At 39.7% G+C, this 144,179-nt stretch overlaps 3 protein-coding genes, 1 long non-coding RNA gene and 1 other non-coding gene across 16 annotated transcripts; 1 reads left to right on the top strand and 4 right to left on the bottom strand.

Moving 5' to 3' along the window:
* Window positions 1-17,378: 17,378 nt before the first annotated feature.
* LOC108431802 (SH3 and cysteine-rich domain-containing protein 3) lies at window positions 17,379-25,959 on the bottom strand. Its single transcript, XM_017705171.2, has 12 exons — window positions 25,943-25,959; window positions 25,662-25,740; window positions 23,213-23,369; window positions 23,024-23,121; window positions 22,840-22,921; window positions 22,622-22,719; window positions 21,512-21,572; window positions 21,392-21,441; window positions 21,177-21,280; window positions 19,602-19,653; window positions 18,614-18,751; window positions 17,379-17,629 (listed from the first exon to the last, which is right to left on the bottom strand). Exons 1-12 carry the CDS (start codon window positions 25,957-25,959, stop codon window positions 17,531-17,533), a joined length of 1,035 nt encoding a protein of 344 aa, XP_017560660.1. The 3' UTR covers window positions 17,379-17,530.
* A 2,733-nt stretch (window positions 25,960-28,692) lies between these two features.
* Window positions 28,693-99,541, bottom strand: LOC108431811 (R3H domain-containing protein 2). Of its 12 annotated transcripts, XM_037535050.1 has the most exons (28): window positions 98,942-99,540; window positions 87,164-87,246; window positions 64,293-64,485; window positions 62,851-62,855; window positions 62,582-62,818; window positions 61,656-61,697; window positions 60,365-60,454; window positions 60,117-60,240; window positions 58,989-59,067; window positions 58,266-58,325; window positions 55,987-56,127; window positions 55,364-55,472; window positions 55,142-55,237; window positions 54,612-54,661; window positions 52,384-52,437; window positions 47,110-47,342; window positions 46,098-46,312; window positions 45,647-45,748; window positions 43,250-43,528; window positions 41,406-41,535; window positions 37,988-38,148; window positions 37,723-37,880; window positions 37,486-37,586; window positions 35,138-35,283; window positions 33,602-33,746; window positions 32,130-32,230; window positions 31,720-31,804; window positions 29,779-30,125 (listed from the first exon to the last, which is right to left on the bottom strand). In XM_037535050.1, the coding sequence occupies exons 5-28, from the start codon at window positions 62,744-62,746 to the stop codon at window positions 29,779-29,781; spliced, it is 3,213 nt and encodes a 1,070-aa protein (XP_037390947.1). In that variant the 5' UTR covers window positions 62,747-62,818; window positions 62,851-62,855; window positions 64,293-64,485; window positions 87,164-87,246; window positions 98,942-99,540. The 12 variants fall into 12 exon arrangements, with proteins under 12 accessions (XP_017560674.1, XP_037390947.1, XP_017560676.1 ...); XM_017705185.2 differs by having other exon boundaries at window positions 28,693-30,125; window positions 62,582-62,855; window positions 98,942-99,538; XM_017705187.2 differs by lacking the exon at window positions 62,851-62,855 and having other exon boundaries at window positions 62,582-62,786.
* On the bottom strand, window positions 97,541-97,628 carry trnastop-uca. Its single transcript has one exon. It is a non-coding gene; the product is annotated as a tRNA-Sec (tRNA).
* Window positions 99,542-110,142: 10,601 nt separating the features above from the next.
* LOC108431803 (inhibin beta B chain) lies at window positions 110,143-112,701 on the top strand. Its single transcript, XM_017705172.2, has 2 exons — window positions 110,143-110,694; window positions 111,932-112,701. The coding sequence occupies exons 1-2, from the start codon at window positions 110,304-110,306 to the stop codon at window positions 112,699-112,701; spliced, it is 1,161 nt and encodes a 386-aa protein (XP_017560661.1). The 5' UTR covers window positions 110,143-110,303.
* A 3,851-nt stretch (window positions 112,702-116,552) lies between these two features.
* LOC108431804 lies at window positions 116,553-141,461 on the bottom strand. Its single transcript, XR_001858174.2, has 7 exons — window positions 141,274-141,461; window positions 135,548-135,648; window positions 133,992-134,056; window positions 130,955-131,038; window positions 119,659-119,715; window positions 118,065-118,894; window positions 116,553-116,718 (listed from the first exon to the last, which is right to left on the bottom strand). It is a non-coding gene; the product is annotated as an uncharacterized LOC108431804 (long non-coding RNA).
* Window positions 141,462-144,179: the final 2,718 nt, after the last annotated feature.

The following is a 144,179-nucleotide window of genomic DNA, read 5'->3' as shown; positions in this document are numbered from 1 at the left end:
TGCAAATTCCACATACAAAACACACTATCTGTAAAGTACTACACTGTTTAGTAGCTCACCATCCTTCACTTACACCCTTCACTTTCTTTTCAGAACACAATTTAGCCTCTCTCTCTCTCTCTTCTCTGAAAACACCATTCGCCCATGTGCCCTGCATCATTTGTTCACTCTAGCTTGTTCAGAAAGGGGAAAAAATGGAAAATAAAAACAGAGAGAGAGAAAACGAGAGAGAAAGAGAGAGAGAGAGAAGAGAGACAGAGAAAAAGAGAGAGAGAGGAGTTGAGGATAAATTTGTCTCCTGTTTGTGTTTCCATGACGAGACAAAGCTCTGCCTTCACGCCCAGCCGAGTCTCAGTGATTAAAGAGACGACAACCAAAACCATCTGCCTGTCACACACATCCGTCATCCCTCTCTCACTCGCCATCAGCATCAGCCATCAGTCATATACTCACCCTGACAGCAGAGAGAGAGAGAGCGAGAGCGAGAGAGAGAGAGAGAGAGAGAGAGAGACTATTGGCCTGACAGTAAGTAGATTATGGATCACAAGTGCTGGATGAGGAGATGAAGGGGTGATGTAAGAAGACAAAGAAGGTGAGAAAGACAGAGAGAATGAGAGACAGGGAAAATTACTGGTGTTTGGGTAATGTGAAGTGTTTTTGATTTGAGGTGTGTCATTAATATTGCAGCATATCGCTGTTGTCAGAACAAAACCTCACATCTCCAAAACGGTATGTTTACAGGAGAAGGAAAAAAACATGTCAGTGTCACTTTTGACGATTTTGTTTGGTCCATTCATCATGAAATTTACAGAAATGTAAAGAGCAACATGTATTATCAAATTATGCCAAAAACTGAAAAATGGAGATACAAGGTTTTGTTCTGACAGCAGCAACATTCAATAGTGTGTGCATGTTCATTTTTGGGCAGTTGTTCTGCAGCATTTCTGTGATGGGTTTTTCTATACGAACTCTTGTTCTGAGGGGAGGGTTAGCCTGTGGCTATGTTCTGTGTTAGACTAGGAAGTAGAGTCTAATGATGATGGCTGAGAAAGCAAGACATGGTGAGGCTTAGAGCCAATTGTTAGACAAAGCTCACTTTAGGTACGCCGTGGGTGTGGCCAACTACAGCTTTTTAATAAAGCATAATAACTTGTGCATAACATGGGTCTTCTCTAATAGTAGTGAATGCTGCAATATAATGAAATTCAGTTGAATTGGCCCCCTGAGTCTATTTTTCATAACTAGGCTAAACACTGTTTTACTACAAAAGCACTGGAAGTGAAGCCTCAGTGTTGAAAAAGGGTCTTTTGAATCCAGCACTGGGCTCATATTGAGCTGCTCAAATAGTGCTGGGCCAGGAACTCCAGCCACCGGCCCTGCTGCTGCTCCAACCCACAGCGCAGAGAAAAAGAGCAAGATGGAAAAAGAAGAGGAGCGGAAAAAGCTGAGGTGTGTTGAGTGTGTGCTGACCTGGTCAGGGAGAGAGTTTTCCTTTCCTCTCTTTTCTCTCTAGTGATCTAGCACAGCACCTCTCCTTTGCTTTCGCTTTCTTTCTGAGCCCCATTATCTCTCATCTCTCCCACTCTCACTTTTTCTCTTCTGAAAAACCCCAGTCAGCACTGATATGCAGGCCCCAGAGTGAGTAAAATAAACCCCACTCTCATTCTTCATCCTCCAATCCCAACCTCTTTGCCCATCCCTCTTGCTCCTCCCCTCTCTCCCTATCGGGGCCAGATTATCGATTAAGCGCATGAAAAAGATTGAGAGACTCAGCTAGAGTTCGGTCCCTGAGGCCTCTCCAGTGCAGATAGTCATGACTTATGCTCTAACCATATAGTACTTCAGCAGCTAATGCTCTAACCATAAGGTACTTTAGCATCTAGAGTACTAACCATAGAGTACTTGAACACCTGGTGCATGAAGCATAAAGCAATGTAATATCGAGAGAACTAACCAAGAAGCACTTCAGCACCTACTGAGCTACCATGAAGCACTTTAGCATCTTGTGTGCTAAACATAAAGCACTTTAGCATCTAGAGTACTAACCACACAGTGCTTTAGTATCTACAGTTCTGACCAAGGAGCAACTCAGCACCTACTGCACTTATCTAGTGTGCTAAACATAAAGCACTTTAGCATCTAGATCCACAACGCACTATAGCACTTTGAGGACCAGTTTGAAAACTACCCAAAGAATTAACCATTGAGCAAAAAGCACTTTAGTATCTAAATTACTAACCATAGAGCCCTTCAGGACTTGTGTGCTAACCTTAAAGCATTTCAGCATTAGGAAAACTAACAACAGTTTAGTGCCCAGCAGAAACAGTATAAAAGAGGAGACCGGTCACTAGTTGAAATATGAATGGGAAAAGTTGTAACACTCAACATGGCATTTGCAGAAAAAGTCCTGCTCTTTAAGAAAAAGAGCCAATCAGCTGGCTGATTAACCTGCAGACTCAGAAAACCCTCCTTATTGTGGAGATTTGTGCAAGCAGATCTTTTGTGCATTTTTGTGTATTACTGAGACAAACACTACAAACCATTTATGATGTTTTTGTCAGATTGTATCAGTGATTTCAAAAATGTTTTTAAAAAGGTAATTTGACCTTCAGTTTCAAGGATTTTGGTCTTTCCCCACTTAAAGAGATAGGAGTCTGGTATGGCTGGAAATAACTGCCTGGTAGAATTGCAAAGATGGCTGCCAAGTGAACAGACTTTTCTATAAGGACTTTGTGCCCAGTGAGCTAACCTACCCATGAAGCACTTCAGCATCTAACATACACTGTATTGCCAAAAGTATTTGCTTGTCTGCCTTTACACACATATGAAATTGAGTGAGATCCCATTCCTAATCCATAGGGATGAATATGATGTTGGCCCACCCTTTGCAGCTATAACAGCTTCAACTCTTCTGGGAAGGCTTTCCACAAGGTTTAGGAGTGTGTTTGTGGGAATTTTTGACCATTCTTCCAGAAGCATATTTGTGAGGTCGGACACTGATGTTGGATGAGAAGGTCTGGCTCGAAGTCTCCACTCTAATTCATCCCAAAGGTGTTCTATCGGGTTGAGGTCAGGACTCTGTGTAGTCCAGTCAAGTTCTTCCACACTAAACTCGCTCATCCATGTCTTTATGGACCTTGCTCTTTATGGACAAACTGTTCCCACAAAGTTGGGAGCATGACATTGTCCAAAATCTCCTGGCCAGCTGAAGCATTAAGAGTTCCTTTCATTGGAACTGAGGGGCCGAGCCCAACTCCTGAAAAACAACCACACACCATAATCCCCCCCTCCACCAAACTTTACACTTGGTACAATGCAGTCAGACAAGTACCATTCTCCTGACAACCACCAAACCCAGACTCGTCCATTGGGTTGGCAGATGGAGAAGTGTGATTTGTCACTCCAGAGAACAAGTCTCCACTGCTCTAGAGTCCAGTGGCGGCGCTTTACACCACTGCATCCAGCGCTTTGCATCGCACTTGGTGATGTAAGGATTGGATGCAGCTGCTCGGCCGTGGAAACGCATTCCATGAAGCTCTCTACGCTGTTCTTGAGCTAATCTCAAGGCCACATGAAGTTTGGAGGTCTGTAGTGGTTGACTCTGCAGAAAGTTGCCAACCTCTGCACATTATGCGCTTCAGAATCTGCTGACCCCGCTCTGTCATTTTACGTGGCCTACCACTTCGTGGCTGAGTTGCTGTAGTTCCCAATTGCTTTCACTTTGTTATAATAGCACAGACAGTTGACTGTGGAATATTTAGTAGCGTGCAAATTTCACCACTGGACTTGTTGCACAGGTGGCATCCTATCATGGTACCACTGCATGCCCAGGTGCTTGGATTTATACACCTGTGGCCAAGGAGGTGATTGGAACAGCTGAATTCAATGATTTGCATGGGTGTGTGAATACTTTGGAAATATAATGTACTAACCGTGGAGCACTTCAACACATAGTAGTGAGCCATACATAAAACACTTTAGCATCTAGAATATTAAGCCTAGAGGGAATGAGCACCTAGTGCACAAACAACAAAAGCCTTTAACATTCATAGTCCTAACCATTAGCACCACTTCAGCATCTACAACACCAAAGCTGAAAAAGTTGGGACGGTCCGTTAAATTAAAACTGAAAACAGTTATTGGTAAATTAGTTTTGAACTGTATTACATTGAAAACAATACAACAGCACATTGTTTGCTATATTACCTAATGAATTGAATTGTTTTTTCAAAATATACACATTTTGTTGCCATTCCTTTTCACAACACTTCCAAGAAGTTTAGAGACTGAAGACACCAAGTGATGAAGCGTTTCAGGTGTAATTTTGTCCCATTCTTCCTGCCAACAAGTTTTAATGCATGCAACAAAATGGTGCTTTGTTGTCACATTTTGTGTTTTAAAATGCACCACCCATTCTCTGCTGGGGACAGGTCAGGACTGCATGCAGGCCAGTCCAGCATCTGCAACCTCTTCTTTCACAGTCATGCCTCTTTGATGTGTGGAGAATGTAGTTTTGCATTGTCTTGCTGAAATATGCATGGGCATTCCTGGAAAAGACGTCATCTTGAAGGCAGCATATTATGTACTTTTCAGCATTAGTGGCGCTATCACAAAGTTAGCTTTGTCAAGAGCACTGACACAACCCCCGTACCAGACATGACAGAGCCTGGCTTTTGGACTTATTGCTGGTAATAGTCTGGATCAGGGGTGTCCAATCTTATCCACAAAGGGCCAGTGTGGCTGCAGGTTTTCATTTTAACAAAGCAACAAAGTTTAAAGGCTGAACAATTCAATTAACTGATGGAATTAGCTGATTTGAAATGAAAACTTGCAGCCACACCAGCCTTTTGTGGTTAAGATTGGACACCCCTGGTCTGGACGGTCCTTTTTGTCTTTGGTCTGGAGCACATGGCCTCCACAAAAGCTCTGAAATACTGATTCTTCTCACCAAAATACACATTTCCACTGTAAAATGATCCATCCCAAATGCCTTCCGAGCCCAGAGAAGTTGGCAGCACTTCTTGACATGGTTATCATAAGGTTTCTTTTGAGAGTAAAATTTGTCATCATAACAATAGCAGAGTCCTTTTTGGTACTATTCAGAACCACTTTCAAAAAGGTTCTGTGTAGTACCTTGTACAACATGTTCTACACCAACCAAGAATGATTTTGCAATGCAAAGTACCCTTTAAGTATGAAATGATTCTTTGAGTGTTCATAGTTCTATATAGAACCTTTAAAGAACCATGTTTTTTAAAGTGTAGATGTAGTGCAGATGTCAATTTAGTCATAATTCCTTAGCTTCTGCTATCTTTGCTCTAATATTGAACCCTCCTTCTGAGGAACCTTTTCCTCTTACCATTTTAATCCAACATCGAGATTCATCTGTTCAGCGTTTTACACATGCCACAGAGAATGGTAGGATGGTAACTGCTTAATTGTATCACACAGTACTCTCTCTCGAAGCACCTGCACTTATGTTTCTTCAATCATTTTCTTTTTCATTTTGTCACCCATCTGTATCTGTTCTCGCTTCGCAAACCGCAAATTAGCAGATGGCCAAAAAAGTTTCATTTCAGGAAGACATACCATTTCAGATGTTCTGTTTGGTCAGCTCTTCTGATGATGTAGCCCATGTGTTGAGTCATACACACCCTCAAGTGCAATATGCAACTCCACAGTTTATGTGACAAATGCTGGAAATGATTTATACAGTAATATACAGTAGATGTGTGTAACCATTAAGCTTCTACAGAGAAAGAGAGAGAGCGCATAACATCATGGTTTTAGATTACTTTATCAAGAGGAAGTACTCTAAAAACATTGTACCTTTTGATTTACGAGGTAATATATTTCTGTGTCTTATCCCGATGACTGGACACTGTAAAAGTAAACACTCTTCAGCAGAAAGATACTCAAGGTAAGAGCAATGTGCGTGCAGACGGATCATTCAGCTCAGGGCTCTAACATTCACACACAGACACAGGCCCTGAACTGCCACGATGAGCTACAACTCATCACGCACCAGCACACACACACACACAAGACAGAAAACACAGAGCGAATAAACAACGCAACAGTCTCCTGTGAGTCTGTGTATGATCGCTGACCACTTTATTATGAACCTCTTGTGGGTCCACATTATAGTTAGAGACTGCAGACCTTTCGCGCTAGCCTTATCTTCTAGCCTTGCATCACTGGTCAGCTTCTTTTCAGAGAGTATTTTTGATTGGTGGACCACTCTCAACGTAATATTGACATTGACGTGTAAAAATTCCAACAACATCGCACTGCCTGAGTGTCACCGTTGTGTACAGAATGGTCCACTACCCAAATATTGTCTGGCCCTTAGTGGTCCTGTGGTGAGTGGCCGATGATAAATGGCTGATAAATTATGCAGCGACAGATGGGCTACAGTTTCTAACAGTACACACTTATAGAGACTATATAAGGCAGATTGACCTCTAAGGGCATTAAAAATACAGATAAACTATGTTAACAGGGGAATTCCACTAATTTATTGTACAAAATTATACAGTTGGATTGTTGAGACATAAACTCAACACGTGTTTTAATGTGAAATGGTGCATGGTAGAGAAATATTTCTTTACAGTGGTGTCCACTCCAGAGTCTACACTGCAACATCGCTGAGTTTGGGGTCATTCAGGAATAATAAAAAACGCAACCAACTTCTAAGACTGAACTTTGGAGGTGTGAAAAAACATCCCTGAAGATTTCTATGAAACACTGAAAAAAAATGATATTAAGTTGTTGCTTCTGTGTGTTTTCAGTTCAATATAGTTTCTGGTGTTTTTTTTTTCTTTTAAAAAAAAGAGTAACTTGTATTTAAGGGCAGTTTTGACCAGAAATAAAAAAAAAACAAGGGTACTCTGACTTTTGCACAGTACTGTATGTGGTCTCAGCCTTCTTCAATTCATTTTGGTGCTGATTCTTGTTTTAAATTAGTGTTTATTGCTCATTTCACACTGATATGAATTAGAGGGGAAAAACTTGGTAAATACTTTAAAGAACTTTTGAATTAGATTTTTATGAATAATAATGTCTAAAAGGGATTTTTTTATTTATAGTGGGGCAAAAAAGTATTCAGTCAGCTACTGATTGTGCAAGTTCTCCTACTTAGAAAGATGAGAGAGGTCTGTAATTTTCATCATAGGTACACTTCAACTATGAGAGACAAAATGAGAAATTTTTTTTTTTTTTTTTAAGGATTTTTAAAGAATTTATTTGTAAATTATGGTGGAAAATAATTATTTGGTCACCCACAAACAAGTAAGATTTCTGGCTCTCACAGACCTGTAACTTCTTCTTTAAGAAGCTCTTCTGTCCTCCACTCATTACCTGTATTAATGGCACCTGTTTGACCTCGTTATCTGTATCAAAGACACCTGTCCACAGCCTCAAACAGTCAGACTCCAAACTCAACCGTGGCCAAGACCAAAGACCAAAGAGGAAGAAAATTGTAGACCTGCACCAGGCTGGGAAGAGTGAATCTACAATAGGCAAGCAGGTTGGTGTGAATAAATCAACTGTGGGAGCAATTGTAAGAAAATGGAAGACATACAAGACCATGGATAATCTCCCTCGATCTGGGGTCCACGCAAGATCTCATCCCGTGGGGTGAAAATGATCATGAGAACGGTGAACAAAAATCCCAGAACTACACGGAGGGACCTGATGAATGACCTGCAGAGCTGGTCAGCTGGGACCAAAGTAACAAAGGCTACCCTCAGTAACACACTACGCCAAGAGGGACTCAATTCCTGCAGTGCCAGGCGTGTTCCCCTGCTTAAGCCAGTACATGTCCAGGCCCGTCTGAAGTTTGCCAGAGAGCATATGGATGATCCAGAAGAGGATTGGGAGAATATCATGTGGTCAGATGAAATCAAAATAGAACTTTTTGGTAAAAACTCAACTCCTCGTGTTTGGAGGAAGAAGAATGCCGAGTTGCACCCATACCTACTGTGAGGAATGGGGTTGGAAACATCATGCTTTGGAGCTGTATTTCTGCAAAGGGGACAGGACGACTGATCCGTGTTAAGGGAAGAATAAACGGGGCCATGTATCGTAAGATTTTAAGTCAAAACCTCCTTCCATCGGTGAGAGCATTGAAGATGGAACGTGGCTGGGTCTTCCAGCATGACAATGATCCCAAACACACTGCTCGGGTAGCAAAAGAGTGGCTCCGTAACCAGCATTTCAAGGTCCTGGAGTGGCCTAGCCAGTCTCCAGACCTCAACCCCATAGAAAATTTGTGGAGGGAGTTGAAAGTCCATGTTGCCCAGCAACAGCCCCAAAACATCACTGCTCTAGAGGAGATCTGCAGGAGGAATGGGCCAAAATACCAGCTACAGTGTGTGCAAACCTGGTGAAGACTTGCAGGAAACGTTTGACCTCTGTCATTGCCAACAAAGGTTATGTTACAAAGTATTGAGTTGAATTTTTGTTATTGACTAAATACTTATTTTCTACCATAATTTACAAATAAATTGTTTAAAAATCCTACAATGTGATTTCCTGGATTTTTTTTTTCTCAGTCTTTCATAATTGAAGTGTACCAATGATGAAAATTACAGACCTCTCATCTTTTTAAGTAGGAGAACTTGCACAATCAGTGGCTGACTAAATACTTTTTTGCCCCACTGTATCTGGGAAATGAATAAGTATTCAGTTTCAACATCACTCAAATACAACACAAATCCTGCAAAATAACGTTTTGAACAAAATACAAAGTTACTCTGGTACTTCCATTCCTGCAGACCTCATAAAGTGGCCAGTGAGTGGGCAGTAAGTGTATATTGTAATGCATATTGTATTAAAGTGACTCATCATGTGAAATATACTTTAATATTAAAAGTGGATCTCATCTCTTACTACAACTTTTTAATTATACTGAACTCCAGTTATCCTATACAAGCACAATATGAAGTATTAGTATGATATAGTAAAGAATCGGAATAAGATAAAACACAACCAAATACTCAACACCACCTTGTGGTCTCAGCTCAGCGCAATGCTACACCTCACAACTAAAACTATTTTCACTGTAGTGGATTTTGCAAGTGTCTTGACAGGTTTAGAAGCATATACACACACGCACACACACACACATATATATATATATATATATATATACACACACACATTCATTGTAATTCCTGAATTCTATTAGTCTGAGCCCTGCAGTGAGCCTGTGCTTAGCGAATAAATAATGCTAATGATAACAATCGCTCACACTGTCACACAAACTCTCACCGGCACTCCCCGGGGGCACAGAGCCACAGTGCGGGCAGGCAAGTGTGTGGGTAAGTGTGTGTGTGATTCCAATGTTCTTAATTGCTCCCAACCCTGCAGCCTTCTCTCCAGGCCTGCATCCCTACAGGCCTCCCAACATTGTGCATGGGTGGAAACTTCTCTCTTTATCTCAACACTCCCTCTGCCTCCCTCTCACTCATACACTGACACAACTTGTATTTGTGATGGGAAAGGAACAATATGAAAACATCCTATCATGGTATCAGTAAGCAAAATTATCACAGGATTATCACAATTTTGTTAAAATATGAACAATATATACATGGTTGACAGTTAAAGTAATGTAGCCCTTAATGCAACGTTTGACGTAACTTGATATCCGTTATTCCTCACTCCTGGCTCATAAATTCTGCTGAAAGTGTGGATTCAGAACTTTTCATGGATACCACTTTACTGTTGGTATTTTTAAGCAAAATAGATATTTTAATATGATTTGATTTTGACAAAAAGTTATTGAGTATTATTCAACGGTTCTTAAGAAGAAATATTTTTTTTAAAACCCACTAATGCAGTTTTCACAAAGATTCTGACATTCAGCATTGCTTTCTTATGTAGGATTAGCATCTCAAGAGCACAAAGGTATGAACAGTTCTGCGGTTTAAGAACACATCATGAATCTGACTTTTTCTTAGGATCTTTTTCAAGAACACATTTAAGAAAAAACGTAGAGAAATTGGTGAATGAGAAAACACCTGTGGATTTTTTTTTCAGATCTGCTGTGCTGTTTATCTGATGGAGTAAGTTTTGGTGGCCTACAAGGTCTTGTATTATTGTTAGGAGTCCCATTTTCCTCGTGTTTTGTCACTTATTTTCCATTAACTTTCTCCCTTCTTATGCAGGTGGATTATCTCATATCTAATCTGCTCAGAAGTACACTATATTTCCAAAATGATTCACTCACCCAAATCATTGAATTCAGGTGTTCCAGTCACTTCCATGGCCACAGGTGTATAAAACCAAGCACTTGGGCATAAAGACTGCTTCTACAAACATTAGTGAAAGAATGGGTCGCTCTCAGGAGCTCAGTGAATTCCAGTGTGGTACCGTGATAGGATGTCACCTGTGCAACAAGTCCAGTCATGAAATTTCCTCACTACTAAATATTCCACAGTTAACTGTCAGTAGTATTATAATCAAGTGGAAGCGATTGGGAACGTCAGCCACGAAGTGGTAGGCCACGTAAAACAGACAGAGCAGGGTCAGTGGATGCTGAGGCACATAGTGCACAGAGGTCACCAACTTTCTGCAGTCAATTGATACAGACCTCCAAACTTCATGTGGCCTTCAGATTAGCTCATGTGTAAAGAATTTCATGGAATGGGTTTCCATGGCCGAGCAGCTGCATCCAAGCCTTACATCACCAAGTACAATGCAAAGCGTTGAATGCAGTGGTGTAAAGCACCGCCACTCTAGAGCAGTAGGGACGTGTTCTCTGGAGTGACAAATCGCACTTCTCCTGGGAATCCGATGGATGAGTCTGGGTTTGGTGGTTGCCAGGAGAACGGTACTTGTCTGACTGCATTGTGCCAAGTGTAAAGTTTGGTCGAGGGGGGATTATGGTGTGAGGTTGTTCTTAGGAGTTGGGCTCAGCTCCTTAGTTCCAGTGAAAGGAACTCTTAATGCTTCAGCAGGCCAAGAGATTTTGGACAATTTCATGCTCCCAACTTTGTGGGAACAGTTTGGGGATGACCCCTTCCTATTCCAACATGACTGCGCACCAGTGCAAGTAAGGTCCATAAAGACATGGATGAGTGAGTTTGGTGTGGAAGAACTTGACTGGCCTGCACAGAGCCCTGACCTCAACCTGACAGAACACCTTTGGGATGAGTTCGAGTGGAGACTGCGAGCCAGGCCTTCTTGTCCAACATCAGTGTCTGACCTCACAAATGTGCTTCTGGAAGAATGGTCAAAAATTCCCATAAACACACTCCTAAACCTTGTGGAAAGCCTTTCCAGGAGAGTTGAAGCTGTTATAGCTGCAAAGGGTGGGCTGACCTCACATTAAACCCTACGAATTAAGAATGGGATCTCACTCAAGTTAATTTGCGTGTGAAGGCAGATGAGCGAATACTTTTGGAAATATAGTGTGTCTCCTGGAAATGAATAACATGTTCACCAACTATTGTAAAACAAGTTTTATTAAGTCAAGTTATTGTTATACCTGAAAGAAGTGTCATTAGAAAATAACACACTTAAATATGTGTGTGTGTGTGTGTGTGTATGTGTGTCCTGTTGCAAGTCACAGTGTAAAGCATGAAATAATCATTTAAAAGTCAGAGGTGCTCTGCTCATGCACAAAAGCATGAAAGTCATCTGCTCAGGGAAGGGGTCTGACACTCGAGCCATGTTACAAAATCTTCCATACTCATGCAATTTCCAGCAGAGGGGTATCCAATACCCCAAAACGTAATGTATATGTGTAAGGTAGTTTTAAACAAAGGGTGGCTTCTGACTTGTGCAGAGTATATATTTATTTATTTATTGTAGTTTCTTGGCACAGAGACCAAAAAAGTGGGAAATGCAGACTCAAACCTGTCCATACAGAATGTAAAACAACATTAAGAGTATGTACGGCATAACACAATATGTAAAGAAATATGTGATTATGCAATTACATTTTAATAGTTTTGCAAAGTGATAACTTGACTGCTAAGAGTTTGAAATTATTTAAACACCTGCATTACATTGACAGACAATTTGCTGAACCTCATTTACAACATAAATAAATATTAATATCGCCAGCTCTACTACTGATTTTTCCTATATAAACATGCTAAACGTGTAAACCTGGCGAGTGCTGTGCAGAGAGACTGTGGCAGCAGGTTATTTATCTCCACTTTGACTTTTTAAAAAGATGCTAATCAAACACACTTATGAGAATTATTTAAAATTTTGAAACAGTATTATTAACATTGTGTTGTACACTGCAGTCTCTCATTAAACACAATAACTGTTCCCTCCCCAAACTGTGATTACACCGATCACTTTAGTGATGTGACTGAGACTCATTAGTAAGCAGGAGGGTATGCAGCTAGAGAGAGAAACAGAAAGACACAAAACACACAAAAAGACAGAAAATGAGACCAAGAGGGAGACTAGTGCAAACTAGGCCGCCAGGTGATACCGTCTCCTCTTTGTGTGCGAATCTTGAGTAGAGTGGCAGGCTGTCACGGCTCAGCTGTACTGAGCTCCAGTGTAGAAGTACAGGTGAGGCCGTTCAAGACCATCAGAACAGGAACAGCTAGAACAAGCCAGCCCTGACCATCTCTCCCTCTCTCTCTAGTCATCAAATGAAACTCAATTTCATTACCTCTCCTGCATTAAAAATACAGAAATATTGTTAGCTTGCCTGCATTTGCAAGCCCACTCTGAATCTATGAATAATGAAGATTAATAAGCATACAAATCATATTAGATAATTGAATTCAACCACAGTGAAAAATGAGATGGAATAAGAATAGTTATTCTTCAACAATTTCCCAAAGAGCCATGTCAGAGATTTAATATTATGCCTCATAGATTCAACCATTACCGGGCCTGGCAAAACAGATACAGAAAAGAGTGAGTATGAGGGAGAGAGAGGGGGAGAGAGAGAAAGAGACAGAGAGGGGACATTTACTTGCACAAAGATAATGCAATATATCATCAATGAGGGGCAAAAAAAAAGAAAACATGTAAAAATAACTGATTCCGTTCTCTAATGCCGTAATGCAGTTTGGATGCTGTGAGGGACTGGGGAAAAGAAACATTAATGGAGCGGACGAGAGTGTCTGAAACAATGTGCTAAAATCAATACCGGCTCGATCCTGCACATCGCCGTGAGAAATACTTTTATTCTATTAGCCTACTTTCTAAACACATTTGCAGCATTTTTCAAAGTCTAAAAGTAGCTCGAAGCCTTGATGGATGGGTTTTCTTTGGGCCCTTAATATGATTTGAAGCAGCGCTGGATGGACAGGGCTCTTGAACGCAGTCAGGTGTTTGAGTGAAAAGACACATTACCCATCGTGCACTTGTACATAATGCATAGTATGCAACAGGGGACTCAAGATCCAGACCCTCAATCTGCAGAAATAATGAACACAGATTTTGAAAACAGACCCTTTAACATGGACTTTCTCAGAACATTGGAGGGGAATTCCACCAATGTTTCAAAATTTCTGCATAATTAAACTGTCAAGACTTAAACAAAATCATTCGGAGTGATTTGATGTGAAATGCTTCCCGAGTCTGAATTGCTCACGGTGGTGATGGGAACCAGCCGTCTGAAGCATTTAAGGAGCCAAGATGGCCACTTTTAAATATTAAGGTTTAAGTGTGTAGGTTTATAGGTTGTTTTTGTACATGTGCCTCTAAGACTGATTTATGTATATAAGATCTGTTCTGATTGGCTGCAGTGTTTTTTGCCTCATTCTAAAAGCAGGGTGGCTGAAACCGCATAACTTCAGTAATAACTTCAGTGTGAATGGGCAAAACTATGTAAGGCTGAATAAGCAGACATGTGACATCACAAAAATAATGCAAAATGGGCTTTTTTTTAAAGCATAGATTGCATACAAGGAGTGTGACTAGGAACAAATTATTCCTGACTTTAAGGCACGGTATTGTAAGAACATGAAATGTTTACACAGTTTAAAGTGAAACCAGTATTTTCAAAAGGAGTAAAACCAAAAAAGAAACAAAAAAAAAAAAGGAAGAATAATTTTTTATCTCTGAGAGCAATAAAATGGTTTATCCAATCACAAGACCAGAAACATGTCATTAAATCTGAATTTAATTTAATGATGTTTGAGGTTTCAAGATTTTCATTTTCAAAAGAATAACAATCAAATTCTCTTGTGAGTTCAAAGGTTTACCCCCAAAACACTGATCTTAACATATCCATCCCTTTATTAAAGTCACAATGCAACTACAAGCGATCCCCAGGACCTCAGGCACATGGCACAGCTGAGATTTAAACCTGAAACACAGCGGTAGGCCTCACCTCCATGCTGCTAGGAAGCTTTTATTGGTCGCAGCACTAAAAGGGCCTTGATGTTTTACCAAAGGCAACATGTGTAACTCTGCAGCTCGAGGGGAAGAAAACTTGACTGCACTAATTGGAAGAGGTCTGGAGAGAAACACTAGTTAAAGGTACAGTCTGTGATTTATAAAGCTGCTCTCGTTTATATCTCTTTCCTGAACAAGCCCACTAATTACTGAACATCTTTTTAGACGCCTCATCTGCTGACTGCAATTATCTCACCCTATGGTGAGCTGGAACATGATGTGTTGATCCCTTTGTTTACAAGTAATAAACAACTGTTATTTTTTTCTCCTCCAGAGACCACATACTCTAGGATAGTGGCACGTCTCCCAAGCCTATTTAGGTCTCTGTGGATAAATTCGGACGGGGACATAAGACACCTACAGTTGTATGCAAAAGTTTGAGCACCCCCTGGTCAAATGACATATTTTGGTGATTTTCTAAGTGAAATAAGTGAAAAATAAGTCAACGTCCTCTATGGAGAACACATTTCTGCACATTTTAATACACAGTTACTATTTGTTGAATTTAATATATTTAAAAAAAAACAATTTTTGCCTGTGCAAAAATTATGAAAAATTTTAGATTTATATGGCACATTATATATATATATATATATATATATATATATATATATATATATATATATATACACATTTATATTATATTTCATATTAATAGCAACTATGCACTAAAAATGAAATGCCATATTTGAGTTTGTTCCCAGTAGAGCGCGTGTATTTTTATTTATTTTACCTGGGGCATTCAAGCTCTTGCCTACAACTGTAGCGCTAGCTTTCTAGACTAATATTAACTTGGACAAATATGGACTTTCAATAAAGAATCACTATTGATGTTATGAGTGCAGGCCTAATCTAAATCCAGGAAACTGGCCCTTATTGTACCATTAAGACTTGATGTCCAGCTATCTGAGCCACCATTCATTACGTATCTGCTTTCAGAGTCAGAGAGTTTGAGAGAAATCCACATGACAGGAGCCAGGCACAGAGATTGAGAGACACACATGCTCATCCTGGTCATGTAAAACCAGCATTAATGGCCTTTCACAAGAGCCGAACAAACAGATTATAGATTTGGTCTCTGAATGGAAGGATGGTGGGAGACGTTATTGTTAGAGGCCAAACAAAAGAGAAAGTATTGACGCAGAGAGAGAGAGAGAGAGAGAGAGAGAGAGAGAGAGAGAGAGAGAGAGAGGTGGAAGAGCCAACTGAGGATGAAGAGCGGAATTCTGGGGAAAAAGAGGTAAGAGCGACATCTGGTGGCAGGAAACATTTATTCTAACTGCACGACAATAGAATTAAAAGAAACAACAAAAAGAAAAATAACAATATATCTGTATGAAATCCACCTGAAATACTAGAGCGGTACTAATAAAACTTATGGGGGATTTTTTTTCACAATTCTCTCTCTCTGCCCTCTGCTTCTGTCATTCTTGGCAGACAGAGGTCAAAGGTCAACTATGACACAGCAGATCTGATGTCACCCTGCCCTGTCCCTGCCGCCCCTGCCCAAGTGGTGCAGAGCCAGCCATCAACAGGAAGTGACCCGTATCTGACGGGGCTGCTGTCGGCCAATCAGGCGACTGCTGAAGCTTAACGGTTACCTGCGCACGCATCACACTTGCCACTGACTGCCAGATGATCTGTGTGTGTGTGTGTGTGTGTGTGTGTGTGTGTGTGTGTGTGTGTGTGTGTGTGTATCTGCATATAATTATGACTAGAATGTCACACAAACATTTCACAGTGGTTGACATCTGACAGTGAAGAGAGATGGATAGATGGAGAGGGGTGAGGGAGCGGGAGAGTAGAGAGTGCATGAGAGGAGATGGGGAGAAAAGAGAGATCGAGAAAGGAGAGAGGGAAAAAAGATTTCAAAATTTCTGAATAATTCATTAGTTCATATGTAAACATAGTTATTTGAGGTGAAATGCTGCACTCTAGAGTGGTAATTGTTCACAATGGTGGTGATGGGAACCAGACATCTGAAGAGTTTAATTCCTGAAAGCTACAAGATGCCTTTAGACATTGCTTTAGATTTTCATTTTGATCATGGCTGCCAAAAGTGAAGCCTGTGGGCCAGGGTTGGCCTGTGAAGATGTTTGATTTGGCCCACCAGAAAGTGCCCCTAACCCAGGGGTCAGCAACAATAAAATAATCCTCCTTTGCAGTAAATAAGGCTCTGCTGATCGTTCTGACAGTTTTAAGAATAAATGGTTTTAAATTTGGAGTTATTGTAGAACTGCTAATACGCCCTTGAACCTTGAAAGTTGGTGTGCAGACTGCTGGTCACCATATCAACACAGAAAACAATCTCGCCTAGCAAGTAGCTAACAAAAAAGCAAAGAGAAGCATTTAAGACAAACATGGATAATTTGTAGATGAATACACTTATTTGCATTTTTTATCACTCCAGTTCAATTCCTAATACTTTTAATCTCCAACGAGAAACTGTCAAACACTAAAAAGATGCGAGGCTGAAGTCAGCTTCTCTTTCGCGAGCTGCTTGTTCAAATTTTCCCATTCCACCTTAAATTGTGCAGCAGTTACATTCTAAAATGCTATGCAATTTAAGGTGAAATAAGACTCAAACAAGAAGCTGGCGAATGAAAGTGACTTCAGCCTTGTAAAAAAGTTGAATATTGAGAGACATTTTACAGGAAACTATTCCTTTTGCGTAAAAATGTTTCCTGCCAGAGATGTGAGAAAAGCGGCTATAGCTGAGCTAAAAGTTAAAGCAGAGCAAAGTAAGTCTGCATTTTCATTTATATTTTTAGCCTCTACTAGCACATTTGAACATACTGAAACATAATTACAGACAATATAGAAAAATGGACATAAAATGTTGTGGCTCCGAGGTGGTTTGATTTTTACTGGAAGGACAAAATGGCTCTTCTTAACATTTAGGACCACTGCCCTAACCCCACGCCCCCCCCGATGAGAGAACAAACTGTTTGCTTGAATTTATCGCCACTACAAGCAGTAATTTAAAACAGAGCAGGTGATAATGAACAGTTTATTAGCCCTTTGTTGAATTTAAACCATTTCTAAGCAAATCAAATGTAGTACAGAGTAGAGTAATTTAGTGAAGGTAGAAAAGAAACAGATTTGACTCGTTTTACACATGAACAAAAATGTGCACACACTCTTGCCCTCAGATCTCCTGGAGGATATCTGCAGGGAAAAAGCCAAGCTTGCGTCCAGTGCTGACCTTCAGATAGCCATTTACCTCATCTCCTTTCTTCACCACAATCTGCACAAGCACACAGAAATAAACACATGCAAATTCAAATAAATAAATAATAAGTACAAAGGTCAAAAAATAATAGACAATGCAACGCTCCCGGAATTTTAACAACGATTAAGCACATGCAGGCAAACATTAAGTATGTCATGGTGAGGCAGCTTGTGTCAGATTTGGTTGGCTGAAAGTGACCTATGCATATGCATACAGTAGTGTGCAAAAGATATTTCTGAAGAGATTCAATAGAAGAGAATCCATGTGCATTAGGAAGGAGAATGTCAAATAAAAATAAATGAAAAAACAGTTTCCAACAAAAAAACAGTTTCCAAAAAAAACCCTAGAGTTTAAAAGAAAATGATTAAAAGATACAGAGAAAATGGGAGAAAAATCAAGCTCTACTCTCAGATTCAAAAATCCCTAGGTGCTTCTGCCCATCCTTCCACTGTGAGAGCAAAACTCAGCACTATGAGTCTATATATGAGTCTCAGCACTATGAGTCAGATGCACTATAAGGATGTGTATCTGTTAAGCTGCTGTTACTGAGGAGAGCGAAAATACAAAAAGGAGAAAAACTGCAAATAAGTTAAAGAAACTTCTGACCACCAGAGTCCGGGTCTCAAACTCATTGAATGTGTTTGGGATACAGAAAATGCAACTCCTAAGACGAACCTTTGGAGTTGTGGGAAAACATGCCTGCAGATTTCTTTGGAAAACTGAAAGCAAGACTCATAAGAATGGAAGCTATAATAAGGGTAATGGAGGGACAGTATATTATAGATTTTATGTTTTTTTCTGATGCTGAACTTGCATTAAATGGATTTTAAATAACTGAAGGTTCTCTGAGTTTTGCACAGTGCTGTATATTGAGTTATACAGTCCTTGGGCCGAGTGAAGTATAACGGATACTTCTATTAACACACTCACAAGAAAAAGCAGTGCATGACTCATTAGTTGGTGTGTGTGCTCTGCTTGTGTGTGCATGCATGTTCCAACCTGGTCTTTCTTCAGCGTGATTTGGCCCATCTCACGGTTCCCCACAAAGGAGCGTGTTACCTTGTACACTCTCTCCCCCGAGCGGACGCGTATGATGTAGTTTGCTGGCAAGAAGCCAGATCTCTCACCAATCTTACCCTGAAACATGCACACCACCACGCTGTGTGACTCTTCTTCTCTAGATCAGCTTCATTTACGTACCATCATCACACTTAGCAGATCAGGAACAACGGCAAGTGCATTTTTTAGGCTGTCAGTCATAACACTGCTAAATTCCCAAATAGACATTTGTTTTAAAGGAGAATTGCTCCAGTTTTTTAAATTTCTCCATGATTCATTCGTTGAGATATAAACATTAAGTGGGTTGATGTGAAATGGTGCATTCTACAGAAACTTACTGATTTCTTTACAGTGGTACTGACAGGAACCTGGGGCCTTATGTCTACCGTGCAAATATATTTACTATCCAAAATGACCAGTTCACCTATACATGTTTTTGAGTTTTATATGTCAACAATAATAAAATCGTGGTATATCTGAAAAGAAAAAACTTATCTTTGTGTGCTATTCTGCCTTACAATGCCCAGTATGTACCTCTCCATGGAGCAGATTTGAGAAAAGATGTTTTAGGCCAAAACCTTCAGAAATCAATCAAAAAAATGTTACAGGCATTGGATAGCATATCCTAAACATTCCCTGACCATTCCAGCTTTCTGTAAGATTTTAGAGGCACTGAGCGATTCTAACATCTGGTTCCTATCACTACCACTGGGAAGCATTCTGACTCAGTGAGTTTCTCTTGATCGGAGCATTTCATCTCAAATCCTAAGCAGGTTTGTTTACATCTTAATGATTTAACTGTGCAAAAATGTGTAAAAATCCATTACCTCTTAACTTTCCTTGAAGTGACTGTTCAGTTGTATAAACAACAGTTTAGTATGTAACTCAGGTACAGTAATAATAGTGTTAAATACTGTCAAATACTTACTCTCCACCACTCCTCATTGGAATCATCTATCACTGTAATTCGATCCCCTGGACTGGAAGAGACATATAAACACACAGTTAAACAGTACAAACATAGACACTACACATACACATAAAACTAGGGCTGTAACATGTATGTATTTGTCTATTATTAGTCTGAAGGTGGTGATTCAGGTACACAACTTTTGCAATCTTAGAATTGATTATAACTAATATAATAGAAGTGTACAACAATATTTAAAGTATATGCTCCTTTTTTGCTCAAGAAAGTTCTCTAGGTATTTTTAAACTGAACACATTTTTATATTTTTTTTTCAAACAGACCTGAATCAGACGAATTTGAACATTTATAACAGTGTTATGAAGCATCATTCTCAAGTAATGAATCTTATGAGGCAAAGGCCTATTTAAGAACTACATACATCAGTTTTGATGCCCTTGACACGGCATGTCTGCACTGATCCATACCGACCCACACCAATTCACTCCTAGATCTGTCTGTCCAATTCTTCCCATGTGGAAGCACAGACCCCCAAAAATGGCAGCTCCCAATGTCACTCTTCACAAGAAGAGTCCCCTCAGCAAAACATACCTTTTCCCAATATGCTGCAATATTTTCCCATTTATGCTAAAAGTTCTATGTAAAATGCTTTTACTTGTGTAAAAGTAGAAATGCCCTTGCTAAAATGTTACTTCTGTAAAAGTAGTTCTCAGTCTGTATGTCCACCTGAGCACAAAACTACAAGTTTCTTGCATTTAAATGTACTTAAAGGTGCAGTGTGTAAGATTTAAGGGGGTCAATTAGCAGAAATGTAGTATTTTACAAGTGATTAATATTCTTCAACCATGTCTATGTTAGTATACAATTATCTGTAACTATGAATCATTGTGTTTTCATTAGCTTAAAATGAGCCCATTCATAGCTACATAAGGGGCAGGTCGTCCTGCCTTGTTTCTACAGCAGCCCAGAATAGACAAACCAAACAATGGCTCTAGAGAGTGCCTTTTGCATTATGTTTAGTGGCACTATAGTACCAACTGAAAGACTCAGAAAGTGTTTGCTGCAGGTGCTGGCTAACCATTTTGTGTTGTGAAATGTTTGAGAGCTTAATTTTGGACAAATGTAGGATAATTCAAATTTTTAGCACAAGAGAACGCAAGAAAGTTTGAATCCTCATCATCAAAGAAGTAGTAACATTAAAATGCAAAATGAAATCGATAGTGGCAGAAAACCTGACAGTCACTGTACATTCTACTACATGCTTGGAAAGCAAGGGGTGAGGGAGCGGGATTCAGTTGGTTCAGATGCCACAAAATCTTACACACTGCATCTTTAAGCAGTAAAATAAACATACTGTAAGTTACTATGATTATAAATGGAAGAAATGTCTGTCTCTTTATTTTAAGTCTTCTTACGACAATATGTCATCTTATGATTGATGGCAAAAACTGTTCTTAAATACTCAAATATTCTTTTATAAAGACATCATTCAGCCTTTAAATAAAGTGTTTCCAAAAATAGCAGGTAAACTCAGGTGAATTGTATTGTTAATAAGAATAAAGTAGCTTCACTCACTGCAGCTCCAGGTCGTCTTTTTCGATTGCTTTAAAACGGTACAGGGCCAAGTAGTAGTGTGACTGAGAGAAGACCCCCAGTTTACCTGGCTGAGGCCTCTTCATCTGCATCACACCACAGTACAGAGATGATCAGTGTACATTTAGTATCATAAACACTTAAAACTAAATACAAACATGATCAATGACAGTAAGTTAAGACCTGTAGTTTCTAACCTTATCTTCAGCTGCTGCTTTATCCCCTTTCTTTTCTGTCTCTTTGTTCACTGGACAGAGATGAGGGTGTTATCTTTTACTTAGTAACATATCAAATTATACACACTTTATCTCTCTCACCTTCCTCTCCTGCTCCTTCCCCAGCTTTAGGCTGTGATTCCTCTTCCTCCATCATCATCATCTAGGCAAGGAGAAATGTGGGTGAATAGAAAGAAAATGGTGAAGTATAGAAAATATGTACAAAACAATTTCACCACTGCCTTGCATCTGTGGGTTACCTAGTAAACTTCTGCCAACATGTTTGAGGAAAGTGGTCAAAATTGTCTGCTCTCACAGGGGGGGCCATGGGTTTCGCTCAGAATGTCCTGTTCTTGCTCAATTTCTTATTTATATTTCCTTTTGAAAAAGCCAGCCTTTTCTTCATTTTCTCTTTTGAATGCTGAAACTGACTCGCTCTTCTCATGTCACCACTATTCAAGTAGGCTAGCAAGACCTTATCCACCACCTAGGACAGCATAGCAAAGGTCTATTAACACCTTAACAACCACCTGATATACCATAGCACCAGCATAGCAACACCTTACCAACCACCTTAGTTACCAAAGCGACAGCCTAACAACACCTTAGCAACCACCTCAGATACCATAGCAACACCTCAGCAACAACCCACCAAGTAACACTGTAATAAGAAAGTGGAATGCCACAGCAACTACTTGAAATTACTATATAAACTCAATTATTAATTAAAAATAAAAAAATAAATCAACACTGGTCTGCAACTGCTTTAACTTTGAAGCATTATTAGCTGGCTTTGTCAAGCCAACTTGAAGTAACTTATGTATTCATTACAGAGTTCACAAGTGGGGAGAAATTGGACCAGACTGCAGGAAGTCTATGTGCTTCTCTGTTTAACATCTATATGAGAAGTTACATTCAATAAAGTGTCCCTCCTCCAAAGCACAGTGTTTATCAGTTTCCATCCATCCATCCATCCATCCATCCATTTCCTAAGCCGCTTCTCCGCCAGGGTCGCGTGTTTATCAGTTTATTTAAAAAAAAAAAAAAAAAAAAAAAAAAAAAAAACTGCCTACATTAAAATCTAACAACTGGCAAAAACAACTGAGTGGTTATTCTGAAAGTGATGTTCTTAGAGGTAGGACTTCTTTAGGTTGAATTATTCTTGGTCTCATACAGTTCTTCTGTATGAGACCAAGCCTTTACAAACCTTACTTGTTTCTTATCCTCTGAGCCTTTCTTTCTTTCCTTGTTGGCCATGATGACCCCAATACGGAGTGTCTCAAACACTGGGTCAGTGCGGTTAGACTGGGCTAGGGAGAAAACAAAAAGTTTATTTGTAGTTATGATGCTGAAAACAGTCTAGAAGAGGTTTAGTTGACAGATTTGAGATGAGAACATTAGAGGCTGGTTGAAGGTTGAGATGTACTCACAGAAGGGAAGCAGCTCTTTAACAGTGGCATTCTGCTGACTGCTGTAGAGAGGAGAGCTGTACGCCCGTCTAAAGCCTGGAGGCTGGTGGGAGGAAGGAAAAGGGGGAGAGATAAAACATTACATGCAACAAGTACACGTAATGCTGTATACTGCATCATAATGCAATATTAGGAAGCAACTCACGATTTTTCCAAAGCATCGCTGGAACTCTACGTAGCTCTGACACTGATGATGAATACTGGTCTTGCAGTTTTTACACCTCAGTGCAAATTTATTATTGACTGCAAAGAGAAAGAAACAAGATGTGATCAGACGAAACGAAATGAAACAGCCGCACCGCATTGCCAATTCCTCTCAAACGGGCACACTTACGAACGATCATGCGAGCACACACATCACAGAATTTGGGCTTCTTGCAGTAGTGGTCCTTAAATTTGTGTGGTTTATCATTGACAGGCTTGACTGGCTCAGGGGGAGGGGGCTCCTCTTTCTCTTCCACTTCTATCTCTTCATCATAGATGAAGTAGACCTGAGATACACAGAGATGTGAAAAATGACACCCAAATTTCAGGAGTAAAATATAATAATATAATATATAAAGTATATAATATAATATAATATATAAAGTATAAATATAATAATAAAAAAATAGCCTTGCAAATACAAAATCACATAATTGTGTGCATATTAAGCTTCTAATTATTGGACAGAAAGGTTTGTCTTTAGGGAAAAATGAATATTTAGGACATCCAGACATGATGTTAAGAGTTCTCCATGTGAACATGGAAGGCTATGGATTATTCAGAGAATAAAGGATTAGGCCGGTGTTTCCCCATCCTGGTCTTGGAGTAGCCATGCACTGCATTTGGTGCATTTAACACACCTAATACAATAAATCAGCTAATTAAAGTAAAGTGGCAAAGCCAGAAGGGTGGTCGAGGGTGGTACTGGCTACCTATGAAATCTGGTTGGCTTCACTGAGTGCCACCTCAGACTTTTATTCATGTAACAGGCTGATAAAAATATTTCTTCCCACTTATAGGGTCGCCACTTCACTAAATTGTGGCCAATCAGTACCTTTTTTTTTTGCTAAATTCAATGATAGCAGCGCTGTCTAAGGTAGATAGATGTCAGTTCAGCTACAGAGCCTGATCACTAAAATCATCACATGGCAGTACATTCCTTCAAGTGCCTAAACATATCACCATCAGTTAACCCTTCCTAAAATAACTGTCCCAACAGTGAAGTAATCTGAACTAATCAGGCCCATTCATTATATATATATATATATATATATATATATATATATATATATATGATGTAAGTATAAACTGTATAATAACTGGGTAAACTGGGTAGCACTTCTTAAGAAGTGCTAACATATGAAAATTCTTGGTTCTTCTGTGTCCAGGAAAGGAATTTTTATTTATTCCTCAACATGCAACCAAAAACCTGGACAATCCAGGGAAATCTTACAGATTCTGACACATTCAGAAACAAAGAAAAGTTCTGTATAATCACGGCTCATTTATAGTGTTTTCTCCATGTTCTTTTCAAATGCTCATCAGAACTTGTGCTGTTTGATTTCACAGCTTTGTATGCGGTGTGTTAAAGATGTTTTTCAGAGATTGCATAGAAGACTTGCAATAGGAGGCTTTTTATTAGACCCCCCCCCCCCCACTTTAAATGGTGCAGCGGTTACATTGTTGTTTATTCTTATTACTGCACAGGTGTCAGAATGTAACCAATTTAAAGTGGAAAAGAAAATGTGAATGTAGTGTCCTCTGATTTAGTAAAAACTAATTCAGCATGATGAAATTGAAAATATGTAAACAAATGCTTTGGGAGTGATTTGATGTGAAATGCATGTTCTGGAGAAATTTATCTGGATTGTTCACAGTGGTGGGGACTAGAACAGGAAATGTAATGCCTCTAAAAGCTACTGCACCAAAGGTTATTATATGAAGTGGTCATAACTACACTGCCTAATGCAGAGATTGTTTCATGGTAGTGCTGAGATTAGAATTTTTTTTATTTTTTATTTTTATTTCAGGTGGGAAAGTCCAAGAAGGGCATTATAAAGAAAAACACCCAAACAAAACATACATTTTAGGCTTGCCATTATTTGATCATTATCAAAACTACACATAAAACCTTGTGTAAGTTCACTGTTCATTTTGGACAGTAAATAAAATTTGAATTACATGGAAATTGGTGGATTTCACTGTTTCTTATAAGATGTCAATACATGAGGGGATGGATGTATTCAACTCAAAAAGAACATCTAGAATCCTGAGAGTTTGGATGATCTATTTTTGTCTGGCCTCTAAGGAGAGCTGGATCTACAGCTCTCGGCAGAAATGTTGTTGCGTCGTCCATGACTAAAGCTCAACCTGTTCTCCAGAATCCCTTGGGAACCTAGGATTTCAGAGGGCCCTGCTGCTGCAGGCGATCTGTTTTTGCCTCCCACATATTCCCGCTGCTTACCCCAGACCCACCAGACATCTACACGTGCACACGCGGGAATATGGAAAGAACTCTGAACAGGAGCCAATAACTCTCTGAGCAGAGCTTACAGGAAAGGGGCTTGGCATCATTCCTAAATATATTTCAAAGCAAAAAGACAGACGCAACCAGCTGCTGCATCATTATGGCTTTGGGCACAGAGGGATAAATCTGAGTTGTCTTGGATTAAGCAGTGGAAGGACCTGACTATTTGACCCATGTTGGAGATTACAGGAGGGTCGGCCTGTGCACTGGGGCCATCATAGTGGGCTAAGGACTGAATGTGAGGTTGTGCAGCATTGGTGACTGGACCCACTGTGTTGTTATCCTCCTTCACCACATTGTCTGCAGCAGGAGGGTTGTCATGGATGTCCACAGAATCTTTGTCATCCAGCCTGTAAGGAAGCAGACAGCCAAGGGGAAATGACGGCTAAACAGGGTGCTTTAGTGAAAAGGTTATCCTTAAAACTGGATAACCAGAAGAGACATCCAAGATCTCCCATTCTGAACACAAAGCAAGCACTAACTTGACTGAAAGGACTGACTATTAAATGGAAAGAGAAAGGAAAATAAAAACATTTGATGGATGACACTTACTGGTCATACTGTGACATAGCCCACACCGGGTGACCTTTTCTACCACCAGCAGAGGGTGCTGTAGGTGCAAAAATCTCAAATTAAGACATTTATGTGGTAAGGCAGTGGTGTGACTATTGGTGAGGCAGGACGCAATTGCACTGGGTCCCAAAATCTTTAATGGGTCCCTCATATGGATACTGACACAATAGGTAGTCTAATGCAAACATTTAGGTTAAGTTTGGATGCTAGTGGGTGGGATGTCATGACAGCATCGACTTATTTGAGGTGTAACGATAGCAAGTATACAAATAAATTACTTTGCCTTTTTCAAAATAATTAAGATATGCTGTTGAGACAAAACATCTCTCAAGGATGCTAAATTTACAGCAGAATATTTTTCTAATATAAATATTAGAACATTTAACAAGATCGAGGAACACACTTTTCCAAGTGTGGAGTGTTTCTATTGCTCCATTCACCATGAAATTTTTTAAAACAATGCAAATGGCAGCTGGCAAGTTCAAATTCTATAAATAACAAAACTAACTAAATATAGTAAAAATGGAGACGCAAGGCTTTGATCAGGCCTTATGGAAAAGTCGTTTTTTTTGTACTAGGGCAAATAAGGTCCTAGTTATGGCTCTGTGAACAGGTCTAAATTTTAAATCATTTATTGTGAAAACTCATTAAATTCAGAGAAGATACAGACTCTTTATATTCTTATTGCATCTCAGTTCAAAATGTCAATTATATTTAATGGTCAGACAGCAATAAATATGATTAAAACAGAAAAGAAGATTGGGTAAAACAGTTTGCGTTGAGCCGAAAGCTCAATTTTATAAGTTCTTTCAAAATTTGAAACTCCTTTAGAGCTGAGAAAATGTTACACAACATATGAAAAACCGGGCTGAGTTTCCCAAAATAATCCTAACACAAAGATGAGTCTGAAATGGTAGAGCAAGTATCCCAGTAAACACACACTCTACCACTTATGATCATCTTAACACCAAGATGCTTTTAGGAAACTGAGCCCACAACATTCCATATGCTGTGTCAAGGAAATTGCCTTAAAAGACTTTAATCATCAAGCCCTGTTTAAGGCTGTCCATAGGCTAAACAGTGAACCCAATGAGAGATTTCCACTCAAACCACTTCAGCTACATTCCTGGGTCAATTCTGAGCACTGAGCTCACATCAGCTCATTTCCATATAGCTCCATTCATCACACTGTGAGAGAAGGCTTCATTCCACCCAGCGCAGTCTTCGCCAAGTCTAGGTTAATGAAAGTGATTCTAAAGGAGGATATCTATTTAGATCATTTATGGAGCTCAAATCGTTTCCTAAACAAATCTACATTATGAAAATCATAAGAGAGAGGAAGCCTGTTTCAGTTCTTACTCTTACTGAAAAGTCCCATCTTCAGCTGTTTGAGGGAAACCAAGTACAGTAAATCTGTGCACACAAACTAATTCAGGAGTAGTTCTTAGAATCTTACCTTCCTGTACAAGTACTGCTTTAGTTCCACTCTGGCTGGAGCGTCAGGGTGTGACTGGTCTTCAGAATTGAACCAAACCCCACCCCACCCGCTCTCAACAGGTGGGGGATTCAGAAAGCAATGCAGCCGTCCCCTTTGGGTGGTTGAGAGACCCAAAAACAGAATTTCAAACAGCTGCACCTGTCAGATGTTTATACCAGACTGAAAGAAACTGACAAACCAAATGGACTAGGACTTTTATCACTTAACGTGCTGACCTTCTGAATATGGCAACACAGTAGACTTAATCATTAATCATTTAAAACTTGTTCACATACTATGTCAAACTCTTTACTTCAAAAGCACGAGGTGAATCTTCCATAATATGAAAATGAAATACTGAAATATTCAATAAAACATCTAAACATAACTTGCTGAATAGTCTAATATTTAAATCCACATGTACAAGCCATTTTTGTAAATATAATAACCAAATATGTCAATACAGCAAACGATTATGCTACTTTTGAACATTAGCATAATCGCGGCTGTCGGGGCAAAACCTCATATTAACATTACAGGAGAAGCTAAAAACCTACTTTACTTTTAACGTAAAGGACAAAAGCCATTTTCAAATTGACAAAGAATTGACTGATTGAAACTGAAAAAGATAAAAATGGAGATACAAGGTTTTTGGTCTGACAGCAGTGATGTATGCAACTGAATCAAGTGAACAGAATGAACAGTCTGAGCATTTATCCAAATACCTGGTTTCAATGTGTTGTAGTGGTACATTTCTAAACCATGTGATCACAGTGTAGTGCCACAAACTCTCATAAATTGTTTGTATTCACAGGATAATCAAGTACATGTATCAACAAATGACGACACAAATCAGAATTTTATGTAAAATGTGTTTGTGTCTTGATAGACACAGTTTTAAGCAAGTTTGGGTGCCCCTGGTCAAAGGACATTCTGTTGATTTTTCTAAGCTAATTTTATATATTTTATATCACATATATTTTATGTTTTATTTTTGCCAATATGTTAGACTGAGCAAAAAAATAAATTGCACACTAAAATTTGCTTATAAATGACAAGTTTTTAAGTTTGTTCCCTATTTAGGATGAAACTCAAACATGTCATTTGACCGGGGGTGTTCAAAATTTTGTGTATGAATGCATATAGTCAAAACTGCATTTGATAGGTCCTACTTAAGCTGCCTCACACAAGCACATGCTTCTTCAGTTTGGATCTTGTTAGAACAATCACAGACACGTTACTTTTCTTTTTTGTCATCTTTTATATTTTTAAAAACAAACAAAATAAGAACAGATTAAGTGGAATTTACAGTAGACATTTGCAATCATTGTGCACTTTTTAAACACCTCAGATAACTTCCTGCACAGCTGTCAACGAAAAACGCAAAACACAATAAAGGAGGGTGGGTAAGGAACGAGGGAGTGCGGGGTGAGGGCAAGGGAGACGGGGAGAAGTGAGGAACGGGGATGGGTAGTAAAGGAGCTTTAACTTATCCACTGGGGGGAAAGAAAAAAAAAAAAAAAAAATCACTGAATATATATTTCTTATAATCCTTACATCACTTATATAAATATATCGAACCGAAAAAAGAACATTATTTCATCCGAGAGAGAGAGAGAGAGAGAGAGTGAAAAGAAAACAGCGCAATATAGAAGTCACCAACAGCATTAAGGCAAACAGAAAGCAAGCGAGAAACAGCTGATAGTGAAAGAAAGTCAGAGTCTGAGAACGAACATGTGAGAGAAACTGAAGAGGTAAAGAATCAGCAAGAGGGGGAGCAGCGGAAGAGCAGCAAAGCGAGAAGAGAGTGAAGACGTAGAAAGAGAAAGAGAGAAAGAGAAAGAGAGAGAGAGAGAGAGAGAGAGAGAGAGAGAGAGAGAGAGAGAGAGAGAGAGAGAGAGAGAGAGAGAGAGAGACACAGACTGCATATAAGGACTGAGGGAGAATGGAGGGACAGAATGAAAGAGGGATAGAAAAAGGAAGGTGGATGAGAGTGGAGGGGGCTAATCCAAGTTCCTCTGTCCAGTGCATCTCTGGGTGCGGACGCTGATCTGTTGCCAATGTGTATGTGTCTATGTATGTGTACATATGTAATTACATATACAGCAACAGAGTTCCACATGCATACGTGTCTTATGTGCTCTTCAGGTAATGAAAAGAAAAAAAAAAAGAAAAGGAAAAGAAAAGAGAACTTCGGGGGAAGGGAAGTAAAAGAAAAAGAAAAAAAGACTGAGAATGCCAGAATGATCTTTTCAATTTAAGCATATTCAGCTTCCTCTCAATGACCACCAGAATCCCCTACTCCACTCCTCCTCCCTCCCTCCCTCTCTCTCTCTCTTCACTGGGAGCTGGCTCTCTCCAACACACGCAGGTCATAGTTCTTTTTGGCAGCGCGCAGTTTGAACAGGCTGCCTCCGCTGTTGTTAAGCTTGAAGGAAGCGCTCTGGGCGGCCATGGTGTTGGGGAACACTGCCACCACTGTGTAGAGGTGAGCTGGGTCGTGTGCATCGCTCTTGCCCCCTCCTCCTCCGGGCCCTGGGGCTGTTGTGGTTCCTCGGGGCCCTTGGGGGTCCTTCAGCCACTGGATTTTGGCACCGCAGAGGGAGAGCTGGTTGAAGAGCTTCTCGGCCTCAGGACGAGAGATACCCTCGGGCAGGTCTGTCACCTCCAGTACACGGCTCACCACTGAAGAGACAAAATATCACTTAGTCTTAAACATTCACATAATAAAATTTATATCAACAACCTGTACTGAAGCTCAGCACCTGAGACAGACAGCAACATCACAATAACTATCACTCCAAATCTGCTGCAGGATACCTTTATAACCTGAACTTTGCTCATCCTTGTGGGCAAAGGGATTGATCATTATTTGACATAGTATTTGAATTCTAAATGTTTGTAACGGTCCGTTTCAAATATCTGCCAGGCATTTTTAGACAATGGCTGAATACAGTATTTTTATGAGCTCATGTTGCTGGTGTTTAAAAACACAAATCATTAAAGAGGAATTCCACTGATTTTTCAGAGTGGTTTGACATGAAATGCACCACTTTAGGAGGTACTTACAGTATCAGAAATTGTTCACTTTGGTCATGATAGGAACCAGACATTTGAAGCATTTAACGCCTCTGAAAGCCACTTCACAGAAAGCTGTGACCCGAAATGTTTGTAGTTAGGCTGTGAATAGCATTGTTCTACAGCAGTTCTGTAACAAACATTAGGCCCAAAACACAATTTTAAGTATGGGGAATATGCTGGACATCGTAAAGCAATGTAGTACTCAAATACCTCACATTAACTACAATTTTGCCATCATCAACACTGCATAAAATACTCAGGAGACATATTCCGGTCCACTGGTTGTTTTGGATAATAAATAAAATGAAATATTTACTGTGTAGACCCCTGGTTATTTTCACCACCACTGCAATGCAATACGGTGCACCATTTCACATCAGACCACACTGAATGACTTTATTTACATCTCAATGATTAAATTATGCAGGATTTTTGAAGAATTGCTGGAATTCCCCTTAAATGATCATCAAGTCTTAAAAAATTATGATACAAAACGCAAAAACATGCTGCTTTTCACTACTTTCAATTAAAATGAAAGGCTATGATAACTAGCTATCTAGGCTCACATTTTCCAGCTGTGCTAAAGCTTCTTAGTTAAGCTACAGGACACTGAATATAAAGGGGCATACAATAAAAATTACAAATGAAATCTGTAATCACATTACACAGTTACTGACTTGATAAGAATTACATTACTTTTTTTCACCTGTGTCTCTATAAGAACAATATTAATTATATATTAATTTCCTTTATATACATTATCCATGCCTGTCCTTGTATGTAATGCAAGCATGCGCTTGTGCTACCTGCAATAGCTAAATGTGCAATTGATTGTGAATTATGAATCTGTCCAAGCATCTAACTAATGAAACTGAGGGATAAAATTCACTGTGCAGAAGAAAGAGAGAGCCTAAACTTCACCTCAACATGTTAGACTATTTTCAAGACAGCTCCGTAAGCTTTACAATTTATTCGTAAAGATTTTATTTTCAGTTTCTGTTTCTACTGGAAGTACTGAAAGGACTACTGGGTCTTTCCCTTGTATTTTTCAGGTAGTACATATTTGTGTGGGTTTTAAATTGTAACTGAGAAGTAAATTTATGTAAAGTGATAATTTTTCCAGTGGATTACTGTTTTAAATAAATACCTCAAAACAGTGGCCGATGTACCTCTAAGGTGCGATCTATGTGCGTCTTACCCACGTCAGTAGTTCCTAGATCTGTAGAAGCAGATTTGAGCGTCTGTTTCTTCCCTCGGGCTCCATGTTTTATCACTCCGGGACTCTTAGGACATACATCCATACACACAGAACAAAGTCAGCAACCAAAGAGCTTGAGTGCACAGAAGAAAGACAGACTGCGATGACAAAATGAGGAGAAGAAGTGTGAAAATCATTCTGTTGATTAACCCACCAGGGCACAATGGTCTTATTTATTTTCTGTGATGCACTTACATTTAGTCTTCAATCTCTTGTTTTTTTTGTATAATACTCTGATGCATCGTAAATGAGGGTCACCCTCATGGTACTCAGAGTTAAAATAAAGGTTGACTGATTGATTGATATGGTCGCGGGTGAAGAACATGTACGTACAATCACACACCCCTCACCTGGTGGGAGCTATAGGATGACTGGCTGTGGTTGTGCATGAGGGGTGGAGGACACAGACTGTACTGCAGCGGCTGCCCCAGTAAGGAATACCGGCCATCTCCTGTAACACATACAGCAAAGTGTTTAGAGCTCCTGGAAACAGACCAAAGCCAAGATCAGGTCACATTTCTTCAGTAGGGCAGACAGGAAACCAGAGAGTATGCTTAAGTGTGAGCGTTTGTATCTGTAAAGTAAAATCTAATCAGGACACTGTGAACTGTTGGCACATCGCAACATAATCTGTGATCTGCTGGCAGGAAGGATGACAGTGACATGCGCAACTTGTGTCATGAGTCAGCGCTGACTTAATGTTGTGCACGAACTGGATACATGCACGTTTGTGTGTGAAGAGACAATGACCCATATCCTGCACTTGCCTTTTTCAACCTCTCTTTATCCAGTAGAATTAAATAGGCTGTGCTTGTTGCTCTGACTATATAATGATGTATGTAAATACAAACATCTGTGAAAGAATTCCAGCGTGGTACCATGATAGGATGCCACCTGTGCAACAAGTGCAGTCATGAAATTTCCTCGTTACTAAATATTACAGTCAACTGTCAATGGTATTATAACAAAGTGGAAGCGATTGGGAACGACAGCAACTCGGCCACAAAGTGGTAGGCTGCGTAAAATGACAGCGGGTCAGCGGATGCTGAAGCGCATAGTGTGCAGAGGTCTCCAACTTTCTGCAGAGTCAATCGCTACAGACTTTTAAACTTCATGTGGCCTTGAGATTAGCTCAAGAACAGCGTAGAGAGCTTCATGGAATGGGTTTCCATGGTCGAGCAGCTGCATCCAAGCCTTACCAAGCGCAATGCAAAGCACTGAATGCAGTGGTGTAAAGCGCCACCACTGGACTGTAAAGCAGTGGAGACGTGTTCTCTGGAGTGATGAATCACGCTTGTCTGTCTGGCAATGCGATGGCCGAGTCTGGGTTTGGCAGTTGCCAGGAAAACAGTACTTGTCTGACTGCATTGTGCCATGTGTAAAGTTTGGTGGGGGGGATTATGGTGTGGGGTTGTTTTTCAGGAGTTGGGCTTGGCCCCTTAGTTCCAGTGAAAGGAACTCTTAATGCTTCAGCAGGCCAGGAGATTTTAGACAATTTCATGTTCCCAACTTTGTGGGAACAGTTTGAGCATGACCCCTTCCTGTTCCAACATGACTGTGCACCAGTGCACAAAGCAGGTCCATAAAGACACGGATGAGCTAGTGATGAGCTAGTTTGGTGTGGAGGAACCTCAAAAATGTAGTTTTGGAAATACCTTTTTACAAATACCTCAGCAATAAAATATTTCAATGGTTTAAAAAAAAAAAAAAATCTGCATGGTGAATCAAAATGTCGATGTTGTTCTATGTTACCCTGTCTTAGATTCTGTCCCTCTCCTCCCTGTTGACAATGAAAAAGGTGCATGTACGCCACTGCAGGTACCTTGTGCTGGTCCGCCAGGCCGAGGGAACTGAGAAATGAGTGGCAGTGGGCCAAGCCCAGGACACACACTGTTCCCACTGCTGGAGGGAGAAGGAGTGGGAGACTGAGTAGGAGACGCCATAGGACTACTCAACTGAGTGCTGACCTACAGAGAGAGGAAACATGACAATAACTTTAAATGCCGCGTATTTGAACACAATTTAGGAAGAAATAACACAGATTATAAAAAATAAAGATGTACATAGAGTGGTGCTTGAAAGTTTGTGAACCCTTTAGAATTTTCAATATTTCTGCATAAATATGACCTAAAACATCATCAGATTTTCACACAAGTCCTAAAAGTAGATAAAAAGAACCCAGTTAAACAAATGACACAGAAATATTATACTTGGTCATTTGTTTATTGAGGAAAATGATCCAACATTACATATTTACAGTAAACCGTACGCAAAACCTAGCTTTACTGAAGGTGCCTGTCAGCCTTTTAACTTTCAGCTAAGGTTATCAAACAAAATCGCATTCTTATGCTGGGTATGTTTGGTACTCTGGGCAAGCTAACATGCAGCTTAGAGAGATCATGCTAGTTTCTTCAATTTGAATAGAGCATACAAAGGCTCTCTGAAAGCTAACAGCTCCCCCTTGTGGAGAGCTTTAGGCATAGGTGGCCAACAGATTGGTAACTTGCACATAGTACACTGTACTAATGTTTCATCTTTTTGTCTTCATATAGTACTTAGATTTGGCCTTTTCACTAAAAATAAGAGCTTGTATTTACTTGTGAATTACTTGTCCTTTTAAAGCCATTTATTCAAGCATTGGTAAGTAATGAATAATAAAAATAAATAATATGTTACTTTAGTATATTTATCCTTTGGATTAGGTTACACACTTAATTTTTTTAAAAGACAACCTCAAACCGTTACCGGGACACGTTTAAGTAACCCCCCAAATCCTGCTCACTAATACAAACAAGAATTACATCTGTGCCCCATTGTTTTCACAAAACAACCATATTAGTAGTACTTTTATTTACATGTGCTAGAACTCAAGCTGTGAATAAGTTCAAAACAACTGAGTGCAGCCCTCCAGACTCTGTACTGGAGGATTTCTAAATTGTTAATTATCCTTGGCAAACCTACATATAAAGTCATATGCAAAGGTTTGGGCACCAAATTACATGCTTTGTTGATTTTCTTAGTGATAAATTAACACATTCTATATAGAAAACAGTGGTCTGCACATTTTAATGCACAATTACTGTTTAAGTATAAATGCTTTTTTGTTGGGGGGGGTGTACAAAGTGGTCTAAGGATTATGGCACATTTCATATTTTATTTTTTTCCCCCCTAATATGTTAAACTTAGCAAACCAACTGGGCACTAAAATTGACAAAAATGTAAAATGTTTACAAAAACAAACAAAGCATTTAATTTGATTGGAGATGTTCAAATGATTGCATACTAAGCCTGCTAAGCCTGGCAATCTCTATGGCCAGAAAGTTATGTGTGTACACATGAGTTTTTTTGTTTGTAATACCTGTGGGTCAGACTTGCTGGGTCTCTGCTCCACGCTGTAATACTTGCAGGGATTCCACTGCACCATGGGAGGATTCTGGGTCGACTGTGGCCCATTTGGAACACTCAGCTGCATCACCATGACACCTGGACCAGGGGGTGGCACGCCTGAACACACACACACACAAATACACACAAACAAACAGTGATATTTCACTGAACTCAAGCACCAGTTCAGAGAAAATCTGGTCCAAAAGTTTATTGCTACGTGCCCCAATTCAGTCACATTGATCGTATTTACTGTAGACAGAACACCGCTGTATTCACCAGAAACTGTCTGGATATTAAAAACAGGTGAAGCAAGCTGTGCTACTGTGCAGACGCTGCTTTATACAATTTTTATTTGACTGCCTAAAATATGACAGATAGTGTACAAAGACACAATTGAAAAAAAGTCACACAGGTATCAGTTTCATCAGACTAAAGGGGTGAAAGGTAAAAGTAGTTATTTGTGGCAGAGATCACAGCAATGACCACTATTACTTCATTCACTTTAAAAGGTCAGCAGATGTTGTACAAAAGTTCACAGCAAGAGGTTGTACAAACGATTTATACAGCGATCTCAGGCGCCAAGAGTCAATAGAGACTGATTTTATTCTGCTCAGAAAATGAGTTCAAAGTTTTTGTCTTAAGTGGACTGTCGTGTTGCTCGTTTCTAGGCTCCATCATGATGATTGTCAAAGCGTCAGATATTTCACTCACATTTCAACAAGGGAAAAAAAAAAAAAAAAAAAAAAAACTACAGATGGCTTACTAATCATAAAATCAGAGTTTCACAGACAGTGTCAGAGAGCAAGTATTGTGAAGAGAAAATAATAAAATAAAATAAAAAATTTTGGAGGAGAAAATACAACACATAAACAGGGACTCCAGGCAGTCCCTAGAGAAAAAGCGTAGATGTGTACAGAATCCACATGAACAGCAAACAACTAAAAGGTAAACAATATGAGCCAAAAATAGCGTGCCTGCTACACAAGATAAGCTGTGTTGAAATGACAGAACAACATTTCATTTTATTATCTACATTCATTACTCAGCTGATGTTATCTGCATTCATTCTTGGGAGTAAATCAAACACCTCGACAGCTCACTCTACTGGAACAATTAGCTTTTTTTTGTTAAGTAACAAAATACATGCTCTCAACAGGTATGTGAACTAATTTTATGAACAGATTTAGTTGGGAAGAAAAAAATGGGCTTTAGCAACATGCTTATGCTAAGGTTCTTGTGAGCTATTAAAAAGTTGCACAACACAATATAAAACAAGTATAACACACTATATTTACATAAAGGAGAATTCCACTTCAATATTTCTGCATTATTAAACAATTAAATGTAAACAAAATCATTCTGAGCTTTTTAATGTGAAATGCTGTGCTTTAGAGAAACTTACCAAGTCAGAATTGTGCAGAGTGGTAGTAATAGGAACCAGACGTCTGCCTCTAAAACTCCCTCACAGAAAGGTATTACAAGAAATGGCATATATTTTCAAAAATCAATTCATGGTGAAGAGGTATAAACAGGATGTTGTGAGGTAAAATAGTCCCCAAAGAAAATGCACCACAATTTTACCATCATCAACATTACATATATAAACTCAGAAGAAACATGTAGAATCACTAGTGGTCTTGGATAGTAAAGAAAATGGTAATATTTGTGTTGTAGATTCCTCGACCTCTGGATCAGTAAGACACTCTACAATGAACCACTCCACATCCAACCACTCTGATGACGTTGTTTACAAAAATTTTGAAAAATAAGTGGAATTATCCTTTATCTACTCTTAAATATGAGTAAAGATGTCATGCTTCACAGCTCTGATCGAATATAAAATTTTCACTTCTCCCAACTTTCTGTGATGCAGCATCACAAATACCAAAAGTATTTAAATACGGGCACCTATGATGGTTAATGAGTACTCAGGTATCCATGCATTCAACTAATTCTCAACATCCCACCATGGTCAGTGTTGGAGACTGCATGTGTTTGAAGTCTGTGTAAATGGAACGTTGCTGATGTTTTGGAAAAGTCTCTCCAACTGTTTGAAACAACTACTCATTAGAAGACTGTTTTAAATGAGCTATTTGTGTTACACACAAAAAAAAGAAATGATTACAACTACAAGTTTCTTTAAATTATCAACTTGTGAGCATGTACATTACTAATATGAACTGATAGTGATAATGTAAAGTGCTATTGTGTGGAACATGCGCATCAGGATACACGTCAGGTTGTGATTACTTATATGGCAATTAGTCATCAGCTAAGATTTCATGATCATGGCATGATCAACAGGCTTGGTTCTGCTACCTGAATACTGCTGTTGTATCTGCTGAGGGTTGCAGGGGGAAGGAGACTGGGTCATCTGGTACTGATCTGAGCTGGGAGGCTGCAGGTAGCCCACAGATGGACTAAAACACAAACACACAAAAACACTCTGTAATTTTAGTTAAACATTCTGGTTACTTTGCACATCCTCATATAAACACGTCACTGCCTAATTATACATGTCAATTATTAGGTGCTGTGTATTGTAGTTTTTGTTACCTTGTGCTGTTCTGTTGTGCAGGAGTCAGGACACTGTAGTAGACTGGCATGGGCGCAGCGGTTGGCATAGCACCCTGTACAGACTGGCTGACTGGCACCATGACAGGCTGCTGGTACTGCTGCTGCACCACAGGTTGGCTTTCATTAGCTACAGCCACCTGAGGTCAGCGCAGGAGCATTACACAAACACATATCATTAAACAATTACAGACACAGGCACATTGCAGTGTATTACAGTATAAACATGTGTAAATAAGCACACTACCTGATAGGAGGGCATGGGTGTGTACTGGACCATCATGCCTTGCATCTGTCCGCTCATGCCTGCACGCTGAGTGTTCATTATACTGGCACTTTGCGGCTGCTGAACTCCCATCATGCCCTGGTATGCTGGCTGCTGACTAGCCATCATGGGCTGGAGAGGAGCTGATTAGACAAATAAAAAGTGGGAGGCACAGGTTTAATTGAACACCTCAGCATACCACTGGCCACAGCATCTGAGTGGACATGAAAGAAAAGAAAAATAAAGACTAAAGAAAATTCCTGGTCAGACTAAAGAAAGGCTAAGCAACATAAACAGGCATCTTATTACAATATATTTTTTCCTATCAATCAAGTTCCATGATTACTAAACAAACTTAAATTAGTAAAATCAATTTTTGACCCTGAAGAAAACAAAAAGCATGTTTTTGAATTTGGAGACTTCTCCAGTGGAAATGTGCAACATTTTCTTTGGGCTTTGGGCCCCTTCTTCAAGAGGATTAATCTGATGATTGCGAGCTGAATTCCAATGAAAATGCCTCATATGCGTATCGCCAATATTGGGAAATAAATTTGATCATTACTGTTAGCATCTTACTGCAGAGGCATACATTACAGTATTGAGGGTACAGAATACTCAGACATACTGGTTTAACAAATAAAAAAGGAGGTGACTGAGCAAACTAAGTTTCATGACGAGCAAAAATAAATCTTATAAATACAATGAATGACCACTGGATGTTCTTTTCCAACAAGACTAGGTAAGCCTAGTTTTGTCAGACTGACAGGCTGCACATTCTCTCCCCTACAACTTCTGGTAAATAACACCAGGGGGGGTAGCAGATATTTGAGGGGGTAAGTGAGGGGGACATAGTTGTCAGTACATGATACTCCTCAAACCCCACATCCCACACTTGTAGGTTCAGTTTTACTATTATAAAGCCTGTAGCATCATGTGCATTTTTACAGTCAAGCCAATTTAAGCGCTTGGGGTAGCCAAATCCAAACATAGCCCACAGGGGAGTTAACCAGCTCACAAACATATGGCCGAAAATTAGCCTTTCAAAGCTAGTAAGACTGAAATATTAATTTAATTGAAATTGCAATTTGCCAGAGTGCAATTTTCAACTGCAAAGCTGCAGTTTTCTACAATCGTAGCCTACATTATCAAAACTGTTGCCTTAAGTTTTAAGTGGAAAAATTTAACTGAATAACACAGAGCTTGTGGATAAGCTATTCAGAAGCAACCAAACCTCCATGTGTTGTGACAACACAAGAACAACTACCTGGCAGTGGTCAGCAATCAGCAGTCAAGCATCAAGCCTGAAAAGGGTCATAATACAGACACATCAATACCAGTGCTGGTATTGAGTATTGTGCTGATACTGTGCTCATGTACATGTAAAATTTCAATGATATCAACATTCCGATACCAGCTAATCCTGTGTGATGTAAGCGGAGTGTCCACTTCCGTGCTACTGAACAAACGACTCAAGCTGGCACTGAAGGAGGCTCTGCTCACATAGAGAAGCATTACTGACTCTGCGGTCAAACACAAAGGTCACTTTAAACATTCTGCCTTGCCATATTCCTGCCAGTCCTACACTGTGATTTAAGCCCAATTTAAACACACAATCACAGCCACTTTCCAATATGGGTGGAGACACGCAGGCCAGCCAAACTGATGCAGACATTTGCTAGCAAGGTTCATTTGTACGACTTTATTCTGTTTGAACAGAATAGTGAGGTATGAACACTAATATGTCTTTTTTGTTTGTAAAATAGGCACAATAAAAGTAGTCACACAGTCCTACCCATAAACAGCACTGCTCTCAGTGTTTCCGCTCAGTGTGTATGTTATTTTGAAACAGCTTTATTTGGAATGGTTTATGGACTGTGCATTTTTTACGTTTAAGTTTATAAATAGCCCATAAACGGTGGACCATTCAAATGTACGATTTCATATACAGCTCAACCAGCCAAACAAAATACTTCCGATGTAAAACTTTACAAGCAGGCAGATGTGTTGGCCTCAGTTGTGCTGTCACTTTGCTACAGAGACTGACAGAAAGATATAGATCTGTGTGCAAAACTGAAATGCACTTTACTTACAGCTGTACAGAAGCGTTTTTCTGACAAGGAGCACAATCTGCTCTTCTCCACTGCAGCACTACTCAAAACAAGGTAACTAATATAGCAGTACTAGCTCATTTATATCATTTAGTATCAGCTAGATTTGAATGATTTAACAACTACTTAATTAAGTAGGTAATTCAGTATGTATTATGGTATCGGACGAAAAATGTGTACCTCATACTTTGGAAAAAAGACGCTTCTCCAGTGGATAATCTGGTCTTTTTGGCCAAAAAAGTGTTAAAAAAAATAAATAAACAAAAAAAATTCACAATTTAAATTGCAGTTGCAATTTTAGTTAGGAAAATCTTAATTAGATAAAATAAGAAGCTAACCTATCCCTGACCATCCCCTGGGGACATTACTCCAAAAATATTCCATTATAAATGACTACTTTTCTCAATCTGTAACTGGATCACTTATTACTTCCAGGATGTAAATTGCTTCACATCTACTTTAATTTCTAAACCTCAAATAAATGACTATCAATCTTAAACAGCCAATCTCATATCATTTGAAGGCATCTCTCCATCTCATAAGCTAAATCCAGTGTGAGAAGGTGAAATTAAGACAGCATTAGCTGGCTGCTGAATGGGAAAATTGGATACTTAACTGACCACTTAAACAGGAATGCAGTATTAACTCATTGGAAGTTCCCACTTACCTCGGCATTGCTTTGTTAAATAAATTGTTAGTGCACCATTTTAGGTAAAAGGTTACATTGTTTTCTACTTGATATTCAAATACTTTGAAAATCAGAACAAATGCCCATTCCTAGTGATAAAACTCTACTACTCTGCATTTAAGTTGCCCCCCCCCCCCATTTCCCTCACCTTGCTCTCAGCTAAGGCCAATTTAATATGCTCAAATGGTTTAAAAAGGGCAGACCCAGAGCCACTAGAGCCCTCTCAGCTCGCATTAAATTTTCTGTTGGCTCACAGCAACCCATAGTATAATATTTCAAGCAAGAACACACACCCACATGAAACACCCTTAGCTTACCTAACGATACCATGAGAAGACACGTCTCGAGTCTTCTTCTATTGGATGAACAGCAACTGGAAGTCTAACTTAGGGTGCATTACTGCAACCTACTGAGGGTTAGCTAAACTTACGCACATGCATTTCAACAAAGTTGTCAGTCAGTCAGTCAGTCAGTCAGTGAGAAAATCAGCCTCTTCCTATGAGTTATTAACTCTGTATTCAGTTTGTGGTGTGCTTATGTAGTATATTTTATGCATTATGAAGAAAGCAACATCTAAAAGAGTAACGTAATGTGAAGAACTGACCAGAGGGCTGCGCTGGTGGGGGGAGGGGCTGAGAGCGCTGAGCGGGGTACGACACCTGGTGGGATATGGACCTGTATTGCTGCCCTGAACTTGGATACTGCCCACCAGCTGAGTAATACTGCACCTGGATCTGAGACAGATACAAAGCGGGATACACACATACACATACACAGAGAGAGAGAGAGAGAGAGAGAGAGAGAGAGAGAGAGAGAGAGAGAGAGAGAGAGAGAGAGAGAGAGAGAGAGAGAGAGAGAGAGAGAGAGAGACTTGCTGAAACATGCCTATGTTGCACGTTAATATCTCAAACCACCCACGCTCTTCACACACTGCTGTTCTGTTTCACAAGAGTGAAACACACAAAGAATTCTTACTTTAGACATCTCACTAAAGGTTATGATTATGGCATTTTGGTGTGGTTTGAACAGGATACTCCCTCAGTGCCAAAGACATTAGAGCAGCTCTAATACTCAGGATACTACAGAGAGCTCATCAAGACTTATACTGCAAGCACCGCTGCTGCTTTAGGGAGCACAGCCTGTTTCCAGTGCAGAGAGAGGAACATACATACATACATACATACATATGCGCTTGTTTCTACACACAGTATTTTGCAGAAATCCTCCTGTTTCAAGTTTTTTTTTTTTTTTAAATCAGTCACGCCTCAGAGGTGACAACACCTCTACAATTGGATTGTGATTTTGCTCACATACACACAGCATCAACGCTTTCTCACAGGAATCACACAGTTGATTATTCTCACATGCACTTCATTATCTTGCCAAACAATTCTAAGACTCCATGTTCCCAGTTTCTCTCCTTCACTGTTAACAAAGCGTGAGACATTTTGGGTGACACTTGGCTGAGCCAAAAGTCAGAAAAACAATGAATTTCCTTCCACAGAAACTAACACTGCTAAAATCTAAAATCTTTCCAATTATCTATCCTTTGTAGAGTATGATTTGCTTTATATGTACAATCTAGGAATCATACTATCTGAAGGACAGATAGAGTACAATTTCCTTTATATTTACAACCAAGAAAACCCTGGATTCCAGCTCTGAAAGTGAAAGTATCAGTTTACAGTTTACAACATCTATTTGGTATGCAAATTAGCTGGGCTACTCAAATGTGAAACTTGCATAGCTTTTCATCTTTGTTCATTTCTTTGTTCAATATACAATAAATATTATTATCAAAATGTTTCTGCTGTAAGATTTTAAAAGTAATACCAGGGCACACAGTTATTCTATATTTTGTTATTCCATTTTTCTGTGTTCCGTTATGATTAATTTTTACATGATAATTTTTCCAATCTCTCTTTAGCTCTTAGAATTAAACAGGCTGTTTTTGTTAATGTGTATTTAATATTAGTAAATGAGTTCTGCATATGGCTGGCTGCATATGTAAATATGTTGTTTTTCATAACCTCACAGAACCAGTGGGGAAAAAAAGCGTTGTTTTTGCAGCTTAGCTTCCATATACAGGCTGTGTGGACTGGGACTTCACTGAAGGTTAAGTTAAAAAGCAAATAAACAGTTTTTTCCTTTCCCCAAATGTGGTCATCAATCAAAATTACTTGGTCATCAATCAAAATTCATGAAATTCATGACTACATTACAGTCATAACTGCAGTGCAAAACCAAAGAAGTAAACTTTGAACATAAGGCACATTTTGGCTGATTAAATACATTTGGGGAAAAAGGAAAACTGTGTAAATTTAAATTTAATTAACAATTCACTGGGGTAAGACTAAACATCTGCGCTGGTGTGAAACAAATGGGTGAACCAAACAATATATGTTAAAGTAGAGAGGAGGTTGTTACGTATTGAGCTGTGAGTCATACCTGCTGAGGTGGTGGAGGGGGCTGCATGTATCCCTGTGCAGGAGGCGCTGTTTGCAGCACAGGCTGGGTAGGGGGCGGAGGAGGTGGAGGGGGATGTGGGTGAGGCGTGGGCGGCTGGTAACCGGAGGGTGGAGGGGGCATAATGTAGCTTGGCTGTGGTGGGGGATGCTGCGACAGGACAGCAGGAGGAGGCTGGTAGAGGCTGGTCGGCTCTGGAGCCTCACTGGAGCCCTGACGGCTCAAAGACATCTGCCCAAAGCCTGAAGTCAACTCATCAGCCTGAGACAGACAGAAAGGTATGAAAAGGGATTGTAAATGCTCCAAGTTGTACTTTTTTCAAAAGATGTTCAGATTATCACATTATGAAGTTACATGGATAAACAGACACACAGAGGGAGCATCACAATTTTTAATATTAGATGTGCTACTAATGTTGCTCAGTTGGATTCAGAATCATTAAAAGCCACAAAGCTACATTTCCATCCTGTTTGTCATCTACAGTAACAATCAACGGTGTGGACACACCTTGTTTAGGTGTTTCATAATTTTCTTTTTTCCCACATTTTAGAATAACAGTGAAGATACACTATTTGGACAAAAGCATGGGGACATCCCTCCTAATTATTGGGTTTGTGTGTTTCAGCCATACCCATTGCTAACAGGTGGATCAAATTAAGCACATAGCCTTGCTGTCTTGACAGACAAACACTGGCAGTAGAATGTGTTGTAATAGTGACTTTAAACATAGCACTGCCATAGATTTGCCACCTCTGCCACATGTCAGAAACTTCTGTCCTGCTAGATCTAGCCCGGTCAACTGTAAGTACTATTACTGTGAAATGGAAGCATCTAGGTGCAACAACAGCTTTGCCACGAAGCCATAGACCTCACAGATTAGGACTGCTAAGTGCTGAAGCGCACAGTGCCTATCCTCTGTTGAAGCACACACTAAAGTGTTCCTAATTGCCTCTGGAAGCAACATTGGCAAAAAACTGCACATTAGGAGCTTCATGAAATTGGTTTCCATGGCCGAGCAGCTACACACAAGCCTAGGATCAAAATGCACAATGCCAAGCGTCAGGGGAAAGGGTATATAAAGCACGCCGCCACTGGACCCTGAAGCAGTGGAACCTTGTTTTGTAGAGTGATGAATCATGCTTCTCTATCTGGCAGTCTGATAGATGACACTGGGTTTGGCAAATGCTAGAAGAACGTTAGCTGCCTGACTGCATTGTGCCAGGTGTAAAGCTTGGTGGAGGAGAGATAATGCCATGGGGTTGTTTTTCAGGGCTTGGTCTTAGACCCCTTAGTTTCAGTAAAGGGAAGTCTTAATGCTTCAGCAAACCAAGACATCTTGGACAATTGCACACTTCCAACTTTGTCAGGACAGTTTGGAGAAAACCCTTTTGTGTTCCAGCATGACTGAGTCCCTGTACACAAAGCAAAGTCCATAAAGACATGGCTGGGCGGGTTTCGTGTGGAAGAACTTGACTGGAACACACAAAGCCCTAACCCGAACCCCACCAAACACCTTTGGGATGAACAGGAACAGAGACTGCAAGCCAGGCCCTCTTGTTCAACATCAGTGCCTGGCCTTACAAATGCTCTTCTGGATCAAAGGGCAAAAATTCCCACAGACACACTCCAAATTCTTGTAGAAAGCTTCCCAGAAGAGTGGAAGCTGTTACAGCTGAAAAGGGGGGACCAATTCCATATTCATACCTATGGATTTAGAATGGGATGCCATAAAAGCTCCTGTAGGTGTAATGTGTAGGTGTCCTAATACTTTTGTCCACGTAGTGTATGTAAAATACATATAGTTGCATAGCCCTGGTTAAACTGCATGTTTTGTCTAAGTGGAAAATAGGTCCAAATATCTACAAGGAAATAGATTTTCTTACAGTTTGCTATGCATTTATCTGAGTTTAACACATTGAGGAAAAAAAAAAAAAAAAAATATATATATATATATATATATATATATATATATATATATATATATATATATATATATATATAAAAAAAAAAGAACATACAATGTGCCATTACTTTTGCACAGACCATGTTTTAAGTTTTCTCTTAATTTGTTAATTCAGTAAATAAACTGTAATTGTGCATTAAAATCGCAGAAGTGTTCGCACAACTTTTCATATGACTACATTAGCCTAAAAATTATTAATAACAAGGACATACAGAGCGAGCAAGCGAGAGCAAGTAGAGAGAGAGAGTAGAGAGTAAGTAAGAGAGAGACAAAGACTGGAAGACTGCAGGCAAATTGTTGCACTGTTAGAGAACCTGTCATACAGCTAAGAAGATCTTACGATCTAGGGAAGAAGATGAAGACACAGAGAGGAGCAGAGAGGAGACATGATGAACAGCAGGAAAGGATATTAGTACCATGTTATACTGCTGAGAAGGAGAAACAGGCAGGATGACCTGAGGGCAGGAGGGACTGGAGTATGAGACAGGCTGTGGAGAGGGCTGCAGGGACGCCACCGGCTAGAGAGGGGTGAGATAAGGAGGGAGAGAGGGAGAGAAAGAGAAAAAGAAGAAGAAGCAGGAATAAAAGAATGGATATTAGCAGAGGGAAAGAGATACAGAAGGAAAGTTATAAGGTGTAGCTGAGAAAGCCGAGAGCAGAATGAAACAATTTATTTGTTACCATACTGAAAATAGGCTATAGCCCTGTTACTCTATACTATATTCTGTCAGAAATATATCTGGAGATGTGAACCACAGCTAGTAATGTTGATAAAATGAAATACTAGATGTCTCCTTGACTGTGATTAAAACCTAGTCGTTTTTATTTTTAAAAATAAATAAATAAATAAAATGACAATCCACTCACCTGTGGTAGCATGTGGTTGTGGTTATGGCTGCTGATGGGGTGCTGTGGGTGGGTATGAGTGTGACTGTGTGTAGGGGTGGGCAGAAGGGCGGTTTGGGGAGGTGGTGGGGGCGCCTGGTTTTGTGGTGGAGGGACACTGGAGGGGCAATTAGAAGGACAGGGCAAAAGACTGCGCCCCTGCTGGGGGCATGCCTCTGTGGTGACAAGAGGAAGACCTACAGATCAAGAAAGAGGAGATTCAAATCTATTAAAAAAAGTTACAGTTTGCTTATTAGCCCAAGTCATGCTGAATGTTTTACGTAGGAGACACAGTGACTTAAGTGATTAAAAATCACAGATCCTGTCAGTAAATACAAACCTATAATGTCCAAACTATGTGCTCCAATGTCAGTAAAGATTATGGCGTCTTTTATTTTCAGTTAAATAGAAATAATCCCAGGTTATGCTAATCCTGTGCTAATTGCCCTGTCTGTAAATATCCCCTCATATCCGGTGGAAAACATGTTTTCATCTGTTTTTCTTAAGTATAGATGCACTCAAAGAAGCATTTACTTGTATTCTCTGTAACCCAAAGTAAGCACAAACATACTGTCCTCCCTGATATGAACAGCATTAAGGCAGAAAAACAGACTTCATGTGATAATGCTGTCTGTTTGCTGTAACGCTAGTGACAACATTAATTTACTTGAAAACGGCGAGATAGATGGTTGAGGAAAACAATTTTTTTATTAAATGTTGAACGTATTTTGTAAATTTGTAAGCAGTAAAATATTGTGGGTATGAAAATGTATTGCATTTTGTCATGAAGGCAATGCATAAACTAGTAGTGAAACTCTTATTTGGAATTTACAAATTGGACAAAATTGGAATTTATCTTATGCAATTCGGTCAAAAATATTACAGACATCCTATGATAAAACTACATTATCCCACCTCTCTGTATAAAACTACTCCCGCCCACGCATTATTTATGACTGTAAACTACTATCAAAGTGTGTGTGTTCATGCGTACCTGTGCGTGAGCCCCTGGCACTGCCCTGCGAACCCTTGCTACCCAGACTGTCACCACGTGTGAGGATGGAGATGCCGCTGAAGCTGCTGGCCTTGGTGACGGGCGGCCGCAGTGTGCGGTTTGAACTGTCAGAGTCTGTGCTGCTCCACGGCCGGGGCTCCAGGCTCTTCATGTCACTGTCTGTGCTGCTCTGCCGACTGCTGGACGCCCTGCTCGAACTCTCTTTATTGCCCCTGCAGGACAGCAGGACGTGGGATGGGATGAGAGGGAAGGAGGGAAAAGAAAAGAGAGGGAGAGGACAGAAAGAGGGGAACGGACCTTATTTGTAAAATACAGACGAGAAATTTAAAACATATTCTTCATCTCTAGAAAAACGCACTCAGATCACAAATTCCGTTATCAACTTTGGAAAGAAAACAGAAGAAACACAAAAATACAAACAATTCACATCTTCACACAGACATACACACACCACTGCAAAAATAAATAAACAAATAAATATGTTACAAAAAGTTTAATGAGTAACAATAAAAATAAATAAACAAAATACAAGAAGTCATATCAAAGAAAACTCTGAAAACAAGACAAGGCCCCGATCACACGAAACACTTGGAAAATGCCCTGCATTACAACAAGCCACAGACAACACAAAATAAACAACCAATCACACTCAAACAGAAAACACAAACGGGGACACTAGACTTGGACTTGTCTATTAACACATCAGCTCATGCCCTTTGAACATGAAAAACAGAAACAGCACAATGCAAACAGACATACTCTCAAACACAAAAACACTACCATGTTGTTTAACTATTAGCATACACACTCATTTTCTGTGTGCTACGCTGTCCCTCTGGACAGGATCAGCTGCCAAGAAAACCAATCACAATCTCATTTTTATCATCTCATTTTCATAATCCAATATTTCACTTAGTGTTCTTTCACATCCAACACTTCTGACTATGATGCTGCAAACGGAATTCCAAATTTGGCACAGTATGTGAAACGTAAATAAAAACAGAATGCAGTGAATAGTACATTTTCTGAAAAGGATACAAAACATGTTTTATTGTATGAACCTTCTTTTGTAAAGAAATGTTCATTTTAAATTTGAAGTCTGCAATATGTTCCAAAGAAATTGAGACAGGAGCAGGTTTACCACTGATCAGTTTTAATTTTTTGTCACTCTTCTGTTATACAAGTCTTTAGCTTTGCAATAACAAAGGGCCTTTTTGTGATATTCTGAGTTAAAAAAAATACAGGTTTTCAAATTCGAGACAGTTCTGGACTGCAGGCAGGCCAGTCTAGCACCCGCACCGTCTGACCATGCAGCCATGCTGTTTTAACACAAGCAGAATGTGTCTGGTTGTTGTCTTGTTGAAATAACCATGGACGTCCCTAAAAAAGCTGGCACTAAAAGGCAGCATGTGTTGCTCAAAATGTGTTTAGGGGTACCAGTGCTTTCACAGATGTGGACGTTACTCACCAATAGCACCCCCATACCATAACTTCACACTGGTAACAGCTTAGATGGTCTTTGTTTTCTCCTTTGCCCCACAGAACACAACATTTTGTGGATGCAGGGATGGATGCTGTTTACGGACAACAGCCAAAGTATTCCTGAGCCCTAGTGATGATATCTGTCATAGTAGCATATCACTAAGGGATATTCACAGTAGCAGTTTTCATCCTTGTTCTTTATGCACAAAAGATTTTTCCAGATTCCCTGAATCTTTTGATGATGATAAGCAACACAGATTATGAAATGCCTAAAACTTCTGCAATCCCTGGCTGAGAAACGTTATTTTTAAACTTGGCTTTTTTAATGCTAGTGGTGAGCATCAATCGATCCTTGCTAATAAGGATTCAGGTTTCCTGAATGCTCCTTTTGTATTCAAGCATGAGTGCATCACCTGTTGTGAAAAGTTCAAAACATCTTAAGGTTCTTAGTTATACTGCAGGCATCAATTTCAGAATGAATGTATCTACTAAACAATGAATTTGATCAGGTAAAACATAGATTCATAAATCACTGCTTTCTTTTTTATTTGCATTTTACATACTGTGCCAACTTTGCTGGAAATGGGTTTGTATTATTTGCAAAAAAGGTCAATATTACCATGCTTAAACACAGGTTTCAGTGTGAAAGCCACCAGTATCCAGGTAACTGAATTACTGCATTATTCAGTAGCACTTGACTGAAGGTTAGCATTTATAAGGCTAAACAACACCTACATAAGCCTCTCAGCACAACTGACATGCATACATACACACATACATACTGTGCAAAAGTCAGAGGCTTTTGTTTAATTTCCAGGCAAAACATTAAATAAATGTTATTCATTTTCAGCATCAGGGGAAAAAAAAAATACAGTATTGTACAAAGGTGAGAATACTTGCAGTAAGTGTTTATTAGAAAAACAGTATTATTAGAATAAACACAACTAACATTATAATAATAAGAATTACAGTTTACATACATCAATGTGTTTGGTTTAGATAAATGTGCTTAGGTGACTGAGACTACTACAGTAGTACTATAGATTTAACAGAAAAGTATATGGATGTCTTCAATGAGTACAATAACAAATCTATTTAGCTATGAGTATTTAGCTTGTCTGCACCCAACTATCATTTTCCTTAGTTGGAATCTTAAATCTTAAAATCAACCAGTTATAGCTGTGTCCTTATAACAAAAAGCTGTTCATAAGCGAGATGCTGACATTCTTTCCTGTCAAAGAAACACTAACCTTCACACAAACAACTAACCAAAAACACCTTAGCTGCCTTGCCCAATTTCTCATGTGAGGCTAAAACAGCTAAAGGACATATTTCATAGAAGACTGGAGTTTAAAAAAAAAAAAAAGATTCAAATTATAAGAATACTACATCATGCCTTTAATGGCTGTTCTGACTGGCAATTAAATATATGAAAAAATGTTTTTGACTTTTGTTCAGTCCTGTAAGCCTATCGCCACATATAAAAGCGTAATCCAGCAACATAATAAAGGCTCATTTCAAGGTTATGTCAGTTTTCATTAAAAGCTTATGCAGGTGTCATGTAGTCTCACTAATAGTGCCCTTCAGTAAAGTGCTGCTCATCATTTTTCAATGATCATTTTTCATCAAGCTTTCTAGCTTCCAGATGGTTTCATTTTCCAGTATCCTGTACGAACAACACAGGCCAATAACAGTGATTTATTGGATTTATTTATTCATTGAATGAAGACACTTATTAAAATCTGTTTTCAGTTCTTACATGGAGAACACATTCTAAGCTTTCTAAAAGCAACCTGCAAACATATAAGAATCACACTTACCTGAAAATACTTCACAAAACCTTGCTTGTGTCTATTCTAATGCTGAAACTGACCATAACAAAAGCCAACAATCTACACTGACAGCTCAATGAATGACATGTGGAAACAAGTAATAACAGTAATCAGCCCAGAAGTACTGGGACTGACTCACTGCTGAGATGCCTAGTGTTGTTATCAGGATTCTTAGCCAAGAGAGTGAAGTACTGATGACAGGTGACTGGTGACTTCCTAACACCACTATATGGTAAGTAGTGGCGGTGGAAATAAGTTTGAAAGGTCAGAACACAATGACCCAACAAAACCACACAAATGAAAATGTACCCATGTGTGACTGTTGGAAGATGCTAAATGCTCTCCCTCATTCACCATGGTTCATTTAGTTTATCTGTTCCTGAACAACTGGCAACATTAGAAACTACTGCATTGTAACCTTACAGAAATGAACGTTATATTTCTCCATAACGTTAATAATGGTGGATGCAGTCCCTGTCTCTACATTTTAGAAATGTTTATTTACTGGCATAAGTATTTGCAGATATGCACAAAATTGGCCCACAATTCCCATATCAGTGCATTCTTTGCTGGGTCCAACTGAAAGTTAATACTTTAACAGGATACCATCACCGTACTGGAAACTACTGCCGTGACTTGGAACAGAAGTAAATGTCAAATCTGTGTGTAATGAATTAACGTTACCACCACAGATCATATTTATTTTATCCATTTCTACCGTGAAACTGTACATGCTCCCAGCAGAGCTCACAAACCCGAAAATCAGCATTAATTTACTGATGATGTAAGCTGTTACAAGTGTACATTGAAAAATGGCTGTGGCAAAAAAGATAATACATGTTTTAAAAGGTGATTAGACTGTTGTATTGGAAGTGTTCGTAGTCAAAATCATTTGTGTGAGTGCATGTTATTTTTTTTTATTTATTTATTTTTTTAAAGGTGGTGTAGTGGAGTGAATATTTGTGTCCATAATTAATGGACATGCTATTTTAAGCCTACTGCCTGGACAGACCAATTCTGAGATGCACTTACTGCAGACACACAGAGAGAGAGAGAGAGAGAGAGAGAGAGAGAGAGAGAGAGAGAGAGAGAGAGGAGGGGGGGGGGGGGGGGGGGGGGGGGGGGGGGGGGCAAGCTAAGGGGAGAAGCGCAAAAAAAAAAAAACTTGATAGAGAGAGTGCAGGCGGGAGTAAGAACAAGGGGGAGATAGCAAGAGCGACTGAAAAAGAAAGCAAGAGCAAATGAGACACGGAATGAGAGGGAGAGAGCAAGAGTGAGCAAGAGTAAAAGTGAGTGGGGAGACAGAGAGCAAGCAGGCAGGAGAGAGAACAAGAGTGAGAGAGAGAGAGAGAGAGAGAGAACAAGAAAGAAAGAAAGAAAGGGAGAGAGCGAAAGTGAGAGTGAGTACAAGAGTGAAGGAGAGAGACAGAATTTTTGCCCTTGTCTGCCATGCACTCTCTCCCTCTCTCTCTCTCTCTCTCAACAGTGAACTGAGGTGGTAACTACAGGCAGGTCAATAATCTAAGATTTTATAACATTTTACAAACAAATAAAAAACAGAATTCTATGAGAATGACAAGAAGACACCCCACAGACTGCAATAACCCCAAACATGCGTCAGGTAGCAGAAGACTGTTGCATCACCGTACAGCAAATGACAATTCCAGAACATTCCCCACTGCAACCATAGCAACCAGGCTTAGCCTGGTCTCACATACACACACGCACACCCACCCACCAAAGTGCAGGTGCATATCAGGGTGCAAGAATGGTTATGACTGAAGAAGTCCCCCCCCCACCCCCTCAAAGAGATTTGGTTCAAATCCACATAGCAGCCATGCACGGGCCCTCTAGCAATCCCCACAGTGCACCGAGCCGACGCCAAGCAACACACGGTCACCACGGAGATGCGCATCGTGATACACAGCACACTCAGTACCTAAAAATCTGCCTCCTCTTATGGGAAGAAGAGGAGTAGCCTTCAGTGGACAGTCTGTGGGGTCACATTGGGAAGAAAAAAAAGGCTGAAAGTTACTGTACATGTGAGGTGGAGGGAGTGTGTTTGTGCAAATCTAAAAGGGGAAGAAGACAGAAAAGGAGTCCACGGGCCAACACCAAGGCCTGCTTCCTCACACCACGACCGAGCAAATCTAGGCTTAGAGTTGAGTCTGGATTTGTTCGATCTGGTCACGAAATGCAGGCTTTGAGCAGGGAAAAAAAAAAAAAAAGAATACAAATTAAGCAAAAAATTTCCACTCCCAAGCTAAGTGTTCATCTCTCTCAGCACTCCTTCACCTTCTCCTCATCCTATCTCTGCAAAAGTGCTTAACCTTTAGAATCAACCTTCCCAACTGCTCTACAGGGCATTTAGGATTGAAATGCACAGCTGGTGTATACAGTACATACTTGGTACTTGGCTTAAAAGGGGAGTTCCACTAATTTTTCTAAATGTAAGTAATATTCGGCGGCCGAGAAGTAAACAGTCATTTAGAGTGGTTACACAAAAATGCTCCATTCTAAACAAACTTTATTTATTTATTTCAGTGGTGGTGATGGGAAGCATTGGTCACAATGTCTGTAACACAAATGAGCCATTTATTATGTGAAACCACTAGTAAACCTACAAATGTCTGAGTTTTTATATGCAATGTTGATGTTAAAAGAGCAGAAAACCTGAAAAAGTTTTCTTTGATTATTTTGCCTCAACACCCTACATGTATCTCTCTACCCTAAATGAATTCAAGAACATAAATGTTGAAGGCCAAACAGTTTTCAAACCTATTGTAAAACAATGTCTTTTGCGTCTTTTATCTCATATCATTTCATTAAGTTTGTAAGGGAGCTTTAAAAGACAAATTCTTTAGACATCAGTAAACAATTCTGGGTCGGTAAGGTTCTCTAGAACACACATCAAACAATTCTGATTGACTATTTACAGCTTAATGGTTTAGTCATAAATATATATATATATATTTTAATTCAGGGGAACTCCCCTTTAACAGAGTGAACAAATAAATAAATGCATTTAAAGCCCCAGGGAACCTACAATTGAGTCTTTATTCCCCCAATTATGTTAATCTGTGGTTTGTGGGCAAACACCCCACATAGGAAAGTTATTCATAGGATCTACTTTTTATATGTCCAGCAAATGACCGATGCATTCAATGCTCCACTTTTGGGCAGCCCAACTATTATGTAAGCTTCACCTTCACAAATCACAATGCTGATGTAACTTGGCCCACTTCTTACAGCTTTATCAAAACTAAGTGTTGCTCACTGCCTCACTCTCTGAGTCAGAGAAATGTAATGAGCGAAAGATAATGACCAAACAAAGGCTAACCAAGCTAGCAAGCCACCTCCTCTGTCTGTTCATTCATGTAGTCATTCCTTTATTCAACCTTCTGTTCAGGGATGAGCAGAAATGCCTTCTTTGATGCATCCACACATAAAAGGTGGATGATATTTAGTGAGCATGACACAGCGGTGTCTACAACACCACCTGCATATGTAGTACCAAATTTATTCATTTCTCCCTGCATGCACAGCACAAGCAGGAAAGCAGGCAGGAGGCTGGACTGAGGGATGTAAATCAAGCATGTACATGTAGGTTAAAATATTAGAACCACACCAAGAAAAGGTTCTTAGATAGGTATTATCAGCATTTTTTTATTGCTTATTTTTTCATTCAAACTATGCTGAATGAGTAACTTAACACTCAATTTTAGCAGATGCAAATATTTTTGATATTTTACAATATTTTCCCTGGGACTTCAATCATCTAGCATAAAAGGTGCTGAGTCTGACAAACATTTGACAGTTTTAGTGCTAAAAAGAAAAAAAAAAAAGATTCAGATTATGGATTGTGCACTACACTTGACACTGAGAGATGTACCCACATACATCTTGTAGGATCATGAGGTGGGCACACATTATGCCAGTGACACACCAGCAATTTACTGTCAGTGGGCAATGCTGGTGAGAGGTGCAGTCAATGTGAGAAGCAAAACAGACTGTTAGAAATAAATCCATAAAGAAAACCCTACTGTCAGTACTACATCTAGAGGTGCAGTTGTTTACATTGCAGGTATATTATTAGCTTTAGAAATGTGCCAAATAAAAACACACTGACTCAAACCAGCACTGCTCACCAGTGTAAGTGTATCTTACCTGTTGTCGTTGATGTATCCATTTTGAGAAGACTGTGAAGAAAAAAACACCTACACATTACGAATAGCTCCACAGCTGAGCTGAATCCCCAAACACTTGTTTACAAATATATCTTTACAAAAAGGCAGCCCCTTCACTAATTTAGCGATTTGCAGAGTAAAAATCAAACTGTTTCAATTACACTTTAATCAATGCAAATATCATGACAAACCAGAATTTATTTATAACATGAAAGAGAAAACTATAAAATTGAGATTGATAGAAACTTCCTCTTTAAGGGTCTCTAAGAATCTCAAACGAAATCCTAATACAGTAGACTAATGATCTGGGAGCAGGTTTCTGAGCTCCATCAAAGCACTTAACAAGATGAGTAATACAGTGTACATTAAAATCATAAAAATTCTAATGTTCTATAGGAGTTCAATGGCAATGAAGATCTTTTCACTGCTGCACATTATCATGCATTCATCAGTTGAATGGAATTGGGTGGCACTGCCTTGTTTTCTCATGCTCCAGTGGCAAGCACTTACTTCCCGAGCAAAGATTCTATCTCGGACCCGCTGATACTCCTCTTCTCTCTCCTCAATGGACTTACTGCGACGGCCATCCTGGAGCGGAACCCGGATCTAAGAGATGTACAGGTAGGACCAGAGAAAAGACATCAAATTAGATGATGATAGAGGCTGAGACACACACACATATATCTATATCTATCTGTCTATCTGTCTATCTATATATCACTAAATGCTCACCTGATTATCATCTTTGTCCATGCTTGCATCATCCCTCTTCAGGATAAATTTCTTTTGGAAATCCATGTTCCTCTCGTCCTTAATGTGCTCAGAAAACCTCTGCTCAGGGCTGAGAAAGAGAAAGGTGAGGGAAAGTCAGTGTGATTCATGCAGTATTAGGGCTGAGTGTAGCACCTGCGTTTTTACCTTACAAAGCACTTATGTTAAATATTAAACTGAATGACTCTGAACCAAACTGCATACACAACAAAAAGAACCCATACATGTAAAAGCCCCTAATTACAACACAATATGTTCTAATTATATAAAATTGATACAGAGAAATATTCAACATTGCTAATAAGGCAAGGCATGTTTGTTTATATAGCACCTCTCATACACTGCTGGCATCCAAGTGCTTTACAAATAACAAAATACAAATATATTGAAAAAAAAAAAAGCCCAGTAAAAGTAAAAAATAAGATGTGGGCAGTCATTTACAAAATATTTCTCATATATTACAGCTATGGAGTCTTTATTTAGAACCCAACAAATTGTACAAGCCTGAGAAAAAATGTTATAAAATGAGTGCCCAATGAAAACCTAGGGCATGTGTTGCCTGGCACTGAGTGGATTCCCCTTACATGCGCGTGTTGCTCGTCTTGTTGATGATGACTGCTTTGCCAGTTTGGTCCACATTGTGGTCCATGCCGAAATAAGCCGCGACTCGATGTAGCAGCATGCGATGGTAAGAGGTCATCTGGGGGAACTTCTTATACTGATTACTGAAAAATAGATATAATAAGCAAAAATGCTAATGCTACCACCATTAGTAAATTTGACAAATACTTCAACTTGTAGCTTGCAATTTACTGAATCATTACATGTAAACATGTCTGGCTGTAGGGGCTATTTGGTGTTTTGGTCAGTATATGTTCCACCGTTCGAAAAACCTTAATATATTTATATAGATGCCTTAATGTTTGGCTATATACAGCATATATACTGTGCAAATGCCAAAGACTACCCTTTTATTTATTCAGTTTCCACTCAGAAAGTGCTACATACTCATTTTCAGCATCCATCATTTTTTCAGCCTTTTTCTCTATTACAACTTGTAGTCTTTTAAAGAGACTTTCTTTCAGTTGTTCAGATTAGTTTCATGAAGTTGAATTTTCTGCTTTTCAAGATCAGAGTAATCCAAATGACAAATTCAGACTCATCAGTCCATCAAACTTTACTCCACATCTTGGATGTCCAGGCTTTTTTGCCAGGCTTAGGGCTAATGACCTTTTGTCAGTAACAGTTGTTTCGACAACAACACATCCTTTCAGACTCAGTGTTCTCACAGCAGAAGGACGGACAAACACCTGTCAATTTTTTCAGATCTGAAGCAAAAACGGAGTTTGATTTCCCACTTTCTTAAAGATAAAATCTTAAAGTACTGTTTATGGTGAGTTTCATTACACTTTAAGCAATTCTTGTTTTAAACTTGTTTTCCACTGATGTCCCCCATTCCTGATGCAAGTGGAGTATCTTATATCTAATTACAGAAACTGTCTTTAGCCATTTTAGAGGTACAAGAGAAAGACTCGTTGAAGTTAGTAATTAGTGTGAACATTATCTGTTTGAAGGGGAACACAATGACAGTGACACCTTTGGAAACTGCCTTTGTTGGGAGAATACAGCTGTAAAGTGTTCATTTTAAGACTGAAAGGATGGAAGAATTAATGTAACAAGGCTGCACAAAAGTAAAGAGTGATTAAATAGTAACAGATATTATATCATACTAAGTTACAAAGGTTTCAGTGTGAAAGCCTCCAATATCTACTAAATATATTGTAAATGTATTTCTGTTTCTTTTTCTGACACAGAAAATAACTTGTACTTAATGTTTGTATTGACTTAAAATTCATTAAATGAAAGTGTGGTCTCTGACCTTCCACCGAGCTGTAAAACAGGTCTATCATGTGCAACAATTACAGACGCAAAGCTTCAAGTAGCCAACAGGGGGCAATAAGTACCACATTCAAGCGGCCATGACAGACAGACAGACACAACCTCAAACTTAACATAGAGCTCTCAGTCATACCAAGTCACTTCATTTTCCAAGCACCATCATCTAGAGTGACTTTTTTACCCTCCGAGTTGTTGCTGTTCGGATTCATTTGAAATCACAGCTTGTCGATTCCATTAAACCACTCTGGTTTTTAAAAACAACCTTTATAGACAAACTTAAAGGTAAAAGCAACTGTCACAAAAAGACATTACTTGCTTTCTGCATGTCTCAATACTTTTAAGGGTAAGAACTTTTTTTCCATGCAGAGAGCCATTAAAATAAACTCTGGATGAAGGCAGCACTGATAAAAGAGGGAACCATTTTTCGCATTTACTTTCATCCTTTTCAGACAGCTACAATTTCGCTGTTCCTGAAATTACTCCTTTGAAATTACCACTGGTAAATCATTCTAGACACTATATAAAGTTAACTAGGGTACACATAGCCTTTCTGATGGTGCATTTTAAAGGATAGGGAGAAAAGGTGCCACTGATTGTCAGTACTATGGCTTCAATCCTGTCAGATGATTTGCAGCAGAGTCCTCTGTTTCCTCTTTAGAGACCACAGTGAACAGAACTGTTTAGGATATATTTATATAGATGTCAAGTAAATTCAATGTAGTCCACATATTTACACTTCCACATCAATCACCAGAACATATTTTTTTCTAAAACCACAGTGAGAATTCTTGTCTTGTTTGGCAGCACAGTATTTCACTGGGGGTCTGTTGCTAGTTTAAAATAACTGCAACCACCCAGAAGTGACAACTCTATAGCTGATGGAGACTGTAAGCTTTCCAGGTTTGGTGGGGGGGGGGGGCTGGAGTCCAGGTAAACAAGATGACACACAGACACACTCACTCACTTGTCATCATTAATGAACTCCAGTATATCTTGTTCCAGCTTCAGCAGCATCATTCTATCCCTGTGACATTGGGAAAAATATGAAAAGACAGTAGAAGAATGAGAGAAAGATATGAGATTTCAAGTGAAGGAGTAGTATCAACTACTGTTTATACTATTTATCTACATGCATGAATTAGTTAAAGCTGCAAACAAGCACGTCATATTTAGTGTGGGTACAGGATTTTAACCTTTAATAACACTCATTATTTTGCATTAAAAAAATTAATTATGCCTTGACCATTATTGGTCAGCCAGTAACATTATTTAATATTTTGGTAACATGAATTTACTAAAGGTATCTATACTGTCCATCACCCAGCAGATGTGCACTGATATTTTTGTTTTCTGCAGAATGTTTTTACAGTCACATTCAAAAGTTTGGACACCCCAGTCAAATTACAAGTTTTGTTGGCAAGTAAACTTGTGCTCTACACATTTTATATTTTCCAATATATTAAATCTAGCAAATGTATAGAAATTGTGCACTAAAATTTGTGCAAAGAAACCGACATTTACATCTGTTCCCTTTAATGGACCTACTGTTTTCAGTTGATTTCACTTTGATATTTCTAGCTACTTAAATTTGGTATTGGTCAGTAGGGGGGCTAAAAGTTGTAGTAACATGTCCTGGGCAATCAAACAGTGTCCTGTGTCACTGTTGTGTTTGCTGTCTCATTTGTACCTGGGGTTGTTTTTCAGTGTGTTCACCAAGAACTCGTGCACATCGATGCCTGTGGAGTCTGTGTACTCCTGACTGGAGTCTGCAGAAGGAATGAAAAGAGAACTGTAGGTCTCCACAAACCCATCTATCCTTAGTTCTGGACCCTTACATGGATTCAGTACAGTGCCACTGTGGAAGTCAATAGAGTAACTCAGTTATGCCCAAAACACCCAAAATAAAGAAGGCAGTAAATCCTGCCTTGTCACACTTCTATGGTCATTTCATTCATGCCTTCGCCAGGCAGGAGAAACTTAGTCCGCTGGAGTGGTCGGCGATTTGCAGGGGATTCAGCTGAAATGAAGTGGCCCAAATCTTGCAAATGAGAGTAAACAGGGAAGGCTGGGCCCAGTTTTACTGCATAAATGGCTTCTCCTCAGGCTAAGACAAGTATATGCTGAAATGGAAGTGCCTGAAGCAAAAACTGGCTAGAAAACAATCTGGCCATTTGGAAACTGTTCTCCAAGCTGAGGGACATGCAAGTATGTTTTAACAGCATCAGTTTTTTTGTGGCAGTTGAAAAAGAACCTTTGACTCGGTTTTCTTTCTGTTTTTTACCCCTTCTCCTTTTCAACTGCTCCCTTTTCCCATTTCCTTTATTAAACCTGAACACATAAAACTGAAAACATCTAAAATTCTATTCTAGTCTGTTGTAACACTGTCTTTCTCAAGTGTTTTACACAGTGAAAAGTACACAGCAACCTATAAATTCAATCATTACATAGAAACTAGCCAGCTATATCTATCAATCAAGATTTAACCTATTATTAATTCATTAAACTAAGAGTGCCTGGAAGTCATTAGCTGCTAATGGCATAGTTGTGGCTCTGCATGAGTCTGGCCTGTTTCAAGAACAACACGTACACACACACATGGAAAGCCAGTCTTTGAACTGGAGTGGTAAAATGACCTTGTCTCAAATCAGTAAAGTGGTCACAACTGTAACTTCACTGCCAATTGTACAGAGCAAGCAGACATTTGTAGAAGTCTGCATTCTCTTAAAGTTTTGAGGTCACATCTGAGGCAGCCACAGTTGTTCCCAGGTTATTTTAAGAGGGTCGCCTTTAGCACACGTTGAAACGCATGTCTTACCACGTGAGAGCATTTTGCGCGGAGTCTTGTCCTTCTTCTCCCTCTCTTCACTCTCATACTCATCTTTCGAGGACTTCTCCTCCTCTTTGTCTGACGGGCAGCTGATGTGGAGCTGAATAATGTCCTGAAGAGTGTCAAATTATACGCAGGTTAAGATAACTTCAATAATCCATTACGTAAGGTTCAGTAAGGAGAAACGCTATTCCACTGAAGCATTTCATATGGAACAGGGAGGCATGCTGCAGTACCTGGGTTTCTGGAGGTCCATCAGTACAAAACGGGCCTGAAGACTCTTCACATACCGCTAGACTCCTCACCAGCTTTAGCTTGGCATTGGACTGGAAGAAAGAAAAAGTTAATTCGTGTTAATTCAGTCTTTGTAGTTCCATGTTGCTCACTCTTGTGTGTGTGTGTGTGTGTGTGTGTGTGTGTGTGTGTGTGTGTGTGTGTGTGTGTGTGTGTGTGTGTGTGTGTGTGTGTGTGTGTGTGTGTGTGTGTGTTCGTATGTGTTTGCAAACGAGTAAGAGGGAGAGCACATGAGACAGAAAGGAGAAAAAAGGAGTCAGAGTTGTGAGTGAGAGTTGAGTCTTGAGCCTTTGGTGAAGAATTTTAATTGTCTTATTAGCTGCAGGGATTACATTGTGCAAAAGTAACGTCATACTAAAACCTATCAGGTTCAACATGGTTTTAAATAACAGCTTTGTGCGAGTTTGATAGCACAAACTCTTCAATCTGAATGCAGTGTTTAAAGGAAAGATGCAGAACAACTCAGAATAACTGCTTAGTGTGTATAGTAACTATAGTAACTGAGAGCTAATCCAGTTTTATTAAGTTTTAAAGAAATGTGACCTGTGAGTTACTAAAACTTTTGCTTGAGCTCACAACTTCAGCCAAATTAGCCACTGCACTAGCTAGCATACTTGCTACACAAACTACATTAAAGCCAAGTGTTGTTTTGCTTCTTTCTTTTAAACACCACTGCAATTTGTTCTCTCAATCGGCTGAAGATCTTACTGTAATAAAAATCTTATGAAGTTGCATCAAACCTGATGCAGTTGTAAGGTCAGGAAGAGCCATCATAACTGTGCATGACCAAAGCAAAACTTATAGCAAACTCATACATGCAATGTGTTACTGATAATCTGTTAAGAGTTTATTAATAATCTACAAAACACCAGTCCAAATAAAGTGGTACTGCTTATTATTATTTTCTCTTGCTAAAACTTCACAAGTCTTCAGTCTCAAGTCTGAGTCGAGGTGAAAGTCAGCCAAGTTGCTGACTTGAGTTCCCACCTCTGGTGTGGGTGTCAGGAAAAGACGCAAGATAGATAGCAATAAGGGAGAGGGAAAGTACTTCAATTTACAGAGGAAATAAAGATCCAGGAACACACATGTAATTCCAATGCCTGAACCTACATCATTTCACATCAGAGTGTGAGTGTGCTCTTTCCTCTCACATTTGAAATTTGGCCAGGAGGATTAGGCGAACATCATTCAGGTTGTACATGACACTGCAGCGCAGCGTGCATCAGTGTTTACCTTGGCTCTTTTCCTGGTATGGCCATGGTTCTGACAGCGTTTCTGAGATAGATTGGGGGGAAAAGAAAAAATAAATAAATAAATACACAACCATTTAGATCAAAGCTTATAAAAAAGTTGGATTTGATCACTCAAATACAGCATTTTGTGACAGACATATAGAAATATATTTAAAAGGTGAGAGGCAAGAGGGTGTATTCATAAGAACGTGGCAATACAGGGGTTAATATTCAATATGTTGCAATAAATTGCGATAATGTAAGTAAGGCAATATATTGTGATTTTTGTAATTATAAGAAAACTGAAAAAGTATTAAAATTATTATAATTTATTATAATAAAAAGTAACACCCAACATCATAGCACTACTTTTTGTGCAATCTGAACAAAGGAAATAATATTTAACTATATCAGCTTAAAAAAAACTATAACTAAACTTTTTTTTTTTTTTTTATCTTACTGTACAACTTGTGCACAGTGATGCCTGTGATGTTGAAAGGGAATGGTGTAACAAGGCTCCATTTTATTCTCCATTATTATGGAAGTTTTCTTCTGACAAATTATTCAGCCTTGTCCTTTCATACAGCACATTTACATCTACAAACCATAGTTAGGATAGCCTAAATTCACCAGCAACACTGCCAGCATTACAACACTGCCAGCTAGGATGGAGGTTTAAATACAACCCAAAATAAACCACATGTACCACAAATCTGTGCATGCAATCTATTAATTACAAATCAATATTGTGTTCTGGAGAATCGATACAGTATCACCAATTATCATATTGCGATACTCAAATGTATCAATAATTTCTGACACTCCTACTGTATAACAGTAATTTAGAGGTAGTATGTAATCTTAATTTGCTGTCACCATTTATCTTGTGATATTCGGAGAAACAGATTTCTGTGTCTTTTTTTTTACCTGTGTGTCTTGTGAGAGGTTTTCGTCAAGCTCTGTGTTGTTGTCAGTGGAGCAATCTTTGCTGGTTGTGTTTGTGTTTCCTTTGCAGCGGGTGTCAGTCGGAGCCTCAGAGGTCAGTGCACTCTCCCCCTCCCTCACCCCGTCAAGAGGCAACAGCACAGACATCTTCCCTCAGGAAGGGGGCCGGAGCCCAATGCACACACACCTTGAGTACACACACACACACACACACACACACACACACACACACACACACACACACACACACAGAGGACTGAGAAACAAGTGAGACATGAAACAAAAAAAAGAGAAAGAGAGAGTACCAGAACATTAGCAATTTCCTGGTAATGTTAGCTTTACACTGTTAGTTTGTAATTAGTTATAAAAATGTCTTTTTATAACAGATACTTAGCGATTCTTCACTAATACTTGCCAGTGAACAAAACCCTATTGCCAAAATCCAAAACTTTTCAGGAGAAGGGAATATGCTCTTAACTTTAAATGTGTGGGATGTCAACCAAAGTCCCCAAAGTTTTGTCAGTTGTTGCCTTAGTTTTGCAGTTTTTACAAAGAAAAACAGCAGGATTTAAGCATCTAATATAAATATTTAATGGGTCCACTTAAGCCATTTGTGTGGGTTCATGTACGATAATAAAACATTTTTACATGACCATTTTCCAACCTCTCTTTGTCCCTTACAATTGCACAGGATATTTCATTTACTGTGCAGTCAAGGCTAACATACAAGTAGTTTTGTTGTGATTGGCTGGTCTGTATTGTGACTGACTCAAAAAGCAGTCTGGGCTAAAACACTCCTTACAATGGTAAGTAAATAAATGTGCTGGTTTTGGTGACACCATAAAATCAATTCATTTTAAATTGGAGCTTTTCCATCTTGGGTTATATTCACATAGCAGGTAGAAGTGGCCCAAATCTGACTTTATCAAATCCGATTTTTTTTGTTTGGCTGTTAACTGTTAACAGACTAAATGTTTAGGAGGTCTCCGCAGCGCCAAGTTATGACAAATGTCGAGTTGGATTGACGTGAACGTCCCATGAATTCTGATCTGGCTGTTTGTGGTATTCAGTGCCACATATGAAAGCGTTTCAAATCGGAATTGAAAATGTCAGATTCAATGTGTTTTTTGTTGTTCACAGTGATGCAAAGATAACACATCTGCATCAGACATGAAGAAAAAGATCAGATTTTGGCCATTTTTACCTGCTGTGTGACTATAGCCTGGTTTCCATATATAATCGCGGTTCAATCAATCAATCAATAAATGCAAGTATCTTCAAAACAGTAACTTTACAGGAGAAAGCAAAAACATTCTTTACTTTTAATGTAACTGGATTCTAGATTTCATTTTCAGTCATTTTTGAGCATTTCTCCATTCCTCAAAAAAACCTAAACAGCTGCTGCTGTGTTCAAATCATAAAAATTAAAAATGGAATGAAATGTTTCTTTTGGACAAGACTGTATAGACTGTGGAGGGAACGCTACATTTTGAAACTTTATTATCCTTTACACAGCACATCAAAGTCCTTTTTTTTTTAAATAGTGAAATGAAAAGTGAGGGAAATTTACTTTCCTGTGACACAGACCCTTTAAGTTATTGCAAGCCAACAAATAAAATATTGCCATTTATTAAAAACCTACTGAAAGCTATCTGTCCCCAAATTATACACAGCACTTTAATTTAGAATGTACCTGGGATTGTAGTGTGCTGGTGTGTGTGGTGTGGCGTGTGGGGCTCCACTCTGAAGCCCCAGTGGTGAGTAAGAGGGCGGATGGTGCTCTAAACAGGGAGAGGGGGTGGGGGACACGCCATGGCGAGAGTGTGTCCTCACTGCTGCTGCATCCTGCACAACCTCCCCACACACAGCGTCACACACCCCTCCTACTGGACAGAAAGACAAGAACTTTACTGAGTGAGTCATCCAGAAAAAATTGGGAAACAAACACTCCTGACAGACAGAACAGAATGATAAAGAATTAGCAGATGGATAAATGAACATTGTACACAATTGTGTCTGTGACCAATGAATTGCAAATACTGTTGAACTCATTTGCAAAAAGATGTAGCATCCCATGACAAGATGACTCAAGGGAACATCACCTTAATTTAAATGCACCCGACCCACACTGTGTCTGTGGCTGGCTGAGGATCAGTGAGATCACGAGGTGCCAGAGTTAAGTAATCTTCCATCTGCCATGAAAGGGATATCATATGTGCACTATATGTCTATAGAAATCCCCCTTTTTCCTGCTGTCACAGTCTCTGAGAAGTCTGTACACTATTACAATAAATACTGGAATACTGCTGTATTCATATATACACAGTATAACAACAGCATTAGTGAAATCAGGTACTGATGTTGGATGATTACTTCTGGATCACAAACGCCAATACAATGCATCTCACAGGTACCGGATGGAGCTCTATCACTTCAAAGAACACTGGAGGCTTTACACTCCTCTAGTTAATGCCTGGCACTGTATATGGTGACCCTAGGCTCCAGTGTGGCTGCTCTAGTCTATCCCATTCTATTGGTCAATACTTTTCTATGGATGTGTGAGCACAATGTCAGCAAAGCGTGCACCATAAAATACCTGAACTCACCAATTAGAAGGAGCGTCTGGATACTTTTGTACAATACATCTACAGACAACAGTCCCATAAGCAGAAAACTTTGAAATGACAATGCACATCCAGGGGCAGGTCATTAAAATCACGCAATTCAGAAATCATGGCACGCAGACGGCAAAAGCCTGAGGCTGTTTGAGTGAAGGAAGTAGAACAGCCTGTGCTGCAAGAATGAAGAGAGAGGAACCTCCAACAGTGACGTCATACTGCAGAGAGAGAGGGGAGAGAGGGAGGGAGGGAGAGACAGTGTGTGGAGCAAGAGAGAGACAGCAATAGCAACATATGCACAGAGAGAGGGAAAGGAAAGAGACAGAGCGAGAGAAAGAAAGAGAAAAATACAGAGCAATAGCAAGAAACAGAGCAAGAGAGTAAGAACAAGAAAAAGAGAAGAAACAGCAAGGGGGAAGGGGGAAGAGAGAGAGAGAGAGAGAGAGAGAGAGAGAGAGAGAGAGAGAGAGAGAGAGAGAGAGAGAGAGAGAGAGAGAGAGAGAGAGAGAGAGAGAGAGAGAATGAAGCACAAAGAGCAGGGATTCCCAACTGCAGAGAAGACGTCATCAGCAATGCATGACACTGTTGACCAGTCACCCACACAGACTTACACAACACTGTAGCAAACAGACGCTCACTCTGCTGCCCTGCACAGCGTCACAGTATGGCCTCCAAACAGCTACTGTAACCGTAATGAGAATTTATCATGAAAGAACAAAAATGACGATGAATGAGGGAAATGAATGTTCATGAATGAGCAATCGCTCACACTCACTCTCTCTACCTCTCTCTTCCTCTTTCCTTTTTTCACAGGGTTGCCAAGGCGACGGGTAACGTCACTCTCAGCTGCTGCCATTTGTGTTAGTGAGAGAGAAGGGCAAAGCGAGGGATGATATTAAAAATAAATATTAAGGCGAGCGAGCGAGCAGGTACGCCAGTGAAAGAGAAGGAGAGAGTCACTCATCTGTTTTTTTTTGACGGACAAAGACAAGTACCACCTCCCACTGTGCTAAACAACGTGTTCAGGGCGGGCTTTGGTAACCACGGAAACCACGTGTCCTGGTTTGTGCTGTCCAATTCAGAAACAACTTAACTGCACAGGCTTGTGTGAGGATACACACAGTAGACCACATGGACAACATGAGATTTGGCGCACACACACACACACGGAGAGAGAGAGAGTGACCCAGTTTGTTGTGTATTGCTGGGTTGAAGCAGCCTCTATCTTCTGGGGCTGATGACAACAGTCGGGCAGGAGTGATTCATGGATATGTTCACTGTTTCAGATTACATTCCAGTTAATGTGTCTGTGTACTGTCTGCTTATCATCTGTGTGAGGGTGTTTATATGCATGTGTGACCATAAGTACATACACAACCTCCTCACAAGGTTTGTATTGTTGTTTCATTACTGCACAAATTATTTCTATTATATTCTATTTTTAGTGTCACTATTGATATTATAGATAATATTGATAATATTTCTGGTTAGTTAACCTCAGACTAGACACATTTCTACCAATAGAAAAATAACAAATCTGTCAATGAAATTTGCATGTGCTCATTTTATGATTATGCAACTTTGATGAATAACGGCTTTTCTGATATCATATCATAGATATCGTGAGTACTGACTGAACACCGACCATCTACAAGTTTCATAATGAGGGCATAATTAGTTAAGATGCACAGAAACAAAAATCCTTGACACATTATGACACATTAGGTGAAAAAAACAAAAAAAGGCAATATATACAACATGTAAAACACAACACAATGTCATGGTCCAAAAAAAAAAAAAATCTCCAAAATAGTAACTCTACAGTAGAAGGCAAAAATACTGTTACCTTTCAATGCAAGAGATTTTATTCAAAGTCATTTTAGAGCATTTCTATTGGTCCACTTATCACAAACTTTTCATACAACATAAAGAAGAGTTGGTGCTGAAATGATGTATAAATATAAAAATCTCCAAAAATAGAGATACATGGTTTTATTTTTAGTTTACACGCTCCAGATATTTTTTTTTCTGTGCTAGCAGAGACTTTCTTTTTTGCTTCTGTTCTTTATCTGAATTCTATGGAGCCCCGCTGGTGACATCCTGTATAAATAAAAATAACACGTAGCCACACCTTATTAATGCATAAGAACGAGATCCTAATGCATGGCCACAACTTAATAAGGCGTAGGAATGAGATCATGGTTTACTAAGTCGTGGCCATGCATTAGGATCTTGTTCCTATGCTTTACTAAACCGTGGCCAAAGCTTAATTATCTAATATACAGGATGTCACCAGCTGTTCTGCATATCAATATGATGTCATATTTTCAAGTGGTATCAAACCTGTAATGGGGAGGTTCTTGGGCATTTCATCCACTCCTAATACAACCCCAATTCCAGTGAAGTTGGGACGTTGTGTAAAACATAAATAGAAACAGAATGCAATGATTTGCAAATCCTTTTCAACCAATATTCAATTGAATACACTACAAAGACAAGATATTTAATGTTCAAACAGATAAACTTTATTGTTTTTTCATTCATTTTGAATTTGATGCCTGCAACACGTTCCAAAGAAATTGGGACAGGAGCATGTTTATCACTGTGTTACATCACCTTTCCTTTTAACAACACTCAATAAGCGTTTGGGAACTGAGGACACTAATTGTTGAAGCTTTGTAGGTGGAATTCTTTCCCATTCTTGCTTGATGTACAGCTTCAGTTGCTTCAGAATGCACCACACATTTTCAGTGGAAGACAGGTCTGGACTGCAGGCAGGCCAGTCTAGTACCCACACTCTTTTACTATGAAGCCATGCTGTTGTAACACGTGCAGAATGTGGCTTGGCATTGTCTTGCTGAAATAAGCACAGCATATGTTGCAAAACCTGTATGTACCTTTCAGCATTAATGGTGCATTCACAGATGTGCAAGTTACCCATGCCATGAGCACTAACACACCCCCATACCATCAGAGATGCTGGCTTTTGAACTTTGCGCTGATAACAATCCGGACAGTCCTTTTCCTCTTTGGCCCGGAGGACACGGCGTCCATGATTTCCAATACCAATTTGAAATGTGGACTCGTCAGACCACAGGACACTTTTCCAACTGAGCTCGAGCCCAGAGAAGCAGTGTTTCTGGGTGTTGTTGATATATGACTTTGGCTTTGAATGGAAGAGTTTTAACTTGAACTTGTAGATGGAGCGACGAACTGTGTTCACTGACAGTGGTTTTCTGAAGTGTTCCTGAGCCCATGTGGTAAAATCCGTTACAGAATGATGTCGGTTTTTAATGCAGCACCGCCTGAGGGATCAAAGGTCACGGGTGTTCAATGTTGGTTTCTGCCTTGCCGCTTACTTGCAGAGATTTCTCCAGATTCTCTGAATCTTCTAATGATATTATGGACTGTAGATGATGAAATCCCTAAATTCCTTGCAGGTTGCACGTTGAGAATCGTTGTTCTTAAACTGTTGGACTATTTGCTCACGCAGTTGTTCAAAGCGTTGAAACTTGCCCCATCCTTGCTTGTGAACGACTGAGCCTTTCAGGGATGCTCCCTTTATACCCAATCATGACACCTGTTTCCAATTAACCTGTTCACCTGTGGAACGTTCCAAACAGGTGTTTTATGAGCATTCCTCAACTTTCCCAGTCTTTTGTTGTCCCTGTCCCAACTTCTTTGGAACATGTTGCAAGCATCAAACTCTAAATGAGTGAATATTTGCAAAAAACAATAAAGTTTATCGGTTTGAACATTAAACATCTTGTCTCTGTAGTGTATTCAGTTGAATATAGATTGAAAAGGATTTGCAAATCATGGTGTTTTGTTTTTATTTATGTTTTACACAACGTCCCAACTTCATTGGAATTGGGGTACTTGACATGAAGAGAGATAATAAACCGCTTGTCCAATGTCACTCGTAAATTCACTTGGTTAAATAGTTTCAATCGGCAGACATTCCTGCTGTTGATCTTCTGCCGCTCAAACTGTTTGAACGTATACACTATGCATGTCTCATTCATTACTTGTAAAATGATTAGTAAAGTCTTAGATTTTGACACTTTGTTATAAGTATATTTAAGCTTTTTTTTGGTTGTTTTTCACTACTGAAAATGGTCAAAAATTGCACTTTTGCCTAATATTGTTGCCATATCCCTAATTATTAGGCTTATTTAACTGGATTTTCGGCAATGCAGTGTATGAAACAGTGAACCAGAATCACCAAATACATGGTTTTTGACTTTTGAGTGGCACTACTGGGGCTTCTGAATACTATGCATCATAAAAAAAGTATTGTGAGGTCAGATTTTTGCCATATTATCTACCCCTATTTTTCAGATTTCTACAGGATTCTTAGGATCAGTATTGATGCAGTATGGATTCAGTGCAACATCAGAGGTAAATGAAATCTGAAAGGCAGTCTGGGGCCAACTGAAAGCTGAATGACTGACATTATGGAAAACCAAGCTGTGAACCGTAGACACAGCCATACCATACCAATGATCATATGACTATATATGACACTAACTGTCATATGCCTAATAGTAAATCAGCTTAGTAATACTGCTTTTACCTGAACCCAACCTTTAGTCTGGCTCCTATTCGGTTTGGCCACAAGTCAGGAAGAGGTTCAGCCAATCTGCTCTCTAAATCATGGGGGTGGTTGCGGACATCAGTAGCAGGTACAGCTGATCCCAGCATTAAACATTCTGCAGAATCCATGTGCATCTCCCACATTCCATATTAACAGTCATCGCTCAAAACCCAATAACAACCCTCACCAAATACTAATTACATGTTTCCCAGCAGCACAGCAGTCCGCTCATATTGTGTAAGCGAGACAGTCTCTCCCAGCAGAGCGATTGCTTCCCCTCTCCTCCTACACTTTGCGAGACTGTGCCTATTTCTGACCATTTCGTTCTAAACTCCCTCCCTTCACTGTAACAAAAAGTCCCAACTCCAGCACCACACAGTCCAACATCTCAGACTTCTCAGACATTATGTACTTTTAAAAACGCAAGTTCAGCAACAACTTCAGTGAATCACAAATAAACTCTTCCTGCATGAGCTCCTCCTGGAGGAGACATGGATCACAAGATTTACTGGATTGTCAAATAAAACATGTGGCTTTCAGAGACAAGAAGTCTTGGTGACTCATCTCACAAACTTCATTTCCATCACCTTCTGTCCTCCCCACAGTCTTGGTCAACACTGGATGTGTCTTCTACCTACTGCATACTGAGGTTCCATTGGAAGTCACTGTGTCTATCATGTTGCCATGGACACCACAAATCCACAAGTCATTCAAAGTGGTTTGATGGGAAATGGTGCATTGTATGGAAACGTTTTAGTTCAGATTTTTTTTTACTGTGATGATGACAGGAACCGACGGTCAACAATGACTACAATGCAAATATAGCCATTTTATTTTCTATTCAAAATAAGAGTTAACCTTGTTCATATGTAATGCAAATAATACTAAAATAATGATAAATCTGGAAAAACCACCTTACAACAAAACTGTCCATAAAAAGATTTTTAAAAATATGTTTTAGAATACAATGTCTCAAAAATATTTGAAAATGATGTCTTATGTATGAGCTAACATGCATGTAACTATTTTGTGCAATATTGTCTTATGGGATTTTAGAGAGATTTAAGGATGACAGACATTAAATGCTTGAGAAAAAAAAACTAATTCTAGGTATTCCTGATTTCTGCTGTACCGGGTCTAGTTAGTTTAGGCTAGATGTTAGTTCAGTTTGAAGGTGAGCAGCACACCAGGGAAAGAGTTATGGATGTATTTTTTAAAACATGAATGTAAGAAGATATTCAAACTGTCAGGACACATTCAACAGCAAGCAAAAGTTTGTCATAGAGAGGATTCCCTGCTTTAAGAGCCTGTACACAAACACTCAGTCATGGACATGTGGTGTGCATGAGTGATTAACACGAAACATCCTGTCAAACAGATGGAGAATTTTAAAATGAAGGAAGTGAGAAAAAGAGGGATGATAAAGGAGGAAAAGGGGGCAGAGTTTACAAAAAATGACTGCAAAAGACATGTTTGCAGAAATGTAGGCTATAAGAGATGCATACAGCTCTAGACTGATATAAGGACTGAAGTAAAGCAATGAGACTAAAGGATGGAAGGAGAGAAACAGAAAGAAACAGAGAAAGAAAGAAGACAGAAAGAAAGAAAGACAGAAACAGAGAAAGAAAGACAGAAACAGAGAAAGAAAGAAAAAGAAACAAGGGAGAGAGGGAATGAGTCAAGAGTTTGTCCCACCGGACTGAGAGTGGGCTGTGGGGGGGAGGATGGCGTCAGACCTGACGATTTACGAGAAAAGAGGAGCGAGAGAGAGAGAGAGAGAGAGAGAGAGAGAGAGAGAGAGAGAGAGAGAGAGAGAGAGAGAGAGAGAGAGAGAGAGAGAGAGAGAGAGAGAGAGAGAGAGATACACTCAACACTTTGCCTAGAGAGAAGGAGTGAGAGAGAGGGAGGGGAAGTATGAAGGCTGCAGAGGGGGATCCTCTCTGACGGAGCAGACTGAGAATGAAAGTGAGAGAGGGCAAGAGAGCACTGGCATATACACCATTAGCCTGGCTGTAGCTGACAACACACAAGATGGACATGAATATGGTTAGTTCTGCACATCGTTCAAGAACTGGAAGAAAGACCGAGTCCATATTCTCACCTGTATAAGCCTGAGTGGACAGCATGTGGCAGCACAGGTGTATGTGTACATGCGAGTGTGTGAGAACGAGTGAGAGTGGCTTGTTCTGCCATTTCTCTCTTCCAGTTTGATGTTCAATTCTCTAAAAGTAAGTGTGTCAGGTTTAAACCTGCCTCTGGCTTCCATTACAAACCTTATGCAATGGCTCTGCTTCCTCCTGTTGGAGAGAGGGTGAGAGAGTGCAAAGAGAGAGAGTGAGAGAGATACACAGAGAGAGGGAGAGAGAGTGAGAGCAAAAGGGAAAAAATTCTCAATGATGAAACAGAGTGTGCTGCCATGCCATTGGCTGAGGTCTTCGCCAATAGAAGAAGCAGCTCCATGGCAACAGGCTCTGTCACCAAGAGAGAACAGCGATCTTGCTCAACCCCCATCCGGCTCACTACAACCCTGTTGCAATGGGGGGACCATTACACACATACACACACACACACACACACCTTTCTGAATCACCCCAATTATCTGTGTCTGAGAGAGTAGTTCAGTAAACACACATTCTCTGTGTCTCTCTCTGTGTTTCTGTCTCTCTCTTTCCCTCTCTGTCTCATGCACAAACACAGATATCCTGGCCCTGCAGAGTTCTCATTTTCTCCTTCCGGTCAGACAGGTAGTAATGTATTTGAGTGTACACAGAGGTTGCATACAATGTACCTATTTGCACACACCGTGGTTCACACAAATTCACTCTACCCCACAATTGGTGGTCATTTACAACACATTGGGCCTTTCATTTGGGAAATAGTGAGCTAACTGGACAGCATCTTTGGGCAAAATAATAATAGTTGTTCCCTTCACAAGGTAAAAAAGGCAGTCGTCATCTAAGGGTCGTTCAGATGAGGCCTTGTTAAACACGGAGTCGGTTAAACCTGATCAAGCAATTTGAGAGAATACGAAAGACTGAGACGAGCAATAAACATGAGTTTTTTTGCAACTTTCAGTTTATGTCAAAGTAGAATTCCAAATATTTAAAACATTTTCAAAAGTAGATGGGCATTCAAAGAGGTCTGATGTAGAATGCTCTCACTAGAGTCAAAACAGTTCACATTGGTAGCAACGTCTGAATCAAATAATGACTGTAAAATGTACATCACAGAGAGTTAACAGATGAAATGATTACAAATAACCCACCTGATGCCTGACATTGCTTTATGATAACATTGCTTTATGATAGTTTTGTGAAAAGCTTTTGGAATAAAATTGACTTTTTACAAATCCATCCATGGTAGAGAGATATATCCAGGGTGTTGTAAGTAACCAATATCAAAAGGAAAGTCTTTTTCAGATTCAACACATTCTTTTCTCACGATCATACATATTACACATAAAAAGATACAGAATGTACTTGTGGGTTTGATGGTCCTGTGATGGACTGGCAGCATGCCAGGGTGTTTCCTGCCTTCTGCCTAACAATCGCTGAGATAGACTCGATCACCCTCCATGACCCAGGAGGATGGGTTGGAGAAGAATGAATTAATAAATTAATTAAATGGCTATACTTTTGCTGCAGACATTGTGAGCCCTGGTTCCTATGACCATCACTGTAAAGAAAACGGCGTTGGTAAGTTTCTCTAGAATATACAACTTCCCCATGAATGGCTTTGTTTACAATCTTTAGATTGTAGAATCTGCAATCTCTGATTTCTTTAGAATCTGCAGAAATTATGTAGCTTTTTTCTCGCTGGTGACTACAAAGAAGGCATCCTCAACAATAACTGGTCAGCTGTGACAGGAAAAAAGACAGTCAAAAGATTTTGTCCTGATGTAGCCACTTTTCAAACTTGTACATCAAGTTCAATTTCAAATTCTATTTTGTGCAATGAAGATTTCTTTTCAGGAAATTAGCTATTTTTCCCGCTTCTTTCTGGTGTAGTTGGATTGAAACAGTCCAATCTAAGCAAGCAATGTCAGGTTCTGTTAGACATTCCGTTAGCTTGGAGCACAAATCCTCAGAAACTACAGTCTTAACTTATAACTTAACTTACCTGATATCATAATAAACTTGGATATAATGATGGTGCATGTTATCAGTACGGCCAGGTTTTAGTCTTATCAGTTGAAATGTATCCAGTGGGCAAGTTCCTATAAGGCTAAGGCTGACAGGCAGCTGCTTCCCAAAAATAGCACACTCACTAGCAGAAATAATCAATTCCAGTCCTGGATGGCCAACATTCAGCAGTTTGGGGATTTCTAACTGTACTGGTCCACAGCTCTCCATGACCAGAATTCATCACCCCTGCAGGTAGGCACATACACACCACTGATTTTGATGTGTGCTGCACTCTACATGAACACTTCTTACACTTGATTAACATGTCCAATACCGCCATAGTAAATCTTTTAAATTTTCTTTTTTTTTTAATTTATCTGTATAATGTTTCTCACAACAGCTGTTGTCACATAGCAGCTCTGCTGTGTCATACTAAAAGATACAACAAATGATAATCACTCACACAAACACACACACCACCTAAACCGTTTATCCTTCTGGGTCACGGTGGACTGCTGGAGCCTATCTCAGCTGTCATTGGGGATACACCCTGGACAGGTCAAATGATAATCATTCATGAATTTAAATAAATAAACAAATAAATAAGAAAGATGCCCTTTAACTAAAACTGCCCTTTTTATGCATAAATGTCAGTCAATGCAATATATCAGTCTTGACGTAACTGTGCCTATGCCTGTGTTTTGTTCTACGTTCCTGCCTTTTTGCTCTCCCTTCCTTGAAGGGCTTCCCCCAAGGTTACTTCTGCCTCCCGGTGGCGCAGCGGTAACATCACAGACCGCCAATCTGTACAGCGGCGGTCTGAACCCCACTCGGGGACACCCTACTTTTCTACATCTAGCACACACTCCATTGCCCGCATCTATCTTTACTTTAATATTTTTTCTATTGGGTTTCAGTTCTGCACTTGGGTGCACCACCCCGCCGTCCCATAACAATGAAGGAGGGCTGGTACGACAATATACCGTTATTGTGAAAAATGATGTCACAATACAGTATGCTTTTCTGAACATATCGTGGATATTGTACTGCTTGGTTCATTAGAAAGACTGCAAAGTTAGCCCCATGTGCCTGGATTTAGTGCAACACAGTGAACAAAATATTGAATAACATTTTTTTTGTATGAATGTAGCACTACCAATTCTTTTGTCTCTGTTCCAACTGATCAGATTTCAGAAAAAAAGAAATGTGACATATTGAGTATTGTGAAAATTTATTGAAGTATCACAATATATTTTGCATGTTTTGTTGTTCAACCACAAGAGTTTTGCCTGTATGATGTGCAGTAACGTACAAGAATTTTGCCTTTCATGCCCATCTACAGTCCTGTGCCCTGTTTTTCCAGAGTTCCAGAGATTCCAAAAGTTCACATAAATAATTACAAGAAATAAACACTTTTGTTAAATGCTAACTAATCATGGGTAGCAAGCAGTTGCTCGCTCTCTACATTATAACAGAAATGAGCCTTTTGAAGCAAAATAATATGCCGAGTTGAAAATGTTCACATCTTTAAACGATAATTCTGAGCTTTGCTTGAGGCAGATAGCAGCAAGTAAACAAAGACATCCTTGCATGTTTGCTGATGGGCATACCAGTTTTTCAGGTCTGTTTCTGTAACCCTTTTCACAATTGCCTGCCCCTATGGTCTATGAATGGTTGCTTTGCATGTTTGGCTACATGTAAAGATACCCAACAATTTTTTTTATATTACCCTGCTGTGTGAGGGCTACAACATCTGCCTTCAAAGAGTTATGATGGAGCACCAGCTCCCACAAACACCCTCCCATGACCCCTCTGGCATGTCAATATCCTCCTGGGAAAAGATGCCCTTTTATGGTTTTGTAAGACCAAGTATGCCCTACCCAAAAAACATCATACAATTACACAAGTGTTTAATGCATGTGCCACACATTAAATTCAGTTTAAAACAACTGACTGGAAGAAAATGTTTGGATTGTGGTTTCAGTGAAATGTGTCAGCACTGCGACATGGTTCCTGTAACATGCATCAGCTCTGTTGAGGAGTTATTAAAAGGCAGATGCTGAAAGTTAACCTGCATTACGACAGAGTGAGCCTAAAGAGGAAGGTGGCTTAGACTAGATTAACACACCCTCCACCACACACACTGTTGTACACAAAACGTTTGGACACCACTGGTCAAATGACATGTTTTGCTGATTTAAAATAAGTTACTACCTCCTCTACAAATCTGCACACATTTACATAATGCACAATTACTGTTTATATACTAAATGTAATGTTTTGGAAATATAAAATGTTACCCGTGCAAAGGTTATGACACAACAAGTTAATGTTTTAATTTTGCTCTCCCCAATATGTTTATCTCAGTAAATAAATAAAAATTGTGCACATACAATTGCAGAAAAATGCCATATTTAACTTTGTTCTCTACAAAGAACGTGTTAACACATCTACGCAAAAACAAACATCAACAAACGGGCGTTTTGACCAGGGGTGTTTAAACGTTTGTATATAATGGTACATTCAGTTAAATACAAGTTAATCTTTTACTAAAATAGTCCCTAATTACTAGGGGGTGCACAATGATATCAGCATCGTATTAGTATCAGCAGAAAACTGCTTTAAAAAAAATGAAACACTGGACAGACGTTTAGATCTGACATATTTCTAACAGGTATCTGTTCAAGTTTTGAGTCTATTCTGTGAAGAGCAGAATATTTAGGTGATGCTGGGCTACTGCACTTAAATATTAGCTTTTTTTTTACTGTATTTTACTGTATTTGTAACCCTACAGAAATAAATGTTCTATTTCTCTCTAAAGCTAACCCAGGTGGATTCAGTCACAGTTTCTATATCTTATAAATGGTTACATATTGGCATCAGTAGATATGTATATGAACAATATCAGAACAAGACCAGCATATAAATCCTATACTGAATTAACTAGCTTTTTGGCATGGAGCCAAGTGAAATTCTTGTATCAGTAATAACTTTGGACTTGGATAGTAATCATATAGGACTTTAATTCAAGCGAACAACTAACTACACAAAAACATAAATCCTAGTGGGAGTAAACTGTGAATCACTGCAACAGAAAAATAACATCTGGCAGAAAACCACAAAAACACTCACATACACAGCCTCACTATTAATTCACTCTTGGAAAAAAGTGATTAGATTGTAATCACAACAGTTTTTAAGCCTACTTACACTCAAATATGAAGTACTACCATCACTCACTCCTCCACTTTTACAGTAAATATAAAGGATATAAGATGGTACAACAGACATGAATAAAACAAAGTTCTATGGGAAATTCGCAAATTGCAAAAATGTAAGCATCTGAAATTAAATGTACAATTTCCTAACTTTTCACTTCTTCCTGACATTTCCATAGAGATTTCATGCAGTTCATTTACAGTAAAGATGAAAACTGAAGACGAAAATGTACTTAAGATTGTTTATGCAAGCAACCACTGGTCACTAGCATCTTTCTGATGAAAATGTTCAACCAATTTGAGCAATTGGGCAGAATCTGTACATTAATAATAGCAGAAGAGATTTGTAAGCACTTTTGATGGTCTTACAATATAGAACAGTCAGTGTGTCACATAATATTGACACAAAGTATACTTTTTACACCTAATTGCCCACCTATAACACCAACATTAGCAGTTCATGAAGACCGTTACTATTGCAGATTTGGTGCAGGAACCTTCTGTGATGTAACCAACCTATCAGTGCTGGTCCTGCTCATATCACACAGAGCCACGCCATCTGCTCAGGTACAACTCTCCACCTAATACACACAAAACCCCCTCCCCAATGGCCCTTCCTATAATTCTCTCCCTGACCGTTACCTCGCTCTTGCTTGCTCTCTCTCTCTCTCTCTCTCACTCACTCTCTCCTGCGCAAAAACGTTTCTATTCTCATCTAGCCCCCCTGTGTTTCAATTCTAGCTGGCTCTGAAACAAAGAGGCAGAAGCAGAGCAAAACAAAACTGAAATATATATTAGTTGCAACAATTAATGAATAAAGTTGATTAGTCATTAATAACATTATTTATGAAAAAACCTGATGTTTAAAAACAAAAGCTCCCTACAAAATTCTAAGGACACACAATGATATCAAAAGGTATCAGCAGACATTTGCTTAAATAATATCAGTGTCGGACAGATGTTAAGATTTGAAAGACAGCTAATCAGCAAGCTTCACCACTTTAGGTTTGTACTTTAATACAATTAAATTTTATTTCCAAAAAAGACACTGAAATTGTTAATCATAATAACTGATATAGCAGTTAATTGGCAGCTAAAAAGGCCTAATAGCTGCCTGAAATCACACATCACTTAAAGTTCAAGACCGAGGTCAGTCTGAAGGGTCTATAGAAAGTCTTTGCTCAAATAAAAATGAGTCACCGAGTCAATGACCAGCACTTGGCAATAAGAACACAGGAGCATCTCTCAGGGTGAGTAGTTAATAAGATGTGTTCCACAAACTGTTCCACAAAATGACCAACGTGACCACAGTTTGCCTCATAGACTGTACAGAATATCAGAAACTTATGTGCAGTGTTTCCAAACTGAGTGTAACATAAACAGAGGCAAGGCAAGTTTCCACCTCCAGTGGAAATGTTAACATAATCAAGAAACTGATAAACGTAAAAGCTCCAATCATCAAAACTCAAGTCATGTTTTTATATGAATCTGAAATAAAACGCTGAAATAAAAATGAATATGAAATTAAACGCTCTGAATCTATTACATGTTTTTTTAGATTTTTTTTTTAAATGCACAGAAGCTCTAGGTTAAAAAAATATGACTCCAGAGTCTGTACCAGAAAGAAAACTGCTGAAAAGGTAATCTCTACATTTCCATAACACCACGATTTTGCTGTCTGAAGCACAGAGCTCGCAGCTGCAGGTTCTGCTGTCTGACCAAGACACACAGGCAAGTTTTAAATCTTTCATAGAGCTGCCTTCAAAGCTCAATTAATGAAAATGGATAAAGAGGAGCAGAGACAAAACCATCAACATCAAGAGTGGAAGGTCTGTGGTCAAGACTGAAAAGGACACAAGGGTCCACTTCAGGAGAGTCCATCAGTGATCTGAACCCGAGTGCAAGGATGTGTGTGCATGTGTGTGGGTTCCCACTGAAAGACTTAAGTGGGCTTTACAGAGAACCTCCTCCACTACTTCAACTGATGTCCTTTCGCATGTGTTTATCTGACTTACGTGCGCTCCTCGTAGCGCAGATAATACTGCAAAAGACTTATCAGTGAATCATTGATGGTACAATGTAATCATAAATATATATTCTACAAAAGACAAATCTCCCAAGTAAAGAGAGGAAGAAAAAAAAAAAAAAAATCAAAGCAAACGAGGGAACAGAAGGTTTCACAAAAAGACATGATTGTTGGATTTCAACACGGGCGTCGTCTGGGGCGCTGTTTCTATAAAGACTGTGAGTGCGCATACACTCCAATGATGTGATTTCTGATGAGAAAAGCGTGAACTCGTTGACTTTAAAACCAATTACAGAGCTAGTCACCCCAGAGGTTAGCATTGATTTTTCCCCCACACCCACCTCTCTCTTTCTCTCATGCACTTACTCACTTACTGATTTGTGTACCTCATCCTCTGCCTTTTTCCCACGGCTGGGCATTGGCCATACCAGCGACCTGACACACACTCCATCAAAAAACAAGTGATATCTCATTATAGCAGTGAAGCTACAACAAAAAAATTATTAAATCATGATTTTGGCCTTCGCAGTTAGTTATGGAAACTACACATAAGACTAGACACTCATAACAAAATCCAAAGAAGTGGGATTAATGGGACTTTTGCCTGGAGAGTCAACAGCTTCTTATTAATAATAAAAGCCAAACTTCTCATGAGCACATCAATCACCCTTTCTCGTCTTTTCTAACGAACAGATCTGGTGCATTATAAATTATAAAAACTTTTATAATAAAGAGGGCTGGGTCAGCTGGAAAAAGGCAGCTTAAAAACGATTTGTTATTTGTTTGTCTTATTTTTATCCCTGTACTTAACTTTCAAGTGTCACTTTGCCCCCTTGGATCGGAGTCCAAGATAGAGGGAGGCTGAGACAATTATTCATCATCGCCCACCCCAAATTCGTCAGTCATACAAAGCTGAAGTTGGCTACTTGCCTGCTTCTTGTTCAAATTTTCCCATTCTACCATTAATAGTTCTCGAGCCTGAGGCGCCAGAATGTAACTGCCACACCATTTAAGGTGGAATGGGAAATTTAGCTAGCTAGCTACTGAGATGTCATGACACTACTAGCAATTTATCTCAACAAGACTTGGAACACCCTACCCCAAGGCGTGAACACGCAAAACAGAGGGGTAAGGCTAAGTGGAAGGGGTGAGGGAGAAATGAGACTGGGCTTTAGTATTTGTTATTCAGCATAAACATTTTAAATGCTTAAGAAAACCCATTTGTTTCTTTACGATATAGAGAGCAATAAGAATGATATTTAACAACTGAAGTAAATGTTGTGCAGAACAGGTCAAATCAAAACTGAACAATGTATTTAAAAAAAAACAAAACAAAAAAAACAAACACACATTTGGCACGTACTTGTAAGCACACACAAGCTTTTCTGGCTCTGGAAAAATGGTGCTGAATGTTGTTTCACACCTGAATTTCTCAAGTCATTTGTGTCATATGCATGTCCTGTACACTCATACATATTTCTCAGGGGATAAGACTGCTGGAATTTAATAAATATTGGTTATTCACACTGTGTGTAGCAGCTGGTTTTTTGTTTTGTTTTTTTGTTTATAAAAAAAACAAAAAAAAAACAGACTGTTCATCTTGACCAACAGAGGCGCACTGCAGGCTGTACTGCCATTACAGGTTTTGCCATGAGCATTTGGCTGCTGCTCTTCAACCTGTGTTACTGTATTGGTAAGTTCCATCTACTGCTGTACAATAACATAGCACTCAGAAGGACATGTGCATATGAGAAATTGGTTTGTGGTATCGGTATCACCATTGCCGATACCCTTACTGTGCCAGTATTAAGTCCCAGTATTGGCGCCTATACTGAAAAGGTATCCGTGCAAACTCTAGATCACTATCCTGGGCGATATATCATCTACACCAGCATACCATACCATGTTATTGCTTTTTAGTTTTAACCACATTATTAGAGACATATTTTATATATGACAAGCAATACCATACCAGGCTGGTACAGAAGAGGTTTGTTTGTAGTTTTCCATGTATCCTTTTGTCATTGTATTCAGGACCTGACACTTCACTGCAATGCATGTCATTTTTTGGGTGCTTCAGATTTGTTTTAAAAGAATGGTTTTAAATTTATGAAGGTAAAGAATGTAAAACTTATATAAAATACATTATATTTACAAAAGTATTTGGCCATCTAGCTTCACACACACATGAACTTGAGTGACATCCAACTCTTAATCTATAGGGTTTAATATGATGTGGGCCCACCCTTTGCAGCTATAACAGCTTTACTGGGAAGGCTTTCCACAAGGGTTTGGAATGTGTGTGTGGAATTTTGAAACATTCTTCCAGACACACATTTATGCGTTCAGAAGCTGATGTTGAACAAGAAGTCCTGGCTTGCAGTCTCTGCTCTAATTCATCCCGAAGGTGTTCTGTCAGGTTGAGGTCAGGACTCTGTGCAGGCCAGTCAAGTTCTTCCACACCAAACTTGCACATCCATGTCTTTATGGACCTTGCTTTGTGTACTGGTGCGCAGTCATGTTGGAACAGGAAGGGGACATGAAAACCCATTCCATGAAGGTCTCTACACTGTTCTTGAGCTGATCTGAAGGCCAAATTAAGTTTTGAGGTCTGTAGCGAATGACTCTGCAGAAAGTTGGCGACCTCTGCGCACCATGTGCCTCAGCAGCCGCTGACCCCGCTCTGTCATTTTACATGGCCTACCAATTCATGGTGAGTAGCTGTCGTTCCCAATCACTTCCACGTTGTTGTAATGCCACTGACAGTTGATTGTGGAATATTTTGTAGCGAGGAACTTTCACGATTGGACTTACTGCACAGGTGGCATCCTATCACGGTACCACGCTGGAATTCACTGAGCTCCTGAGAGCGACCCATTCTTTCACTAATGTTTGTAGAAGCAGTCCGCAGGCCTAGGTGCTTGAATTTATACACATGTGGGTATGGAAGTGATTGGAACACCTGAATTCAATGATTTGGATGGATGACTAATTACTTTTGGCAATGTAGTGTATATATACACCTTTTTTTCCTAGAAATATGGTTTCTGACCCTTTCCTGTGTAAGGTTCCCTTTGATGTCAATTTAAGAGGGGAAAAAAAAAAAAATCATGTCAGGTTTGTAAGACATTGTTTAAGCATGAGAGAAGCTATGAATGTAAACTAAAATATCATCTGGTATCGTGTCCTATTAGGAAAATATCATGATATGAACATTATCAATTCTACCCAGCATTTTATCACAAATTCACCACTGAAACAAAACGTAACAGTCATCATGTATAATCTGAACAGAAGCTCGCAGCATCTCCCCTCGGCTCACATGCTCATTTGGTTTTCTGAATGCTTTAAATTGATCAAAAAGCACATTGCTAATTAAAATGAAGTATTTCTAGATTCAGCACTCATCAAATCATTGCGCTGAAGGAATCCCTGTCTGTGGGGTTGAATTAGAGAGCCATGGGAGACAGACGATAAAGGCTCTATCAAGAAACAGGCCTCCGATAGTAAAAGGAGGAGACAAAAAGGCAGTTTAAAAAGAAACCAGGAGTGTGGAGGCTAAGAGGACTGCCTGCTATTTATAGCAGCAGAATTTTTATTCACAAGAGCTTCTTCATGCTTTTCCTATTCTCGCTCTCTCTCTGTTTCTCCCAGTCCTCCCATTTCCCATTCCTTCTTTCCCTTTCTCTCCCTCTGACGGTCTGTTCCAGCACACAATGTTCAAAAATAACCCTTGCGTGTATGTGTGCAGCAGGCTCAGGTGGAGGTGCAGACAGAGTTGTTGATGGCTGTAGCTCTGCAGGGGTAGAGAGAGCGATAAAGGAAGAGAGAGAGAGAGAGAGAGAGAGAGAGAGAGAGAGAGAGAGAGAGAGAGAGAGAGAGAGAGAGAGAGAGAGAGAGAGAGAGAGAGAGCGAGAGAGCGAGAGAGCGAGGGGGGGGGGCGGCGGCAGGCAGTGGGGAGGAGGCTTTTGTGTGTGAAGTGGAGGTCAGCATCTTTATGAACAAAGTCTTTGGAAAATTCCCTGATTGGTTCTTTTCACCGCCTCCGTTTATTGCTTTTAATCTTCCCACCTTACTTGTTCTCAACTCCCCCACACTGACACGATGCTCTCCTTGCCCTGTGTGTCTGTGACGATGTGGGTGACAGCAGTATGGCAAGCTGACGCCCCTTTCCCACTAGCACTCCACCCCCAGCTCCTAATCTCCTCGTCCACCCCCAGAGCGAGGTTCCAGTCGCACTCGGTAAAAGGGAATTCCTCATTACCTCAGCAAAGGCCCGGCCTCCCTCCCCCTCGCTCTGCACATGGGTGGGCAGACAGGGACCTCTCTCAATGGCATGCACAATAAGAACACGGCCACAGCAAACATGCAAGGCTACTGCATACTGTATAAGTTGTACATGTCATACAAGTATCACCCTCACACTATAAAATCAACCCATAGACTAAACTGTTAATAAAAAAATTATTATTATTATTATATATAAACATGAGTCGCATCTATCCCAAGCTCAGAACCCACATATACACATACAAATGAAAACTCAGTGCATGTATAAATGCACTTTCCAACAACACGTCACATGCCTGACCCATTTTCTCCCCCTCTTCCATCTCCACTTCGCCCACAAGTTAGCTAACCACTACATCTTCCAGAAAGCATCTGCAATGTCTGCTTTAACAGAGGCTATTAGAGTTACACAAACCACCATCACCATAACTTCATGCTTTTCATTCAATTAAAAAGCTTCACCGAGTGGGCATAAACGAAAAAGTAGGACACTGTACAACAATGAGACAGATGCAGCAAAAGACAGGGAATTAAGAATGGATGAGATGAATTAACTGTTCATGTACATGTTCAATGTACAATTAAGAACCATAATTAATTTACCAAAAGTCCATGCAAGCATGTACCTGCACACCCACCTTACTGTACTGAGTGCCGTATTTGTGGGAATTCCAGTGAGCGTCAGGTCCTTGAAGCGTGTGGTGCTTTACGGATAGCTGAGCACACAGAAACAATCACGCAGAAACACACCGAAAGGGTCCATGCCTGCATGGAGCCGGATCTCCCTCTCCTCCTTCTCTGCTGTCCCCTCTCCTCCACTGCGCTTGTCGCTATTTTCTCGTGAACGGAGGACGCACCGTTACTGACGCCCCCCTTCTTTTTCTGAATGAAGCGCAGGAGGCAGCAAGCTGCACTCACGCTCTCCTTCTTCCTCTGCCTCTCTCACTGACATGCGAGCATGCGCTCATTCATTCTCTCTCCAGCACTCCCCCACTCTCTCGTTTGATTCTCTCTCTGTCTTCATCTTCTACTCTCTCCGAAATAGCTAGTGTAATTGTACTGATGAGCAGCCAAAGACTGTCAAAGGTGGCCAGCTAAAGAAACATCTTCAAACACAATCGAAAATCACTCATAAGAAACTGCTTGTAGTACAAGAGTAAAATTAATTAATTAATTACAAAAAGCATGCAATTCACAGCTACCAGTATCTCTCAATTCAGAACTATGTTTTTGCTTTTAAGTGAAGGTGGAATAAAATTGTCTGATGGGAACTCCTTTACAGGTGATCTGTGAATGTTTAAGGCATTACTGGGCCACAAATGGAGAAAAAGTTAAGGCGCAATAGGTAGCAGAAGTTACATCACACCTGCTCTGTGACGATCCTCTGGGGATCCTGAACATTAAAAAACAGGAGGAAAGGGGGCTAATAAAGTATGCAGAGCAACGAATCGACTGCAGTCTGTAGTCAGAACTACAAAGTGCACCTATATGCTGAAATGGAACTGAATACATGTACAATGAGGAAAAAAGAAGGAGCTGTACGCACGCACACACACACACGGGTATATGTATCACACATACATAAACTAAAGGGGACATTTACATGTAAAAACGTATCCGTGAATTGGATTTTGGGTCTCATCGGCTACAGCTTGTTAGCCGCACTTAAAAACTTACAATGACTGCAAGGAGGTACTAAATACAATTCTGTATCATAATATTTTCCAAATATACCCTGGTGTCAGGGAATGAGATTGTATTTTAAACTGCATTCATTATTTTAACTTATTTTATTACTATTTAATTTTTCAATGCCTACAGATTTCCCTTAGGCTAACATACTAAAACTTTAGTTCCCTTCTAAAGCTGTGCATCAATAACACAAAATATGAACGGCAGAAATTGGGCTCAAATTTTATTCCAGAAGTGATGCTACATGGCGACAAAGCAAAACATTTCATCATTTTTGTACCCGCTGTACTGGTACAGATGATTATATTGCCGAGAGAGTCTAGTGGAGATAGGTGTCGTTAGCTAGCATACAACATTAGCTACAGTTATTTAACATTATATACAATTTAGGAACGTGGTTCATCAAAAAAGCACTGCTTTATGAGGTTTTACTTTTGTTGGTTTGCCAAAACGGTTTCTCTGATACTCATGTTGCATTTTTTTATTCGTAATAAGTTTGTAATAAGACAAAAATATTAACTACTGCATCTTTAAGTGGTACACAGACAACTCCTATTTGATTGCAGACAAAATCCCAGTGGGTCTCCTACTAAGCCTCTGGACTTTAAAACTAACCTCTTCATAAAAGTGCAAATATATAAACACTTCTTTTGGATATTAATAGGGACACATTAATGTCATTTTTATCAAACCAAGCATGAGTAGATATTTTTGTCCTCAAAATACAGATTTGTTCCATGCCAGAAAAGGGCTTCTGTAAAGCTCATTTCATAGTTTTCATCCTCATCTGCAGCACAGTGACAGCAGGAATCATAATGCATCTGAGGAGCTCACATTCCTCAGGTGCATAGAATAGGGAAACCACAAAAATGTGCACTACAAAGGGTCACCACCAGACTGGGACTGAGAACCCCAGCTATACAGCCAGACAAAGACTGCACAATTTTAGAAATCTTGTCTATTGACTCGCATTGTAGGTTTGAATAGACTAATGTCTTCAAACAAAGCCCACGATGTATACTGTATTGTTTACTGCTATTAAAGAGTTGTTGTGCTTTATCAACGGACGCAGTCGGTTCCAGGCATGCCGCATAAAAAGCAAGGCTTTAGGCTATCAGAAAGCTCTAGCATTAGCTCAGGTCTGAACTCTCTCGCTTCTGTGCACTGACTGACTAGATCTTCTTGGTGTACAAGCATAAACACAGAACAAAGTACGATAGCTCTGCCCTTCAGAACAAGAGTCTTCACAAGAATAAACACAGGGAACAAATAACCCAGCATAAAGATGTACACATTTCTTGAACAAACTACAATATATTCACACTCAGACCACAGCACTTGAAAAGGCATCCTCTGCATGGCCAGCAGTCTATGAATAATTTCAATTACAGCTTTTTCATTCAAAATACTGTCTGCGTGCTGAGCAAAAATGCAAAGAAACTGAGCAGCTTTACTAGCACTGTGCACTGAAGCTAAACACAGTTTAGTAGTGCACACGGTATGACACATCACTGCATAAATGTTTTTAGCTCATATTTCCTTTTAGTCAAACAGAGTAAAGTTGGCAAATATATGTACAGGGCTGCAACGGTTCACTTTTCGCATCACAATCTGTGTGTATTGGGGAAGTGGTTAAGGTTGTGTTTGTGCACTTAAAAACAGCCTAAAAACAGTGTATTCCTGGCGGGACTGTACTTTGTTGGAAAGTTTAAACTGACCAACTGTCCAGCGGCTACGGTGTCAGCAACACTTCCCTGTGTGAGCAGAGCCTCAATCAGTCACTGCCAGCTCATTAGCACGGCAGCATACACTTAGCTTACAACACATGGTATCCAGGGGTACTGGATGTTGGTACTGGTGCTTTTCCATTTTGAGTAGGAGTAAAAGAGCACAGGATTGGGCCGCTACCTAATATCATTAATCATCCCTAGACGTTACAAATCCAAGTTCAATTCAGGTCTGACTTTAGATAAACAATGAAAGCTTATACTGCTCCTACCTTCACGAAATCATCCCCCAAAGCCTTGACGAGTTCCAGCCATCATGAGCTCTACTGTGGCATATGGAATCTGGACAGTCTCACTGTGGGATTGAGGAGAGCAAGAGTTCATGTCTCTGTGGTTACTGGATTCAAATAATATATATATATACTCAAATGTATTCTCTAAGTTAACAGACTACAATTCCAGTAAAGAACACTGACAGTGACTAGAAAACGAATGGCCAAAAATAAAATGCTAGTACTTCAACTTTATGTCAATCATTCTTAATCCAAACTGCCTGTGTGGATTTTATTGCTCCATTACTTAAACAGGGTAAAGGGCACTAGCAAAAAAAATACCTCCCAAAAATCACAAGTGGAGTCACAAATCTGGTATTGGTTTCCACTGCGATCAGGTGAGTGTGAATGTTTCTAGGCCAGGCAGGCCTGGCTATGTTTCAACATGTGACTGAGGATAAGGACCTGTACTAATATTACCTAATACTGCAAGAGCTAAAGAGGGATCCCTGTGTGTGTGTGATAGAGAGAGAGAGGGGAAAAGAGAGAGGCAGAGAGCCCTACACCTAGCCTTACTTTCAACTAGTGATGTGAAAGAACAAAACATGAAATATTTCATTACAATAAACACATAAAGTCCAAATGTTTCAAAGGCAAAAGTTTAAAGGACACCCTGCCCTCTGCCCCCCTCCCAAAAAAAAATAAAAATAAATAAAAAATAAAACTTGCATCCAGAAAACCTCCAGAGTGAGATTTTCCAGTCTAAAAACTAGGAACACCCCCTTCTGATGATTTACTTGAATATGAATAAGAAATAACACAAGCACAATGGGGTGGATACTGGAGGACAGGCTGCTTAAAGCTTGAAAAGTTTTTCCTGCTGGCAAAACACAGAAGGAAGCTAAATGGCTACTTGTACTGCTAATATTCTGAATAGTCCATCTAGGCCTGAGCCCAGTGATGGTTAACTGAGTTACTGTAGTAACAGATAGAACATGTAGAACTGTCAATGTTAAAAGCTGACACTCAAAAAAGTTGACACTGTACAAGTGTAATTCCAGGATACTGTAGTTACATCTTCCCAATTAGCCTATAAGGTAGCCCTTTGCCTAATTAACATCTCAATCAGTGACACATCTAACTGTATATTACTTTACTTTGAACATTACTGTGAAACGTGAATGCCTCATTATGTCACAAATATAACTGATGAGTCTCATGCAACTTAGTCCCACTAGGCTAATCACGCTGGCTGACGTTAGAAAAGACACTCCTCTTTTGTCAGTGTTACCTCAACAAGCCAACTGTGCTTCCTTTATGCTACTGAAAGTAACGCTTTCTCAGCAATTCTCAGACTAAAAAAATATTCTAAATGGCTGCCATTCAGAATATCAACAGTACCTAAAGGAGCTAATCAAGTGGTCTTTTTTGGTTCCATGTCCGCTAAAGTCTTTCCACCTGGTAACATCTTCCTCTTCAGCCTAAACACTACATGCATTCAATAATCTGATCATTATCGAATTTCTGCAGCTATCTGATTTTATCAAGTAGTCATGTTGCTCTAGGTCTAGTAGTCTGATAAAGAGAGCTGGTTTTTAGCTCTAAGATTTCTTAGTGCATGTAAACTCTTACTCTGATTTCTTAGTCTGTGCATGTGCGAACACAGTCCGCAGTTCCGGAGATAAGCAAGCAGTGTTGCCGCAAGACGCAGCAAAACTTTTTTGGAGCAATGCTGAAACCAACTACATGCTTGATGAAATTAAGGATTTAAATACTATTTATCTTCCAGATAATCCATGTTCATAGTTTCAGTTTAAAAAAAAAAATAATAATAAAAATTTAAAAACTGCGCCATGATATTTGAGCTGATGCAGTGCTGAACTACAGAGTGTCACATAACATGACAAATAACATACTAAATTCTAGTTGTAGGCCAGAAAGACCCTTTAAGCACTCCAAACTTTTACAGACTTTCACTGCACATTTTCGCAACAGATGCCTACCACATGATGGCATCCAACAAACTAAACCTCTGGGATGACTTCATTTAGCACAATAACTTGGCTAGGAAGTTGGCACTGAATCAAGTAGTTTAACCAACTGGGATCTGAGGTTTAACAGTAGTGCGCAAAGGACTATTTTAAGGCCAAAACATTTTTCTCAGGATCATAGTAAAAAGGAGTAGACTTCGGATCAGACGTTGAGATCACATTAATCTACAGTTACTGCATCAAATGAACACTTCATACAAAAGCTTGCCTGTGTGGTCAACATCCTTACTGTTGCAATGATTTCAGTGTGAGCCATTGGTATAGAGCACTGAGTGACCGAGTAATAATAAACTGCAATATTTGGAATGTTTCACATCCATTTGAGGAGTCACAAGAACAGTTTGTGCGAGTTGTGCCAACTAGTACAGCACTTTGCAACACGGCACCACTGTCCATCGGAGATCGATAGCAATTGGAGACACGTGTGTTCGTGCTGTCTGCTTTGCTAGGCTCTGCTGTCCATCTTCCAGAAGCCTTAAGAAACAAAACATGGGAACTTCAGTCACATACTAACAGTGTGGAAATATTTCCTTGGGTGGTTGATGTATTGGGAAGACTATTGTGTACTCTTTGCTTAGACCATGGTGTATTTTTCCCCTCCATGACATTCTCCGTTTTCCCCACACAGGGTTATGAGGGATGACCCTGCATCTGTCTGAACCATGGCTTTCAGTTCACAGGGAGCCCCTGGCCATCAGTTATCCAGAAAAAACACTTCTTGAGGAACAAGGCAGCAAAGAGTGCCAATTTCAACCTTTTTCAGAATGTCTTTTTTTCTTCCGTGTCTGGGATTATCAGTCTTATTTTTAGGCAGAATGTATGCAGGCTAACAGATGCCTGATATAGCTTATATATCCGATCAGAAACAAGGCTCTTTGCTTGCCATGCTAGCAGTCCCCACCCTCCAGCAACTATCAATAATTCACATTCAGCAATCCAGAGAGAGAAAAAGAAAAAGAGAAAAAGAAAGAAGATGGAGAGAGAAGGGGCGGAGGTGCAAGAGAGAAAGAAGCAGAGAGAGAGGAGAAAATGAGGCAACAACACGGAATAAGAGAGTGGAAGCATCAGGAAACGAGGGCAAACAGAAAGAGAGCGAGGTGCACAGAGACAAAAGATGAAAAGACAGAAGATAAAAAAGGAAGGAATTAGAGAAAGCAGTGTGAAGGTGTATGAGATGACAGAGACAGAAATTAACCTATCAGGAGGATGGGGAATATGGGGAAAGTGAGAAAGCGTGTACATGAGAGCGAGAGAGAGAGCGAGAGAGAGAGAGCAGCACCATACGCTTGGTGCTCCAGTAGGCATCTATAAATAGCACTTCAAATCTCTGAAGAAGAGGAAAAAAAAAAACCTATTCTGCTTCTGCTGCAAACCTAGCATAAGAAACAGAAAATAGGCAGCGAGAGCACACGCACACCAATACTGTATGTCTCCCTTCATATGCATTTCTATCATCTATCGCCATGCATAATGAACATTACCAAACATCAAAACGACCACCATGTTTTGCGGAGTATGGAGACAAACCCCAACATACTCTGCGTGCAAAACACAGACACGTAATATGGTGGATTCTCCCTCATCAATATTCCAGCAGCGCTTCCTGCTAAACATGAGCCAGAATCACCGGCATCTATGAGTCACCGCCTTATGTGAGAGGACCAAACCAAATAAAGCTTCACATTGTTATATATGTCTGCAAGATATCACAGCCAAATCACACAAAATAGCTCAAACAGCTATAAAGAGAGAACTGATGTAGCCTATACGAAACTGGTTCTGGACCAGATTAGCATTTTACTGATCACTCATTTTGGTTGGTTTTCCTGATAAAGGTAAAGCCTATTAAAAAGTACTTTTAAACCAAAACCAGCCATAAACAGGAATTGCATTACGATACAAAGTAATTCAGAGTGGTCTGGTGCGAAATGCTCCATCCTACAGAAAATTACCAAAAACTGTTCACATTGGCAGCGATAGGAAACAATGTCTGATGTATGTAATACCTCTAAAAGCTTCCTCACAGAAATTATTACATGAACGTTTTTGGACTAAAACGTACTGTATTTTTAAAATTCATTCATGGTGGGGAGGTATATGCAGGCATTTCAAGACAAAAGAAGAAGAAGTATGTTTTCTTTCTTTATGTGCCACTATTTTACCATCACCATTACATAAAAAACCCTGTAGGCATGTAGGTTCACTGATGGTTTTGGATAATAAATAAAATTGCTAATAAAAATGAGTTGCAGACAGTGTGACCCCTGGCTCCTGTCACCACCACTGTAAAGAAACTGTAAAGAATTGGCAAATTTCTCTGCAATGCACCATTCAACCAAACAGAGTAACTGTGTTTATATTGGAACAATGTTTACAGAAATTTGGAAAATTTGGAATTCCCCTATAATCTGTGTAAAGCCCAACTTGGACAGGATTAGTTCTACATGGGAAGGTGAGGTAATTTAGTTTTACCACAGGATGTCTGTTATGACCAATTCAGAGAAGAAATGTCAATACAAGTGACAAATGGGAGTGGTAACTCAATATACACACTGTCTTTACTCCAGGAAAGAGCAGAAAACATGGTAAAACATTTAAATTTAGCCAGTATTCTGTTCACCTAAACCATCTGTCTTAAGTGAATGTGCAGGGTCATTGTTGTTGTCATTAGTCAGAATAATACACTTAAGAAGGACAGTACATATTTGCTGAAAGCTAGCCACATAGAATACAAGTAAATACTTTGAGAGCAGCTATATTTAAGAAACTCCTTTTCCATTGGATGTGACTGCACTTTACTGACATGTGGATTAATTGATTAACATAGCCCGAGATTACTTCTACTACTTGCTTTACAGGAGGTAAAAGTCATCAGAATCGGCGCAAGAGCGCACAATTGGTAAAACTGACTGACATGGCAGACTGGGTTGGGACTAAACGGTGGTAAAGGTTATGTTATCCCATGTGCCCATGTAAAACTAATCCCACCTGAATAGGGCTCAGGGTTGAAATCATTAATCATACCTTCAAGGTGGTAATTCAGTAACTGTTGGACTAGTAATTTGCCAAATTGCACAAGCTCCCATAATAAAGTGAGATCACCACAAACATCTATAAAAGCTTTTTTTATTATTTATTTACTTTTACAAGAACAACTAGATTGTTTTTATTCAATCAATTGATGGCGTGAAAGGAAGCTGGCTTTAAGATTAAGTGACCCTTATTAGTCCTACAAACGGGGAAATTTCACCTCCGCATTTAACCCATCTGTGAAGTGAAACACCACATACACACACTAGTGAGCACACACACACACACTAGGGGGCAGTGAGCACACTTGCCTGGAGCAGTGGGCAGCCCTATCCATGGCACCCGGGGAGCATTTGGGGCTTAGGTGTCTTGCTCAAGGACACCTCAGCCATGGACTGTCTGCGCTGGGGATTGAACTGGCGACTTTCCGGTCACAGGGCCAGTTCCCCAACCTCCAGCCCACGACTGCCCCCAAGGCTGTTTTCACACCTAGTTAGTTCAGTTGGATTCTCACTGCAATAATTAAAGCACATCAAATAATACAGTGGTGTTCATGCATTGGCTAGAAATAAGGCAAGGATACAAGAGTTTAGTAACTTACAATTACCTCCATTAGTGCCAAAGGAACGATTAAAACAAGAGCAATTAAAAATACATTTTGAGATTCATGCAGTAAAACGTGTTCTCAAATGTACTGCTTTGGTATTCTTTTAACACTCGTCCGCCAATATTATAATATATTATATTATATAATATATATGCAAGAACAATGAGAGTCTGTCAAGCCTCAAAGGTTAAAACAAGAAGATTATGTGTATAATGCAGAGCTGAAATGCTGCTGGAGCAAGAGAAAAGATGCCCCCAGGTGTTCAAACTACCAGTGAACTTAAGAAGAGTAGCGATTTTTGATGGACCACAGTTCAGCTGTTTGGTATAGGTGGAGAGTTCGCACCTGTCAAAACAAACGTAACTACCAAAAAAATTATAAAAGTCTGATTGTTTCACAACAAACAAGGTTGTAGTGAAAGTGCCCCAAGCCAACAAAGAGCCTCATCTTTATCAACTACACTACATTGTGCAAGTCATTATTCCCCTAAAACCCAGTCCAATATGATCATGATAGTTACAACAGGCCACTTTGCAAACAGGTCTGGTGCACTCAGTTCATGCATTTCTAGTAAGGCCATGGCAGCGCCCCTCAGCAAATCACCATGATCACAAATCATAATTTCCTTCGAGTGTGCTCTGAGTCCACTGATAAATCTCCAGTGGGCCCTGCGAGTGCTATGATTGATGGCGGGCATTCACATGGGCTGTTAAATGTATAATTTCTGTCAACGCCACGCAAGCCAGATTTTGAACCATGTCACAGGAAACATGTTCACAATGTGTTTTGTAAAATCAAGCCACGTGTCAGAGACAGCGTAATTACAATATGAAATTCTGTCTTTGTTGTGCAGTCTCAGATCCCAGGTTTCACACAATGCTGTACTTTGGAAAATGCCCACAGATGAGGCCAGGGACACACTGTTTCAACAAACAAGCTGATTTATGGGAAAATCAATTTTTCCTAAATTATTCATGAACGTGGCACTTGTAAGTACAGAAAGACTTAATTATCAGCATTTTCTATTTGCCTGGGCAAGAAGGTAATGTTTGCATCTTCTAGGTATATTAAGGCTGATGGAGTTCTTAGAATTGACATATTTTGAACACAATGGAGGACAGTCTTGTTTCACTAATACTGTATCTAAATTTGTGATGAAATGCAGAAGAGATCTTTCGTTTAAACGTGTAAAGGTTGATGTACACAGAATCATTTTAGCTAGGTCTGATTTATACCTTCTCATAAATTTACACAACTCCACGTAAATTTCCAGGTCAGGAGCTTGATCAGAAGCAACTAACGGAAAAGATCATCTGGCAGTGTGAGATGGGAAACAAGCCGGTCTTTAGCTTTCTGATCAAACTCCCGAGTGAACAGCAGCTTTGCAATATTTACAAATGACTTTACAGCTGCAAACACTCACAGGTCATTTAATGTAGCAGTTCCCAAACTTTATTTAATCCAAGCCTCCCTTTGTGGATTGTGTCATTCCACCCCGAGTGCTTCCTTGATCCCTTGTCCCCAGTTACTCCTTTTCATTTTTACGAATAAGAACCATGTCCTTCCAGAACCACTTTTTTTTGCTAACTTCCTCCACAGCCATCACTGACCTGCACATAGAAGAAACACAGCCCTGTTCTATGACCTAACAGATAACTTGTTAAGTGAACACAATATGGCTGTGAATTGAGAGTGTCTGGCATGTATTTAATGATATTGACCAAAAAGTATCACTTTTTTAGATATAACATTTCAATAAACTGCCAACGTAGGAATACAACTCTACAACGTCCCAGTTCAAGGATCAATGCTGTAGTGTACAACGGTCAGCGACATAACTGAACAATTGATTCAGGCCATTGAGATAATGGAAAAAAGGTGAAGGCACATGGATGCACTGTGATAGATGAGCTGCTTATTGTGCCTTTATAACTTCAGTGCCTTTACAGAAAACAGCAAGTGCACTCACGTTTCACAATTTCACAACAGATTGCCAATTTGTCTACAGTTTTCACCACAGAACAGAACAATATCTGTGTTTCCCAACTGCTTACTTATCCACAGTCTGTGTTTTTGCTATGCTGTTTCTGCACATAAAAACACAAACAAGTCAGCTCTGCTTGAATCACGTGACAACAGTGAGCTTTGGGATTGGAGTGCTTTTTTGTGACTCGTTATGTGTGATGCCCTCTTTTGCGAAATCATCTACTGTACGCACTCTCACGACAAAAAGACAAGAGATCCTGAATGCTCTCTATTTTTAAAGATTTAAAGTCACGCGATATACACCCAGGTTCAGCTCCACACAAGACGAGGCTTTTCGGAGAATTAGAGTCCGTGCTTATATTATGGGTTTAATAAGTAATTTTAGCACACAACATGGATATTTACAAGACATTTAGGTTTGTTTGCTTAGTCTAACTCAGATCATAATAAAAACAAACACTTTGATGAATCTGTTTATGATCTATGTTTAAAAAAAAAAAACACCTTTCCCTAAGGAGATATGCCCTGTTTAACTGTACTGATCATTCTGTTTAAAGATGAAAATGAACAGAACCAGGGCACCCAGGGTAACCTAGCAACCTGTGTGCTGTTTCGTGTCCAGTTCAGCAACGTTTTTACCCAGGCAAAGACAGTCTGGCCTATCAGTCTATTATAAGTGTGCATTCACTAGTGTATGAAATCAAGATGCCATAAATAGAACCATTTAGTACAGACTATTACTCGTTCTTCACTGGCTTTTGCTTCTACAAGATATATTCTTGTTTCCTTGGCAAACGCTTTGGAAAGGAGTCAATAGCTAAACAGGTTTATGTCACTAAAGATCTGGTGTGTTTCATACTGTACAAATGTATAAAGCTGCAAGACATGGATAAAATTTCTTGATATTTGATGAACAGTTCTTGGACAGTAGAACACACAACGCATTAAAGGTTTGACAGCATGTCGAGTCAAACTGGACATGATGTTGTTATCCTGAAAACAAAACTGAGACTTTTTTTTTTTTTACCTGGTAAGTTCATGTTCCTGGTCACATGAAGCATGAATCACTTAAAAGACAATTTTCTCTAATCTCTAAAACAGAATGGAAAGTAATATTAACCAATATCATGTTTTACCTAGGGATATTGGAATCAGGTCAGTATCAGCAGATATATGATAAAAAGACATTTGCCAGTGGACAGATGTATAAATGTGACCAATATTCCAAACAGATATTTGCTGATGTATTTACTGTGCTTGTGAAGAGCAGAATTAGGCAATGCTGAGCTACTGTATAAAATATCTGTTTATTTATTTTACCACATTTTTACCCCATACCCCATAAAAATAATGCCCTTCTCAAGGTGGTTTAGTTTTACCAAAGGACATCTGGCAATGTTCTTTGTAAGGGATTCCACTGGCCAATTCATAGATGAAGTATCTATGTTATTTGTCCAAATAATCCAGATCAAAACATCACAGCCCAGACATTCACTGCAGTGTTAAGATTAGAATGAAACAAACAAAAACTAATTTCCAGAGAATACCAGATAGAGGTACAGGCAATAGGCTAGTAAGGTGGGCTGTCACAGCAGCCTTGCCAGAAGTACCTTCACATGTCATTTCATTCTCCTTCTAATTAGCCCAAAATGTTTTAGATTACAGCAGAATTGCACTGAACATGACGGGATGCCAAGTCAAGCTCTGTTCTAGCCATTAGCCTCATCTCCCGGTCACCAAAAAACAGAGCCAGTGCCTATTACCAGGATCTGTTTTTACTTTACCATGAGGTTTATTTGAACAGGACTGTTAATACTGAAGGAGCACCACGTTTGATGAATTATAGAAGGCAATTTGCTCTGAAATTATTAATTAGCAGTCCTGTAAAAACTACAGATTCATACAGAATTAAAATCACAGACCTCATCTGTAATCACTCAAATCAAGCTCCAATAGGGCTTGTGTGTTTCATTTCTCTAAACTGCTGATCCTGAAGGAACATTTTATAAATGTTTATGTATTGGCATTGGCAGATATGTGCATGAAAACTGAGATATATTACAACAGCTCACAATTCTCATATCGGTGCATGCCTAGTTTCACCTCCCCTTCATGATGCCCTGTTTCACTCAGACGTATGTCATGGTACAGAAAGATCAACATTATTATTTATGACTTATGCTGACTTACGCTATAAGTAATCTGCTAGATGTAAAAATTCTTGATTTTGTCATCACATGAGCCCTTTCAACAACACCACATCACTTCAAGAGATGGAGCAATTCCCCTGTGAGAAGCTAACTAAAATCTCAATGGAATATACATGCACTGTGTGGTTATGAACCAATCACATTTTCACAGGGTCATAAAACATTTCTATAATATTAAGAGACACTTTTTAATCCCACAAACAGGGAAATTTCACCTCCACATTTAACCCATCCGAGAAGTGAAACACCACATACACACTAGTGAGCACACACACACTAGGGGGCAGTGAGCATACTTGCCCTATCCACGGTGCCCAGGCTTAGGTGTCTTGCTCAAGGACACCTCAGTCATGGACTGTCAGCGCTGGGGATTGAACCGGCAACCTTCCGGTCACAGGGCCAGTTCCCTGACCTCCAGCCCACGACTACCCCTCAGCAATTGGGGGTTAGGTGTCTTGCTCAAGGGCACTTCAGTCATGTACCAGCCCACGACTGCCCCACAAAGGTGGAATTGACCACTCTGCCGCTAAGCAGCAACAGGTTTGAAGCCTGCACCCCGAACCACCGAGGTTCATCCGGGCAACACAATATCAGCTGCAACACCACAATATTAAGCTCCCTGTTCAACACAACTCATCCACGCGTGTTTATAAAGATGTTCCACATTTATGAAAACAGAGCCAACACCATCCTTCATCAGTCTACTTACAAATGGAGAGTAGTTTAAACACACATACCAAAAAAAAATCTTTCTGACTCAGCTCAGAAGAACTGACACCATTTGATCCACAATGGACTTCAATTCATTCAGACACAATAATGAAGTACCACTATAATAAAGAAAACATACAATACTCAATAATATTGAACCTTGGCACAGACCTAAAAGTCAGGTCAATACTGTTAGACAGCTGCGATTTCACACTGGATTGAACCAGTAACAGTCACATCACTTCGGACTGAGCCAATAACAGTGAACTGATCTATGAATTCACATCAAGACTGTTTTTGGAAAGTCTAGCATCCCCCAGCATCACACTCTTAGGCCTATGGGAACATAGTCGGGAACATCCTTCTGCACTTCTGAAAGTCTTGGCAATTTGTGGCCTGTCCACCAAAAAAAAAAAAAAAAACAGCTAATTGGTTTCAGGTTGTTTCCTCGTGTGAATAAAATATAACACTAAACATACCGCATATCCACATGTATAATCATGTTTGTACATTAAACATACTAGATGGCAACACTGCACTGACTGTGCCATGTCGTCTAATGCCTACTGTATCTAAAGCACTACATCTGTAAGCATCACACATATACGCTGAAATTGTTCTTTTCGGAACCGACTTTTCGCATTAGTTAGATAACCTGCATAATCGTTTACAATGATGTGTAACACACGATTCAATGACTTGAGTGACCTAAAATGTGCCCTGTCTTCACCTCTCTCGCCATCAAAGATGAGACACTATGGAAACAAACACAGCTAACGATTCGCGTTAGCTAGTTAGTTAACTAGCTTGGTTAGCTACTAGGAGTGGGAATGAAGTTCGCAGCGTGTAACGTTCCTCACTTCTAAATATTCACCATCCTAATGACATTTAACAGACAACGGTGAGTGAACGGTGTAGGCTAGCTAGCTCACTTACACGGGTATTTGAATATTGACCTTTTAGCTATGCTGTTCCAAGCTAGCGACTCAGCAGAGATTGCTAGCTAACTAATTAGATGTAGCGACCACCGTGAGTAAGTCAGCCTTAGCTTTAGCTACGGCTCCAGTAAGCAAGTTACTAGAATGGGTTAGTTCGCTGGGTTTCGTGACTAACGCCTTAATAAAGCTGAACACATATCGACAAGACCCGCACATGTCACTGGTTTTCGATTTCAGTAACTTACCTGCCTCGACGCCTTCATTCAAAAGCAGAAATAACGCCAAAGTCCACTTGTTTTCTACCAAGACGCGACTCCAGCCGGCGGACCGGGGTTAGCTTGCTGTATTTGTGGTGCCCGACTAGCTCGGTTACGGGCACGGCTAACGTTGGCTAGCGAAATTATTGCACAAAAGTAAGACAGCGGTGGGAAATAAGCGTTGGCCTATTGTAGCTAGTGAGCTAGCCGTCATCATTATAAATGGCTGGTGTGTTCAAACAGCTAAACGCGTTTTGCTATGTGTACATGGATCTCGGTGTACTGCCAGTAACATCCGACAGCTACCCCCTGCGCTCCGGGCCCGGACCCGCTGGATAAAACACGTTAGCCTGCAGCTGTTAGTTAATGCTGTTAAATTAGCTGGCTAACATCTCGCTAGCTTTCTGCTCGCTTACGACCCCTCAGCCTGTCAAATGCGCTCGCTGTGTGGAGAGCAGAGCAGCGCTGGGGGAGGGACCGGAGCACAGGAGGGAACCAAAGGCAATTCTACCAGCCGCTGTTGGACACTTTGAAATGAACATAACGCGCAAAGCCAGGAGTCTGTACCCAGATTAGACAGACACCTCGATAGATGGACGACAGAAAGAGAGAAATCCAAAAGCGCCTCTTTAGTCTCTGTGCTGTGCGTGACACTTGTACGCGCCCCGTTTTGCATAGACGCTCTAATCTGCTCCCATTTGTTTACGACCGCTTATCCAGTCATTATGAATGATCTGTACCACTGACAAAACCTGTGCAAAAACAGCCATTTTTGAGTGGATGCAATGAAACCTTTGTGAAGTAATGTTCACGGAGTAATCCGAAAACAGTATAATTTCCCTTAAAGGGGAATTCCACCCACTTCCCAAAATTCTGCATTAGTACATAGTTAACAGGCAAACGAAGTCATTTACAGTGGTTTGAATTGAAACGCTCCACGGTGAGAAATTTGCCCAGTCAGATTTCTTCACAGCAGTAGTGGTAGGAACCAGACGTTTAAAGTACTGAATGCCTCCAGCTTGTAAAGCAAAATAGTACCCAGAGAAAAGCGATCCCCTTCCTCTTTTTGAGCAGACACTCACATAGGTTCATCCGTTTTGGATAGCAAATAAAATGGCATTGTATGACACTAATGGCAATGGGCCTCATTCACCAACATCTTCCTAAGTATTTTCTTAAATTTGTTCTTCAGAAAAAGTCTACATCACATTTATTATGATTCAATCACAGGAGTGCTTGCACCTGTGCGCTCTTGAGTGTGTGTAGATTCTGTTCTTGCTTGAGAATAAATCCCATATAAGAAAACATAAGTGGATGTCAGAATCTTCATAAAAAGCTGTGATAGTGGGCTTTGAGAAGACAAGTCTTCTTAAGAACGGTTGGTGAATGTGGCCCAAAGTTTGTAATGTAAACATTGCAACCCATGGTTCTCATCACCACTACTGTAAAGAAATTTAGGTTGGTGTTACTCTGCAAGAAGCCATTTCACATCAAATCACTTTAAATACCTTTGTTTGTGAAAAAAAGAGTAATTGCCCTCTAATCACCTGAGGCGTTACAGTGCAGTAAGTAACTGAACAGTGAACCACGTTCACACATTGTTTGCAATGAGGTCAAACAAGGTTAAATTGCAGAACTTCACTTTTAATTTGAGAGTATTTATGTTTGTATTGAGTTAACCACAGGAATCACATCCTCTTAGACAGCACCCACATTTCAGGAGACCATAAGTAGAAAGTAATTGGCAGGATGAACACCTTAAATGAAACTGGCTGCAAACACTTGGCAACTGATAACTGCTTGAAGTCTGCGATCCACTACTGTAGCTACTTTTCTGATGATGCACTGGCAGCCCTGTAATGCAGCCATTTTCACTTTGTGCTTTATTTGGGGGCTTTTATCTACTAGCGTCATCTTCAGAAAATCAAATACATACTGAACAGGGTGCAGGATTGATAATGAATCTGTTGAGTCAAAAGTCTACTTTTTGGCCCTGAAAAACTCTGCAGTTGCTTTAGCAGCATATTTTGTGTAAATGTCTTGATTTTATTGATTTTTAGCATTATTATAGCCAGCTTTACTGACACTGACATTTAATGTCATGTTAATGTTATTAATATAAATGTCCATATGTTCACTCAATCATTTCTAACCCTCTGCTTGTGGCAGCACTGTATTATTTGTAGTTAATGAGTATCTGGTTTGTCTAATCAGTACTTCAGTAAATTAAACCAAGTGTGCTGGAGGTGGATTTGAACAAAACTATTTGATGGCAGGGGGTGAATCTGGAACACATTTAGACATATAGTTCTTTTCTGTAAAATGTGTTTTTACTATATATATATATATATATATATATATATATATATATAAACACCTGTGTGTGCATGCATATATATGTATATATGCATTTTTCCCATTCAGCGTATACTAGGCCTTTTTAGTTATATTTTTTTATTTCCAGGGTGTAGAAATGTATTTCAAATGCTGTATGCTATTAATGATTAATGAACATGTAGAGCATACATATAGTGCATCCATTATTAACATTGCTGGTCAATAATTTGCAAAGTACATGGGTCAGTCTCATCATGATTGCAAAGATTACTACAGTAAAGCTCTACCACAGAATCTTGGCACCTTATTAGGCTCGTCTCTTGGAAATGAAAAGAAAGCACTATTTATTGTTCTCTTCTGTATTTGTTTTGGTTATGCAAGGATGGCTGTACCGATTAAAGGTACACTCTGTGTTGTGACTCAGTCACTGGTCACAGGTGCAGGAAAGGAGATGATGCTGTCCCCATCACGTTCAAGGACATAGCATGCAAGAAACAATTTTTTAAAACCTGACAAAGTAGATCTTTCATAAAACTTTGATACACCAGCCAGTGATGGAGTAAAGGTACTTCTTGATTTTGTATTAATGTTTTTTGATGCATTATAAACAACAGACTGTACGAACGTAGCTTAATAAAGATAAACTATTTAGTCTGTTGTGCCCCACAGTATTAGTTGTTGTGAGTAAAAGTATTTCTGCTCATATTGAACTGGACCACAAATCCTAAAATTAACCAGTAAAATACAAACTTGTACAGAACAACTACTGCAAATAATGTGTATTTTCTACTGTCATATTCTCTCTGCTGTGTCTTGTAGTAGCAGTTACAGTGACAATTATTTAATAGTTTGTAAAGTAGTATATAAAAATGGGTCTATGAAGTATAAAAGATTGTGCCTCCACAATGACAATAAAATCATACTTCACAAATTACAAATAAGCCAAAATTCTAGTGAGAATGCAGACCTTGTATTCTGATCTTCAAACTGCTGACTTGTGAAACTCAGCTGACTTTTTGTCCAACAGATGGTGCTGTAGCTCTTAGCCTTTGCATGTACTTGTGTTGGTGATGATGATTCACACGTTAGAAATACAACATTAAGAGAAATAAAATTAAATCAAGTCTGCAGGACTGGTTGTTACCAGTTTCCAAAATGTTATTTGTACCCATTTAAAAATGAGAAATACAAAAAGGTAGCACCTGAGAGTTCCAACCATTAGATAACAAACTTTTTTTGTACAAAAATGTTAAGCCTACAATTAACTCTGTTTATTTTATCAGTCATTCTATGTAAGTGTTGATCACTTACTTTCTGTTTTTTGGCTCTGATGTCTTTTGATAAACAAAGAAAAACATCAGACTAGTTCTCTAACCTATGTTATATAACATTCAGTGGCTTTTCTAAAATTTTGTTTTTATTCTTGCATGTGGGTCCACATGGAATCCCAACATTACGTTCACAATTCACAAGTGAATAACTGAACAATGTAATTCCAAAATGCTGTATGTCCATTTGTAACAATATTCAATTTAACACATTTTTTATAGGAATCCAGCTGATGTATAATGAAACGTCATTTAATTTAATTTTATTTAATTTATTTTATTTCATACTTTATTTCATTAAAATCATTAAAAAATCTTGAAAGTGGTCTGTAATGCATTGTGCAAAGAAACCCTTGTACTTTATTACTTCTTGTATGTTTAGGTTTTTGAGACATAAAATAAAATCATATTGTAACCTTAAGGTAAAAAAATGAAGGATTATATCAGAAGTGCATGACTGAAATTTCACTAGCTGCAATTTCATTTAAAATCAATTACATTCAGACAGACATTGTCTAAGCCGCTTCTCCTTCTGGGTCACAGGAGGGGAGCTGGAGCTTATCCCAGCGGTCATCGGGTGGAAGGCAGGATACATCCTGGACAGGTCGCCAGTCCACTGCAGGGCAGACAGACAGACAGTCACTCACACCTAGGGGTAATTTAGCATGTCCAATTGGCCTGACTGCATGTCTTTGGACTGTGGGAGGAAACCGGAGAACCCAGAGGAAACCCACGCAGACACGTGGAGAACATGCACACTCCACACAGAGAGGACCCTGATCACCCAGCTGGGGAATCGAAACCAGGCCCTCCTCGCTGTGAGGCGACAGCGCTACCCACCACGCCACCGTGCCACCCCATCATTTTTATGCACAAGTGTATAGTGAAATGAAACATGTTTGTGATATCCAGATATAGAGACAAAGGACAATGCAGAAGTACAGTAGGACAAAAAGTTAGCAAAGTTTACAGAGTGCAAAGTCAACCTTAACACTGATTGTGCAGTTCACTGTGGCATGTGCATATGAAGATGTTATTAGCCTATAAGATTCCAAAATTGGAAATTTAGCTAACCTATTAGATTGCAGGAGATAAAACCAGCCAATCAGAATGTGTTGTACTATATGTACTTTTATCCTGTCTCCAAATGTACGGTGCTTTGCAGTCTCATTTCTTCTTCTTCTTCTTTCGGCTGCTCCCCTTAGGGGTCGCCACAGCAGATCATCTGCCTCCATCTTGCCCTATCCACTGCCTCCTCTACTTTTACACCAACCATCTCCATGTCCACCTTCACTACATCCATAAACCTTCTCTGAGGTCTACCTCTTCTCCTTCTACTCGGCAGCTCCATCTCCAACATTCTTTGAACAATATATCCACTATTCCTCCTCAACACATGTCCAAACCATCTCAACCTGGCCTCTCTGGCTTTATCTCCAAACTGCTCCACCTTCACTGTCCCTCTGATCTGCTCATTTCTAATCTTGTCCAGCCTTGTCACTCCCAAAGAAAATCTCAGCATCTTCATATCCGCCACCTCCAGCTCAGCCTCCTGTCTTTTAGACAGAGCCACAGTCTCCAAACCATACATCATAGCAGGACGCACTACTGTCTTGTAAACCTTCCCTTTCACTCTTGCTGCTATCCTTCTGTCACACATCAGCCCTGACATCCATCTCCATCTGATCCCTGATGTAACCCTACCTTCACCTTGAAACCATTTGTCACTCCAACTGCACACCTCACCATTGTTTCACTGTCCTCATACATGTCCTGCACCACCCTAACATACTTTTCAGCTACACCTGACTTCCTCATATAGTACAACAGTTCCTGTCTTGGCACCCTATCATATGCCTTCTCTAGATCCACTTAGACACAATGCAGCTCCTTCTGACCTTCTCTGTACTTCTCTACCAACACTTTCAACGCAAAAATTGCATCTGTGGTACTCTTTCTGGGCTTGAAACCAAACTGCTGCTCACTGATCTGGACCTCTCGCCTTAGCCTTGCTTCAACAACTCTATCCCATACCCTCTTGGTGTGACTCATCAACTTTATACTTCTGTAGTTTATACCTCTGCTTTGCAGTCTCATTTGAGCCAGGTTATTTCATTGTTTCAGACATAAGATATCTACAGAACTCTTCATTTCATAATGATTTTTGCAGACACTTGCTGAGACCATATACCTAGACTAATTACCACAATAGGCTGCCATAAACAGATAAAATTATTTAGATTCATAGACTGTTAAAATGATAAGCTCTGCCACCATGAGTGATGCTTTATCCACTAATAAAGTCCACACAAATTAACTTTGGTCAACATTCTCAGCTTTGACCAGAGGCTCCAGCAGTTGGTTTATGTGCTTGCCCTCTTCCTTTTCCTCTTATCACTCTTCTTCCACTGAAAAAGAATAAAACAAACTGAAGTCTCGGTCTGTTTTGATTGAATGTGTATGCATTTGTTTATTGCTGAATAACCGAGATTTCACATCAATTAATGAATAAGTGAAGCTAATGAGGCTCACTTACCTTACTTTCTCACACTAATAGTGTACTGTAGCATGAACATTGTGGCCACCAGAGCCTGTTTTTGCCATTCTTTTGTGGTTTGTAGAAATGTGGTTTTGTGGTTCTCATAATGAAAAAAATATATAAGGGTTTTAACCTGGAGATTCGAGCACTGGATATTCTCCTCCATGGTTTTCAGCTTTATCTAACTCACTGGCTGTAGTCTCTCATTCGGCTCCACCTGATGATCTATCTGAAGGCTATACAGTCTACTGAAATTACATTGAATGGAAATCTATAGACTACACCATCATATTTGAACATATACTTCATGTATGCTGTCGGTATTTACAATCTGAGTATGTTCTGCTCTTTTATGATTCTGAGAGTTTTAACTAAAGTTAAAAAAAAAATGTATACAATCTAGGATGGGCTACCCTCAGCACTGTATTGTGCTTTTTTCTGTCTCTCTACAAAACATTACAGCACCCAGTGCAATAGCCTTGCAAAGAAACACAGAAACCATACCCGATCACTTCAAAATAAGTTGTACAATAGGAATAAATATGTACTACCTACATAACTGACCAATCAAGAAGATGTGTTTGTTGTAGACTTACTACTATGGTTAAGGTTGCCAACTCCATCATACAGGAATCTGGGATTACTGTCAAAGAACTACCAAAAATTTATTTTATTCTGATTTTACTTCCATGATTTTTTTTAAAAAACCAAGAAAAAATCTCAAGGATTACATTTTTGTTTATTCCTGGACACCTCTGCCAATTCCTTGAGTCTCAAGTCCGATCCTTGTGCATTGGCAACCCTACCTACAGCCTGTCTAGCAAATACTGCCTATGTGGTTAAATGTCTTTGAGGAATGAGCCTTGGAGTGCACTTTATACGATGGATGCAGAGGCAGCTGGGATGGCAACTTACAGTCTTGAAGCTACTCTTGTGGGGTATTTTCAGTATTTTGTCACACCTGATTCAACTCATCTCAGAGTTGATCTGTACAGTAACACTCCAGGGATAGTATTTGACCTGTTGTAACATTGGGTCAACCTCCTCAAGACTACGATGACAGATTAATGAAAAAGTAGATGGCTATATCACTGTTCTTTGATTCTGCCCTCTGTGTGCATGCTAGCAATATAAAAATAAAAGTTTACACCGGGGATTTTTCTGACAATTAAATTAGTCATTGTTCACTTAGTTCATTAGCTGACCTTCACTATCATTTGTATACGTGTGCTTCCAAATGAAACCGGTACAATGTAATCAGCTGATCTTGGTTATATTCACTGTACATCTACTGTGAATTATGTCACCTACAGTACATCCTAGTACAGCAGATCAAAATATGACTCAATATGACTCACCAGTCATAAAAGTGACATCCAGACCACTACATCAAAGCTGATTAAGTTCTTTCGGTACATATGAAGGCTAATGGTACTCTTAGTTGGAAGGTTCATGTGAACTTTGTTCTACAGTCAACAGCATATGAGGCCACCTGTAAAATTAGAATCTGTTCTATTGTTCCACAGTACAAGGTACAGGTTCACCCGATGTTGCGTGGAAGCATGATGCAACAGTGTTTCTATACAGTCAAAAAGCTGCTGTCAGCATGCATCAAAAATAGTTTGCCACAACTGCTCTAAACAAAAGCACATGCCAAAAAACCAAAACAGAAAAGACCCCAGGCTCAGATATAATTTGTACTGAGGGGATAATCCATGGGTTTTTTATGTGTTACATTTTGTTTAGTAATTTTATTTATTTTTTTACAACTTGCATAGCTAAGGGATAAGTGGACAGAGTATTAAAGGGGTTATGGTCCATGTTTAAATCTTGTTGTTCTGTAAAATGTATTACAATTTCCTTAAATCCAAGAAAGACTTCAAGAATTCAATCACACACTCTCAGTCTCAGTTTTATATAAGCTAATTTAGTGACATAGCCTTTGACACCATTCAGTTTTTATCTAGAACAGAATGTAGAGCAGACCATTACATTCCATAGTTCCAGGTTTAAAAAAGTTAAGACATTGTCCCAAAATCATTTTTATTCTACACAACAGGCAAGATTTATATATATTTATTACACAGAATACAATTATATATTCTCAGCTTCATTCCACTGACTTGGTGAAACAGTCTATCACATACTTTTTGAAGCAAAGTTTTATTCAGAAGAACATCTAGGTGCTTTTTGAGTAGAAACAAAACAAAACTAAGACTTAAACTAAGAATTCTAATAAGTTAAAGCTTACAACCACTAAAATTCATTTGCAGATCAGTCTTACTAATTCCAGGTTCTGATGCAACAAGTTGCAGGGTTTGTGCAATAGAAACACATAGTGTAACAGTTCAGCAGACCCCTTGTTCTTTTGCGCAACTTGGTGATAACAGGCCTGTAGAGGGCGACTGCGTGATTTGGGACCCTTGACTGAAAGCTGCTGCTGGTGCCATCTATCACAGAAACTAACAAAGTTACAACAGCTCAGGCTTTAAAATTTATTGAAATCTCCACAAATAACTCTCAAACTAGTAATGCTTACTTTGACCAAATTAAACATAGTTTTCCTCATTTTAATTATCAACTTTGAAGAACTCAAAGAGTCTTAAGTCTGCTCAAGTCACACTCATTGAGGGCACTTCTCTAATTCACACTGCGAATCAAAAGCCTAACATGCTGACTCTCAACCCGAGTCCTGCTGTGCACTGTCCAGCACAGCTACAAGTATTCCCTTGAAAACACTTGATCCAACCCATGAAGAACTTGACAGTCCATGAGCTTAAACAGGTGCACTGGAGCAGAGAGCTGTTGAAACTCTGCAGAACAGTGGCTCCCCAAGACTAGAGTTGAGAACCAGTGCCTTGGGGTATTGGACAGCAATATTCATTTGTAAAAAAAGATAATAAAAAAAGCAGGAAGTCCACATATTTCATTAAACTATCCTCCAAGCCTTCTGTGTTGCAGATTTATTGCACTTTCAACATATGGCTGCTAGACGGCGACCTCAAGCTGTGAGGACAGTCAGGCTGTTGCTAAGCTGTGAAAGTGTTCATCAACTCACAAAATAGTTACTGGCATCTTTAGGCCTACAGGTTTAATGAACCTCCTTAAAGTGAAATTACATAAACACACGTAAGAACTGGGTACATATGAGTGTATGGTAGATTTTATAACAATGAATAATATTCAGTTTGTTTATATGCCTTTTTGTTTTAGAAAACATTTGATATATTTACTTCTTTAATTAATTGCTTTTTTAACAGCATTTGTCTGCATGGACACAGTGTAAGTGGCCATGTGGTCAATAGTGGTAACGTGAAAAACCACCAGAATGTCCAACAAACAAACAGACCAGCATGTGGATAATGGTGACCTGCATTCTCCAAAGCAGCAGGCTATAGCTCGTTTTCCCATGGAGGTGAGGAGCCTGGATTGCATCATGTTTACAATACACGTGTTGCCTTATGCTTTCCTGAAGCTCCACTGTTTGGTTTGGATCTGTAGCAGGATGGAGGTCATTGAGATAAAGGTCAGGCGCTGGACTTAGCTCTCTCATTGCCATGGCTTAATTTATTTATTTTCCCTACCTATATTCCAACAAGTCCTGGGGATCCACGGTCCTGTACTACAATTGACTAGTAGCTTAAACTACTAGCTCACATGCTACCATTGGCAAGTAGTTCATACCCCTGCGTTATGAATGTCTAGTGGTTCATATACTTAAGATCAGCTTGCAGTAGGCCTTGTGCTATAATTGCTTAGTTGTACTCTTAGATCACGCCAGTAACCTATGTCATATGTGAATTCAAATTCCTGAGCTAAGACTACCTGGGAGTTCATATTCTAGTGCTAGGACTGGCTCATAGTTTATACTCTTGAACTAGGACTGGCTCGTAGTTTATACTCTTGAACTAGGACAGGCTTGTGGTTTATACTCTTGAACTAGGACTGGCTCGTAGTTTATACTCTTGAACTAGGACAGGCTTGTGGTTTATACTCTTGAACTAGGACAGGCTTGTGGTTTATACTCTTGAACTAGGACAGGCTTGTGGTTTATACTCTTGAACTAGGACTAGCTTGTGGTTTATACTCTTGAACTAGGACTGGCTTATAGTTTATACTCTTGAACTAGAACAGGCTTGTGGTTTAGACTCTTGAACTAGGACTGGCTTGTGGTTTAGACTCTTGAACTAGGACTAGCTTGTGGTTTATACTCTTGAACTAGGACTGGCTTATAGTTTATACTCTTGAAATAGAACAGGCTTGTGGTTTATACTCTTGAACTAGAACAGGCTTGTGGTTTAGACTCTTGAACTAGGACTGGCTTGTAGTTTATACTCTTGAAATAGAACAGGCTTGTGGTTTATACTCTTGAACTAGGACTCGCTTGTGGTTTAGACTCTTGAACTAGGACTGGCTTGTAGTTTATACTCTTGAAATAGAACAGGCTTGTGGTTTATACTCTTGTGCCATGTTTAGTTAGTTTTTCATAGATCTGTGTTAGGACAGGCTAGTAGTGTGTATGCCTGCACTAGGACCGGTTTGCACTATGACTGGCTAGAAGTTCACACTCATCAGGTAGGATTGGCTAGCAGCTCATTTTCGTTCTCTAGCACTGGCTCGTAGCTCATACTCACAAGCGCTGGATGAACTACTAGACAATCTTAGTAAATGAAGACGAGTCAACAGACAATCCTGTTGCAGGAACATGCGACAGGAGCCAAGTGGGCGGGGCTTGTCGAAAAAACGCGTAAGAAAAAGAATTAGGCCGCCGTCAAAGATAAGCAGACAACAGGTTCAGGCACCATTTATTCTCCCGATCATTTTCATGGTTTATTTAAAAACGTACATTTGGCCAAGGGAGCACACGGGAGCTCATGATAAACTTTACGCACTTCACGTATTGCTCGGGTGCACTCCCCCCCCCCACGTCTATTTGCGCGTGTGTTTGTGTGTGCGTATGTGTATGTGTGTGCGCGCGTGTGCGCGTCCGTGACTCCCGCTGCGTTCATTGGCGCGTCCCTCAAGCGTGTCACAACTTTTGGTGGATTACCCCACTTCGCTCGCGCCTCGGACAGCAGTTTCTCTTCAGCGCAGCGTCCCTCCTGCTCCTCGAACTTCCCAACAGCTAAGCGAGCGAGGCGGCGACATGCTCTCTTCACCGCTCCGCGACCTCCCTCTCCCCGGTGACCGGGCACACGGCGGCCTGGCGTCCGCGCTGCTGCTGCTCAGCGCGCTTGTACAGCTCCAGGGGCTCGGGGGGGCGGGTGCCGCGTGCTCCTCGTGCTCCGGGCCGACACCGGACGGCTCGGATGAGAGTTTCCTCATCGAGGCGGCCAAGAGGCAGATCCTGAACAAGCTGCACCTGCGCGAGAGACCCAATATCACACACACTGTGCCACGCGCCGCGCTCGCCACCGCGCTGCGCAAACTGCACGCGGGACGCGTGCGGCCGGATGGCACGATCGAGCTGGACAACGGCGCTGCGAGCGCGCGTCTCAACGACCAGGCGTACGAGATAGTCAGTTTCGCAGATACGGGTAAGAAAACCGCACTCATGATTCAACACTATTCATTCACTCTATCAGTGGTTCAGGTTACACCTGATCCGACTCATCAACTCACCTGTTCACGAGTTGTGACTTGAAGCTGTGTAATACTGGATCCCCAGGGCTGGAGCTGAGAACCCCTGACAGCATGGCCATGTGTCTTTGAAGATGCCTGAGAAACGGGAGTTCTGTCCACACTGTCCACATTTTCATGCTGGACTGATCATGTCTAAAAGTTGTATAACCTTTAAAGCTGTGATTCCAGAACCCCCAAACGTGATTATCGGGTGATATTTAGCCCATATACTTTAAACATGTGCTCAGATGACATAAAAGTTGTTTTAAAAGTTACTTTAAAAACAATGTAAATTAAAAAAAAATCACATACAGCAACGTTCAACTGCTGCAAACATTCTGTTTATATTTACACTATCTGTAAACAAAAGAAACCTAACTGGAAAAGTGCTCCAATGAATTTGCTTTATTTGGATGTGTACATCATTTTCACATGAGCAAAATACTTCAATACAGGTTTGTCTTTCAGTTTAATTATTTTTCGCAACAATTGTTTAGAAGTAAAATATTTTTTCATGTTTAAATAATGGATACAACTGAAGAAGGTCTATGTAGGTGTACTCACGTGGAACTAGCAGGTATCTGTCATCAAACTGAAGTAGAATAAATATTGCTTTCCTGTTTCTGACTGTAATAACAAAGAGTTGAGTTGGATTTTAGTCATTTTAGATGTGATTTTTAAAAACGAGAAGCGATTTTGTTGGGATGTCTCCAATGTCTTATTGTTTCAGTGCGCAACTTTGACACGTTTATAACTTACAGCTAAAGTTTAAGTGCACTTTTGTGTTTGTGTTGAATTCACACTTCTGTTCATTTTGTACTAAAACTTTAAGCTTATTGCTCAGTTACGCTATTCATTTTAAAAGCTTATTATCCAGTAACTACTATGAATTATTCAGTAACAACTATAAATTATTCAGTAACTACTATAAATTATTGAGTAACTACTATGAAACCTGTTTTTTTTCTGTGATTTTTGTGGCAAAATCAGTCAAATAAAACACATCTAGTTTCTCTCCGTCTTCTACAATGTTTTTTTTTCACCCTTTCTATCCACCTCCCTCAAGAGTTCCAAACCATCCATCCTCCTCCACACACGCACCCCTTCCTCTCACCTTTGTTTTATAAAAGGCTCTTTCTTATTTCTCTCCAGATGACAAGGGCTCCAGTGGCATCGACCCCAGCCTGTCCTTCCAGTTCCTTCAAGAGCGTGGGCAGAGTGTGCAGGTGCTGCAGTCCTCACTGTGGTTGTACGTACGTCCGGCCGACGGACCACGCCCAGTCGCTCGTGTCTCCGCCCAGGTCTACCTGTCAGGCACAGGACAGGCCGGTAACCGCACCCTGCTTCTCCAGCGAAGCGTGGAGGTAGCACGAGGTGGCTGGCACACCTTCCCTGTCACCAGCACCCTGCAGGCCTTCTTGGACGGCGGGCAGCGGCGCCTACAGCTAGAAGTGCACTGTGAGGATGGGGGCCAGAACCTGTGCAGCCAGGGCAAAGCAGACACATCCCAGCAGCCCTTCCTGGTGGCGCAAGTGCGTCTCCGTGACGATGAATCCAAGCATGCCCTGAGCAAGCGATCACTGCGCTGTGGTGACGACGTCAGCGTCTGCTGCAAGAAAGACTTCTACATCAAGTTCAGAGACATTCAGTGGCAGGATTGGATCATTGCGCCTGAGGGCTACCACATGAACTACTGCATGGGCCAGTGCCCGCAGCATCTGGCCGGCTCACCGGGTATCGCGTCCTCCTTCCACGCCACCGTCTTCAGCCAGCTGAAGGCAAATGGCATCCACACAGCTGTCTCATCGTGCTGTGTGCCCATACAGAGACGTCCACTCTCTATGGTCTACTTCAACTCGCAGCACAGCATCGTAAAGACTGACGTCCCAGACATGATCGTAGAGTCCTGTGGGTGCACGTAAAGCAAATGAAACATAAGAGACAAGCTCATACTGCAGAAGGCACTTTTACCATGAAGATATTGTTTGAGATTGTGAGCACACATGTATTCACCCAGATACATTTTACATGCAGTAGTATGAAACAATCCTATTTATCAGCTTAATGTGTTTAAGGAGTTTAGAACTAAACACCTTCACATAGGCATCCTGTTCTTTATGCAAAGGAAGGCTCACAAACAGCTTATACGATATTAAAAAGGCCAAAAGCAGCATTCAGTTGAATCAAAGCCACTGATTATGTGACACTCTGGGCCTTTTCACTGTACCGTTTGATTCATTTTCAGCTGAGGCTGCTGGCCTGACCTCTGCCTGGTTACCCAATGAGATGGGTAAACAGTTATTGCCACACGCTTGAGTGAAAGTTTAAAAAGGCATGACGGTAAACGGGCATATGTGGCATGCTGATGTCTACATGCTGTTTGACTTTAAAGTGCTGAGGAGGGGGTACAAAATTAGATTATGTCTCCCTCTGCATACTCTAGCAAAACTTTAAAGTGTTTGACTTTTTTAAAGTGTTTTACCAAAGTTCTCAAGGCTTTCTGTGTACTGTTTTGTTTACATGAAGCTGCAGAGTGTATGTGAGTGTTGTTTTGTTCAAGTGTATGTTAAGTTAAAACTTTTTGTTTAGATGCTATGTTACTGTTATTTAGAGATTTTCTTCTGGCAATATTTTGCAACACAATATTTTTGGAATTTCAGCAAAAATTCAACAGAGAAGATTTTTCACTAAACCAAAAAGAGACCTGCCCAAGGCTGTCTAACAAGTTCTGTCCTTTTGATATTTTTATAAAACTGTTCCTCTTCTGAAACACACTAGACAGAGGCTATGATTATGCTGTTCTCAGGTTTAGGGCATCATAGTTTGCTTAATTTTCCATGTTTACTGTTCTATTGATTTCAGGGTCAGGCTCACAGATAAAGAACAAAGTCTTTCTAATCATTGACTTTTATAATGCTTCCGGATCTATCATTGCATGCTTGGGCTGCATGCATTCAGGTCTTATAGGAACTATTAGCTTCTCTCTCAAAAGCACAAGCTCATGTTTGTGGCTGCACTTTTTTATCTGTTATAATTTAATAATTTGGATTGTTTGTTTTTTAATCGGGTCATACAAGTATGACTTATTTGTTTGTATGTCATTTTATTCCTTTCCATTGATTTAGTGATGTAAGTTAAATATACAGTAAGTTATGACCAAATACCAAAACTGTAAGTTAAAGTTCTCTGACAATTTTTTAAATGTAATTTGTTTAATTTTGCAACAAAGTACTATTTTATTACAGTGTGATAGATGAAAATCATTGGGCATTGTGATTTTGTTAAAGTTTTTTATTTTATTAATAAAAAATAAATACAATATTTTATTTATTTCAGCGTATGCTTCATTCAGCTTTTCATCAACTTCAACACAGAGAAATATAAAGTACAGTAATGCTCCTGATGCCAATCAAGTTCCATAAAATATATTATCACTTTTCAAATAATTGATTGCCCCATTGGTATCTCTATATGCCCCAATATTGATTTTGAGGGCTCAAAATCAATAACGTCTGAAAGGCAAAGAGCGTGTTTGCTTGGGCAAACACTTGAATTGTTTTTTTATGGACCGTCTATATTTGTCAAGTAAACATTCGTCAAATTTTTCTGGCAGCACCTAAACCCACTATGTTCCATAAGAACAAAGGACTGACACCGAGGCTATCTTGGACTGTTTAGCTACTATACTACATAAGCAAAATGTTAATTATCTTACTACATCTTTCCAAGTGCATATTCACTTGTTTTGTCTCAGCTCAAAAAAGTATTGTCTTCACCACTCAACCTCTATTTGCACATTCTGAAAAACCCTGTCACACTGCAATGTGCCTCCAAATAGTAGCAGCAAGGGACCAGGGATCATAAAACCATGAGTCAGCACTGGCGCTTCTCTCATATCCCACAGTGATTTAACAAGGGAAAGACTGATATGTCCTCCAAACATACAAGTTTCCCAAATATATGACACTTCTTTACTTACACACAAGTGTTTGAGTCATTGTTTCAGTACTTAAAAAATATTCAAGATTAAAGACCCCATACCACTATGTGTACATCCTTTCTCGGTCACAACAGCTGTGCATATGTACGAAATCAAAATCTGGCAAAAAGCAAATGAAAAACAAACATGCTCTCTAACAAAACAAAACAGTTACTGAATCTTGATCCTGAAACAGTTCAGAAAAGAGTGCTACGTGAGCTCTTACTCAATGTTGCATGTGAGAATCAGAGATATGAACTGGACTCTGGCTGCTCTTTGCAGCTTAACTGTTAACAGCAACTTGACAACTAAAACTAACTTGTGTGACAGCAGGCATGATGCAAAATGTAAGTGTAAAAACTTATTCCATAATGACTCATTTGACTCCACGGTCAAATTCTACTGATGATTTAACTCTCAGAAACGCAACTACCGTTACTGTTACTGTTACTTGATGCAACGGTTTGTTGTGTAAACTTCTTCAGTCAATTAAGGTTTTTAACCTCAAACCTTTAAAAAACATTTAATGACTTATTTTTATTCTCTTGCTTTTAACAGCTTTTGATCAATGTGCTTTAAAAGTCGGTGTGCATTTAAGTATTTAAACTGTGTGTATTACTTATTTGAGTATATGATCATAATGATCTTAATTGTCTTGTATTTTATTTGTAAGTATTTTGTAAAGCACTTTGTGAGTCACTCTGGAAAAGTGCTATATAAATAAAGTTTTACTTACATTTACTTACTTGCTGTAAACTTCTTTTGACAGCTGCATCTTTGGCAGTTGAGTACTGAGTACCAAACATCATTACCACAACCAACTTCTGTATTATTAATTCCAAGGTTTGTCATCCGCTATCAAAGTCTTCAAGGTTTTTTGTAGTATATGCTGAAAATCAACATGTACTGCATCTTTCAATATTAATTATTTTTGGCACTGTTGTTTGTGCACACATGTATTATTAAAACTTTGTATCCTTGACAGGGTGAGCCCTTGTTTTCAGGCACATATACAGCAAATATAAACCCAACTAAAGGCAACACAGAAGAGGGAAGATGTACTATTTGGACAGTAGCAAAAGCTGATCAATCAATTCACAAAAGTTAGCAAACAACTATAACTACAGCTGACAATCTCTTCTATTCCACCTCGTACATAGTAGATAAGTCTACCAGCATCCACTGTTCCTCAGGATATGCAGAAATGTACATAGACAAGTGACTCAAAGGAATCATGCCATGGATCATTGTTACGGCATCTAGCACAGAAGACCACAAAAACTAAAAAAACAAAACACAAATGTGTGAAATGTTGACAACTTGTCTTACACAAATGGAGTTTCTATCTTGATGGTTTGCTAGTTGCTTCACAGTTAGTGAAGAAATGTCAAAGCCACTTAATGGTCACCACACTCCCTCCCAGGATCACTTGCTGGCCATTAAAAACAGCAACTCTGTATGAATACATAGAGAAAGACCTCAGCATGAATTCATTCCATCTCGCTAACCTGGCTGGGGTTCTTCTCTGTGAAAAGAAGGACTGCAACCTCCATCCCTGCACTGACTACCACAGCCTCAACAAGGGAACTGTCAAGTACCGGTACACCCTGCCTTTGGCATCTACAACATTGCTTGGGCAGCTGTGTGAAGCATGGACTTACCTCCAAGCCTTCTATGAGACCTTGCCTCTTAATGGGAGTTCCCTGGCTTGAAAACAGCAGACGCATCTTGTTTCAAACATACATCAGACACTCCCATTCAGAAGTTACTGTTCTTTTCTCCATCTACGTCTCTGTCTCATTGTCATTTGTCATCCAGGTGGATGTCTCTGAGGTGGTAGTGGGGTACATGTCATCATAAGAAAAAGAAGACCTAGCTAAGTGATGGTCCACTGCAAAAGATGTGTTATGTCCATAGCGCAACATGAAGGGAGAGAATCCTGTAGATGCCTGTAGAAACTCTGTAAGTGAAGAGAAGATCACTCAGTCAGTACTAGTTTGTGATACAAAAAACAGGGTCTTCTTGAATCATTCTACTAAGCCAACTGCTTGAGGATGACAGAGGGATTTCTTGATTCCATGTATGAACAGTTTGTAGACATCTTACAGTAATATAGACAGAAGGTTTGCGCCTTGATTTGTCAGAACCTCCCAAGGGAGACCTACCCTCACAAACCATGTATAAAAGTACTAGCTATCTGCCTGGCCTTGATGGTACATAAAGGGAAAGCTTCAGGGTTTTGTGTGGCATAATCACATAACATTAAAATATATCTATTTCCTGTCCTGCACCTTTCCATTCTTCTCTCAAATTGATTTTTAATAAGAAGAAGAGGATGCAAAGGTGCTGTAGGGGCAGATCTGCCTGATGTTAACTTGCACTCCTGACAAAACTCAGTCACATCAGTGTATAGGTTTGGCCATTTGAAACATGCACCAATAAATGCTAGCATGCCCATGGTCTGGAGTGACCAAATTTCTTTTCAGTTAACTTCATGGCAGCTGAAACAACTATCAGCTCAAGTTAATCTTTTCTTTGACACAGGATTCCTTTTTTCAAGACATAACCAACTTCATCTAGCGATTTGCCCTTCTGCTTTACCTAATCAATCTCAGACACCTTCTAGAACCACAGCTGCACCCGAATGTGGAAATGTTCAATGGCATTTATTGAAGATTTGTTGGGGTCTCTGGCTTTGGTAGGGGCTCTTCCTGATATACTAAAACCAATCTCAGAAACTTTTCCCTGCATCTTTGTGCTTTAGGTTTCGCTGGCTGCTGGAATTTACTTCTTCAAGGTAACTCTGCTATAGCTTCTCTAGCACCTTTGCTCTTGTCATTATCATATACTGTTGATTTTTAGATAGAAGGTCTACAATCACTGGAAGGTCCTGGACTAAAAGGATAAGGTAAATGAGCTGCTACAGTCATCAGAAATGGTTGTTCATACTCTGTCAAGTAAACCTCAGCAGCAGAGTAACTTATTTCATCCCCATGTACACAGTTCACCCATAGTCTAGGCTCCAGTCTTCTCTAGGCATCAGGCTTCCCTTAGCAACGTCTGAATACTGCCTGTGTCAATCAAAGCATTTTTTTTACTGACCATTAACCAGTTGGGCCTATCTCCTGTCCATCTACAACTTAACATCTGGTCTGGGAACTATACACAACAGGACTTATTCTATACTGGCTTTTTTATGGGCCTGTCACCCTGAGGTATTCCAGTAGGTACTGCAGGTGACAGATGTCTACTCTGATAGTATGTTCTGCTATGGCATGACCTAGGCATTATGCCCTACAGACTTACAGTTGGAGTGGTCACGGCTGAAGCCACAGAGTCCTCAACTCCTTCTGGCACAGATGAAGACTTCATACAACTGTGCTGCCTCCTCTGCAGTCTTGGTGTTTCCATCCTTGATCCACACCTTCATCTCTGCGTTCACTATCTGTGTAAATTGCCCCAGGATCATCATCTCATATATTTCCTTTGCTAACTTCTGTTTAGGTCTGACCCATTTGGAGAATAACTTCTTCCGGTAGACATACAATTCACATGGTGTCTCCCCAGGATAGACTTCCAGTCCAAAAAAACCTCTGGCAGTAAATCTCCTGCATTATTTCATACTTAGCAAGAATAGTAGTTTTGATGTTCTCATAGTCCTCAGCATACTCACTGTCCTTGGCCACATATGAACTTCAGGTTTTACTGGTAAGCAGGGGAACTAACTGAATTGCCCAGTCCTCTTTGCGTCAGTGGCAGAACTTTGCAATCCATTTGATGGTTGCCACAAAGTGCTCAATGTTCTCTTTTGGAATCAAGGGATACAGTGTGGGCTCTCTAAAGTCTGGCAGTGCTCTCTACTCCTCTTCTTCTCCTGTTCAAACCCTCTTAAGGCCATCCTTGCTGGTCCACCTGTTGGACCTAGTGCTGTAGGCTCCTCCACCACTACTCCTGACTGATGGCTTCTCGCTCCACCTGTTCATTCCTGGACGGTTGTGTCTCCATGACCTCCTGGAGCATCTCAGTCAGCTTTATTAGAAATGCTTCAGTTGCCTTAGCTGTTCTTGTGTCCTTCACTGGGACTGGAACTTGAGTTGTTGGCCATACTTCAACCTCTCAGCATCACACCACACCTACTTCAAATGGCAGAATACCAAGAGAAACAGTTCCTCCTACTCTATAAGAAATGCCTAAAAATGTTATGCACCAAGAATAACAGTTCTGCTGACACCACCTATGACAGCCTGGCAGAAAAGACGTGTATATGTTTCAGGTTAGGGTGCAAAAGGAGGTGAATACTGAATTCCTGAAATTCAAGTTAATACATTTAATTCATCCAGTACAAAAAAAGCTCAATATCTAGAAATATGGACCAGTTAATAATAATAGCCAATTACTTCACAATTTTAGCATTTTTTGGGCTTCAACCGCACTTCATCAAGCTCTCTACATGACTAACTCATTCGGCTGCCACTCTCAGGAATCTACTCACAGGTAAGTACTTTTTCCTCTTTTATTTAATCTAGTTACTTACTTAAACATATTTATATATTCACACATATTATATATTTACATATATTTAACTAACCCAATTTCTTCTCAAAAATAAAACAGTGCTTAAGCTGTTCAGTTATATTGCTAAAGCAAACATTAGCTTGTCATAACATTAACATATCTTAACATTAACTATTAACATTTTGAATTAAAAACTTCATATTTAACATCATGTCCTTCTGTGTGTGTGTATATATATATATATATGCATATATATATGCTCCATCTGTGTGCTTTCCTCTCCAATAAGCTGACAGTTCTGAAGAGGAATTACAACACAGAAACTGCAAACTTTTTCTATCAAGGTTTTCCGAGAGTGACAGAGATAGAATAGTGGTACAAGTACCTTGTGCGTTGTGGTCTGATTTCCTTGAATCTTTTCCTTGTGTCTTAACTCCTCCCACTGTGGACGCAAGTAAAAGTTGCAAAGATAAAATGCGAATACAGAAGAATCGATACTAAACACACTTGCTAAATGAGATAACCTTTACTCAGTTGTCACTTTTAGTACCTGTCACTGGGCTTAGCAGATCTGATGAAAATGAATGGTTATATCATAATATCAGCTGACATTTCACATTGGAATTTATCAACTTTCATCATCCTTTCATTGTACCATACCATTAATGTAATCACCCAATTACTAGATAGAGTGGAAGCAGAGAAATGATCACAGATCTATGTCACAAGTTTTTAGTGTACAATGCAACTGGCTTTCCTCACTCTGAAAGCCTCCTCTCTTTTGTATTAAAAAACTGATACGTCCTTAAAGGTAGCAGAATAAGTGAGGAGAAGTGAAAAGGCATCAATTAGAGCTATAAAATCCACCCACTGTATATAGAATGACGACAACTGTGAGATTCTTAAGATTAAACTTTATACATTTTATAGGCACCTTACATGCACATATGGTTCGGTCTATTATGTTAAACACTATTAAGTATTAAATAGTCCTTTGGTTCAAGGTTCAGGAAAGGACCGTGTGTGTGTTTGTGTGTGTGTTGTTGGGAGGGGGTGGATGGGGGATGCGTATGCGTGTAAAAGTGAACAAGCGTAAGTGTACGTATGCGTACACATGACCAGGAAGTGTCTGCTTTGTGTGGTTAATGGAAAGAAGGTTATCTTCTGGGGAAACCTAGTGACTCACTGATACACTGACACACTAACCCACAGACCCACTGATTTACCCTAATCCCACACATGAGGCCTCACACACACACACACAAAAGCACACACACATACACAGTCTTCAATCCTGTTAATCCTCACACAGTGTCAGGTGTGAGACGTGTCCTCACAGCTGGGTTATGTACCACACTGAACCAAAGAAAGTCTCATTACTCTGAGACAGAGAAAGGCACACATAGGATCTTATGCTCTGCCAACATTCTGGAGAGGCCACAAAGAAAATGTTTTGATAATTATTACTAACACCGCGATGCTGCTGAAAAGAAGGATAATACTCTTCATCCCTGCAATGCGACAGCCTCAATGAGGTCGCTATCAAGTATTGATACTCCCTGGGTTTTTTACTGGATTGTTTTTTCCTTACAGCAATGCCTTTAATTACTCAGTTACAGGGATCCGGTCTGTGATCAGCACATAACATTGAGAACCTGCTCACTCCAGCTAGTACAGCCACAAAACCCCTCTAAGAGATCTGACCTGGATTCTCTCCAACAATACAAAATCTCCTGCTACACCTGATGACCCATGACCTCACAAGAACACGACAAAGCTGTCCTGCATAGCAGACTGCACCAATCCAGTACAATCTAGCATTCTAGTTCTACTAGCTCAATTGTAATGTGTCATAAAGAGCAACAGTAAGGAAAGTAGGATGCAAATCACAAACTTTAAATGTTAGCCACATGTAATTACAAAGTCCTTTTAGTAGTAAGTATTAGTATTGAGTAGGCATGTTCCATTATAAAAATGAATGTCATTTTAATTACAGTGATGTGTTGGTGGTTATAAATTCTGGTTTCTGTCTTTCTTGATGGATTTTTGTATAATGGCACAGCAGTCTTCGTTAATTACACCGGCAGGTCCAAAGATTTATAATACACTTGTATAAGCTAAGAATATCTCTAAGTCTTTGTACTTACTGAATAGCAAGCCTTAGCCTTAATGCCAAGTGTCTACAAACTTCTTTTTTATGGTAACCCATGCATCAGAAATAAAGACAGGGCTGTATGATTTTGGAAAAAGCTGCAGGATTCTCACAAAACTCTCAAAGACCATGATTACATCTGGGATTAGTCTGTGCTCTTTAATAGCTCACAATAAAAATGAAAGAAGAGTACATACAGTACATTATTCTTGTACAGTTTATTATTGCTAAGTTGGCAAGTTGTATTTAAAGAGAACGCTGTTTAAACGTAAGAATTTTAAACACTCTTCATATGCTTTCATATTTCTTACATTCAGTCCTGTCAAGGACAAAAACAACAACCTACAGTGCATGCTGTAAGACCTCCAACCACGTACACAGTCCGCAGCAGGTCACATGTTTGTACTAGCATCCTCCCACAATGCCATGCGCAAGCCACTTCAAATAACTCACAAAGCCTTACATTGATCCCATTACTCTAGACCCACTTTCCTGATTTATCCACTCAGTTACATCACAGCTACTTTGCAAGCCCGGCTAGTGCTCAACATCAATTCTCAATGGCTAAAGAACAGGCTACTACTTCATTCATGTACATACTGCAAATGTAATATTTACAATGACTGTGTCTGTTAAATAGAATTCAATTGCATTAAAATATGCAATATAAATATAAAATAACTATATAAAATACCACGCGTGACAGCTTTATAGTTATATTATTGTTATTATATCAATCAACCAACCTTTACTTAAAAGAACACAGAGATTGACCCTCATTTACAATGTTGTCGAGTACATAAACACAAGCTCTAATTTTTCTCAGTGAATACAAAGACAAAATTTTAGAAAAGCTCCGCAGCATTTCTCAGTTTTATTTACATGGATCTACGCATCAACTAATCTTCAACTCCAAATTATATTAGGTGTTTGTAACATTGAACGCAAAGGGGTGGGATGCAAGTCCAAGTTTTGTTTTTTTTTTAATTCAAATCAGATTTGAGAGTCCAGAAGACTCTCCGCAGAAGTATGTGCAACTGACAAGACCATAATCAAACGAAACCTAACATGATCAAAGAAAACAAACAACAGGGTAGCATCCACAATCCCAGAAAAAGAGATTTAACAAACATGGGGTATAAATACACTAAGGGAACACATGAAACACGTAGGACTAATGAGAGGCTGCAGCTACAGGCAGGTGGAGCAGATAATAAGGGGGTAAGAACAGGAATGAGACACTGAACAAAACCAACACTAAAAGCACATGGCACAAGAAAACTAAAGCCACATGGCTACAACACAGGGGAAGAAACACACACTTAGATGGACAATGGGGAAACTAGGACAAAATCCCCCTCCTAAAATGCAACTCCCATGGCACGAAAAACAAAGGCTATCTAAGGTGGGAGTCAGGTAAGAGGAGGGACCTGGAAAACATGCAGCAACATTAACTGGAAACATTAACAGGAAACAACTTACTAAACTGTGCAAGGGACTGGACAACGGACAGAACTACACAAACAGGGATGGAGACCACAACAGTAACAGGGACTGGGACAAGGATGGTAACAGGAACAGGGACAGACACAAATTCAGAAATGGTTTCAAAAACATGAACACCAACAGACACAGGCACTCTAACAGAAAAGGGAACAGAAAGAATGGTCACAGGAACTGGAGTCGTCTAGAGCACAGGAATTCTGGAACACTGGTACCAGAACCCGACAGGGTACTGGCACAGGCTGCACTGGGCAGGTTGAAGCAGATGGTAACGCTCCTGAAGTTGAACCTCATTCTCCTTAAGACATTCTTGCAAACTCACTGCTTCCCTGTTTGGTAATCCAACAGACATGTCAAAGTATTTGATTTGGGCTGAAACAGCTCAGATCTCTTTGATTTCCTCAGCCACTTGGTTATCAACCTCCACTCATCTCCTGGACTGCTACTCTCTGGGATATCCCAGCCATTGACGACTGTATAAAGCACAGCAAAGAGGTCTGGGAAAAGACCCACTGCAGTATTGAGGCAGCCCTACAGCATGTTAAACAACAAACAGATTAGGGTAGGGGGGAGACCCCCACCTTTCAGACTGGAGACCGGGTTTGGCTATGCACCCGGGACCTCAGGTATTTCATATCTGGACCGCACAATTTCATATCTTACTCTCTTTCCATGTTTCCCTCCTTAAGCCTGTGGTCCCAGGTCCCCTGGAAGAGGTGTCGCCTGATGGGCTCCACCAGAACCACTGGAGGTGGAGGACATGCCAGTCTATGCTGTCAATCATGTGCTGGACTCCCGATGGCGTGGATATAACCTCCAGTACCTCATTGACTGGGAGGGGTATGGACCAGAGAAATGTAGCTGGGTTGCAGCTAAGGACATGCTCGACCCTGGGCTAGAGCCTGCCCCTGTCCAAGGGGACAACCTCGGAAAAGCATCTGTTTGTTAGTTTAGTATATAAGCCCAAGCTTAAGCTTAGTTTAATTACAAAGTATTGCTATACCTATACCTGCACACCAAGCATTTCTCCTGTGTTCCTGACTGCTTTCTTGTGTATGACCCATTTTCTTTTTATGATCTTGATTATAGCTGCACCCCTTTGTTTGGAGTTGGTTTTCTGTTTTTTGACTTTCAGCATTATCAACTGTGATTGTGGACAACCCCTTTGGTATTAAAGATCTTAACTCAAGCCTCTGCTGTGAGCTTCTGGTTCTGTCTGCCACCAATACAGTGTTACAGCACAGGAAAATCTAAATTGGATCTAAAGTGAATTATGAATTGGTTGCAAACTGATGAATTGGTAGATAAAAATTAGAGCTGTAAAGCATAAAGGAGTTTAGGTTTATTGCTATTGATGCATCCATAGTTCCTAGGTGATATGTTTAATTGAGAATGATTTTTTAATTGTTTATGCCAACAAACAGTTTATCATTTATGATCCCTCTTACAGTTGTAAATTTCAGTTTCAGTACAGACCTTTTCAAAATACAAAAAATCTATCAGTCTCCTAAACTCCTAGAAAATCTCAGAATGCAAGAATGACTAATCAATATTGTAGAGCATGGGTATTCGACTCCAGTCTTGCAGGACCGAAGTACAGCATAGTTTGGAGATTTCTCTGCTCAAACAAACCCAGTAAACCTGGTAATTAACAGACAAGTTGTATCAGATGAGTCTTAAAACGGAAATCAGCAATAAATACTGAACTCTGGAGTTAAATACCCCTGATATAAAGAATCAGATTTATAAGCTCTAACTGTTTATGTGTATGTACAGTGGGGAACCCTCAGGACCTTCTAGAAGGCTGGAAATGTTATAGTCTCACTGAGCTAGATGTGGTCTTGAACTAAGAATAAATGTTTTGGGACAAACTGTTAAGCTTTTGGTGTTGGATTGCCCAACAATATTTTTTAAGCTAATGTACAGTATAGTTGAGCTTTTCTGAAGATTGAGCTATGCTGACATAGGCAGATTTGCTGTTCATTGAACAATGTTAATGAGCACACCATCACGCCCTGCTTTGAGGTTGGATTGCTTTAGAAATTCTACTGTCCATTTATTCCCACCCACACTTAACCCAGAAGTGGTTGTATCCATATGTGTATTCTCAGTACAACATCACATCTGGCTCCACAAAACTAGAAATGTTATGGAAACTAGTGCAGACAGTTTATAAACAAATGTCAAAGATACAGAACACAAGCTTAACAATGAGTAAACAGAAAATAAGAGAACAATAATAAGGCCTAGAAGCAAACAAACAATAACAAAGCTGGATTGTTCCCTGGCTGAAAGGTGTCCTATGCAGCAACCAGAAAATAACTAAGAACGTCTGAGTGAAGGTGGAGGAAATCACAACCAGATTTAGTTTATTTTTGTTTATACCAATCACTCCTTTCTAAGTTACTTGATGTAACTGGAAGGTCATCTTTCTACATAGGAAGCATGAACTGGAAGCATCAGCATCTGAAACATAAGCACATCTCTTCTATGCACAACCCTCTCCCATCCCACTATACACTTCTCTTACCTCAGAGGATTTTGTGACCTTCTTTGAGAAGACTGATAAAATCTGTCAGTCCTGTTCCCCTTTTCACTCCTTCCATCAATCCTCACCCTTGCCCCTTCTTGATTATCTATCTTGTTTTTCCCTTATTTCCCCAGACAACAGCTACTGACACCCAGCAGTCCAACCACCTACCCACTGAAGCCCATACCATTCACACTGCTTAAGACAATTTTCTAAGACTTGCTTCCTTTCATACCTTCCATCATAAATATGCTCCTTGTCACCATGACATGTACCATCCGTATCCAAAACTGGCAATGTAGTTCCTCTTGTCATAATGCCCACACTAGAAAGCAACCACATCAACAGCTACCAACCAGTATTGCCCTTTCTGTCTCTCAACTCCATAAGCTCTCAAATGTGCAGTCTAATAGCAGTGATGGAAAGCTTCATGCACCAAGATCAGTCAAACTCTACTTGATTCTTCTTGACCTCTCTGCACCATTCTACATGATCAACCACAAGATCCTCCATCCATCCCTGCTAACCTTGCAATGACTTGATCTGCATGGAAGTGTCTTGATCTAGACAGGCACTCTTATCAAGTATGGCGAGACTCCACATCCACTCCAGACAGATCTTCCACAGGTGCCTACTAAGTCTCGTCACTAGCTCCTCTTTTCTCTTTACCCTCTTTCTCTTGGTAGTATAATATTCTCTAATGCAGGGGTGCACAACTCTGGTCCTGGAGGGTCCAGCACAGTTTGGAGGCTTCCCTGCTGAAACATACATACTAAACCTGACAATTAACAGAAAAGATGTACAGGCAATTTACCAAACTGTGCTGGACAGCGGCCCTCCAGGACCAGAGTTGTGCACCCCTGTTCTAATGGCTTTTCCTATAAATGCTGTGCTGAGGACACTCAACTAATATTTTCCTTCCTACCTTCTGACACTCAAGTTTCCAACTGCGTGTTGGCATGTCTGGCTGACATATTATTATGGATGGCAGCGCACCACCTGAAGCTGAATCCCAGGAAGACTGAGCTGCTATACGTCCCAAGAATTATGGGTCCTTAACATGATCTTTCCATCTCATTCAAGACCTCCTACGTCACACTGTCTGAAGATGCATGCAGTCTTGGTGTAACTCTGGATTACTAGTTATCATTCTTGGATCATGTTGCAAACATGATTCAGCGGTGTAGGTTTCTCATCTACAATATTTAATATGTCAGCCAGATATGGCTAGATGTGATTGGAAACTTGAGTGTCAGAAGGTGGGAAGGAAAGGATTGGAGAACTCAGCTCTTTCTCACTAAAGAGGTAACCCTGGGGCATGTTCAGTGTCTTGTCATCTCAAAGCTTAACTACTGGTTTCCTGCTTTCCTGTCTGGTCTTGCAGGCAATGCTGGCCTTGCGATTGATCCAAAACACAAGATCATGGCTTGTCTTCAGTCTTTGAATTTTTCTCATGTCACTCCACTGCTGTGTTTCCTTAATGCTTAATTAAAAAGACAACAAACTGAGCAGCCCCTCTCTGAATCGATCCAGATTTTGAGCCTGTGAGCTTAAAGGACAACTCAGCTTGAACTGACATCTTTCAGGATGCATATAAGCCAGGCATCCTGAGATCCAGGTAGCAGAATAAACTTCCATTGGCTGTCTCAACAGAAGAGTGCCCTGCTGTCTTCATAGACTGAAGACCAATCTCATTATGAAGGATTTAAATAAACAGAAATCTAGTGCTTTCCTCTACTGCACTTATGCTATGTCTTATTTTTGTACTGTGTCTTAGCCAAAGGGTAGTTTGGCATGTAACCTATTTCTACTAGCTAGGATACATTCTCTGAGTGGACAACAATAAAAGTTACAAGAGCTAGGCAAGAGCTAGGCTACGTTTTAAGGCATCTTTCTGGACATGAGTTGTAATGTGAGTTGTGCGGGTAGAAGTAGTTACATATACCCTGATTTGTCATGTGTAATAATCATTTTTACTTGTCAGTTAAATGATGATTGCAACTGCTTTGTTTATATTGTTACACTAACGTGCCAAAAGACATGGGACACACACACACACACACACACACACACACACAGTCATCAAGCGGAAGGCAGGATAAAGTTATGGGACAGCATTATGTAAACTGATTGGCGTTACCTCCGCGGACAGCTTGGGAAGGCCAACGGCTGTAAAAGTTGTATGGTGTTATCTTGTGAGTGAGGTTGAACACTGGCCAGCATGCTCATGCCAAGGTGATGTGAATTCAAACGAGGCATAATAGTAGATGCCAGATGGATGGGACATTTAAATTCCGAAGCTGTGCAAGCTTTTAACATTCCTTGATCCACTGTGTCACTAGGAATACATCATAGAAGGCATTACAGCACAATGCCACCTACAGGTACTTAATGATTGTGACCAGTGGCGTATGGCTAGATTGCCCAATAGACAAGCAACTCTGAGAGAAATCACATCCATATTCAATACAGCCATGGACCCCAGTTGTCAACAAGGCTCTGTGCAGGCTAGTAGTGGTTCCCTACTGATGTGGGATATGTTTTCATGGCATGGATTGGGTCCACTGGTCCACCCAAACATGGCATTGACCGGTGAGCCCTACATTTCACTGCTTGGTGACCAGTTGCAGCCCTTCATAGACTTCATGTACCCCCACAATGAAGGGATATTCCAGCAGAATAATGTACTGTGACATCAGGCCCAAGATATCCAGAATTTGTTTGAGGAGCATTCTGGAGAGTTCTGACAAATGGTGTGGCCTGTGCGTTTGCCCGACATGAGCACAATCGAGCATTAATGGGATGTGATGGAGAGGTCCATTTATACCCAAGATCCTACACCTACAAACACAACACAGCCGTGGGTGGCAATCCAGGCAGCATGGCTTAACATCCCTACAGACATTTTTTGTCCACTTATGGAATCTATGCCACATCGAATTGCTGCACTTCGCCACACTAGACTTCACTTCAGGATTCCTGTCCCATGACTTTTGCATCATGACTGTGTGTCAGTGTAATAATAATGATAAGAGTAAGAAGAATCATAAAAATATAACTAATAAAATCACAAAAACTATTTAATGGACAAAAAATAAACAAATCTAACATTTCAAGTCTTCCTATTTTACTGTAATTTGTATTTTGTTGTAGCTTATCATCAATACATAAACTGATAGTCCTTAATTTAATTTTAAAATATATTTGTGTTATACTTGGATTAATAACACAGTTGTTAAAAATGCAAAGTCTAAAAATAATCTGACAACTCCAACATAAACATATACTAAAACTGATCAACTGACCCCAAAAAGGGGACTAAATCACAGGCATTTGGTCATCCAGGTAAAATGTCTAAATTTGCCAGAGCACCATTTCAACAAACACACCCACCACAACATCCCAAAAGAATATTTGTTATCTGTCAAATCCTAAACTACTGATCTTCAAATCTCCACCTGATGGCAGTACAAATAAAATCAGTAGTTGTAACTGCTGTATTTGGCCACTAGAGGTACACACTTGTTCTTATGTTATAAGATCCATCCATCCATCCATCCATCCATTTTCTAAGCCGCTTCTCCGTCAGGGTCGCGGGGGGGTACTGGAGCCTGTCCCAGCAGTCTTCGGGCGGAAGGCAGGATACACCCTGGACAGGTCGCCAGTCCATCGCAGCGCAGACAGACAGACATAGACAGTCAATCACACACTCACACCTAGGGGCAATTTAGCATGTTCAATTGGTCTGACTGCATGTCTTTGGACTGTGGGAGGAAACCGGAGAACCCGGAGGAAACCCACGCAGACACGGGGAGAACATGCAAACTCCACACAGAGAGGACCCTGATCACCCGGCTGGGGAATTGAACCTAGGCCCTCCTTGCTGTGAGGCGTCAGCGCTACCCACCACGCCACCGTAAGATAATTAAGAAGCAAAATTAACAAACAAAAAGACCAGAATGTACTACTGAAAAGACAAGAATGAACTACTGTCTTTGTAATGGTTTTAGAGTATGCAATTCTGTAGTGCTACCTTATGAATCATATCTTATGTAAGCACAGCAGAGACATACAGTGTGACTGTTTAAATAAAATAATGTGATTTCCCCATTTGGCCACAAGGGGTACATGGTCCTTCTCTTACTTTCCCAAGTAGAAGTATGTTTATAAGCATTTTGCAAAATGAACCAAGCAATCTTCTTGGTATAGTGCCCTGTTTGGCCTTACTCAAAAGCACTTCAGAGAAGCAACTGATGTCACGTTTTTTCTGCTCAGTGTTTCTTTGATACAAGGCCTAAGAGACAGTTCCATACAGGTCTAAGTGATTTGGTCAAAGTAAAGAGATTCTTGGTGAACTTGCTACTTTGGAGACCCAAGAAGTGGCAAGCTTTCTGACAGCACTGACAAGAAGCTTTACAAATGCGTAGTTGTGTTCGTCCTTTACGTACATAGCTTGTCTCTTGTCACTCTCAGAGGTTCAAGACTTGACTTATGTATTTATTTGATGATGATAGTTAAACAACAATGACTTTATAGCTGTAGATCAGGGATGCACAACTCCTGGTCCTGGAATGCCAAGGTGCAGAACAGTTTGGAGACTTCCTTGCTCAAACACACCTGATTCAACTCATCTGTTAACCGCCAGGTTTAGTTTGAGTGGGACACCAGCCCTCCAAGGCTGTAGTTGCGCAACTGTGACCTAGATGCTTGTTGTAACATCTGCAGTAATTTCTTGTAGGTTGTAAGGCACACCGTTCTCACTGTATTGCACTAAAACACGGTGACCAAAGTAACTATGCCAAGAAGTCATAGTAAAACCTGACATCTTGAATCATATCATGCCTAACATCATGATGATCCCACTGTGAAACTTCAGGCCTACAGCACACTGATTCAGCATTCCTCAAAAACACCAACATACTGGAGTTCCAGGATAAGAACTTACAAGCAAAATGAACAGTGTGAATGAGAAGGACTAGGTAAGAGTATATAGGGGAGAACATACCATAGGCTCTCCACAGTCACTCAAAGGTACGGCATACCAGCTAAGCTCTTGGGTTTGTTAGTGTCCGTTTGATAGGCATCAGCGTGCTCTGATCTTTTTATGCCAACACTACACTAACTAAAACTTGAAGATCTCCAGCAAATTGTAGCTTCAGGGTTCTAAAACTTATCCTTCTGTTTAGATTTCATTGTGAGCGTGAGAACTGTGTAATCAGTCATCAAATCAGACCTTAAAGCTACAGAGGGGATGCAAAACTGAGGTTCTAGAGGGTGACAAGTCTTCAAAATTGAAAATTCCTACTCGAACAAACCTGATTTGACTTATGAAGGGCTTGATAAAGCAAATTCATTAAAGATAAGGACACCATGACCATGGACCAGGAAAATGCTGGTAACTTTTGAGTCACTAAGCTGGGTGACAATAGTTGCCGGCTTCAATTTGGTTACATTTGAGAATCCATTTCAAGAAATAACAATGTATTGTTTACAAACCTGCTCTGAGGTTCATAATGGACATGTTCCTCACCAACTGAACTGCTGGCTGCCAGTGTCTTTCAGCTACAGCAAAGCACCATTCTGGAGAGAAAGAACAATACAACAGGACAGTCTATCAGAGGGCATAACTGTGCAAAATCTCTTTAAAATGGAAGGCACTGTCAACAGGTGGCGCCAAAAGATTTATTCCTAGCCTACAAACATGGACTATATAAGACTACAAAAATCTAATTAAATGTTACACTAACATAGGGTAATAGACATGTCTCAGTGCATGAGAAACTTTTGGCACATTTCATTTAATGATTTTGGCACTTAGCAGTTTTATCTTAACATGCTTAATTTAGCTAAACATAGTTTCATTGAGAGTAACTCTTTTCGCAGGACACTAGTGTGATGTTTTAAGATTTTGTTGACATGGAACGCAGAGTTTGCCAGATGTATCCTAGTCGGGGCAAGTGCCAACAATGGTGTTCTAATGTTTTGGTTTGGAACAAAGTAAGAAACCAGAATCAATTGTATGTGTATGCCATCTACAAAGAGAAGTTGTAAATCCTGCTCCGACACAGATTTGGTAAAAGAATGTAACTGTCTTGTTTTCTGGATTATGCTAACCATGCCCAAGCGGGAGGACTGATTCCAGAATCATGGCACTGTTTGCATGGATGATATTCGTACCTGTAAATCAAGTCTACATGTACCCATACTGGCTCTCATTACTTCCTTTATGTCCTAAAGTAACCAACAAGCCTACATAGAAGCCAGTAAGACAGTCAGAAGTACTGATTTATGATGAGCATTCAGATTGTGACACACAGTAAGATGACAAGAAAGTAATATTACTCTCAGGTGCTTGGGAAAAGGGCTGGTAAACAATTGTGAATATACATCTAAAAACATGGTAGTGTGTTTTGAAGCCTCGAGCAACTATCTGAAGCTTTGGAATATATAATTAGGCAGGTAAGATAACAGCAAATGTGGAACCTTCTAGTGGACTACACACAGACAACTGAGCTATATAATCCTGTTGGGCGTATGAAAGTAGTACCACTCCACAGATATATGCTCCCTGTGTGCTGCCATACTAACCTTTTGTGCATGTAAATATTAATTCTATAGAGATCAGTTATTTCAATAACTAGCAGAGCCAGAATGTGTTTCTGCATGGAAGTTACTACCTTGTCCCCTGGAATGTTACAGACTTCTGTGTTTTAGACAAGGTTCCATAACTTAGAGAAGTTATTTTCCTAGGCAAGTTTTTTTAGTGATAGGAAGGGTAAGTATGAATGGAACTCTTCTTCTTCTAGATCTTCTGGGACACTTGTGTTTGATATAAATTTGACTATTACTGTGAAGATGTAGGAACACACAAAATGGTAACACTCCAAAGTCATTCCATGTTAGATCCACAGAATACTTGGCAGCTTTTCTTGTAACATGATCGTAGAAGCTCATTCCTTTAAATTCCTGAAATTCTGTGCAAGTGCAATTCATGTCTAATTTACAACCTGACTTCAAAAAAGGTTGGGACGCTGTGCAGATTGTAGAATACAATGATATGCAAGCAACATTTTTAAAGGAAAATGCTACAAAGACAACAAATGTTTAACAAATGTTTTAATGTTTAAAAATGTTTAAACTGATAAATCTGATTGTTTTTTTGAAAAATATATGCCCATTTTGATGGCAACAACACGATCCAAAAAAGTTGGGATGGGGGAATGTTTACCACTGTGTTTCATCACCTCTTCTTTTAACAACACTCTGTAAGAGATTGGGAACTGAGGAAAACTGCTGTAACTTTGAAAGGGAAATGATTTCAGCTGCTCAGCAGTTCTGGGTCTCCTTTGTGATATTTTTCATTTTTTCATTTTATAATGCAATGCATTTCAATACAAATAAGTTATTCTTAGGTTACAGAAGCGTGCCATAAAACTGGGCTCGATGGTATGAAGGACATCATGAAATCTCATATTTTAACTAATACTTTGGGATATTAACTAAGGGATATTCACCCTTAATCTTTCATTTTATAATGTTCCAAATGTTATCGGTGGGTGACAGGTATGGACTGCAGGCAGGTCAGTTTAGCACCCGGAATCTTCTAATATGGAGCAATACAGTTGTAATACATGGCATTGTTTTGCTAAAATAAGCAAGGCCTTCCCCGAAAAAGACTTTGCATGGATTGCAGCATATGTTTCCAAAACATGTGTATTTCCATTTTAAACAAGCTCAGACCCAGAGAAGGTGGCAAAGTTTCTGGATCCCGACCATGCAGTGATTTCCACTACAGAATCATGTCTGTTTTTAACGCAGTGCCATCTGAGGGCCCAAAGATCATGGCCAGCAAATACTGTGTTTTGGCCTTTTACCGTGCGTAAAGAGATTTCTCCAGATTCTCCTAATCGTAATATTATTATGTACCATAGACGATTAAAAGCAAAAGTTCTTTTGCTAATTTTCATTGCGAAACGTTATTCTTGAATTGCTGCACTATTTGCTCCCACAGTCTTTTACAGAGTGATGAACCCCTCCTCATCTTTACTTCTGAAAGACTCCGCCTCTCAGGGATGCCTTTTTATACCCAATTACGCTACTGACCTGTTACCAATCAACCACCAGGTGTTTTTTAGCATTACACAACTTTATTGCCCTCGTCCCAACTTTTTTGTAATGTGTTGTTGGCATCAAATACAAAATGACAAAATATTTAAAAAAATAATAACATTTCTCAGTTTTAATATTTAATATGTTGTACTATTTTCAGTTAAATATAGGGTTTAAATAATTTGCACATCATTGCATTATGTTTTTATTTGCATTTTGCGTCCCACCTTTTTTGGAAATGGGGTTGTAGAAAGAAATAGTATTTTCAAACCTTGCAAATCAGATTGTATGCCTTGAAAGTAATCAAAAAACACCTGGCACAATACTGAGACTCCTTTTGGCTACAATGTTGTAAAACACATTTATGGAAGACATCACTTATGAAACTACTGAACTGTTCGAACACCACCTTTTGACATCTTACCAATAAAACACCACTGGTCTTTGTGGTCATCTACAAGAAATCTCTTGTCAAAAAGCAGTCTATATCTGTAAAAAGAAAAACAAATACAAAGAAATACATGTCAAGTGTCAAAGGGGTACATGAACTTGATTTTAGGAACCACAAGTGATCTTTCTCTACCAGTAGTAAGTTCGGAGCATGACCGAAATGTACTTCGTGGAACATAAAGTATTCTGTCTTACACATAACCTGATATGTACTATTTCTGAAATCCATAATTGTTCCCACAAAACCTTTTAGCTTCTTGCATATAAAAACATCATATCCTGTTGCCAGCTGGCTGGTAGAAAGGGATTGCTGAAAAAAACACAACAAAGCACAGACTAATTTTTTTTATTTTTAATTAGAATAGTGAGACTGTATTGACATAGTTTCCAACTTAATATGTTGTCTGGACCAACAGTGACACCATATCAAAATTTGACGAAGAGCAAGAGAAAGAACGTTTCACTGAGTAATCAGTCAGTTTTTATAATCACTTGAGCAAATGAAGTAGTGTCATTGTATCATGTCAAGCATCAATACCCTTTCTTTCCCTGTTAATATGGAGTAACTGCAGCCATGCAATGTTGTCTGTTAGGTCATGTAAATAGAACTGAGAAGTCAGCATTCTTCTCCAGGCAAGTTCTCCTACTTACAACTTTCACAGCTTCTAAAGATGGAAAATGAAAGCATTCGTTATCCGATGTCTGCATGGTCTCATGGATGTAAATATGTCATAATCCAACATATATGAAAAGCTGTGCAAAGTCAATGCTATGGATGGGATAGGATGGGTTTACAGCTTGTACTCTGTGACAGCATGTGTGTGGTCCTGAGGTCGTGGTGTGGTTAGGGTTAGAGGTATATACCAAAAAGAGTCCTTGGGTAAGACTCCTAACAATACCTTCGCCTGTCTGTGTAAAATGATCAAATTGTAAGTTGCTCTGGATAAGACCGTCTGCCAAATGTAATGTAAAAATGTAAACGTGAGTGTGTGTGACTTACAAACCTGGTTCTAAAAACAACATTGTTTTTGGATTGATTGCACTGGGCTTTGCAATGGTTCATGTTCCATTATCAAAAGTACAGCAGCCCAGAGCCAAAATGTGAAGCAATGAAGACCTAGGTAAGCTGGCTTGTTAACCTCTTAAAATCCCAGGCTCATTACATACTAGGCTTAATTATTCAGTGACTACAGGTACTCTTAGTTATTCTTAGGTTACAGAAGTATGCAATAAAACTTTGGGCATGCCATTATGAAAAATATCAAGAAATTTCATATTTTAACTAATACTTTGGGATATTACCTAAAGGATATACACTACAATTTCTCAATAGGTTGAATGGATTTTGTGCCTCCATTCTGCAAAGCTTGCCCAACCTTGCAACAGCTGCCATAAAAATATACATTTGTGGGTGGAGCATAGAATAGACAGCAGGGCTATGCAATAAAACGTGTCTTTATGGTATTGGAGATAAGACTATTTGTAATAAGTGCATCGTAAGTGTGTTGATGACAGAACAGCTAAAATTACCTCACATGCCCAACACAGGAGTGTAATGTCTTCTAGCAAATGTTTCCTTCCGCTGGGCAGGAAGTATGTTCTCCACACAGACCACTGAAATAAACAGTGAACTGAAAACACATACATTGACAGCTCAGATATCCATCCTGAAATTCTGCATGTAAAATATTTTAATAATATAAAACATAAAAATATAAAAAAAAATGCCTGTAAAATATTTTAATAAATACACTTTAACACAACACTTTAAAAAGCATATATGACTATTTTCACTCCCTGTGTCATGTGTAAAATGTGTTAAAGAGTAATTGCTACTGTCACAACAAACTTGCAACACCATAAGGAGCTTTTTAATTAATTAAATCTATGTGGATTAGTTTTTGTACCCCTATACAAAATGTTTATTTGTTCTTGAAGCTTGTTCAGAAAATGCTGACAGTTTTTCAGCCTTACAATGCACAAAATTTGACTGCAGTTCTGATGTAAGTAGACATTAGTAGGTCTTTTTTAAATTATTTTATATAATATATTTTACTGGACATTGGTACATGCTTAACTCAACATTACTGACTAAAAGAATAAACTCCAAAGTCTAAAAAAATCATGCTGAAACTAGACTTGGCTGTAGCAAACTTGGCCTCTTGAATCAACAACCTGGAAGCAGTGATTTGTACTCTGGCACAGCAACATCCTGGTTAGATAATAAAGATTTACTAACAATCTGAAGATTTTAGAAAATTACAAATTAGAGTGATTTATTAGTTATTTTTCTCAATAAACAACTATGTCTATCTGTCAATGAAAGTGAAAAATAGTTGCCTAGAAATAAAATACAGGTACTTTATTTACTATAAATAGTGCTGAATTTACCTTACTACCATTAATATAGTTTAGCAAATAAAGAAAAAACATCAGCAGAGCATGGGGGGATATCACAAAGTGTTTAAAATGAGGACAGGGGCAGGTAGATTTATCTAGTGAGTGATCCAGCGTGAGCTTGCATCAGCACAGCTCAGGGAATTAATGTCACAGGCGATGTTGTTCTTCCTAAACCCCCTCTGGCTCAAGGCTTCCAACCACTCACATAATTTCCTAAGGAGACCTAATTCTTTAAGGTTCAAGTGGATGGAAACTACCAGACTGCCTTGGGAGGTGCTTAAACTGATGTGGATGATAATTTCACTGTGTGAAGAGCAGAGTAGGCCTATAAGTATTACCTGGTCAGAGGGGAGAGGAGTAGGTCATACAGAGGTTAAGGCTGACATTTGACCACTAGTGTTCCTCACTGTAAAGATTTGTTGCCTATATTATCATTCACTTCAACAGAGGTTTCTTGGTTTTCTCTCTGTGATGACACAACACAGTTCAAAGAAGAGTCCCAAGGTCCTATAGTACAAGCACTAATATATTGTGGCAGCTGCCACATGCTCCATGTTTCAAGAAGGGACTTTGGAGACTTGGTATATTGAGCTGCTCCATGTGCCCGTCCCCTCAATAAAAGGGACATCAAATGTTGCTGTTCCTTAGTTTAAGGTGTTTGTACATGTAATTTGTGTTATTCTGTGTTAGGCTGTTGGGGTAGTTAGTATGGTTTTGCGCTAACTGTGACGTGAAGATGTACAGCTAGAAATGACCTTGGCTGTTTTTCATGTGCCTTTTCTGCTGGTCTGAATAAAAGAGCACTTCTCATGGTAGAAGTTAGCTGCGTTCCAAAGTCTAGGCTGCAGCTGAGGAAGGCTGCATTTCTCGGCCACTAGGTCATAGCAGGCCATTCCAAAGTCCAGGACCCTTTGGATAAAGCCTAGAAATGCAGCCTACATTCTGAGTGATTTCAAGGATGCATGATGTGTCCTTCCAGGCTTTAGGTTACCCACATTTCTCTGCACACAAACAGCAGGGTAAGTTGTCTCGTTAGGACTGTTCCATTTGTGTGAACAATAGGCTTCTATAAAGTCTTCATAGGACAGTCCTTTTAAGGACCCACAGTTCCTCGGCTGCAGCCTAGGCTTTGAAACGCAGTTATAATGGAGGCTCCTGCGTCTTGTTCTACGCTGACACCACACTGGTGTCAGAAGTGGAAAAGCATCACCAAGTGGCAGGAAGTGGCATTGCATTTACAGGATGATGGCAAAGACTAAGACATCAGAAGAGATTTTTTGATCAAATAAACTGCAGCGAGGCTTAGTGGCAGAGTCCAACTGGAGCCCAGTGAGAAGGAGTCCACATGCTTTCACTTCTCACGCTACAACGGCAAGAGGGACTGGCAGTGGTACTCCACGCAGCTGCAAGTGGTCGCCCAGCATCACGGCTAGCCAGCAGCCATCACTGCAGCTCAGCTGTGCCTGGTCCTAGAAAGCAAAGTGCTCTAGGTGCTCGCAGACCTGCCAACATAGCAGCAGCAGTTCGGCAACATTCCATGGTCAGAGCAGGACAGAGTGCCAGGAACAGGGTGCGTTGGCGATGCACTGCAGCAAGGACGTGGCCCCAAAAGGGGATCAGGGATGCCTGTGGCCTAAGAGTGTAGAGTCTGTGGTACTAGCGTTGTCAAGAAAAATAGCCATTCCGAAACCCCTGCTACAGAGAGACAGCAGGAAGGAGGTTTAGGGGGGTTTGGACGACGTGCTCCTGCACACCTCAGGATCTTTGTTCGAACAGTGTGGGGCCGCCGGAACAGCTGACCCTTGAGGTATGGGCTATGTGGGGCTACCACACATACATTTCAAAAAGGGGCTTTGGAGGTGTGGTATGCATAGCTGTTAAATGCAGTTAAATGTCGTTCAACGTTGTATTATTAATGTTGTTTTTTATGTTGTTAACGTTTCTTAAGTTTAAAGTATGTGTATTTGTGTTATTCTGTGTTTTTTTTTTTTATTTTGAGGTAGTTGGTGGGGTTTTGTTCTAACTACAAAGTGAAGATGTATGGCTAGAAATGACCTGCCTGCTGTCTCCAGCTGTGTTTCACGTGGCTTTTCTGCTGGTGTGAAAAAATGAGCATTTCTCGTGGCAGATATAATGGCCTTTGCTGCGTGTTACTCTACGCCAAGCCACAAAATATACGTATATGAATACATGAACTATATAAATACATACAGATACTTTTAAAACTTGTAAAAACAGTTCCAAATGCTGACAGGGTTTGTGATATAGTTTCTGATCCAGTGTAGTGCCGCCCTCTGGTGGTCGGAAGACGCATTAATATGCTGAACATAAAAACCGTGGTACAAACTAATATACTGTCTACATTTAAGTTTGCTTATCTATTATCATGAATTTTAATGTGCCTATCCAAAATCATTTAATTGCGATCCAAATAATAACAATATTAATCATATAATTTGTTTTTATTTTATTTCAAGGGACTTGAAACTTGGACCCTTCAATGTATGCTGCAAGATGCTATGCAACCTCTACCACTCTGTCGCAGCATTTTCCATTTTCTGGGCAGCAATGTGCGGGGGAAACAAAATAAAAATGGGTGATACCAGGAGACTGAATGAACTGATCTTGAAGGTTGTTAAAGTCATTGGGACCAACCTGGACTCTCTGGCTCATTCATTGCTCAGGAGAGGACGCTGGTTGCACATCATGCGAAATGTCTCTTACCTCATACATGAGAATTTAATCAAAGAGCAGAGTACTTTCAGCTCCAGACTAATACAGCCACAAAGAAAGTAGAAAAAAAGTCTCAGACTTTTGCGACCCAATATATACTATATTTCCGAAAGTATTCACTCACCCATACAAATCATTGAATTCAGGTGTTCCAATCACTTCCATGGCCACAGGTGTATAAAACCAAGCACCTATGAATGCAGACTGCTTCTACAAACATTTGTGAAAGAATGGGTCGCTCTCAGGAGCTCAGTGAATTCCAGCGTGGTACCATGATAGGATGCCACCTGTGCAACAAGTCCAGTCGTGAAATTTCCTCGCTACTAAATATTCCACAGTCAACTGTCAGTGGAATTATAACCAAGTGGAAGCAATGAAGAGGTAGGCTACGTAAAATGACAGAGACGGTGAGGATGCTGAGGCGCACAGTGGGCAGAGGTCACCAACTTTTTGCAGAGTCAATCGCTACAGACCTCCAAACTTCATGTGGCCTTCAGATTACCTCACGAAAAAACGTAGAGAGCTTCATGGAATGGGTTTCCATGACTGAGCAGCTGCATCCAAGCCTTATATCACCAAGCACAGTGCAAAGCGTTGAATGTAGTGGTAAAAAGCGTCGCCAGTGGACTCTAGACCAGTGGAGACATGTTCTCTGGAGTGAGGAATCACGCTTCTTCATCTGGCAATCCGATGGACGAGTCTGGGTTTGGTGGTTGCCAGGAGAACGCTACTTATCTGACTGCATTGTGCCAAGTGTAAAGTTTGGTGGAAGGGGGATTATGGTGTGAGGTTGTTTTTTCGGAGGTGGGCTCGGCCCCTTAGTTCCAGTGAAAGGAACTTTTAATGCTTCAGCAGACCAGGAGATTTTGGATTTTTGCAATTTCATGCTCCCAACTTTGTGGGAACAGTTTGGGGATGGCCAAAATGACTGCACAAAGCAAGGTCCATAAAGCAATGGATGAGCGAGCTTAGTGTGGAAGAACTTGACTGTCCTGACCTCAACCTGATAGAACACCTTTGGGATGAATTAGAGCGAAGACTATGAGCCAGGCCTTCTCATCCAACATCAGTGTCTGACCTCACAAATGTGCTTCTGGAAGAATTTTCAAAAATTCCCATAAACACACTCCAAACCCTTGTGGAAAGATTTCCCAGAAGAGTTGAAGCTGATATAGCTGCAAAGGGTGGGTCGACATCATATTAAACCCTATGGATAAAGAACTGGATCTCACTCAGGCTCGTGTGAAGGCAGACAAATGAATACTTTTGGAAATGTAGTGTACATAACTCACCTGTTCTGGGTCAGAATTACATACTTTATTTATGTTCATATGTATATAATTATATATTTATTCACTGGTCACTTAGTCAAGTTCAACTAGCCATTCACACTTTTATTGTCCATATGTCTGAACAAGATCTACCTTACACAATAATGTTTCAATTCTGAAGATGAAATGGAGGTTGCACAACCATTTAATAGCATGCAGGTTGTAATTGGTTGTCATTAATAACATGTAGGCTATGCCATTAACACATACTTTCTGTGTATATCTATGGATAGTGATGGATAGTTAACTATGCTGCATTATTTTCATTTTTATTCAAATTCAGGCTGGTTTTACAGCATAAAACATACATTACTATACTCCAGTTTTGGATCACATTTTAACTTCATAGTTTTAAAGGACTTTTATTTCATTTTTGAATGTAGAAAAATCAAGACTGTGACACCAAATACAGTAATAATGCATCAAATATATTGACTAGCGGGTTTATCAGTTAAATTAAGAGTATTAATGCAAACAAAGTTGAAATTAATTAATATATTAAACAGCTTAGGTCATTATACAGAAATGCATAGGCCATTAACCCAGTAACAGTCTGTGATCAGTAACACAGATACTGATCACAGACAGGAAAAATAAATGTGTATGTGTCCACTCATTTAACACATGCCTCATGTGTGGTGCAAAAAAATAATATTTTGAACAAACGTCATTTGCAATAAAATTAACTTCAGTGGTAAATAATTATCTATGAGCTGCAAAATATTTCTTATCATTGATCAATGTATGCATTATAAGATAAATGCAATAAATTAAACAATGTTTATTACTTACCTGTATTTATAGTTCTGCAGGTCTCCATGTCTGCTCAGTGCACTAATGCAGAAATGACTCTGCTCTTCTCCAGCTTCTTCTGGTTGCTTTCCTCCTCTTCTCTTTGTGGTGCAGGGGTGGAACAGAGTGAGGGAGAAGCTGCCTTTTATGCAGAGCTGTGTGTGCTGTATCAGTAGCAGCTCTGGATCTTGAGCCAATGGGAAGAAAACATGTGCATGAGACCATCTGCAATGGAAAAACAAATCCGGTAAAGATGGTGTGGACTTTGCAGTGCATTGGAGTATCGTCCAGATGCTTGAGGCCCAGGCAACAGATGCACTGATGCTCTATCTAAAACACACATGCACACAAATACACACCTTTCTATCTTAGCATAGTCTACTAGCACTGTGGCATATTTAGAAGAGCATTTGTTGGTGACATCTGAACTTTTCAACTGCAAACCTGAAGTGTCATACACACACACACACACACACACACACACAAAAAAAAAAAAAAAAAAAAAATATATATATATATATATATATATATATATATATATATATATAATCATTAAGCATATTTCTGCTTCATCTGAATCAAAAGAGGACTACAGTTAATCTTTTAACAATATGGACAAGATATTAGATCTTCTCACTTTTAACGCTTAATCTTATTTGCTGAACCACTTTGTCCAAGATCTACATCCTCCCACTATCAAAAACTCGCACCTTCAGTTTCTGGAGTCTTACTCTTGCTTGGAAAGTGATGGGCAGAGATGAGTCTTCTCCTTTTCACTTCAGACCCGTGAATAGATTGGCCACATTAGCCTCTGTTCTGGCTTACAGCATGCTGCTGAACTAATCCACCAAGGGTTGTAAGCTGTCAATGAGCTCGGCCAGACATCTGTGAATGGACACCTGTAACTTCTAGGCTATTTGTGAACTAAGTCGCAATTCGTTCATTCTTATTCACAGAACTAAGCACAGGTGGTCGATGAGCCTGAATTAGCAAAGCTGAACTTTATCACAAGTTTTGCTGGGAGACAGGTGGATTTTGCCTTAAAGCATTTTTAAGTATACATTTAGACAGAGCACATGCTACGTATGTCTTGAGAAGTGTGCAAATCAGGGTTTTAAAAGAAGTTACAGGGTGGCAAATTTGCTGATTTTATGGTTAATGGCACATAACCATATGTGCACCCATGTATAAACATGCATGTGCATATGTACGCTGTATGTCCAGAAGTTGGTAAAGACCTGCTCACCCACCCAAGGTGCATCCCTTATATTACTAGGAAGTTTGTCTCCTCTTTGCTGCATTACTCTTCTGGGAATGTTGGAACATCGGTATAAACTTGTGAATGCATTCAGCCTCAAGAGCATTAGTGGTGTTAGGCCTTATTGTTTCAGTTAATTATACTGTGAATCACTTTGTGCTGCACTTTTATGTATAAAAAGTGTTATATAAATTATTATTATCATTATTATTACTACTATTATTGTTATTATTATTACCAGTGAGAACTAGCCCTTGAACAACCCAATAAACCTGTATTCACCTTGCCTTTTATTAACCACAGTCATTAAAAAGTCGGTTCTCCTTATGTGACAGAATGTGTGTTTGTGGGGATTGAAAGGGAGAGAGAGCGAGTGCTTATTAAGGCAGTCGTCTGGGTCTCCAACGGGCATATGGCTGTAGCATCTGTCTGAGAATAAGCCCTCGGTATCTGACTCCACTAACCACTCACACTCACACAGCATCAACTCTCATTCACAATCTGCTCCTGACTAGAGGCTGTATGCTCTCAATGAGAGAGAGAGAGAGAGAGAGAGTTTATCAGTGAATTCAGGTTGTAGGACTGTGCTCAAGTGGTTTTGATTGAAAATAAGATAGATAACGTTACGCTGGAAATATTGTGTATTAGTTAGTTGTGTGGCTGATGAATAACTGAAATACAACCAGTTTATTAGCAGACATCATTTTGTTGACACGCTAGAGACCCAGAAACTCGGGGCTCACGCCATTGTGGTGGCGTTCATGTGCATTAATCTCGCAAATCCGATGTTTCCGACGGGATCTGAAGGCAGCAAAACACTAGGTTAGCTACTAATGTGTACTGCGAGCTGCATGATGTCTCTGGCATAACGTTGGCGAACTAAGCTGGCTTGGCGTTGCGCTATCTCGTCCATAAACCACAACAGTAGTTAATAAAAAACCTCCCTTACTAGTGTTATCCTTTTCGAATGTTTACAAAATTGCTTTTTAAGTTCATTGGCAAAAACGCTAAAGTCAGGAGCTACTGGCTACCGTATGCAGCTGCTTAGCTAACTGGCTGGGCTACACTTTACTCGCCTGAGACAGATGTCCTGACGACGTTCGTGAGCTTAGATATGTTTGTAACAGTTTATGAGACGGTTCTTACTGAGGCTGTTCCACCTAGAACATTCACAAACGCTGACGGTATCTTAAGTGAAGGTAACTGAAGCTGGATGGGAGCTCTCAGTCATTCTGCTATCGTCTGCTATCAACCAATTTTTAAAAAGCCTTCTCCCAATGTCATGGTCTTTTAGTGGCTTATTTATTGCCTATTTCGAAATTATTATATATATATATATATATATATATATATATATATATATATATATATATATATATATATATATATATGAATATATATATATGAAATTATTTTAGCCTGCAAGCTACTGGCAAATTACTGATGTGGTTCTATGGATAAAGCAGATAAAGCATTATTTATTCTGCTATTGCTGCGACGTCAATCTTTTGAAAATTGCTACATAAAACCCATATATCGCTGCTGTTGGAACAAAACCTCCTATCTCCGTTTTCAGTTTTTGAAATAATTTGAAAATGTCTGTTGCCCTTCACACTGTATGTAAATTTCATCATCATTGGCCAACAAG

The sequence above is a fragment of the Pygocentrus nattereri genome, chromosome 26 (assembly GCF_015220715.1).
Source record: "Pygocentrus nattereri isolate fPygNat1 chromosome 26, fPygNat1.pri, whole genome shotgun sequence".
Taxonomy (NCBI): Eukaryota; Metazoa; Chordata; class Actinopteri; order Characiformes; family Serrasalmidae; genus Pygocentrus; species Pygocentrus nattereri.
Note: the sequence above shows the minus strand (reverse complement) of the source record. Positions and strands in the feature narration are given on the sequence as shown.

Excerpts from the sequence above, each read along its gene's own strand:
- LOC108431811 (XM_037535050.1), bottom strand. The coding sequence starts at position 62,746 with ATGTCTGTGCTGTTGCCTCTTGACGGGGTGAGGGAGGGGGAGAGTGCA. Across the intron at positions 55,238-55,363 it reads TGGACAAAGATGATAATCAG|ATCCGGGTTCCGCTCCAGGA; the intron begins GTGAGCATTTAG and ends TACATCTCTTAG. Across the intron at positions 52,438-54,611 it reads GGATACATCAACGACAACAG|ACTGTCCACTGAAGGCTACT; the intron begins GTAAGATACACT and ends GTGACCCCACAG.
- LOC108431803 (XM_017705172.2), top strand. The coding sequence starts at position 110,304 with ATGCTCTCTTCACCGCTCCGCGACCTCCCTCTCCCCGGTGACCGGGCA. Across the intron at positions 110,695-111,931 it reads AGTCAGTTTCGCAGATACGG|ATGACAAGGGCTCCAGTGGC; the intron begins GTAAGAAAACCG and ends ATTTCTCTCCAG.
- LOC108431802 (XM_017705171.2), bottom strand. Across the intron at positions 21,573-22,621 it reads GCTCAGAGGATAAGAAACAA|ATGATGATGATGGAGGAAGA; the intron begins GTAAGGTTTGTA and ends CTCCTTGCCTAG. Across the intron at positions 21,442-21,511 it reads GGAAGGAGCAGGAGAGGAAG|TGAACAAAGAGACAGAAAAG; the intron begins GTGAGAGAGATA and ends ATCTCTGTCCAG.